The 144,179-nt window shown below is 33.1% G+C and overlaps 10 protein-coding genes across 13 annotated transcripts; 5 read left to right on the top strand and 5 right to left on the bottom strand.

Annotated features, from left to right (window-relative positions):
* Nucleotides 1-2,430: 2,430 nt before the first annotated feature.
* Nucleotides 2,431-11,512, bottom strand: LOC133175397 (T-box protein 2-like). The gene is made up of 7 exons (XM_061310501.1): nucleotides 11,326-11,512; nucleotides 9,709-9,889; nucleotides 6,837-7,104; nucleotides 5,177-5,323; nucleotides 4,242-4,309; nucleotides 4,049-4,110; nucleotides 2,431-3,483 (listed from the first exon to the last, which is right to left on the bottom strand). The coding sequence occupies exons 1-7, from the start codon at nucleotides 11,510-11,512 to the stop codon at nucleotides 2,831-2,833; spliced, it is 1,566 nt and encodes a 521-aa protein (XP_061166485.1). The 3' UTR covers nucleotides 2,431-2,830.
* A 12,834-nt stretch (nucleotides 11,513-24,346) lies between these two features.
* On the top strand, nucleotides 24,347-34,594 carry LOC133175226 (GTPase Era, mitochondrial-like). Its single transcript, XM_061310333.1, has 11 exons — nucleotides 24,347-24,393; nucleotides 24,796-24,960; nucleotides 25,398-25,525; nucleotides 25,724-25,801; nucleotides 26,178-26,224; nucleotides 27,027-27,088; nucleotides 29,247-29,359; nucleotides 30,141-30,548; nucleotides 32,899-33,045; nucleotides 33,768-33,851; nucleotides 34,467-34,594. The coding sequence occupies exons 1-11, from the start codon at nucleotides 24,348-24,350 to the stop codon at nucleotides 34,575-34,577; spliced, it is 1,389 nt and encodes a 462-aa protein (XP_061166317.1). The 5' UTR covers nucleotide 24,347; the 3' UTR covers nucleotides 34,578-34,594.
* A 2,485-nt stretch (nucleotides 34,595-37,079) lies between these two features.
* Nucleotides 37,080-62,713, bottom strand: LOC133175495 (signal peptide peptidase-like 3). Of its 2 annotated transcripts, none has more exons than XM_061310602.1 (14): nucleotides 62,624-62,713; nucleotides 56,886-57,159; nucleotides 52,842-52,919; nucleotides 51,546-51,628; nucleotides 47,731-47,850; nucleotides 43,786-43,864; nucleotides 43,226-43,338; nucleotides 42,878-42,984; nucleotides 42,057-42,128; nucleotides 41,594-41,682; nucleotides 41,035-41,080; nucleotides 40,412-40,562; nucleotides 38,316-38,425; nucleotides 37,080-38,065 (listed from the first exon to the last, which is right to left on the bottom strand). In XM_061310602.1, the coding sequence occupies exons 2-14, from the start codon at nucleotides 56,951-56,953 to the stop codon at nucleotides 37,997-37,999; spliced, it is 1,185 nt and encodes a 394-aa protein (XP_061166586.1). In that variant the 5' UTR covers nucleotides 56,954-57,159; nucleotides 62,624-62,713; the 3' UTR covers nucleotides 37,080-37,996. The 2 variants fall into 2 exon arrangements, with proteins under 2 accessions (XP_061166586.1, XP_061166587.1); XM_061310603.1 differs by having other exon boundaries at nucleotides 56,886-57,074; nucleotides 62,624-62,706.
* Nucleotides 62,714-67,717: 5,004 nt separating this feature from the next.
* On the bottom strand, nucleotides 67,718-73,798 carry LOC133175204 (sin3 histone deacetylase corepressor complex component SDS3-like). 3 transcript variants are annotated; one of them, XM_061310313.1, is made up of 10 exons: nucleotides 73,659-73,798; nucleotides 72,850-72,864; nucleotides 71,702-71,768; nucleotides 71,385-71,532; nucleotides 71,041-71,100; nucleotides 70,562-70,658; nucleotides 69,936-70,046; nucleotides 69,353-69,524; nucleotides 68,556-68,640; nucleotides 67,718-68,021 (listed from the first exon to the last, which is right to left on the bottom strand). In XM_061310313.1, exons 1-10 carry the CDS (start codon nucleotides 73,783-73,785, stop codon nucleotides 67,932-67,934), a joined length of 972 nt encoding a protein of 323 aa, XP_061166297.1. In that variant the 5' UTR covers nucleotides 73,786-73,798; the 3' UTR covers nucleotides 67,718-67,931. The 3 variants fall into 3 exon arrangements, with proteins under 3 accessions (XP_061166297.1, XP_061166298.1, XP_061166299.1); XM_061310314.1 differs by having other exon boundaries at nucleotides 69,353-69,521; XM_061310315.1 differs by lacking the exon at nucleotides 72,850-72,864.
* Nucleotides 73,799-74,249: 451 nt separating this feature from the next.
* On the top strand, nucleotides 74,250-82,356 carry LOC133175232 (derlin-2-like). Its single transcript, XM_061310340.1, has 6 exons — nucleotides 74,250-74,406; nucleotides 74,503-74,568; nucleotides 74,885-75,052; nucleotides 76,221-76,416; nucleotides 78,983-79,073; nucleotides 82,236-82,356. The coding sequence occupies exons 1-6, from the start codon at nucleotides 74,317-74,319 to the stop codon at nucleotides 82,354-82,356; spliced, it is 732 nt and encodes a 243-aa protein (XP_061166324.1). The 5' UTR covers nucleotides 74,250-74,316.
* A 4,007-nt stretch (nucleotides 82,357-86,363) lies between these two features.
* On the bottom strand, nucleotides 86,364-92,331 carry LOC133175546 (ubiquitin-conjugating enzyme E2 L3-like). The gene is made up of 4 exons (XM_061310664.1): nucleotides 92,241-92,331; nucleotides 90,127-90,222; nucleotides 87,666-87,852; nucleotides 86,364-87,482 (listed from the first exon to the last, which is right to left on the bottom strand). Exons 1-4 carry the CDS (start codon nucleotides 92,265-92,267, stop codon nucleotides 87,328-87,330), a joined length of 465 nt encoding a protein of 154 aa, XP_061166648.1. The 5' UTR covers nucleotides 92,268-92,331; the 3' UTR covers nucleotides 86,364-87,327.
* Nucleotides 92,332-98,085: 5,754 nt separating this feature from the next.
* Nucleotides 98,086-102,237, top strand: LOC133175329 (BTB/POZ domain-containing protein 6-like). The gene is made up of 3 exons (XM_061310423.1): nucleotides 98,086-98,168; nucleotides 100,784-101,048; nucleotides 101,205-102,237. Exons 2-3 carry the CDS (start codon nucleotides 100,795-100,797, stop codon nucleotides 102,235-102,237), a joined length of 1,287 nt encoding a protein of 428 aa, XP_061166407.1. The 5' UTR covers nucleotides 98,086-98,168; nucleotides 100,784-100,794.
* Nucleotides 102,238-102,724: 487 nt separating this feature from the next.
* LOC133175448 (tripartite motif-containing protein 55-like) lies at nucleotides 102,725-105,231 on the top strand. Its single transcript, XM_061310551.1, has 2 exons — nucleotides 102,725-104,357; nucleotides 104,476-105,231. Exons 1-2 carry the CDS (start codon nucleotides 102,759-102,761, stop codon nucleotides 105,178-105,180), a joined length of 2,304 nt encoding a protein of 767 aa, XP_061166535.1. The 5' UTR covers nucleotides 102,725-102,758; the 3' UTR covers nucleotides 105,181-105,231.
* Nucleotides 105,232-112,621: 7,390 nt separating this feature from the next.
* LOC133175328 (uncharacterized) lies at nucleotides 112,622-125,137 on the bottom strand. Its single transcript, XM_061310422.1, has 15 exons — nucleotides 125,029-125,137; nucleotides 123,283-123,409; nucleotides 122,610-122,734; nucleotides 122,287-122,354; nucleotides 121,947-122,038; nucleotides 121,494-121,544; nucleotides 121,189-121,258; nucleotides 120,972-121,060; nucleotides 120,469-120,618; nucleotides 119,726-119,840; nucleotides 118,624-118,788; nucleotides 118,367-118,411; nucleotides 115,672-115,773; nucleotides 115,427-115,510; nucleotides 112,622-114,906 (listed from the first exon to the last, which is right to left on the bottom strand). Exons 1-15 carry the CDS (start codon nucleotides 125,084-125,086, stop codon nucleotides 113,092-113,094), a joined length of 3,156 nt encoding a protein of 1,051 aa, XP_061166406.1. The 5' UTR covers nucleotides 125,087-125,137; the 3' UTR covers nucleotides 112,622-113,091.
* Nucleotides 125,138-125,416: 279 nt separating this feature from the next.
* On the top strand, nucleotides 125,417-143,581 carry LOC133175524 (histone-lysine N-methyltransferase SETD1B-like). The gene is made up of 16 exons (XM_061310641.1): nucleotides 125,417-125,617; nucleotides 125,731-125,855; nucleotides 127,537-127,632; nucleotides 128,284-128,454; nucleotides 128,645-128,744; nucleotides 129,192-131,239; nucleotides 131,554-131,775; nucleotides 131,895-131,976; nucleotides 132,339-132,410; nucleotides 132,716-132,911; nucleotides 133,065-133,145; nucleotides 133,536-134,455; nucleotides 134,620-134,723; nucleotides 135,115-135,222; nucleotides 136,413-136,670; nucleotides 142,187-143,581. The coding sequence occupies exons 2-16, from the start codon at nucleotides 125,754-125,756 to the stop codon at nucleotides 142,358-142,360; spliced, it is 4,734 nt and encodes a 1,577-aa protein (XP_061166625.1). The 5' UTR covers nucleotides 125,417-125,617; nucleotides 125,731-125,753; the 3' UTR covers nucleotides 142,361-143,581.
* The last annotated feature ends 598 nt before the right edge of the window (nucleotides 143,582-144,179 follow it).

The following is a 144,179-nucleotide window of genomic DNA, read 5'->3' as shown; positions in this document are numbered from 1 at the left end:
CCCCCCCCCAATCACAAATCCTGTATCCGCCCATGATATGGTAATTTTGTCCATTTAGAACAATATTTGATTAAACATATGTTACTTTATAGTATTCCTTTTCTGTCAACTAAAACTCCCGAGTAAACGGGTTTGTCATCCCTAAGATAGTTTACTTAAACCAATTTATTTTTGTCAACTAAAACTCTAAGTAAACGCCGTACACAATTAAAAAAAATACAAGAAACAAAACAAAATTAGTAACATTTTGAAGCATTTAAAGCTAATTGATTATTCTAATTTAAAACAAAAACAGAACTAATGCCGTTTATCAAATTCGAATGAGGGTGTATTTGATTTGGATTCGGAAGGAATCTGGGCACAATTGAAAAGTGAAAACTTTATTGATCCGTCACAATATATTTTAGCATTCTATTAATATATCGGGTTCCTGTGACATACAAAAAGGAAAATATTTTCTCGATAGCGTGTTTTAATTTGGTAAAATGTGCTATGAAATATGGCTAGCTGAGTTATTTGGTACAAAATGTTATATTTTCAAATACGTTATTTTATAAAATTGCTATCACTGGGTCATCTCTCCCGGAATTTAAAACGTTATTTGTGTGTATTTTCACTCAAAAAAAAAACGAGCAAAAAAAAAATGGACAGAAGAATTAGAGACAATAAAAATACCCCCCCCCCCCCAATCACTTTTAAAACCCAAAGTTAGTAGTTTCCGCAAATGCTTATGTTACCTGTTTATGACGGTGGGAATTTCACTTATTCGATCCTCTAAAGCATTTATTTATTTTTTTAAAAAACACAATCAAGCCGTTGGTCGATTTGATTTTCTTTACTGACTTATTAAAATTTAGATAAAGTTAAAAATTGATTGCGTTACACCGAGAGCACACACTGAAAATTTAATACATTTGCATTTAACTTTAATCTTTTATTTTGAAGCTGTTTATTAATTATGTGAAGTTATACTATACGTGGTATAATAGCAGACTTAAATATTTGTTGACAATGGTATTTCAATCAAATGTAATAATTTCTTATGCGCATAACTTTTGTAAAGTCTGTCCAGCTGTGGTCAGCCAACCAAATCGTCTGCTTAACTGGACATTCAAACCATGAATGATTCGTACACGTTCTTGCAGACTACATGCCAGATACGTCCATGTTCTTTAATTAATTCAAAGTTTTTATTTGTATCGGATACAATTGCACTAACTATTTATTCAAATCAAGCAAAAATTTTGCGAGGAATTATATTTTGGTTCATTCTACGTTTAGTAGCAATGCCAATCATACACCTGTCAGATTTATTTTTATCTGTATGTTTATTTTAATCATTTATTCTACATGAAACCCGATTGCCGTTGATCAATCAATAAACACAACCACATGTAGACTAGTTAATTCCAGTTTTTAAAGTCGCTGTATGAAGATTTTTTTAAGTGTCAAAGATCAACTATTTTATGTCCTTCCATCAATGTAACGTTAACGTACACATCGATAATACAATGGTTAAAGTATTTTCGCTCACTGTTTATGTTTTTTTTTTTTTTACACATATACAAATAAATAATAAAATGATAGCTCTTTGTTTTTATACTTAATTTGATAACGCATTATACCGTCTACCTGAGCAATACAAAAGGCTCACGGAGGGGGTGACTTGACAGGGGATGTTTACTTATCCTATGCACCTGATCCCAGCTCTGGAATTTACAGGGGTCCGTGTTTTATGCCCTGTTCACAGATTTGTATTGTTTATAGGTAATTTTGGATGAAGGAGTTCCTATCTTCACCTTTTTTCACTTAGATTGTAACATTGCGGGAAACCGCGTCAGAGGATTATGGTGTTTTTTTTTTCAATAAGCAACCGTTCATCTCCATATTTAAAGAAAGAAAGAAAGAATTTTATTGTTATATATGACCAGGTGAGCTTAAATAACTATATTTATAAAAAAAAAATCCCACATTAAATTTATGAAACAATCATGTTGCTTTTCCTACAATATTATATTTTAAAGTATAATATGCAGCCCAATGTACCATTTTGTAGATATTTTAGTAAATAAACTGATTTGAACTGTACTTCAATTTTTCCTCTGAAGTGTCGAAGAACTGAACTTTGAAAAATTTAATTCTGATTAATTCTTCGAAAAAAAAAAACAAATCTCGTTCTGGACTTATTTTCACTAGCATTAATTTTAAATGGAAAGAATTGTTGACTAGCACGGTGCTGTAATTTGGATTGTCGGAAAGAGATTCGTAATGTTTCAGGCTTTGTAAGTATACGAGAAAACCCTTTTCACCTCATAAAAAATATTTTGCCTCAACTCTTAGACCCATATTGCTAACCTCGAATGAACCCATGAGAAACAATGTTGCTGATTTAACGAAAAAGACAACACATTTTTTTTCCTCAAGATTTTTTAATCTGTATTAAAACATATATTTATGAACAGACATGCAATATTGTACATCAGTACTAGCACCATTTTAATCATGCGTAAAAGAAGAAATAATAAAACCCTTCAAAATTGGTGCATCGTGTGAAAGTCACAGGATTTCTCGATTGTCTTGGGGGTAATTTACAAAGGTTGTTATAAATAAATATGAACATACTACATGTATTTCACAATTGTTCCTGTACATAGTATACATACATAAACAACATTTACCCTCTTAATGTTGCGGGCATATCAGATGAAATGTCACTGTCTCTTAGTGATATGCTTTCAAGAACTTCGAGTGCTCGACGCGAACAGCCCGCTCTGGTGTGATGACGTCATCAATATATATTTTTTTCCATATTGATCATGATATAGATTGTTCAGGCCATCGGTCCAGTGAAATTCATGTTCATCATGTGAACATTGGGTGTAAGATGGGAGGGATAAGGTTGCGTTGGTTGCATGTATGTACAAGATGGCAAGGAAGGATGCTGTGTTGGTGGTGTAGTTCGGATTCCGTAGTTATGACTGCTTGATAAATGCCCGGATGGCTGTCGGAGTGCGCAGTCGCTGCTTTGTTGCGGCAGACGACAAGATTGCATTTGAGGATTTACACTATGCAAATCTAAACTTGATGACACCGATTGGAGCAGTCCGGAAGTAGTAGAGACAGGCAAGAACGAGCTGGCGGGTGAGGTGCGGTTGATGGGGGAATGATGCGGATAATAAAGCTGATCATTTGGTGACGCCATACACGACTGAGAGTACGATTTAGCAGCACTGCTCATGTACTGACAGTGAGTTTGTTGCAAGTTAGCACTTTGAGTCGGAGTGGTTGCTTTCAGTGGTCCTGTTGTACTTCCGTTGACTGGAGAGGTTTTTGTATGGAGAGGTTGTAGTTCTCCGTCGAGTCCGTCAGCGTGATGAGGTTCGGGGGTTGGAGGGATAGAATCACTTTCGTCTTCAGACTTAATTCTTGACATTTTCCTTTCGTTTCCTTCGTCTTCTAACTTTATTTTCTTGGAGAAGTTATCTGTAAAATAGAATAATATTAGTAAAGCAAATAAATACATAAGATTTATGTTTCATTCCAAAATTTGTGGGGATTTTTGGGATCTATTTTTGAGTGTCCAGTGCTTTGAATCCCATTTGTGACTTTGTTGGCAGGTGCTGTAATGTGCTCTTAGTTACCTAATGGAATTACGAAGGGGAAGGTGCGAAAACTTTCGGCGATATTTCAGCGAACGTCCCCTGATTCAATTAGGTGCTACCATCAATATTTAACGAGAGAGATGGTAATTTCATCAATTCGAACGCTCAATGGATTTCTTTTTCGTTTAGCCAAGATGCGCTGCGACTAGGTGTGAGGTTTAAATTCACCCAGGAACTAAACCCGATTGTTATGGCAATAAATGCGAAAAATCACTCCAAATAGGCGAAGTATCCAGTGTTACATATTACCCTGGTAACAGATTTCGACCAAAAAAGTGAAATAGACGGCGAGAGACAATTATTCAAGCAGACAGCTAATTTGATCAAAATAGTGTATATTTTCACTGTAATTCAGACTTAAAGTGTGGATCATAATTTGCCCCTACCTTTTCCAATCTCTGAAATGTTTTCTTCACCTGCTGGGCGCTTCATACTCAACCGATGATCTCTGTAGGGAAATAAAAAAGACATTATTTTTGGTTCTTGATTTTCCAGCCATTTTCTTAAACTTTTTTTTATTTCAAAATCTTTATTTGTACTGGAATTTTGAAAGTTTTATGATAGTCTATTTATAATTACCTTCTTCCCATTCCATTATCTCGGAAACCTTTGGCGAAGGGATTGTTGTCTATTTTCAACTGTGTGATCTGTAGAAGATAAAATTAATAAAATCTTTATTATGTTGTTGGTAAAGAAATTGAATCCACACATGTCAAAATAAATGAAATATTGAAAAATTAAGGAAAATAGTATAGAATTATTGTCATTGATTTTTCTAAAACGGTGTAATTAATGCGGTACGGAAAGACTTAATTGAATTATCGGAATCGGATGTTTGTTCATTAAAACTGTAAGGGATATTGCTGTCTAGAGAAACTGGACTTTGTGTTGTCAAGCCAATACAATTGTAGTTAAATAGTCATTGTTGTCGAATAATTTATTTCGATCTTTTAATTGAGTGCGGGGCTAACGGAGCCATTCCGTTGATAGTTTTTCCAAATCCTCCAAAGACAAGCGGGAAATATGCTCTGTGATCAGATGACGTCTGCTGCATCTGGCCAAAAATTCACTAAAATTCTGTTATTAGGGAAAGGGGGGACAATATGCATTACGGTATTTTCAGGAATTTGGGATAAAAACATTCTTGTGATTTACTGATTGAACAAATTCAATGAAATAAAAAGCTGTTACGTGAAATGTTTTTGTAAGAATGAAAATAAAGGTATTTCCTGACGGAATAGCTGTAAAGTCAACAACACGTCAAGTGCAATTTATAACGAAAAGCATAAATCAAGGGTAGAACTGAAGTGGCGCTGTCTATTGTGCGCATTAATCCCTTGAACAAACTCCATTCTTTCCAGTTTTATCTACCTCACGCAATAGTCCAAACATGGAATTGTTATCGTGTGATGTTGATGGCATGAATTGATTAGAACAGGTATTGTGAGATACATCAAATATTGAACAGGGTACTGCTACTACTGTACTTAACGTCGTCTGAGAAGGCAACTCACCTGTTCGTTTTGGTACGCCGTTACCGCAATGAACGCAGTTTCCTCGAATGCGTACGTATTGAAGGAATTCCATCTCATTGTGAATATATCGTTTGCTTGCACTACATGAACTCTGGGTTGATACTTGTGCATTGAGTTTAAAATTATCTGCAACGAAAATAAAAGGACATCTATAAAATCCAATAAATTACCATACATTAATAAAATGTTTTTTATGATATCTTGTTGGTTTTTCCCCTTTCTTTCTTTCTTTTTTTTTTTAATTTATTTAAATGTAATAAAACATCATTATTTGTATTTTATGCGATAATTATCGATGTATTTTATGACATATAATGAATAATGCACAGGTAATTTTCATCATTTGCGACTTGACTGATACTAGTGTGAAAAGTCTTGAAATTGGTGTCCTATATGTGTCTATTTTTGCGTAAACTTAATTAATCTCAGCCGGGATTTTTTAATTCCAAAGGTGTAAATTCGACATGATAATTCTCGCACATTTGACGTTCGTAGACAGAAATGTATCTAATTCCATTGTCCCATCATGAAATCCATGGTATGAATTACTAAGCAAAAATTTCTATTTCCCCTTTTTTCTCTCTTCTACTCTTTAAAAAGCTATTGGTATAAATAAAAATCCAAATTGTCGACATGTGTTTGTGGTAATAAAAGAACAATAGAATTGCCATCATTTTGTATTTTAGCTCTAAAAGATCAAAATCGTATCATATTGCATGGTTTTCTCGATTGCAATATTCCCCAAAAGATCAACTCATTTGGTCCGTGACGGTGAAAAAGAGACATCATACCCGGGGGAGGGTAATGTAATCAACAAATTAGCGACCGTTTTAGAAATCCGGACTGTTCTTTTTACACAGTCGCTAGATCTCCATCAGTGTTAGGTCTGTCGATGCTTCGTCACTTTAGTAAAATAATGCTAATTGTTTGGTGGTGAGCGTTAAAGAATAAACATGACCAGATGAACATTATCGGAAGGCCTCGGGGTAGACAAAAGTATCAAATTTTGATAGTTCTGTGAAGTGATCGTATCAAGAATTATTATTTTGTTATAGATATGATAAACGGAATCCTGAGACGCTCTACGTCTTCATTGTCTCCGTGGTCGATTTGCTGGAAACCGGAAAAAAAATTACTCCCCCCATGAAAATCAAAAATCCTTTCATCTTTTTTCCCTCAGATGAAGTTGAAGCTATTCGAAAGAAAATGTCTTATTTAATAGATTAAGATTTGGCACGAAAGAAAATGTTCCCGTAATCAAAACGGAAGAGATTTTTGATGAATTTGGGCGTAAACTTTCTGGCACCAAGGGAGTACTTGGTTTGAAGACTTTGCGAAATAGTCAGCACAATGCGCGTGATTTTAGATAACTTTGAATATCTGAAATCCCTATTGTTCTATGTTTATCGTGACAAAACTACAGCACCAATTCATTTTTGTTAGGAAAAAAGATATTTAGACAACACGACCAAAAACAGAGAATATTTCACGATATGCTTGCAGAAAAGTTTGACTCAAGCATTAGCCTTTGGATTTCCTAAAAATTGTTCAATTAGTATTTTTTTTTTTTTTTTTTTTTTTACAAAGCACCTTTTAATTCAATTCGATAAAAGAATAAGTAAGTGATTAAATTACTTACATGTCCATTCTGGTCTAGATTGTTGTTGGTCAGTTTCAATTTGTGGAATGTCATAGGTTGCTTCATCCAATGGGACCCAGAGGCCGGGGAGTCGGGGTGAATGTACAGGCGCCCAGGCATATGGGGTTCCGCTTTCCCCGTCACCACCCATTCTGAGTTGTGGTACTTATAACGACAATCATCCACAGGAACGATATCTATAAGGAGGATGTACTTAGAGTGGGGATCAAGTCCCTCCAAATTGACCTTTAGAGTTGGGAACATTCGTCTAAAAAAAAAAAAGGAGACAAAATTATAATATTTGTAAATAAAATATTTTTAAAATCATACAGTAATAATCATTTTGATAAATTTTATCAATTTTCTTATACTATATTATATAAAGTTGTCATTTATTTCCTTGCGTTATCTTTTTCCTGTTGAAAAATTTATTATAATTATCATTCTTGTCATTCTTAAGACTTTAACTTTATTTAAATACTGTGAAGCAATAAACTAAACGCGACAAAAATCTTTTGGGATTGTATAAAAATAACACAATTTCTGTCTGAACTTGTGAACACCACCTTCATTTAATTCAATTATCTGTTGTTCATGATCACACTTCCAAAGTCAAGAACCACTTCTGAATAAATTTATTTTTTGTGCAAAACAAACAGATTGTATACGCCGCAAGGCTATACTTGATCAGTTTATCTCGTTTAAAAAAGCAAGATTAGCCCAACCTCTAGAATAGCCCAGATTTAATTTTTTTCAGGGGAACTTAACGCAGCCCTGATTCTTATATAAGTTTTTTATCTGCGTGAAGAACCACTTGAAATTTCTTAGAAATTCACACTTATAAAAATTACACCGCCACTTATAAAATCGCACCGCCGAGAAAGACAAAGTCGGTCGCAAAAAAATTATTTCAATTTCGTGAAAATTGACGAATTCGATAATTGCTCGCGTTTGTTCAGACAACGCCGATTTCTTTCCCCCTTTTAATCCTAACGCGAAATCCTTGTAGGTACACGGATCGTCTCACACCTTTCCTTGTAATTACTGAAAGATAATTGGAGGATGTGGTAATTTTCGGACAAATATGCCGATGTTTTCTTATAATTAACAATTTGCCGACGGTGTTATGTCACGGTAATTTGATAATCGCCAATTATAAGTTTATGGTGACGATTTTACAAACAAAAAAATTCAATGACGAATGTAGATACAGATTACTCGTTGAATTGGACAAAATTGACACTAATCCAAATTAATTTCTTAGCCAAAAATTGTAGAAAAAATAAATATATGATTAATGTAAAGAGTCTGAAAACAAAGTGGAATTAAAGATAGGTGAATTCTTATTCAATTTTAATTTTATTTATATATTTTGATAAATATGGATAGTCAATCTTTATTTTAAAAAATGGGTATACAAATAAAATTATAATAATTGGACAGTAGATGAGTAAATGCTTATTGAAATGTGTAGCAGATGTCACATAAAAGAAAGTAAAATTGGCTGATTTATTTAAATAAAAAGGGGGATTTCTACCTTCTAAAGTCCGACAAATTTAGAGGTGGCGACGGGCAGCTGTGAGGGGCGTGAAGGGTGGGGACTTGGGACAAAAGATTGAATAAGCGCACCCGCGCAACCTGAGTCCCACCGCGAGAAAATTTAGCCACATGTATGACTTGTTTATATCTTAATTAGAGAAAATGGGCTTCCTGTTGTTAATTTTAATTGTCTAGTATCTATTTCTATACCTTTATCGAGTCTTGTTTGAGTTTTCAGTTAACAGAAAACTGTGAAACGGTAAATAATACATCAAAAATAACAAGAATTTTTTTCAACAATAAGCTAAAGGTATTTCTATTGTAATTTCGAGACTCTCGGTCTAAATACAGGACCACCCCTTTTCCGAGCAAATGAACAAAATAAATGTATTATACGGTATAAGTCGTTTAATGAAGATGAGGGGAGAGTGAACAAAAATCGGGAAACTTTAAGCCAAAATCAATACTACCTAATATTATATTTCTTCAAGAATTTGATCCTTATATTTAAAGGATTTGCTAAAAACTATAAGCAAATATTATATATTATTTGATAAAAATAAACAGATTGAAATAAAACCAAAAAAAAAAAACATGTATTGAAAATATCTTCATTTACAAAGTGGATAGAAGTTAGAATTGAATTTTATTCCTATTTGAAGAGCGGGTCCAGTAGTTTACATCTTTGAAATGCAATTCAAAAGATCAATAAAAGCAGAACGAGACAGACTTAAGTGTCGAACTCTACAGCAAAGGTGGTTGTTTCATAATCAAGAGAAATAAAATCAACAAAGACCGACTTATTTATAGTGAAACTTTAAGAACATTTCACCAAATTTTCCCACACCTTTCAACCACAGTAAATTTGCACCCTTCACATATTAAGCTGAAAGCATAGTTTAATAGATCACAGTAGGATTCTTATTCATATTGAAAAAAGGTTACCTAACATTTTTAATAATCCATAAATGAAATGACAAAAAAGATTAAATATGAAAGATAAATATATACGTGACAGTTAATCGGATTTAGGGACAAGTGGCCGGATACGAAAAAACGTGGGAAAAAAGTGGTCAATTTCCCCCTTCCTATTGTATTACAGTTTCGAATGTCCGGCAAAGTGTAATAAATCGCCAAACAATGAAATATATCTACAATGAACCCGATAATAAATGCTACTCGCCTTTTAAGGTCCTTAAACTTGTCAATTAACATACTATGATTTTTTTATGGAGGAAAAATAAATACTTCGATTTCTTCGATTTTTTTTCTTCTAAATATTCTGTAATGTTATGTGTCATTCTTGAAATAAATTAAAAATAAAATTCCTTACCTTCCAGTTTTGGTGATAATCATTTCGGTACCAATGCCGTGAAATTTGCTCCAGAGGTCTCTGTTTTCTAGTGTTATTTTGATGTTTTTATCCATTGTGTCTCCCTGCCCAGGACCCAGCATCCTTTTGTGGTCAGAATGTGATGTTAGCGGAGGATATCCCCCGAATTGTTGACTCTGACCTATTGATAAATTGGAAATATTTAAATCAAATAAACAAAACACACACAAATAAAAACAAAAATGAAAACAAATAATACAATTAAGAAAACTTACGTCATCGAGAAAATTATTCTTTATGGATTTCCTTAAAACGTTAATATTCACAATCCTTTTTTTTTTTTTTTTTTTTAAATCTTATTCATCCATTCATTTTTTTTTTTCGTGCATGTCAAAATATTAATTGCTTTTTTTAATATATTTCAAAACAAAAATTCTATCTTTGTAAAATTATTATCATTTAAAAGCTTTTAAGGTAGAGACAGCTATTCTGAATCGTGAAAATTTAGATAGATTTTAAAATATATAGAGACTGTATAAACTCATTTTTTTTAATGCTATTCAGTGGTTCAAACAAAATATCAACAAAAAAAAAAATAAGATACTAAATATATATAAAAATATGATTAAAGGGAGGAAATATTTATAATGTCAAAATGTCGCTTAATCAAATAGATATAAATTTCAATATCGCTTTATTATTGCGGTATAAAGTTGTTATAATTTGTATGTCGGTGGGAATGCGCGTGCACTGACGTCGCCGCAGTGTGATATCAACGAGAGGCACGTGCCCTCGACAAATTGTCGAAAACACATCAACTATTTGTTATCTTGTGCATGTACAAGAATTTCCAAGTCATTGCTTTTCTTTCTATGGGTGTTTGTACTGTACCGTTATTAATTTAATGTTAAAATTTAAGAAAAAAAGAATTTGCTTTAATTTTTTATTTGGGAGGGGGGGTTAATTGAAACATTCTGATTAAGGTCGGACGACAGATTATTCAATAATTTATAGCTTTCCCCCAATTTGTCATTGAAATATTGGTACTTTAACAAAACTGAGGTACCTTACCAGGCATTTGTGCAAGATACCAGAAGATGGCATTTCCTATATAACCCTAATGGAAATCACTTGAATTGTCAATATCGCAATTTCTGGTGTAATTATTTATTACATTCTATATTACTATTAATTTTTAGGCATTTTGAAAACAGGTTAGAAAACACAAGATAATGATAATTATGATTTTTTTTTAATATAAATATTACGAGGAGATACAAATCAGATATTAGAGGAACGTTTAATCAGACCTTAAACTGTTCGACTTGGTCAAAGACATGGACTCGTAAAATTGGTTTTATTGATAAAATGAGACTCACAGATTGTCATTAAATGAAATAAACATAAAGAAAAGGTCTGAAACTGACACAAAGATTGTTGGAAATGACAGCTTCAGTAATTGCAAATTCTTGAGAATATTGATGAAGATAATTTCACAAGAATACATAGAAAATGTACCGAATATATTTGAATTTTATTTTTGCAATTTCTTGGCTGTTTTAAAATCTCTCAAGACTAAAATTTGTCTGAATATAATTTCAAAAGTGTGTGACTTACTTGCAAGACCCATCGGGTCGTGTGCCGGATGAACAGGAAATCCAAAGCTGAAAGCCTGTGGGGTGGGCATAAGTCCATGACCCAGGGGAAATGCCCTGGCCCTTTGGCTGATAATATCCTCCTCATACATAGATGCAGAAGTAGACGATCCTTGGGAGGAATAATGATTACCCTGTAACAAGAGCATTATTAAAACTGTAAGTGTTTGAAACAGGTAGTAAGTGTGTAATTTCGCTCTCTTAGGTGATGCAGGTTTCGCAGTAAAGTTGTTTTTGAGGTGAAGTGGCGATACGGAGCCCTAATAAGGTTTACCGGTTGTTTTGACAAATAACTTTTACTTAGCAAATCAAAAGATAATAGTGAGTTTTCTTTTGTCTCTTCTAGTCCTGCCAAGATGCACAGCTGTCAATCATCCTAGGTAACAAAAGGTGTAATTATCCGCTCAGTCGGTTTGCTGAGAAATTAGGCGCGATTCTCACCTGTGATTGGACAAACTGATTAAAGGGGCGGGGTCTGAGAGTTTAATTGTTTGTTTTTCCAAGCTGTACTGAGACATTTAAAAAAAACCTAAACAATTTATAATAATTGTGAAGTGTTTATCAAAATTTTTGATAACTTAATTATGAGACGATCAACTTTCAATTGAGATTTTGATTATACCCAAGCTAGGAAATGTATTTTTACCGTTTCAGGACTTTGAAATAATTAAGCTTTGACATTTAAACATATCATATACCGTTACATTTCACGACATCGAGTTTTACCGGAAAAATGATTTGACATGAGTAGTTTAATAAAGCACAAATTTACCTTATTTTGCTGTGCAAAAAATATGTATGCAACGAAAGCCAAAAATTTGCCACTCTAATCACAAAAAGTGTAGTCCTGAAACGCAGATCCGCACTATTTCCAACACCGTTTTTCCAGAAGGTGTTAAAAGCCCAAGCAGTAAGATGCAAAATTTTACAAATTCTTGTTGCAACTTTCACCAAAGAATCTTTTGGAGTTTGAGTTAGTTTTATCAAAATTGGCGATCTTTGAGCCTTGATGTGTTGATTTGCCATTTGCCTCGCCTGCCTCCGTACAGATTCTTGGCGAGAACACGCCCCTTTTACGAATTTTCGATACATTGTCATTAACATATAAAACGCCTTTTATGCCTCTATTCTCCAAAGATTCTGCAACTTTGGAAAATAGGAATTCTTCGATGAATAAAAAACTACGTTGGATTCTTTATTGCTCACAAATATTTTATGACGATTATTAGTCGAAGAAATATATTACCGTTATATGTTTTTCCAATGTGTATATGAACATTCTGTGTTGCATCTTTCACCATTTTAAATAAACACAATACACCTATAACGTTGTGCTTAATATAAACAAGATACCCTGCATGAATAAAAATTGGTGTGTTTATTTTTATATCTAATCTATGTACTGGTGATAAATACGCGAACAAAAAAGTTTTTTCTTTTAAATATAATTTTATGTATAGCATTAAATTCTGTAATATGTATAATATATAGTTTAAAAAAATCTTTTCCCACGTTAACTGTAGATAAAATTATAACATCACTTAAGAAGTCTGTAATTGACATAACAAAAAATCTTAGTACAACATTTGAAGCTTACTCGCAAAATATTGTAATCTAATTAACCCCACTGTGTCTCTATGCCATTTCAGTTAATAATGTTTTGACTGCACATTAAATTATTTCCTTTTGAAGTACTGCTTTTTAATTGATTTTGACAGTCAGTAAGTATTTCTAGTTGTGAATTCTCACGGCAATAACGTTAGCCGAGGGTTGCTTAAAATTTCACAGATTTTTCGGAAGGATGTTGAAATGAATAAATCAAATCGCATTAACAAGTCTGAGAAGTTGTGATACTCTACCTTTGATCACGCTGCGTTTATTAATTTACTAATTAAAATTTGGTAAATATTTATTATCATTATGAAAAAGGAGAAGTATTGCAAGTCAGCTGAAACTGTTGTATGAATTAGAAATTAATTTTGTGATATTTATATGTATATATTTTTTTGTGTAGAAGTTAAAAAAAAAAGAAAGTGAAAATCAATGACACACAAAATAAATAAATAGAATAAAATTTGTAATTTAATCATAAAAAGCATGAGAAGAATTATGTATAACGGAATTCTAATATAAATATTTAAAAAAAAAATTAAAAGCTTTACATTTCAAAATTATTAAATGCATTAAATCAATATAAGTACAGATATATATTTACATTATTTTATTTATTTAATCAGGCATTCCGAAGTTTCAGTATTCAGTAGTCAAAATGTCAAAATGCCATATGTTATGAATACCGTCACCATTTCAAGATTTTCATTGAGAAACCTGTCAAATTGTCGATACGTTACAGAATTTGTAATTTATAGAATATTGGAAAAAGCCGTAGAACAGAGTTTCCATATGATACAAGGATCGGTCAGTAGACTTGGATCAATCTCGTCCATCTGTTTTAATGATAGGATTGTTGACGGGTAGAATTTTCACACACTCGTGTTTATGTTTATTGTGTAGACAAAAATCTGTATGAGATACCGAGAAGTAACTATCGGATGTAGATGTCTAATACATAAAAATAAAATGAATGAAACTTTCTTTTAAAATTAAAAATCTGCAATAAGTGCAAGGAATTTCTCTCTCTCTCTCTCAATTTAGTTTATACATGGCTGTGAAATGTCTAACAAGAGAGGCATTTTAACGTATACATGTATATTCTCTGGACATACTATTATAATGAATTATCAACAGACTATGACTACAACTAATACATTTTGTTTTGTTTATTGTTGTTTGTTTTTTTTCTTTTCATTTAAGGACACACGCAACGTACCTTACCTACTGATAATTTTTCGAGATATTCTTAATTTAAGATTATAGTGCCACCAAATGTTCGTAGACAAAAAATCAGCATGCATTACCAGGGGTTTTGAAAAGATATCAATTGATGAAAATTCTTGTATAATTCAAAGAAAAATATACAAAAATTACTAAACATACATTCTAGATGTTTTGTTTATCCAAACTTGTTCTAGAAGAAGTGTACAATAGCATATATAGACATTAAAATGTAGCACACAGTTCCTTTAAGTATTGGAACTCTTCAACTCCAAGGAAAAAGACAGTAAAGTTCAAACTACGTTGCGTATGTCCTTAAACGAATGATTGGAATGGGACATACGTATCTTAAATAAGATGTCGTTTCCCTTGTGTATTTATCTATAGATTTCATCACATTTTTAACATGCCGAAATTGACTGCTGCAACATGAGCATTTGTGATAATTTACGGAACTGAAATTAACAAAAAAAAAATGTTTTAAAAAGTTTACTTGAATGTTTTTCACCTCTTAATGTTGATTTTGATACATTCAACATACATTCAGGGGGTAGGGTGGGGCTTCTAAGCCTCATACAATGCATCGTTAAAAATATATAATGAAACACTACCATAAAAGGCCCAGAACGATAAAAATGACTATTTTCAATTATCGTTTGGTAAATGATAAAAGGTTTAAAATGTAAAAATTCAAGATTGGCATCATTAAAAATAAAGGGCGCCTGTTTGTCAACAATGGAAATTTAAAACACGAAAGAAAATGTGGAGAAGAGAACAAAGCAATGTGAAGGCATTATGCATTTCTTAGAAAAAATATAGGTTTCTATCGTGGCTGGAATGCGTGCTTTATGTCGAAGGATGCGTCATTTTCCATGTTTTACACTTTACACAAGCAGACAAGAAAATCGAAAATGGTCCCACTTGGAAAATCATCTCCTGCCTCGGTCCATTCTTGAACAGTTAGGTGTGGAAATATTGTGCCCTCTGACCCGTTTCTCGGGGACATTAGCTGGAGCCGGGAAATTCACACCTCCAATCACGAAGAGAATTCAATTTCGAGCGTCAGTAATTACTACTCTATTCTCTATCGAGATAAAGTACATAAATTTCGACACGAAACGATCTAAATAAATCATATTTCTTAAAATGAGAATTAGAAATTATTTGTGTGCAGTCATCATTTACAATTTAGAAATAATGTTGAGGAAGCGAGAAGAAAATGAATTTTGAGTATGTGCAGTTATGTTAAACTGACTAGAAAAATGTCAAAAAAATCGTTAGAGAGAGAAAGGGGGGTGTTTGTTAAATTCTACACAAAATGGAAAAGGCAGAATGTGAGAGAGAGAGAGAGAGAGAGAGAGAGAGAGAGAATGTGAAAAATGGATTCCAATGTTTTTCTTCATTGCACATGAGAAAGTGTATGGATTTATTTCTTATATCAAAGATTAAAAGAAAAAGGTTTAATGGCATAACAAAAGTTAAATGAAAATGAAAATAATTTATGTCGGATACTCAGTTATATCAAAAGAGTGTACATGAAACAAGAAAAAAAAAATGTCACGATGGGGGTAAACATAAAATGAAAGTAAACAAGATTAAAAGGTTTACTTACGACCCCCCCCCCCTTAAAAATAAAAATCAACGTTACAAAACATATAAATATTTTTATTTGATTAAAGACTACAAAACCAGGTCTTTCTTTGTCATTTTTTAAAGACTTAGTCGGTAAATCAGTAAGTTTTTATTTTACAAGTAACAAAACTCAGATACAAAAAAGCTACATTCAGATTTCTTTTTTCTAGATTGTAAATTTAAAAACTTTTAAAAATGTACAAAGATATATGCTTTTTAAATTAAATCTTCGTTTTCCGACTATTTATGTCTAAATTAGCTTCCCAACTTCTGCATCCAATCGATGAATGTAACATCGTGCCCCCATCTTTATATTATTTGTCGCTTTAGTACAGGCAGCAGACCGAGGTATAACATATAGTAATGAATTTACTTTTTCCATATTTTTTCCTTGCGCTTTATATTATTGGAATAACCTTGGAATCAAGGGAAAACTTTTTGACTAGTCATGCATGTATTTTTCTTCTCCATTAAAGTTTATTTTTCGATAAAGTGAATAACATACATTTCACATTTTTCACAAAGGTACTTTTGCAAGACTTGCTGTAAATCTATAGTGCAATATTTTTTTTTCATTAAGGATAATTCGGTTACATTAAGAGTAAAATGTTGAATTCATTGCAACCCAAGGTATATAAAATGTACCCCTTTGTAAACATTTTTTTCTTTCCTTCTTCTCCTTTTTAACACTAAGAGTAAATAGTAAATATACAAAATAAGGGTTGGAAAATTTATATTAAAAATTATTGTCTTTCTTCAGATTCGAGATACTTGTGGCATATAAACGTTGCTCATAGCTTAGCTACAATATTCATTATAAGTATACATGTTATGCGGAGGTTAAGTAGATTCTTTTCCAGATGACTACTCCCATAATTTAATTAAAGACATACGTTTTTTTTTAATTTATTTATTCCTTTCAAAGAAAAAGTCAAATACTATTATTAAAGTTTTTGAAAATCCTAATTATAATTTTCTACAAATTCAATTTTACTTTTCGGATAATTTTTACATTAAGGACACATGCTACAAGCAAATAATTGGATTATAGATTAGTAACATTTAAAAAAAAATGTAGACTTTCTATGATGTTCAAATTTTTCCCTTTTTTGCAATCACCCTTATAAATTCACACCTTTTTTATCACTTCTAGAACTTAGTACTAAAAGAGAAATTTTGTATGAAAAGTTAAAATTTGTGCGGCTAATTTATTCATTTTACTTATGAAACATAGATTTAAAGTTATTATTTTTGTGATTTTTGAGAAAATGTTTGTAGCATCTGTCCATAAAGAGTTGCACCAAGGCACTGGAAACATCGGGCCTGTAGTCTTCATATTCTTTAATCACCAGTATCAGAATAATACATCCTAAGGTTTAGGAAAAAATATAATTTAACTGCCGCTAATCAATAGATTAGACTATAGATAAAATAATAAAATAATTGGCGCAATTCATGTAAAATTTACTCTGTTGTTATTTATTTGTTTTTGTTTTTAATCATACCTCAGAACTTTTGAATCTCCAACCGTTTAATTAAAAATTTATCAAAAACAAATTTTCAATAAAAATATAGTTATATTACATGTATATGATTTATTTAATATAAACGTTCCAGGCTGAATGGAAAATATGCGTAAAATGATAACACGTGAAGTGATTATAAGTACATCAATTATGCATTACTCCGGAGTACATTGAGATTACCAGCAATACTCCTACCTTACCAGAAACTAATTGGGAAAATTAGGGAAAAATATGCATAAATTAAAAAGCGAATGACAAAACAAAGAGACGTACATGTATATATAAAGGCATATTATATACCGTATATTGGATTATTTTGTTTTTTGAAATAGTTAAACAATTTATAGCATCTTGATTAGATTTTAAAATGTTCTTTGAAATTTGAGACACATTTATTTCTCGTTCTTGGAAGAAGATACCGTTGGAAGACAGACTGATGGAAAAATTAAATAACATTTCAGATCGGGCTCAATTCTCAAAGGTCTTCCGACACTGTGTATTTACAAATGGAATTGTCTATTAAACTACAATTAATTAGTTCTACACCGTAAATATGCCATGCATGAGATAATGAATCTTCGATAGGGGAAATGCTAAAAGAAGTAATTTACATGTACTGTATGATTTTGGGCGGAGCAGTAAGGCACGTGCCGCGGCGCGCCAAATGTCATACAACCAGCGTCTATGGCCATCGCTGCAACGTTATGTCGAGGTTTTTGTTCTGTTAATGGTAAATATTGAATTAAAGCACTCGACAGACTATCAAAGAACAGTTTTGGAGAAATAAATCATTTTATGATCAACTTGAAAAATGTGAATTTTTTTTTACGGTAAGGGGTCGATACGGGCCTAACATATGTTTCGGAGTTAAGCGAGGCAGTTTCTTTATTGGTATTTTACGCTTGCTTGTCTTGATATGGTTCCTTGTACATCATGTAGTAAGTGATGCTTAAGAAAAAGACAAGTTGTTTTCACGGGAAATTAAGTAACTGTAATTTATCAGTTAAAAACTGTAATGTGATAACAGTAAGTGATGCATTCACGCGTAGTAAGAACACAAGCTTTTTTTTTTTTTAAAAGTCCAATGAGTATTTATAACACCCACCCACCCCCCAAAAAAAGAAGAGAGAGAGAGAGAGATAATTGATGTATGTTCACTGATTTTAATTTGAAACATTTGAGATCATTCAAAATTTTGTTCAACGACTGATGAAGTGGAACTCTGTTTCACCCGGCGTTGAACAATTTTTTTGGACATTTTACTTTGTCTTTCATTTATAAAGGGGGGTTGGGTGGGGTCAGTATGCAACTGAATATGGAGTACAAAACTGTTAGAGATGGATAAAAAGGAAATTATTTGTTCTTCCTCAAAAACCTTCGAGGCGCTGAGTATGAATGCTTATTATTTATTGTCGTCTGCAATCATTAGGGTACAGTTGTCTGGCGATGAACATCTAGAACTTTCATGTTTCGCAACTTTAACCCCCATTATTTTCACAACCACTCTTTGTAGAAGATTGACGGAGAAATGTGATGTTTCTATTCAGATTATTTCACGTTATCTATTAAAACATCAGAGAGCTAAGTGAAAAATTGAGCATTGAAAACGAATGCGACTGCCTCCCCGATATCCTCGTCCCAAGGGAAACAAGACACATAAAAAGCGAAACATTCAATTTGTAGTCAACAGTCGGCCATTTATTTCTCTGTCGTCTGTCCGTTAGAAATGGATTCGTTCCTTGGAGACAACTTAGAGTCCATTATCGGAAAAAACGCGCGCCATTTTGGGATCGACTCGGCTTACTTGATGTCAAACTTCAATAGGAATCGGTACAAAATCAATCCGCACCCATTTCGTGCAATTAAAGAAATATCGATATTTTGAGATATCTATGTAATGTATAGGAACAGATTGCCCAGTGTCGCATGAGAGGAACATATTTCCGTCTAGACGAAAAGGAGATGAAAAATGGCGCCACAAAAACTGTTTGAATCACATGACAAGAATAATCACTTTCGTCTGCTAAAACTTGACGCACTTCCTAGTTCTGAAACAATGGTAAAGATATTGCAAACTTGGTGACTTCAACATAAAGTAATACGTAAAGGAATAATTTCCCTGCACTTAAGGACATACGCAACGTAGTTTGAACTTTGTCTTTTTCCCTGGAGTTGAAGAGTTCCAATACTTGGATTATACAAGAATTTTCATTAATTGATCTTTTCAAAACCCCTGGTAATACATGCTGATTTTTTGTCTACGAACATCTGATGACACTATAATCTTAAATTAAGAATATCTTGAAAAATCATCAGTAGGTAAGGTACGTTGCGTATATGTCTTTAAAACGTGGTTGTAATGAACGATTGATACCCATGTTTTACTTTGGGGTGATAATTAAAGAGACATAGTGAACCAAAATCTGATAAAATTCTTTTTTACATTTATATCATAAAGCGAAAGATTTATCAAAAATATGAGTATAGCAAAGTTTTGACAAACTGCACGGTAAAGCAAGTTAAGAGTGCAAAATATGTATAAGTGTGGAAAAACAAAGGTGTATCATTTTCGTCCATGTCAAAGGTCATGCGACTTTTATTTATAGCGCAAAACTTGTAAACAACACTGAAATTGAGTATGGAAAGGTAAATACTTCTGGAATTTAGAGGATGGTAATTTCTTCGTGTTTTCTGCGCAAGCGTACAATTAGGAGGAGGGGGTGGGGGTGGGGGGTGAAGGAGTATTTTTGTCCTGGACCAGACAATAAATCTTTTTTTCTCCATTAAGGTAGTTTTTTTTAGGTTGTGAAACCTGCAATTTTATGAATTTAACATAATGCTTTCAAGAATTCAATAAAATTTGCATTGGTCATGCAAAAATTCTATATATTTTTTTTCTTCAATTTCCCTCTTTTTGGCGTCACTGTGTTTCAATCTTTAACTAGTACATATATTGAAAACGTTCGTCAATATATCTAACAAATTGGAAAATTTTACTAATTTTAATAATGCTACTAGTATATTACATGTGTTATTATTTTAAGATAAATTAAGATTTATTGAAACCAATTTAGGGCCCATGGGGGCAAACAAGTAAAGAGTAACACACAAAAGAAGAAAGTCAAAATCGTCGACATAAAAAAAAAAGATCAGAAGATTACGGCAGGTGGGGATTATCTATAATAAATGCTAATTAGAGATATGTAATTATTATACGTTATGTATATTTGTACTAGAGTATTTACATTATAACTCTTTTACATTTGTTTAGTTCTTTTAAGATTACATTATGCATTTTTTTTCTTATTTTAAAAATAATTGATTAAATGATTGCCTAGCTTGAAAAGCCACATATAATTCTCATTGGAAATAATCCATACAATTTTTTTTATTTGTTAAACTATTTTCCCCCATAATTTTAAGCAATATCCTAAAAAAGAAAATCCATCTTCCTAAGTCAAGGGTTTCTGATCCACTCCGCTCCACTTAAATGTGGAGCGGAGTGGATCAGAAACCCTTGACTTGGGAAGATGAAAAAAAATCATGTCTAATTGTCTATCACGTTTTTTGTAAGGGACACACATTCTACGAATTCTTTCATTCCTTTCATCAAAGGTGAATTTCTGTCCTACCGTGTTTATAATTTTTTCACTCTTCCACTTTCAATTCTGAGACTATGTGCGCTTATTCTAAATTTACATATAATTTTCTCGTTCAAAATTTTTAGCTATAAATATTTTTCAATTTCAAACCTTTTTTTATATAGAAATACGTTGTAAGTTTACCCGACAGGCATTCATAAACCACTTTTTTAACGAAATCATTATTTTTATATCTAGTGTTTTTTTAAAGTGCACTGTAAGATATTCATTTTGTTCTAAACATGACTTTTGACTGTGCATATATAATTGATTGTTCTTTAGTTATTAAGCATATGTCCTATGACTCCTATCCCAATCGTCCATTATTGTCTATCTCGAGCTTAAGAAAAATGTACATATATATGTTATTACATAGAAAATGATAAAGAGACTTCTACTCAACAATTTTATATACATGTAACGAAATTTTCTTTTCCGAATAAAAAGATATTGGAGTTTGTATTTTTTGAAGACGAAACAAATCCACAGATGTATGTAATGAACTAAGGTACACCGAAAAAAAAAATGATGGAGATGGTTGTTGTGGGTATAAAAAAGACATGTGGTAAGCGAGAGAAAGACACACACAGAGAGAGAGAGAGAGAGAGAGAGAGAGAGAGAGAGAGAGAGTAAAAAAAAGCAAAAACACCCCTCAACACACACCACGACACGAAATATTTCTCACCAGCTGGTAAATACATAATTATGTATTTATATTTGTTCAAGATATGGAACATTATGTTTACACCATGGTTTTTGCTACCATCCTAAATATTATCGTTCAGAGGGCTGTTAAGAAACTTCATGTGAAATATATTTTATAGATATCACATACACATGATGCTCATTAATTCCCCCATATAATGCTCATTTCTTTTAACGTTAGCGTAAAATTCCACTTGAATTCTTAATTTTGATACAATTCTTGAATTTCAATAGTTGGCCAAATAATGCATGGAACAATGCTTGAAAAATCTGTTTACTTAACTACTGTCCGTGCAGTTTAAGTTGTTACTTTTTAGAAAATTGAAATCTTTGAATTGAATTAAACATATTTTATTGACAACGAGTCAGAAGGATCAGACACAATTTCAGAAACTTTGATAGTCTTCTCCTAATACAACATATTGTAAATTGCCAAAATATAATACATGCAAATATATAGTCTACTACATATAAAGTAGTAAATAGAAAGAAAATAGAATCTTCTTTAAATTTACAAATACATGTATAGAATAACATTGAAAAAAATTAGTCTTTTTTTTTTTTTTTGAAAAACGATTACATTCAAATAGAAAAAGTTTGAATAATCTAGAAAAGTTCAGTATTTGGTCATGATTAGTAAAATTATCACCACCCCATATATCATTAAATGTACATCTATAACATATAAATTATTAAATGACAGTAGCTTTTTCATTAAAGAATGCCTTGCTTTTGCATTAATTTTTACAAGCGAAAAAGAGATGGTATGCATCTTCTAATAATCCATATGAACAATTTTGACTGGTTATCAAGTTACAGCGAAATTAGTCAGAGTTTAAAATACAATGGTGTCTTAATCTTGTATGAATTATGTTCAAAAACCTTTTTCCATATGTAAAATATTTTTGTTTTACAATATTGCTGTGCGGACAGTTCTTAAAGAATAATAGAAGTTGCCTCCCTTGATTTAAGACTAAGGGAATTCCACCTTCTGACAGTATCAGGAATAAATGATTTGTTAAACACATGTAATTCTTAATATCTGTATTTTAGCAAAGAATAGTATATTGCACCTTGTATCAGGTAATATATTTTTATATAAGTAGGTACTAAATTATTGTGCATTTCAGTACAATATGTTATTAGTATAGCTCTGTTTTTTCTGTGCTCCAAAGGTTCCCAACCTGTTTCCAAATATAATGAATTTCTTGAAGTAATAATCGTTAACTTAGAAATCAATACTGGTTTGAACATATTATTATTGACTATATATTTTTACAAATTTGATTACATGCAGGCACAAGATCTAAAGACTTAAACATGCCCTTTCCCTAAATGGTAAATATAACATTCATTTTTAACTACTAGTATATGGGTCTCATTTTAAAATGAAGTAATATATAAATGATCACAACACATTCCCCCTTTTTGCATTCATTTTATTTGGTGTACCTTAGTTCAAACTTTAATACGTATATCTGTAGATTTGTTTCGTCTTGAAAAAATACAAACTTCAATTTTCGTTACATGTATATACATATTTGTTGAGTAGACGTCTTTACCATTTTCTATATGTAATAACATATATATGTACATTTTCCTTTAGTTCGAGTTAGACAATAATGGACGATTGAGATACTCAATAACTAAAAAAATTCAATTATATATATATATATATATATATGCACAGTAAAAAATCATTTGTAGAACAAATTTCGGCAAAAAATTTTATACTGTACTATCGTTCATATATCCTTAACATATTGAACGGAGGGATAATGAACCTAAGTATGTGTTGTTATTTTTTTTTTTTAAAACACGTACATCACATATATAAGTACATATTTCAAATGATAAATTTCTGAGTTTTGGTCGCTTACTGAGACTTCGATCCAATGTTTCAACAGACTGTCATTACATTAATTATACAACAGCCCTTGTATCATGTTGTGAATTTTGAATTGACTGTGTGGAAGTCAATACACAATTTACAACATGATAATTTTGATAATTGACCCAGTAAATTCAAAATTTACAATATGATACTTGTTATTTCCCAATTCAGTGCACGCAGATATACATGTACACTGTAAATTCTATATGTAACTGTTTTTGAAGATTGGGAAATGAAATAATAAGTCGAATGAAATTATTATAATTATATTTATCGTTCTACGAAATATACCTAATGTACATATCAAATGATCTCCACTAATCCTCTTCTTAACTTGTATAATCTATCGTCCGAGGGGAAACGCTGATTTAACCGCAAACTTAGAGGAGAAACTGCATAGATTTCTCAAGCACTTTATTATCTTAGATTTCAACAATTAACAAACACAAAGGATGACAATTCTAATGCCCAGATATTAATTTTTTTTTACGTTATACTGGCTGTTTAACTTTGTTAAACCTTTGTTATCTCAGCCCCCAAAAGAGGATGGGACCATGAAATTCATAATTTTTGTTCCATTTCATCCATAGATATGTTTCACGAATGCCATTATCTTAAATATGGTAAATATTCATATTCCGTAAATTCCACCTGTACATGTAACTACACATGTATATGTTTTACAAAATAACATCGGGATCGGATTCTGCAACAACGAAGGGAATATGAACGAGTTAACTATAATTTAAAGATGGCCGCGTCCATATCAATGAGGTCTACAATGAAATTGAACAAAAGTAAGCTACTTTACACAACGTAGGAGCAAGAAATTTTAACAGAGAAATAATCAGTTCATCTAGTAACAGAGAAATAATCAGTTCATCTAGGTTTAGATTTGATATGTCTTATTGCGTGAAATCTTGTTATACAACACAAAGGAGAATTTTATGGAGTAAATTCGAACTAAGGTGTACAACCTGTTTTTCCCAATCGACGTATATAGAAAATTTATTTTTATTTTGTAATCGTCAGTTTAATAATCTTATTCTTGTTACTATCTTTGTTGTTTTCTTGTCATTTTTATACGTAATTTATGGTAAAGTACATTGTTTAGCCCTTGTGACAAAGATTTTAGTTCAAGTCTTGTTTTCAATTGTCATTTTGAAGAGTAATTTTAAATATATGTGCTTTATTTTCAGAGTTGTCGTGGAGTCATTTAAAGTTGATTCTCAATTATCAGAGAATTCAGATACAGTTGTGTAGTACTAAGAATGTGTATCATGGCAAAGACTCAGATTATTTTGGAACAGCTCAAAAGTTTCCAGAATTTCATCCTGAAGATAGACGAATATGTTTTACACCAGGCAAGTAATTGAGAGTAACAACAACTTGTAGGATTAGAGATGTGGAAAGAGTGTCTTTATTATGATTTTGTCTTGGTTTTTTTTTTTTTGGTTTGTTTTGGGTTTGTTTTGGTCTTTTTATTATTGTGGACTAAACTAAAGTTTCTTATCATGTATTAAAAGTTTCACAAAAAAATAGTTCTTAATTATATATTGTTATGCCTTTTTTATGCCGCAAAATGGAATTTAAGAGTTTTTCTTTATTGCGTTGTACTTATACATTGTATCATGATACAGAGTTGGATTGTGTCATTATCATTATTGAGTTATCCACAATATTCAACTCTAATATTTTCATTGTTTATGAATAAAGAAAATCATCAGATTAATAGTAAAAATGAAGATGTACAAATTGCTTAAGAATATTGTATAAACTGGTAATGTTTTTTCAACCACAGAGGAACAACTCATGAAGATAACAATGCCACCAAATCAACCGGATAATTCTAAAATTCTGCGGATGGCAATTATTGGTGATCCCAATGTAGGAAAGTCAACTCTTATTAACAGATTGTTACAACATAAGGTAAGGAACTTATCAGAATATTAATGTGTGAAATAAGGAATTAATTACTTTGAGTTTTGGAAAGACAAAAAGCACAAGGATAATATTGTATGAGAGTAAAAATAAATCAATGCAAGAACATTAATTTACGTGTTGTTTTATTAATTTTAATAGACATATATTTTTTATAATTTGTTATTATTTTTTTTTAAACTTCAGATCCTTCCAGTATCTACAAAGATCAATACAACAAGAAAAAACACCCTTCTAGTCTTGACAAAAGATGAATACCAGATAGTATGTGGAATTTCTGTTCCATGCATGTATACTGATCTCCAAATTAATCAAAACTTTATTCAGTGTGGCAATACTTTACAAAAGATATGTCTGTAGCAGGGTTGTCCCTAAGGTTTGAAATAGCAGGGAACATTAAACAAGTTGAAAGGGGTTTGGGGTTCATCTCGTAAGAGGGGGTTGAGGGGGACTACCAGAATAACCAGTGGATGATGTCATAATGGGTGGGGAAATTTCCCGGTCCCTGGGTCTTAGAGACAACTCTGATGTAGGCCTTAAACTTAAAAGGAGGGGGGATTAAATTATGAATTAAATTTTATTTTAGTGAGGCTTAGTCAGACTGAATAACTTTTATCTGATATATTTTTATTCTTTGTAGATATTTGTAGATACCCCAGGAGTTTTAAACCCTAAAACAAAAGCAAGGTAATACTATGGCTCATTGGAAATTTTCAAAACTGCATTTTCTTTACTGATATGCCTTGATAATTAAAACATTCCTATGTTGTTTGTTTTTTTCTTCTACAAAGGTACTTTATAACTTCAAATTTAAAAAAAAAAGGAAACAGAACAAAAACAAACAGAAAAAATATTGGCAAATGTCATGTAGACATAAACATTTTTTATTATAAGAAGACATTCTTTAGATTGAACTCTGTCTCTCTCTCTCAAAAAAAAAAATAAAATTTGTGAAAGAGATGCCTGTTTTCTTTTTTCTACTTAAACTGCTTGTTTAAAGGAATTTACTACTTGTTTCTGAGATACTTAATTAAGGAAAGAGGCCAATAAGTACAATTACTTAAGAAATACTTATACAAGTATTTTAGATCAAACTATTCTTTACTTCAAAACAGTCATCACTGCTTCAAAGCACTGGTATTTGCTACACATTACAGTAAAATTCAGTCATAAGGTAGTAACAGTGACTTTGAATTTTGCTTTTTCATAACCAAGGTTATTTATATTCATAAAATAAATATATATGGAAAAGTCTTTAACGGGATTCATAACAAGTTTGTTATATCTGAGAATTCCTTATAGCCTAGTTTTACTGTATTTGTATGTGAGTAACCACAATTAATTTTTATGTCTGCTTTCCTTTTTGAATGTGTGGAACATTTTACGAAGATTCAAGACCGGTGTCATGAAGAAAGTCTAAGATATATCAATTGGTTGCATAAATGCATAATTTGTATGTTGCATACTTCCGTATATTTGTCTGTTTTAGACATCGTGTCCCATCATCCCTTGTAGTGGATCCAGATAAAGCTGCTGATAATGTTGACTTGTGTAAGTAAATGATGGAATGGAGAAAAAAAGGTTCTAGAAATTAATTATTAAATGATGATAAGAAGTTTTATTAGCTCACCTGAGCCAAAGGCTCAAGTGAGCTTTTCTGATCAAAATTTGTCCGTTGTCGTCGTCGTTGTCGTAAACTTTTCACAATTTCATCTTCTTCTCCAGAACCACTGGGCCAATTTCAACCTTGGATGAAGGGGATTCAAGTTTATTCAAGTGAAGGGCCACGCCTTCTTCCAAGGGGAGATAATTGTGAATTCATGAAAAATTTATGGCATCTTTCAAAAATCTTCTTCTCAAGAACCACTGTGTTAGAAAGTTTGAAACTTATGTGGAAGCATCCTCAGGTAGTGTAGATTCAAGTTTGTTCAAATCATGACCCCCAGGGGTCGGGTGGGGCCACAGTGGGCTATCAAAGTTTTACATAGGAATACATAAGGAAAATCTTTAAAAATCTTCTTCTCAAGAACAGCAAGGTCTTGATTGGTCATATTTATACGGAAGCATCCTCAGATAGTGTTGATTCAAGTTTGTTCAAATCATGACCCCCGGGGGTAGGTTGGGGCCACAGAGGGCGATCAAAGTTTTACATAGGAATACATAGGGAAAATCTTTAAAAATCTTCTTCTCAAGAACAGCAAAGTCTTGATTGGTCATATTTATATGGAAGCATCCTCAGATAGTGTTGATTCAAGTTTGTTCAAATCATGACCCCCGGGGGTAGGGCGGAGCCACAGAGGGCGATCAAAGTTTTACATAGGAATACATAGGGAAAATCTTTAAAAATCTTCTTCTCAAGAACAGCAAAGTCTTGATTGGTCATATTTATATGGAAGCATCCTCAGATAGTGTTGATTCAAGTTTGTTCAAATCATGACCCCCAGGGGTAGGGTGGGGCCACAGTGGGTGATCAAAGTTTTACATAGGAATACATAGGGAAAATCTTTAAAAATCTTCTTCTCAAGAACAGCAAAGTCTTGATTGGTCATATTTATATGGAAGCATCCTCAGATAGTGTTGATTCAAGTTTGTTCAAATCATGACCCCCGGGGGTAGGGCGGAGCCACAGAGGGCGATCAAAGTTTTACATAGGAATACATAGGGAAAATCTTTAAAAATCTTCTTCTTAAGAACAGCAAAGTCTTGATTGGTCATATTTATATGGAAGCATCCTCAGATAGTGTTGATTCAAGTTTGTTCAAATCATGACCCCCGGGGGTAGGTTGGGGCCACAGAGGGCGATCAAAGTTTTACATAGGAATACATGGGGAAAAAATCTTTAAAAATCTTCTTCTCAAGAACAGCAAAGTCTTGATTGGTCATATTTATATGGAAGCATTCTCAGATAGTGTAGATTCAAGTTTGATCAAATCATGACCCTCTGGGGTAGGTAGGGCCACAATGAAAGTTTAAACTTGTAAGGAAAAATCACAGTTAGTCAAAAAAAATGTGTAAGCATCCTTAGTTAGTGTAGATTCAATTTTGTTGAAATCATACCCCCCCTCCCTTTTAGGGGTAGGTCGGGACCACTTATGCATTTAAGCATTGCAATACTAAACTGATTTTTGCTTTTTTCCCAGCCACAGTGCTCAGGTGAGCGATGTGGCCCCTGGGCCTCTTGTCTTAATCTTCATCCTCAAAGGCAGTGATATGTATCTATAGCAATACTCAACATAAGTTAACAAACTTAATTTACATGCAGAGAACAAAATAATATTTTGTCACCAGGTAGTGTCAAAATAATGAAATATCAAATACTGTATACAGGGTTATTTTTGCCACGTGTTATATTTGCCTTGTGTTATTTTCACCCTTTCACACTTGCAAACAATTTTGCCCTGTTTTAATTTCTCCCAGTCACAGATTTGTTTAAGAAATTCTACTTTTTTCTTTTAATTCGCCCCTTCTTAAATTCGCCCACTTGTGTCCAGGGCGAAAGGGGCAAAAATAAAACTGGGGAGAAAATTTCCCTGTATACAGTAGATATAACAAATTACAAAAACATGTATAATGAATATATCAAAGCAGTTTTGGTAATTCCTTAAATAAAGATTTTCTTTAAATTTGATTTTACATGAATGTTATTGTGACCAATTGATATTTTCAGTCATGTTAATGCTGATTTTTTTTATTCTTCGGACATTTTCAGTGGGAGTTGTGGTGGATGTCAAGGACAAGTTTCGTAGAAATACACTGAGTAAAACCGTGATGAAAATACTTCATCTCCATAGAAACACACCAACAGTACTGATTTTAAACAAGGTAAGTACTTTATACAATGCCATTAAAGGGGCTGGGACACAGATTTGAAGTTAATATTTTCTCAAATTTTCTGAATAATATCATGGCTTATATGTTGCTATAGCATTTTACATGGAAATATAATAAAAGCGTGTTCAAAGTTTCTAATTTGGAATAAATAAGAAAAAAAAACATTCAAAAATCATGTTCATGAGAGAACCATGCAACCATCCTCTTGTAGATTCAAGTTTGTTCATTGCATGACCCCATGGACTGGGTTGGGGCCACAATTGGGGAACAAAATTTTATACAGAAATATTTAGACATCTGCAAGAAAAGGTTACAAATTGTAAATTGAAATCAACCTGTTACCTTAAATATACATTATACTGTAAACAAAGGTGGTTGAAATCACTGACTTAAATTTGGAGAGGATGACAAGAGATTACATTTTATCAGTTGTTAAGAAGAGAATGCTGACTCATGACAGCAGTGTTGCCCATGGTTCAATCTCAGTATTGTAAAAACAAAAGCTACAATCAATGTATTGATGATTTTAACAATTACATGGTAAGCAAAGTGAATTAATAACTCCTATGTACAGTTGAACCTTGTTATCTCGAACTAGATGGATCCAAGAAAAAAACTTCAAGATATCCAAGGATGTAAGATATCAAGGGTAAAATACTTAAAAAATAAGTGGTTGGGACATCCAAATCACTTCGACATGGTATTCGAGATATCAATGTTTGAGGTACCGAAGTTCAACTGTATATGAATAATCAATGTTTCCAAAATTTAGGTCGATGCTGTAGTGAACAAGAAAGGTCTCCTGAATACAATCATCTCCTTAACAAACAAAGAGTTAAATGAAAAGAAAATACCTTTATGGATGGACAAGAGAACACACAAACTGACAAGGAGAGAACAACAGGAAGACTTCATTGACTCAGTGATAGAAAAATACAAAGCCTCGAAAACAAGCAGTGGACAGTCTTCCAGCAAATCTGAGGAAACTTGTGCAGAGGACACTAGTGAGGAGCAGGATGAGGAGCAAGATGTGTCCTCAGATGAGGATCTGGATTTCAGAAAGTACATAGCAAGATTAAATACTTGTCCAGAGACTGCTGTGCAGAAAACTGGCTGGTCAAATTTCAAGGAAGTTTTCATGGTTTCTGCTCTAAAGGATGATGGTGTTGATGATTTGAGGGTGAGGATTTTTAGCTCTTCTGAGCCAAAGGCTCAAAGAACTAATGCTATGGCCATTTGTGCGGTGTGCGTAAACTTTTTAGAATATGGGCCATAACTCAAGAACCCCTTGGCCAATTATTGTCAAATTTGTCACAGGGTATCCTTGGCCCAAGGGCTCCCTTTTATACTAAAACTAGGGTTGTGACCCTTTAACAAGGCGAGATAATTAGGAAAATAGAAACAAAAGTACTGGTTGCTAAAAAATCTTCTTCTCAAGAACCACTGGGCAGATTATCACCAAACTTACACAAAAGGATGAGGATATGTTGTAGATTAAAATTTGCACGGGGATTTACCCTGGGGCAAAGGGCGTGGTCTCAAGGTCACTTCAAAGTTGACCAAAAATTACATTTTATTAAAATGTTGATATTTTGCTTACTATAAGGACTAGGATCATCAAATCTTGTCAGTTGATGCATCTAAGGACCTCATATCATGTTGACTCAAAAGTAGGTCACGGTGACCTACTTTTTAAATTTTGGGGCCATTCTTTTTTAAAATGATTTAGAGGCATATTTTGAACAATTTAAGGCCTATGATCATCAAACCTTGTCAGTTGATGTATCTTGGGTCCTTGAAGTACGTCAACTAAAAAATAGGTCACCTTGACCTACTTTTTGAATTTTATGGCTAATCTTTATCAAAACAATTAAGGCCATTAATTCCAATACCAAAAGGTTTAGAATCATTAAAACTTGTAAGATGATGCATCTTGGGGCCATAAAACGTATTTATTAAAAAGTAGGTCACAGTGACCTACTTTTTGAACTTTGCAGGCATTCGATTTCAAAGCATTTTAGAGGCATAATTTGGACATTTTGAGGCCTATGATCATAAAACTTTGTAAGTTGATGCATCTTGGGTCCTCAAAAAACATCAACTGAAAAGTAGGTCACTGTGACCTACTTTTGAAAATTTATGGCTTTAATTAAATATTTCAAGTACTAATTGGCTTAGAATCATCAAACTTTGCCAGTTGATGCATCTTGGGTCCTTGGAGTACAACAACTGAAAAGTAGGTCACTTTGACCTACTTATAAAATTTTATGGCTATAATTAAACAAAAAACATTTTAGGTATTAATTGGCTTAGAATCATTAAACTTAGTTAATGGGTCCTCAGAGAATGACAAGTGATAAAGCAGGTCACCATGACCAACTCTCAGGTACTAATTGGCTTAGAATCATCTTGGGTTCTCAGAATGTGAACTGGAATTTCAAGGGTTTATCTAAATATAAAGGATACTTAGAGGCTTCAAATAGAAGTGATAGGTTGTACAGTTTATCAGAAGAGCAATTCAAGGTCCTTGGGCCTCTTGTTTAATAAAGCTATGGTGTTTTTCAGTTTTTAAATGTAAATATTTTTCCAGTGACATGAATGATTATCTTGTTTCAGTAAAACTGATGAACTTTTTAATATGCCATTTTTTGGCTCACCTTGGTAGTCATGGAAAGCTTACTCCATACCCCTGGCATCTGTTTTCAAGGTTAAAGGTTTTTAACTGGTCCATTTTAAGTATTTATAAACCTTACCTGGACTAATATACATGTATTTATGTTTTGGATGCTGGATCTAACTCATACTTTTTAGATGTTCTCAAGTAACTGTAAGCCCTACATGGACCAAACTTGCATGGACATTGCATCCAACAGACTTGCTCGGGAAGCTGCATTAGACATATTTTCTGAATGAGTGACCAAGTAAAAGTTTTGGGAGCAGGTCCATTCCCAAGTAACTATAGACATACCTGAGTCAAACTTGCATGGTTGGTGTACCAACGGATGGACATTATCAGACTTGTACTGGATGCAGCGTGTGACCTCTATTTTCCAGCTGAGTGACCAGGTAAATCTTTTGGATCAATTCCATTTCCAACTACCGGTAGCTTAAGTTCTACGTGGAGACCAAACTTGCAGGTGTGATCAGATGCATTTAAGGATGCTCACTAGTACGCATGTTTTGGATGCTGCATCTGTATTTTCTGGATAAGTGGACAGGTTAAAAGTTTTAGGGGGAAGTCCATTCCCAAGTAATTGTAAGTCCTAACCTTGATCAAACATGCATGAAGTTTGACTTCAGGTGCTATATATCTTGGATGAGTAACTAAAACATTGTAATCATTATGATGAAAGTTACGTTTAATGCACCCAAGTAAATAATTTGATATGAAATTTTGCTTCACTTGGACTACACTTGTTGAGCCGTGCTTTGTAATCTTTGATTACTTAAGTTTTGCATAGTAATGTAATATTCATACTAAATCATCAAAATTGTTCATTTATAATAACTTGTATTTATAAATTTTGCAGGACTATATGTTTTTTTGTGCCAAGCCAGGAAATTGGCAGTACCACAGTTCAGTTTTAACAGATGAATCACCTTATAAACTGGCAGAAAACATCGTCTGGGAGAAAATGATGGACTTTGTCAAATTTCCTGTTTATGAATTACACCCTGTTAGTATTTAAATTCATTTTCACTCATCATTAAATTGACTAAAAATATCAAGCTTTGGCTCTTAGCTGGGGGCATCAAAGATAGGAAACTGCTCACATAATTTGAAGATTTTAAGGTTCATTGATACTCTGATAAGAGAGATAACTCTAATAATGATGCTTGTTTCAAAACCATCAATGTAACTTTTATTCAAGACATACACAGGGGCTACAAGAGGGTGCCAAAGTAGGACATTTTATCAAATTTCCTCAATCCTGATGGAATTACATCAAATTTGAGATACTTTTCATGTTGGGAAACATTCAGCACAAGCTTGCCAGTCTGAGATTTTTATACAAAAGATGCATCTGATGCTAATGCATGATATATATAAAATTGGTAGATAGGCAAGATTATGCTGTGTTTTCAGAAACAAAATGTGCTTCAAAAATGATGAAAATTTGCACAAACATAAGAAAATTTGGAAATTGATATGATTTGTGACCTTCATGTGACCTTTGTTTATACCATAACTTGCAATCAACACACATTTTGTAACGGAGTTGACGAATGGTTTTTAATCATGAACTATTGCATTTTTCTTGGAGACACCCCAAACTAGGGGCCAAAAGGGGTCTTAGTGAGTCTTGTCCTTTGCCAAGTTAAAAAGTACTGGTAAGTTTTACATCCCATATTTTCCCTTATCTATCCCTGAATTATGATATTTAGAATTTTTTTGTAGCAAATTAAGCTGTGGAGGTGGGACTGGGAAACAGACAGGTTAGATGTCATCATGAACATTGAGTGTGGGAACAAGTTTCTTGTGGTGAGTGAACATTGGTCATTTCATCTTCATGAAGTGATGAAAAATTATGTTTTGATGTGAAATGTTCATCATCAATCCTAAAGCATATTTCAAGGAAATTATCATTAAACCTTCTGTATAATATTTTTATAAGAGATGGAAATATTCACAAACAAGCTAACGGTAAAAAGAATTTTCAAACTATTTTTAATAAAAACTATATACAGTTGAACTTCAATATCTTGAACACCGATATCTCGAATACCATGGATGTGTTGAATTAAGTTGGAAGTCCCCACCACATACTGTAAACCAACTATTATTCGCGTCAACTTTTATTCGCGATTCATCAGTTTGAAAGCAATCCGCGACGATTAAATTTCGCGACTGAGGAAACATTCTCTACAAATACAAAGCGAAATAAATGGTTCGCGGCTATTAATATTCGCTAGATAAAGTAGGTTGCGAAACTCGCGAATATTTCTCGCACACGGATAAAAGTTGGTTTACAGTATTCCTTTATTATTTTACCCTTGATACATGTATATCGGATCTTCGGACTTTGTCTTGGTTCCATAGTGTTTGAGATAACAAGTTACATAATGCTAACTGTACTTTTGTATAATTTCATTTTAGGCAACAGTTGCAAAGGAAATTCCAATCATTGTAGAAAAAGCAGTAGAAGAGCTGAGAAATCTGTTTAAGTGTCTTGTTAGGTTAGAATTAATGGTGCTGCTTAAAAAATAAATTCAATTCAAAACTAATGGGTATTGTTTGTGTTTTATTAAATAAAAATGTCTTCCCTTCAAAGCTTGGTTTCCCTATATTGAGCAACATTAATGAAGGACAAGTCTAAATGTCTTATTCATGCTGTCCATATTGCATACTCTCAAAATAAATATATGTGTATAAAGTTTTACATAGTCAAAAGTTTTAATTCATCTTTTGGTGGAATGCATCCAGTCTTAATCAGCATTTAGTATTGTAAGTTTCAAGTCTAAATTTCAAAAAGTTCTCAATTTATGGCCTGGATATTTTTTTTATTTTGACCTTGATTTAAGAAATGGGTCAAGGTAAAAAAATCATGATGCATCTCATCTTAATCTTATTTTCACTGTGTTCCAAGGCTTAAATCCTAATTTCAAAGTTACAGTTCTCAATATATCACCTGGACGTTTTTGTTTAATTGATTTAAGAAAGGGGTCAAGTCAAATATTTTAGTGCATGGCATTTCACATTAATCTCATCTTTCCAAGTTCTAAGTTTGAAGTCCCAACATCAAAGGGTTCACAAAGTCTAGACATTCTTAGGTCACTTGAGTCACACAGGTGACCTTTAGCTGTCTGACAACATCTGTAAAACTTTTTCTTCTCTGAAGCAATTTTACCAATTTAGGTCCTGTAACATTGTCAGATATCCGATATCCACAGCCCAAACCACTACATAAGCAATCTTTATTCACCCATCATATCAAAATCTCAAATTATGATCTACAATGTAGATATTTTTTTAATTTATATGACCTAGATTGAAGAAATGGGTCAATTTCAGAAATATTTGGTGTAGTTGTCTTAATGTCATCTTTCCATGTCTATAGTTCAAATTCCTAATGTCAAAATTTTCAGATTATGCTGTGGACAATACTTTGATAAAAAAGATTGACAGTGACTTAATAATGAGTCAAGGTCAAAACTTTTGAATGCAACCCTCCTCAATATCATCTTTCCATGTCCCAAGATTGAAGTCTTAATGTTTAAAAAAGCTTCTCAAGCTATAACCCCAAACAAAATTTCGTTGAAGATGATTATATTTTACTCATTATTTATCTTCAAACTGTAAAACCATGCTAATTATGAAGCTAACTCAATAAGTTTCAATTTATTGAATTATTTTATTCCACCAGCAGAAAATGGATAGTTTTCTTTTGGTATGGACATTGTAATAATTGGTCACCATTTAATTCACTTTAATCTGTGACTTTTTCCATTGCAGTCAAAATATTATGAATGTTCTTACACCATACTGCTGAACAAATTTTCCAGATTGTATCACTACAGCCATAAAAGAATTATTTCAAATTTAAAGGGCCATAATTCTTTTCAAGTTCACCACAAGGGCTGATACCTCATCATCATACAAAATAGATAAACAATCCTACACGCACATAACTCAGGAAATCAATGTATGCATGCATAGAGAATTAAGTCTATAAAAATCACATGAAACTGTGACCTATCTAAGAATTTAATCGGATAATAATTTCTTTTCTGCTTAATATGTAGGTTGTGGTATGTACAATCACAATATACAAGAAGCTCAGTGTGGAGCACCGGTCTACAGCTCAATGGGGGCAGTTATACGACTTCTCCCCTCTTGAGATCTAGAAGATCCCCCCCCCATCATATTAGTTTGTAATTTGGCAAACCATTTTTGAAATAAGAACTGCGAACGATAGTATTGTTCTCCCACCTACATCCAAGTCAATTTTCAAAAGTTAACATATTTGAATGATTTTTCATATTTATATAGATATCTAATTATATGAATTTTCATAAAACATTACTTATTTGGGAAAACAAAGAGAGATAATTCTATAATTTTGGTAGAACTTTTGTTTTTCACTAGAGAAATCAATGGAAAACGGAAAATATTTTTAAAATAACACCCCCCCCCCCCCCCCCCCCGTGAAACAAAAATTCCTTTTTACAGATAATATGGATTGTTATTTCACAAATTCATACCAAAGCTTTTTGTGTTTCACCGGGGTTGGGGGTTGGGGGGGGGGGGGACGACATATGTTTATAGACAAAAATGCTCATTTTTTCACCAATTTCGTAGGGGTTTACAACTTAAACGTTGTATTTAATCAATTACATATGTTTAATTTTATATGTGTAAAACATAAGAAAAGATTTAAGGAACATTTATCCATATCCAAGAATATTTTAAAATATGCTGCTACTTTCAAGCCTGATTTCAATGGAAAACATCGTCTACCCACCTTATAAAAAGAGCTGAAGTTAAGAGTAATAAACTATTTAACACTGGTATTAAAATTATTAATCAATTACCATTGTACTCTTCTTTGCATTCAACAAAGATTTTATGGCCAAATTGCCATTAGTATTGAATTAAATGGGTGTAAAATGTAGGCGGGAATCGAGAGTTAGCGTGCGTGGTTCTTCGTAATAAATATAATTGAATATGCCTATTTAATATAATCAAACAATACAAAAAATGAACCAACCATAATTATTTATACAACATTTAATATCTATTATGATCACAAAGACATTAAAGCAAACATATTTTTTTACATGGTAACATAGTCATTACACCATCAACCATTTTACTAAATAAAATAAAAAATATCTGATAATTCTTAATTAAAATAATCTATCTGTTCATCTTGTATGCATTGGAAATTAAAAAAAAATATTTAAAGCAACACAGTGATGGAAGCACTAAAGAACAAACTTGGCTATGTGTTTGTTGCTTGCTATAATTGCCTATAAAGGTACACAAGTTTATTTGTCAAACATCAACAATATGTTGATTAATACATGTATGCATAACATCTATTAGTTAAATAAATTTGTAATGGAAAATGTATATCTTTTTCAATATCAATTTTCTTCTCATAAGGATATAAAAATGAAAAAAAAGGAATAAGATTCCAAAATGATATCAATTAAAAAAAAAAAAACAGAGCTCCCGGCTCTGTTTTAAAGATGTAAAATAATGCTGAAGTTTTCTCTTTTTGCAATGAATGCACTGGTCATTTCACGAGAAACATGATTAAACACATAGGTTACATATAACAACAATATCCATTATCCGTATCTATCCAAATACATATATTCTGAAACCTGCAAGTTAAAAATCAGACCACTATGTTAAAACCACTGTCAAATCACTGGCCAATGAAAAATCTTCACCCAAGAGAAAATATCTAGTATAAAAATACAATGGGGCCTGACATCACATAAAACATTGCAGTAAATGACCTGCAGACTTTGCTGCATATGCATTTTTCACACAGGGAAATTTTCCAGTTGTAAATCATTGGGAGCTCCTTCTCCAAGAATGCAATGTGTTGTCCCTCTTTGAAAACACATTCTGTTGAAAGTTAAATCCGGGTTAGATTATTTGCACAACACTTTTTATCATACATCTAAATTTTTAGGTGTTTGTTGAACAATAAATGGTTCACTCCACATCCTCCTAAGATCTCCCTACAAATGACAATATGTTTAAAGCATAAATAGTTTTGTTTTGAAAACTGCTGTGTCCATTAAAAAAAAAAAAAACTCATTGAAAATTGGCTTTGATGAGGAAAGAAGAAATGATCCTACGAATTTAAATACAGGGTGCTAAAGCCTTAAAATAGTCTAAATGTAAAATTACAATATTTCTTGGAAAAGCTTTTCAAAGTAATAATGAGCTCCAGTAAGATCACATTAATGCTAGAGCTGGCTACATTACCTTCAGATATGCCATAGTTAACAAGGGAAGAAGTGTGAATGGAACAAGGTACAACAGAGCTGGCTGGGCAGCCTTAAACACCTCTGATGATATGGTGGCAGTTAGCAACCCTGACAAAGAAAATGTAGAGTACAAAATGGCAGTCTGAAGTATAGTGGTGCAAGCTGCATGACATACAATGTATATACAGTATTTCTCACAATTTTTACACAGTAAAGAGAACTGGGAGCTATATCTCAAATAAAATGGATATGCTGAAGTGAATTGAAAGTCCCGTCTACCTTTTCTTTATGTACCGTATTTGGCCGAATATAATACGCATTGGTGTAAAATATGCACCCCCCTTTTTGAGCCTGAAACTGGGGGAAAAAATGCAGTTCGGTTGTATTATATGCAGCATAAAAACTTTACCATGCGGTGTTCTGAACTTTTGAAAATCGCGGTAATTTGCTATAAAAATCGGCGCGGAGATAAAGTGCCGAAAATTTACAGAACACGATATTTTATTCAAATGCGTTTTTATTTTTTAATCTTGACTTTCCATATCGCGGCAATCTGGAGGAAATTATTTATTTTAACAAAGCATGAGATAATGTTGCATTTAAGTATTAACAGAGTTCATTATTATTTTTTTTTTTTTTAGCAAACGGTGATATTGAAATTATACGTCGCCGTATTCTATCTATTCTTTGTGGAAATAATTTTATTTCAACAAAGCACAAGATATTGTTGCAAGTTTAACAGTTGTCAAATTTATTTTTAGTTTAAGGTAATCATGTTGAAAATTATGTAAATTTAACAGGGCAAGCGATATTGCAACATCAAAGTATTCATAGACTACAATTTTCCTCTTTTGAACTTGAAATTAATTAATTAAATTAATAGCTGATGTTATAAAAATAAAATCAGTTTAACAAGCGTATAAAGTGTAGTTATCAACACACCTCCAAAGCTGTGAAAAATGATGTACAAAGGTGGGATATATGTCTTCATACATCGAGGTAATCTTCGTGGATATCTTATTTTCTACAGAGCACGAGTAAATGATAACACTTAAGTTTCAACATACTTCATATTTCCTTTTTTAACTCTCAATCATTTTAACACGAGGCCGATATAAGTTAAAGTAAAATTACATTTAACAAGCGTTTATCTGTTTAATGTGTTGTAATCAACACACGCTTATACATACGAAAGATCATAAACCAACCCCCGATTTTTAACAAAGAAAATAATCAAAGCCATTAATAAGGGCAGTAAATAATCAGTGCTCTGACTGTAAAAACAATGCTTTGGAGTAAACAATTTAATTGCCTGGAGGGGTGTTGAGGGGTAATTATCAAGTGACAAGCGCACATGTTCACAACACTGGCTTCCATTCATTGGGACGAATAGAGGGATGTTTATGTTGAAATGAATTTTCACTGAGTTATTTAAAACCTAAAATAAATTTTATTTTATTGTATTTCATTAAAAAATGACTTATTACTTTTTTGTCTGACTGATTAGGTACATGTGTACTATGATTACGGAAGCACGTGGCAAAGGAATGTGTGAACATCTATAAATAACATCGTTAATGGCGGCCTACAAGGAGACGATGAAAATGCAGCTCAAATTAATTTTAACTTGCTTATAAATTTAACTATCAAAAGGTTATAAATATAACATTTTTAACAAGTCTACATTCCAACAATAACTTTCCGAAGTTTTAAATACGGCGATAAACAGCAAGAAATTGCACAAATCTGTAGGTAATATTATAGTATGTGCGTATGATAGCCGTGTTTCACATGAAAGAAAAATCTATCAAAATCCCATTGTGGTGTAAAATACGCACCCCTTTCTCACAGAAAATTATTTTGGGAAAAAAGTGCAGTATTCAGCCAAATACGGTATTTAACTTCAACATGTCTACCCTTCAGGTTCAGGATAACATGGTTTCAGTATAAAGTATTTTCAGTTGGCAAAGATTTTTGCTTTATCTTAATGACATTGCCTAAGCCAAACTTCTCTCCTTACCTAAGAAATAGCCAATCAGAGAGCAGTGGAAACTTACCTAAGAAAGAGCCAATCAGAGAGCAGTGGGACCTTACCTAAGAAATAGCCAATCAGAGAGCAGTGGAAGTAAGTGACCTTGTGAACGTAAGTCGGTGGGGGTGGGACTCCTGCCTCTACAGAATTGGTCTGTGTTTTCTTGTAAGCATCATATCGTAGTACAAAACACAGAAGTAGACCTGGCATTACCTGTAATCAAGACAACAGCATTAAAATAACAAAATACATGTACATGTTTATACATTCATAATTCAGTTATGTTCAATCACAAATACTAAATTTTTTATAAGAGATCTTTCATCTGATAAAGGCCAGTTCCTCGGCTATCACCAATTTTTGCCAGCGTATTGATACTGGGCACCTGGCTAGAGTAAGACTGGGGGGGGGGGGGGGGGGGGGGGGAGGGGGGTAATCTTATACACACAAAACCATCAAACCTTAATTGAATTCATATGGTAATACTTTTGATATGTAATTACATGTATATATTACACATGTACATTTTTGTTTGTAACCATCTAATCTGTGCTTTCAATAAATTCACATAGTAATATTTTTACTAGTTATAAACTAAATGTTTATTTTTTTTAAACAATCACATTTGTAAATGGGCAGTTTTTTCATTTTGATTAATATACTGTATATTGTTAAGTATACTCACAATATCTCCTAGGCCCAACATAGAAAAATGACTAGAATTCTGAATGCTGAAAAAAAAATCACAAGCATTAAAAGATATCAGATTACATCTTTAATCTGATAACATTCTTTTTTTCCCTTCTTTATATATACCCGGTATATACATATTTAACACTAAATGAAGTAAAATATAGAGATGTTGCAAAATATTCCTAACTGAACTTCCTCCAAAATACATGTACACAGCAGATAATGAAGATAATAAATACATGTACATGCATGCCATTCGGCAAGAAAACCATTGCAAATGGCATTAATAAAGTTTTTCATTGGTCCAACTCCTAGAACATTGAAAAATACAAAGCCAAATGTGTTTTACATGAATTTCATGTGAAAAGATTTTTACACAAAATTCAAATTAATCTCTTATTTGCATTTTTCCCACATGAAATTTATAATGAAAATTTTTTGTGATTCATTTTGTTGTCTTTTAACATGAATTTCATGTGAAGATGTGTGAAATTAGCCATTTTTTTGTACCTATACTCTTCTTGGGGTATACAAGCAGCTAGCTGCCTTACCTTGGAAATACCAGCTTTCCTGGCAATGATAATTTTGGCGCATCTCTCATAAATCCAGAAAGATGAAGCTTTTTGGCAAACAGGCCCACCTTTAAAAAAGATTAAAGAAGAATGTCACATACTTGAATGAAAAACTGCATATTTCATCTCTACAAATGTCACCAATATGGAATTAATAGAACTTGACCGTGGTGAGACATAAAGCTTATTTTATGGAAATGACATAAAATTTGTCTAAAGACAGACTATTATCAATTAGTCACTGCAAAATGTAAAAATGCATAAAACATTGTGTCATGCACTTTAGAATTTTTTTAAAAAAAAATAAATTCTGTGCCTTCACAGTTCTACATGCTGCACTGCAATCAATTTTAAAAGAGGTATATTCATTGGAAATAAGTAAATACAATTATGATGATTTGTAAGGTGCTTAAGGGATTTATTTGGCCACAAGATGACGTACAGGATTTTCTGCTGGTCTTGTGGCAACCTTCACCATGACATTTGCACTGAAGAGGTAGGAAGAGAAAAATACCTGAAAAGGAAACAGAGACAATTACTGAATGACTTTATCAATCCAAAAACACACAAGGCCTTTATCATAGAAGTACGTTTAGGAAGCAGGAGAGGAAATTGGTTTAAACAAGACCACACACTCATGATGCTTATGGTGTTCGTTGATCACTTGTCCTGGTTGGAGCAAATATAGAGATTTAGATCAGGAAATAACCTAGGAAATGACCACAAAAATAGAGTGACAATAACATACAGGAAAACATGGCATAGTAGTTTAAAGTGATGCTCCTGTATATTTCAATCTCTCTCTCTAATTTTTTTTCTCTCTTTGTCTCTCTCTATAATTATGAACCAGAAGAGTAAATAAGTTCTTATTTAATAGTTTATATGCTTATAAACCTTTCAATGAGAATGATGATTAAGTATGCAAGGAAATGGGTAGAATGACCATACAAGTAATCTCCTGACCTTTGAATAATGACCATACTAAATTTATCCCCATATACAAGTTTGTCATGAAGGTAATTTGAAGATGTTGCAATGAAAGTACTTGAAGTTATACTGTTACATATCAGAATTTACAAATCAATAATCTTAAACTTATGTCCCTGGCTAAATAACCCAGAGATTTATAGTTATTATTTTTTTAACTTATCCTCCACTTAGTGAATTATGAAGTGCAATTGTTCAAGGAAACAAAAGATGGCTATGAGGCACTTGAAATATGATACTTGGCCTTAATATAGAGACACTGCATACTATACCTACCCAAAAAACATCATACACCAGTAGGCCTACAAGCAGCAAGGTGGAGACTTTCAGACTGGGCAATCTCACCAGGGCAATAAAGGCAACACACAGCCCCATGCCCAGGGCTAAATATGTGAAGAAAACAAATAATAAAATAAGAATGACCATCTCTCAAATGCATTTCCAGACTTGTAAAACAAGTATTCATCCATCATTCAATACATCATAATTATTCTTTTTCTCAGCATCATAAACATATCTTCAATTAAACTTTTAATAATGTTTGTGTCCATTTCGTTTAAATTCCAGTGGTGACTTTAACATCTGGAGCTTATCCTGGTAGTATAAATAAATATAGCTAGTTACCATCCATCAGTAACCAGTGTCCAGTCAGCACCCATATACACACAATCATAAAAGATAGGAAAAACGATAAGATCTCAGCTGCTGTGAAACGGCCACACACCCCAAACGATATTCTACAATGTCAACATGAGTTTTCTTACAGCCTTTTAAATGCACAATGGTTGTAACTCATTTAAAGTGCCTAATTAACTTTCAGTAAAAAAAAAAAAATACAGTATGAACTTGCATACACAAGCCTGTATATTTCAAAGTTGTAATTGCTTTATCTTGTATTCTTAAAACTCTTGGGAATTTCTTTAAGTCTGCTTAGGCCTAAGAATCCAAAGAAAAGAATGCATATTTCAACATAAACATCTAACTGTAGTGTCAAGTGCATATATAAAAATCAATCAAGTGTTTATTAAGGGGAAAAAAAGATTTCCTCCTATCTAATAAGACACATAATCTAATTCCTCAGCTATTCACTAATTTTGCAAAAAAAACTTCCTCAAATGCAAGATCACACTTTGCAAATTCAAGAATAGAAAACTTATACAAGTGTTAGAGTGACTGTGACTTACTTTTGGCCTGTTGAGCATGGTCGTATGAGGTACTGACACATGGGTAACAAAAGGAAGGCAAAAGCAACTGTTGCCAGGACTACAAAACAATAATAACAATGAAATTAAATGTGTCAGAATGATGAAAATGCTCTTACACAATGTTGCAGGAGCTTTGTGTATTATTGTAGGTCAAGCCTCTTTATTATTGTGGGTCACACAGCAGTGACAAATAATGCAAAATCTAAACAAGAGGCCCATGGGCCACAACACTCACCTAAGTAACTTTGGCCTTGCTGTTTTTCACCTGATTTCTCCCCCCCCCCCCCCTTGTAGTACTTATTGTGGCCCCGCCCTACCCCCAGGGGTCATGATTTGAACAATTAGAATCTACACTACCCCAGGATGCTTCCTTATACGTTTTAGCCTTTCTGGCCTAGTGTTTCTTGAGAAGAAGATATTTAAAGATTTTTTCTGCATATTTCAATGTAAAACTTGGATTCCCTATTGTGGCCCAACCCTACCCCCAGGGGTCATGATACAAATAATTTAGAATCTGCACTACCCCAGAATGCTTCCACATAAGTTTCAGCTTTTTTGGCCCCTTGGTTCTTGAGAAGAAGATTTTTAAAGATTTTTACAACATATTTCAATGTAAAACTTGATTTCCCTATTGTGGCCCCATCCTACCCCCGGAGGTCATGATTTGTATAATTTAGAGTCTACACTACCCTAAAAAGCTTCCACATAAGTTTCAGCTTTTCTGGTCTAGTGGTTCTTGAGAACTAGTTTTTTTTTTAAAGATTTTTACTATATATTTCAATGTAAAACTTGGATTCCCTATTGTGGCCCCACCCTACCCCTGGGGGTCATGATTTGAACAACTTAGAGTCTTCACTACCCCAGGATGCTTCCACATAAGTTTCAGCTTTTCTGGCCCAGTGGTTCTTGAGATGAAGATTTTCAAAGATTTTTACTATATATTTCAATGTAAACTTGAATTCCCTATTATGGCCCCGCCCTAATCCCGGGGGTCATGATTTGAACAATTTACAATCTACACTACCCAAGGATGCTTTCAAATAAGTTTCAGACTTTCTGGCCCAGTGGTTCTTGAGAAGAAGATTTTTAAAGATTTTTACAACATATTTCAATGTAAAACTTGGATTCCCTATTGTGGCCCCGCCCTACACCCGGGGGTCATGATTTAAACAACTTAGAGTCTACACTACCCCAAGATGCTTCCACATAAGTTTCAGCTTTTCTGGTCCAGTGGTTCTTGAGATGAAGATTTTTTTTAAAGATTTTTACTATATATTTCAATGTAAAACTTGATTTCCCTAATGTGGCTCCGCCGTACCCCCGGGGGTCATAATTTGAACAATTTACAATTTACACTACCCAAGGATTCTTCCACATAAGTTTCAGCCTTTCTAGCCTAGTGGTTCTTGAGAAGAAGATTTTTAAAGATTTTTACAACATATTTCAATGTAAAACTTGGATTCCCTATTGTGGCCCGCCCTACCCCGGGGGGTCATGATTTGAACAATTTACAATCTACACTACCCAAGGATGCTTCCACATAAGTTTCAGCCTTTCTGGCCCCTTGGTTCTTGAGAAGAAGATTTTTAAAGATTTTTACTAGGGATGTCAACGAATATTCGAACATTCGAATATTCATTCGATGAGTTGATATTCGAATATAAATTTAAGATTCGAATATTCGGTGTTTTACAGATTTCTTAAAAAGAAGTACTGTGATTAATAAATTTTGATTACTTGAAAACCTTCTTAGAATGTCTAAAAGGCGTGAAGAGTATACTTATCAAAATAAATTTAATTCATCATTGAATGAGTGTCTGATAGAATTAGTCTGTAATTAATATTGTAAAGGGTTCAATTTTAGAATAAATGTGTAAATTACTTGATTATCTCGTGTTGTACATAATCCTGAATTTTATATTCATTATCGGTAAATTAATCAATTACCGAGGAAAATTGTCTATGGAAATATTTGTTTTTATTTTTTTAAATATTTTATCAAAGATTAATTATTATCTTATCTCTTATTAGGCTGATAATTGTAATTAATTACTCGTATTGAAATCTAAACAGTATACGACTATCCTGCCTTTGGTAAGACGACTGGTTCCTCAGTTTGAGCTACTATAAATTTATTAAATTATTAAATTTATTAAAATCATATTTTTCTACATTTAAATCAATTACATGTACTTATTTCAAACATTGACAAATATCAAATGGAATTCCTTATTGTACACCTACAAAAGCTTACTTCCAATATAAGAATACCTACACTAAACCTTTCATGAGAGTAGGATGAGAGTAGGATGATGCATATTTAAAATAAACCAGATTTTATTTATTTCATCGAATATTCGAATATATTCGAATACTTTCATAGAATATTCGAATATGAATTATTGACAAAATTGACATCCCTAATTTTTACTATATATTTCAATGTAAAACTTGGATTCCCTATTGTGGCCCCGCCCTACCCCCGGGGGTCATGATTTGAACAGTTTACAATCTACACTACCCAAGGATTCTTCCACATAAGTTTCAGCCTTTCTAGCCTAGTGGTTCTTGAGAAGAAGATTTTTAAAGATTTTTACTATATATTTCAATGTAAAACTTGGATTCCCTATTGTGGCCCACCCTACCCCAGGGGGTCATGATTTGAACAATTTTATTTACAATCTACACTACCCAAGGATGTTTCCACATACCGTAAGTTTCAGCCTTTCTGGACCCTTGGTTTTTGAGAAGAAGATTTTTAAAGATTTTTACTATATATTTCAATGTAAAACTTGAGTTCCCTATTGTGGCCCCGCCCTACCCCCGGGGGTCATGATTTGAACAATTTAAAATCTACACTACCCAAGGATGTTTCCACATAAGTTTCAGACTTTCTGGCCCAGTGGTTCTTGAGAAGAAGATTTTTAAAAATTTTTACAACATATTTCAATGTAAAACTTGGATTCCCTATTGTGGCCCCACCCTGCCCCTGGGGGTCATGATTTGAACAATTTAGAATCTACCCTACCCCAGGATGCTTCCACATAAGTTTCAGCTTTTCTTGACCAGTGGTTCTTGAGAAGAAGATTTTTTAATGACCCCACCCAATTTTTGTATTTTCTTGATTATCTCCCTTTTTAAGGGGACTTGGCCCTTCATTTTAACAATTTAAATTCCCCTTCACCCAAGGATCCTTTGTACCAAGTTTGGTTAAAATTGGCCCAGTGGTTCTTGAGAAGAAGTTGAAAATGCGAAAAGTTTACAGATAGACGGACGGACAACGGGTGATCAGAAAAGCTCACTTGAGCTTTCAGCTCAGGTGAGCTAAAAAGAGCATCATACCCAATTTTCACACATCAATTCATACCCACACAATGAAAGTAACAGAGAGAGACCTTTTCTTCCCTTTTTCCATGACAGAGTATAAATATAATAATCAAACAAATTTTGTATTCAGCAATAGAGATATTTCACACTCCTTGAAATATCCCATATGAGATTTGGGTGTCTATACCCTTCTCAAAATAATTGCACCTTTAATCTGTTTGGATACATTGGTATATGGATGGACACATTGGGAAATATTTAAAGGCCCATTTTCAATGGCAGGGGCACAGATGTCATATGAATTTAAACACTTTCTAAAAATGCATTTTTAAATGATACAAGAATTACATTATATAGTAACTACAATATGCACTAAAGCATTAAATATTTTCAGTACAAAATATGTTTATTTTAACATCTCACGATACAGGAATTATCAATAAAAATTTAAAAACTGTTACAAAATATTATTCCTATCCATTCTTTTGTTTCATATTATTTAAATGATTGAAGATTACTATAATGATTTTAAATACCAATAGGAAAACTTTCATTTTAGCCAAAACTGATGTGAAACAAGGTCTTCTAGATGTTTACCTGCAGTACAAATGGCAAACACCATCTGTAGAGAATCAAAGAATAAGAACATGATGAGGAGAGATGCTGAGGCTCCAATGGGGAGAAAAGCTGCTTGGCAAGTGTCAATGGTCTGTACATCTTCAATAAAGTAAACAATTCACAATAAAAAAAAATTGTTCTGACCTGCAGAGCATATGTTTTGATATCATCAAAAAATAATTTACATACTATGACCTATGGAAGCAGAAGAAAAAAATTACATAATAATGGTTCAAGAATGCTTTTTTTTTTTTGGAATATATACATGTATTCACATTTTGCACTGCTGCCTGAATAGACTAAATATCTATTAAATCAAATTTCTGGTGAACAATGAGCTTATGTAGATATGTGCTAAACCTGCAACTTGACCTTCCCATAACCAACAGAGTAAATGTAATTCTGGAAATAACACTTCTGTAAACCTATTTGAATCAGACATGTAAAAGCAGGAAATATCAAATTCAATTTTATATGACTATGAGTGCAGTATTCTTTCATTTCCTTTGTTAAGAAATATAGAAATTAAACTTGAAGAGATGTAATTCAATGTCAGTTTTAAATTCAATTTCAAATAATCACAATCATGATATATATACTTAAAAGTATAATGGCTAGAGTGGCATGTTAATGTGGATCCAATGTGATACCTATCTTCAAATTAAAAAGGAAACAGGAGGGGGGGGGGTATTTCCTACTTCCTTCTCAGGCTCAATTGAGATGTTTCTACCCATTGAAATATCCATGTATACTGTGAATTCAATAATTTTTGTCATGTTTTAATGTTTTCAATTGGTATGAAGAGACCCACAAATTCATGTTTTCAACAAAATATGAAAAGTGTAATCATTTTCAATTATGAAATATAAAAACCCCATGAACCATTGTTCTTCCTCCAACTATGAAAATTTAACCTCACCAAAATATATGATTTTACAGAACAACTCAAAGATATTCAGATTTCTTCAGACTGCATCTATGAAATAAATAGCATCTTGCTACATTTGTCAGCAGATAAATTGTGCAAATGCTTATGAAAAATTGCACTTGGAATTCACAAAGTATACTGCATAGTAATGGCAAACACCTGGTAATTTTTAATAATGTACCATATGTACTCATCTGGGTCCACATTAATTGGGAAACTTAATTGGTCAGATCTCAAGCACAAATTTAATCCCTGAACTTGAAATAAGTTTGAAAGAAAATCTGTGAATATCAATCATATATTATTCATGGTGTACCATCTTGGATGTTAGTGTAACCAGATTTAGCTGAACTTGAGAAAATTGTGGAAAAAAAAACCAATGAAATAAAGAAAAGTCAGGACACATTTATTTGTAAATGCTATCTATAAATCTCAGAATCTAGTACATGACCAGCCCTTCATGAGCTTAATTCTACCTTTACATGCAATCTATCGGTACTTATTGAACTTAGGATCTTGAGTGCACCAAAAGGCAGAGCTCATAAGATGTGCACTGAAGTGATACAATTTCCTAATCAAGGTCTGAGTACAACCAAATTAATTTTTAATTCATATTACAACAAGATGCTGAAATTCATGTCTATAAATCCATTTCATTTAAGGAGATGAAAGTATTTCTTCCTAATTCTGATGTAACAGACTACAATTTCACTTTCAAAGGTTTTCTGCCAGCTGTATAATGGCTGTTTAAAAACTTTTTTTTAATTTAAGGATAAGAAGGACCATGTTTGAGACTCAACTGACTATATCATGGCTTATTTTTAAATATAGATTTAAAACATTACAATAATCAATACATTTGTAGTTCTTGAACTATTTTTTGTGCTTCAACATTTTATTAAAAAGATGTCCTGTTCAATGTACATGTATTAAGGTTACATGTAGCTTCACCTTTTTGTATTCATTCATGCATGCATGGTCAATAAATAACACGAGGGGCTTACAATTCAGATTTATTTCTAAACTTATTTATTAAGCTAGAAATTGTAGAAATCCACATTGTAAATATTAGACTCATCTGTTACAATGTATTTTTTTACATTTGAGCTCACAATTCAAATTATGGACAGAGTACCCGGTATAATGGACCCTGAGAAATAATAAAAACTTTATTTAGACACTGACACTACATATGGGGTAATAATTGTTTGGCAATCTCTTAAATAAGTTTAGAAACCTGATGATAGAAATGCTTTACAATATGAAGGATATATGCTATTTAAATTTTCTCTGCTCAGGGATCTTCTTTTCCTTAATTCCAAAAATCTCAACCATCTGCTGTTATAGATTATCTATGCAAGAATGGTCAAGGTAAACAGAACTATATAAACACTCTACATTTTCAATACGAAGAAAGACTTCACCCAGAAATCATTCATTTGTACCAGTCATAAGATGTAACAGCTGACATGTTCATAATTCTTGGTGACATTTATTTTTTATCCAAGTGTTAGAAGCTAGCATTTGGCTGAATAAATGTGTGTAGTCATAATGAAAATGAAATCTCCATCACTGCATTTACTGATTAACAAGAGGTAAACTTTGGCAGTCCACTTTTTAAAAGTATTCAGAGTATGACTGATTCTAAAGACTTGACCCATTACAAATTTCCTATTATCCCCTGTCAAGCTTATCCATTAATGCTGTTTCTGTGTCTTAATATGTCCCTAACCTGGCCTCCTCTTTTATTACACTAAAACAAAGAGTTACATGTATAGAACCCTATTTTAAAAGAGCACATTCTGCATTAACATCAGTATAGCTTTCAAAATACAACCATCCAGTGAAAAACATCTGAAGCAGAGCCAAACAGTGCTTTTGGTATACAGAATTTCAATTCATTTTAGAAAGATGTGAAGACTTGCATTTTACTGGTCTTCTTCATGTTACAGTAACATGTAATATTATTACTGATTAATGAATCCCATACGTAATCCAGCCAAAAATAAAACAACTAAAATGTTATGTTAAAATTACTACTATTTAAAGCTAGTTTCAAATTATACATGGATGAAAAGACCTTATACTTGTTTAAAGTCTTGTCTAATCAAACCTAAGTTCCTGCGAAAAATATTTTAACAATGAACTCTGACCGAATTAAAACTTCACCAAGAAAACCAGTACACCAATAAGATTAACCCTGTGATGATCTGAGAAAAAAAGCACAAGTTTATTTATAGTTGTCAAGAACCAGTTTAATTACTGTGAATTCAAGAATTTTCGGAGGTGGGGGTGGGGTGGGGTGGGGGGTTATTTTTTGTTGTTTTTGTGGTATGAAGAGACCCACAAATTCTTGTTTTCCACAAAATATGAAAATTGTAATCAATTCTCCAGGAAATCTTGAATTTACAAACTGCATGAGTATAATGTTTCTCCTTTAAGGTCAGATGACACTTCCTCAAAAATATATAATTTTCCCCAAAATTTTATCACTGAATTATTGCTACTGAAGTAAGTTTCCTCACAAAATATTAAGGTACCTTACCAGGCAATTGTGCAAGATACAAGAGGATGCTATTTCTTTCAAAATCCTTATGGGTAATCTTTTGAATTGTCCAATGTCACAATTTTGGGTGTAGTTATTAAGAAAAACATTGAAAACAATTTAAAAATCAAAAGAACATGACAATTTATGAATAATTTTTTATTTAATACCAAGAGAAAAAACATATACCGGTATTTGAGGAACGTGTCGTCTGACCTTAAACCACAAAATTTTACATCTCCTCGAACCAGTAACTTTTCCTCTAAACAGGAAAATTTGACCCCTGGCCAATGAAAATGAGTGATTTTACAGTACACTTACTGTTGTCTCCATCACTATTAGAAACAAATTGTTTGTCTTTTTCTTTGTCCTTCTCTCGATTCTCTTGTTCTAAATTTAGGGACCTACAAAACGAGGCATAACTTACAATGAATCCTTAATAGAGTCATTAGTGGACAAGTCGTTTTTTAGAATCTACATCATGCATTGATCTGTACCGTGCATAAAGCCTCTAAATTGCTTTTTTGAGATTATGATCAAACCAAACTCAACATAAAAAGTTAATGTAGGATGCTCTTATTGCATCCTAATAGGCACAATACTGGAACTCCAGTAATGTCCTTAAAAAAAAAAGGGGGGGGGGGGGTTCAACCTTAATTGATATTGATTGTTTCTTATTTGGTAAATCCATTATGGAGTTGGACTTGACTATACACTGCCTGGTGAAGTGAACTTGCAATCTGTGTCCAGATTTACATCAATTTCCATCCAATTCGACTTTTAATTCAAGAGCCAACTGGTACAAATATTTTGATAGTTTGAAAACACATTAGCGACATCCTGTTCTTTCTAATCGCTAGTCAGTACTTTTATTTTTAATCTAATTCTAATCATCCGTTCTTTTAAGCATTTAAAAGAAAAACAAGAATAACAATAAATTTTTATTTTTCTACCTTGATGTATAAATAATTATAAAAAAATGGAATCATTTAAATATTTATTTCAGTCAAAACCAGTGGTCTTATTCCTTTTTTCAAAGGGGGGAGGGGTTTGAAGGGGCTCTGTAAAGGCAACTAATAGATGTGGTAACATCTGTTATCTTCCCATGAGTGAACAATCATTTAACACATTTAACAGTTTAATGCCTGGGTAATGAAATAATTACTCATCATTTGTTAGATTTCAAAGTGACAAAAATATACATGATAAATAAAATGTTTCTGCTAAATTAAATAAGATGAGAAAACATATTTATAACCAAGAACTATGCAGGCACCCTACAGCTAGAGATGGAATTTTACAACAAAAAGACAGCAGTCATGTATCACAGCTGATGACTACAAGCACACATTCATGGTCAAAAGAGCTGTATTTTTACAAATTTTAAATATATTATGCTCCTCTAATTTGAAAAAATATCATCAATGAGACAGTCATTTAGCATTCTGCATGGTAATTTGAGCCTTTTTAAATATCTCTTAGCACAATACTGTAAAGAACTGTGAATTTTTATATCTTCAAAAACCCAACACTTTGCAATTTTAAAAGCAGAACATTTTTATTAATAATTAAACAGAGAATAGCACTGTAAAAGTTAACAAAAATTAATTAACATACCTGAAGCTTCCGTACACTATCAGCAATATTGATATGACAAAGGTGGACAGACGAGAAGAATCCATCACAGAAAATGCTCTAAAAAACAAAATAAAATTCAGAACATCTCTTCATGGTTAAACAAATATTGTAAAACTTGTTTGGTATGAACATGGATATTGCATATTCACAGATATAGCGAAGTTTTCTTGGATCCCCAGCTGTATAAATTTTACGAATATCTTATATGGATATAACGAATTACAGATACAGCGAAGTAATTTCAAGGTCCCAATGACTTCATTATAACCGAGTTTTACTGTAAGTGTTTTCAGATTCTTTTACAACAAACTTTGATATTTAAAAAATCAGTTGTGTTTCCTTCACATTTCTCACATAAAATTAATCTGGACTTGATTAAAATTTTTTTTTTTTTCATGACATGATATATGGTGTTACTATTCTACATGCTTAAATAGCTAAATTTTAATAAACAGGATGTAAAAAAATCAGTTTTATATATTTTTTTATTCAAAGTTGAAAGTTTTTTTTTGTTTGTGTGTTAAAAGCCTTCAAAGAAGCCTACACTTTTCAATTTTATTTAAAAATTCTTTCTTCCTTGCACTGCTTTTTAGAAATTTATTCAAGTATCCTTCATCCCTTTATTTGTGGTTTCAAAACAAGTATCTTCTTATTAAAAGCAAGTGCTATCTATCAAAGTGGACACAACAATAATTTTATTTAGTAAATAGTTTTGAATGGATGTCAAAATTTTAACAATTATTAGGATATTAGATCAAATAAAGAAAGAGAGTCAAATGACTATTGAAAAAGGGAGGACGATAAATTTGGTCTCTTTCTCATTTCATTGAGTACCTCATGACAATTTCAGCAGGCCCGTAGAAAGCAATTTCAGTGGGGGGGGGGGGGGGGGGGGGGCACAACCATACATTTTCAGTTGGGGGTGGGGGCACTATCAACTACCAAAAATTCCTTGACAAGCAATGAAAAAAAAAGGTCATCAGACCTTATTACTGAGGGGCACAAGCATATAGTACCTATGTTTGTATTCTATATACTGGCAAAATTATTGAAAAGGGGGGGGGGCACAGCTCCACCCCCTCCGGTTCCTACAGCCATGTATAGACAGATAGATCAGACACTTTGTAATGTAATACAAAAAAAAAACTCCCTCCCAACAGATGAATTATAATTACATGTATATACCACAGACACAATTGTGATTTATGAAGATGTTTAAGTATTAATCCATTATTATAATAATTAATACACGAACACAATCACATAAGACAAAGATATTTACTAAGCAATCAATATGCCGTCTATAAAATTGTGTAAATATAAACAATAGAGTATCTAATTGTGATATCTGTATTTGAGAATAGGTAATAAATCTTATGGTTAATCAAATACAAAAAACTGTGGATAAAGCATATAAAAAAAAGAAAAGAAAAACACAGAGTGATTTATTTGAAAAATTGTAAAGAAATGAAAATAGATACTTGAATACACTAAAAATGCCAGGTTGTGTAACATTTTTGTTATCATAAATAGCTATGTGCATACACCTTCACAGCACTGAAGGAAAATCAACTGTTTGACCCCCTATCCTAAGACCATATAATGATATATTGTACAAAAAATATGACCATATGCCTTGACAGACACCAGAGTATCAAAAGTATTTTTCATAACTTCCCAAGACTTGCTCACCCTGTAGGTCGACGTCATATTCAATTTCCCAAAAAATTAACAGTCATAATTTTCTTTTTGTCATCAATGAACTTTTAATATTTCTCTGCTGCTTATTGATAACCACAAGAAGAATTTTTTTTTTTTCTAAATGGCCCCGACCTTTTCCTATGACCTTGAATTATTCCTGTGATATATACCCTTGGCTCACTAGCATCCTCTTTTGATATCCAGGAGAAAAGATTTACAAAGTAACATACAATGCATTTCATCTCAGCTCCATTTGCCCTTATCAAGATTATAAACCTTGCACTCTGGAGTCATGAATTTCATACTTTAGGTACCGGTAGGGCCATCCTTAAAAAATTGTTTTTTTGCGGTAACGCAACTCATCATTTTAGATGCGAGTAGGTAGGTAGGTAATTTTTTTTTTTTTGGTAGACGAATGTCGGGAATTATTTAAGTTTAGGTGTTGTAATTTTAACACCAGCATTTGATGCACCCAGATTCTTAAAAGTATAAGAATCACATATTTTTATTGAATCATTCGGATAATTCCTGGCACACTGCAAGTTATCAAGAAAATTTTGTCGGTTTTAAAGCACATCTTGATGGTTAAATGCTTAATATGACCTGTCTCTGCAATCCTCAGGAGTCCACCTTAACCTAATCTCTCATTTGTTTTTAACTTTGATCTAAAGATCAGATAACCAGTTTTTAAAATTAAATTTTATAATTACTGAAACCATAGGTGTATTTACATTCTTCAATTCATCCTGCTGCATATAATATTTCGTGGCTTCTTCTCTCTCTCTATCCATTTTTCTCCGATTCCATATTTGACATACTTTTAAAAACTATTTTGACGTGAATTGATATAAAATATGGAATAAAATTCCCATTAAAAAATAAATGTGCTGCATATCAAAGATTTCTTTTTTTGATCAAAGGGTTTGAACATTTATTTTTAATACATTTCCGATTGATTTTTAAAATTCATTAAGTGGATCAATTTCCCCCCCCCCCCTTTCTCTCTCAAATTAACACTAATAAAAGGAGTGATAATTTATAATGACAACAAATCATTAATTGTGTTTCTGACAATTAAAAAACACTGAAAAAAGTAAGATTTTTTTGTTTTACCTTTGAACATCATTTTCAACGTGATATATTTATTTACTAGAACTGTTCAGTATGGCATTTACATAATACGTTTTGTATATATAGGTCTTCATGTTGAACAGTTAAAAGACGAGAAAATAACGTATCCAGTACAAAGCATCTGTAGTCATTTACCGAATGTATTGCATTACTTACGTTTATAACTGGAAAATACGACCCGATGTTGTTTCCTACTAGACTTTTAGAACTATCGCAGTGAAAAACTACATCGGATGGAAAATATAAAACGTTTCCCTTCAATGTCGATTTTAACGTGTTTAAGATAGTGATAAAAAAATGTAAGACGACTAATATCTCAATCTTTTGGAAACCTGGCAAAGTTTTAAGCCTAAGGCGACTTTTTCGACCCAAATTCCCTCTAGCTTCATAGTAAACGCGCGTGTCAATGACAATAATCATAGATGTGTTTCCCGCGGACTTGTCGTCGCCATTTTTAAACATCGGTTTGTCGTGATCATCAAAATGCTTTTAATAGTTGCAGATTGAGGAAATCAAGCGTCTCTATAATTCAGACATCAAGAAAAAAAATGGTCGGATAAAAACGGAAAGTAGACACGCATGTAAAAAAAAAAAAAAATCATACTTTGAATAGGTTGAAAAAAAATTTGAGTCGGGCGGATTTTGATGAGTCGGTCGCGTTACCGCAAAAAAACAATTTTTTAAGGATGGCCTAGTCAGTGCATATTGCTCAGACTGACAGTTAATTAATGTCTGCTGGATTTTCTGGAGTAAAGAAAAGAATATTTAGGATTGCATTTATTTTAGAAGGTTTTGGTCTTATCCTTCAGGCCCCATAGGGGTTGAGAACATGAAATTCACAAGTTAACTTCCTCTTTACCTAAAGATGCTCTAAGCTAAAATTTAAGTTTAGCTTTTCCAGAGAAAGAAGCTGGAAATGTTTTCAAAATTAGAACTGATGGACACTGGACATTAAGATGGACAGGAATAGACAAAAATACATGTAATGGCTCAGATGACCTAAAAATTTCTCTTTTATTATATTGTTCTCAATCCATTTTTAAACATTTAGAGCAAATTGTTCTAAAATGGATCATTACACATTAGACATTGACGTTGACAGATAATCAAAGAACTTATTCTAAGTCATCAACATTCTAATCTTCTTTTCTCTAAAACAAATATACCACTTGTGTTTTTTGTCCTACTTACGAAATGGCTGCATTTTCTGATAATTGGTCCTCAATGCCCATTGGTACACTCTGCTGCGGGTGGCTCATAATGCATAAAGAATTATAGTTCACAGTGTCTGCAATTCACATGACTTAGAATAATATCCTCTTCATTTCAATGACTGATTGAACTGCTCTCAAGTCTGTTTTTCCTGCACATAATTCCTGCCTGATAAAAATAAAATTTGCTCAGTTGTACTATTCAGCATCAATCAGTTGATCAAGATTTCCTAAATGTTGATTCCATGGTTCTTCTGAAAAATAGAAAAAAAAAGTTCAAAATCAAAAAAAATTGTTTTTAATCAAAAATCATATGAATCTATATTTGAACTTTTTACATTGCATAATTAGTCCAATCCAATATATCTTTTTTAGCATTTTCAAGTTCCAATTTCACACAGTCAAATATGAAAATCTATTTGTAGATGAGAATATACAAATTTGCAAGAAGTCCATCGCATGCATGTTCTGACAGCCATCATCAATCTCAATATTCTTTTTTTTAGGTTTGCTTTTTATAAACATCTTGATTACATGAAATATTTAGATATATGTCACTTTAGAATTGCTGTATCACTTGCTCATCTTTAACCTGATCAAGCACATCTTCACAGCAATTGGCTATTACATCCTACACTTACATAATTATCAATAATTACATTTACAAGTTGAATTCATTAACCTCCACTCAGCTGGTCAAAAACCTGTAATTGCCAATCATCAGCAAATGATAAGAATGAAAATATTTAATACTATCCATTGCATTTTGTACACGCCAAAACATATTTTTTTCATTTTCTAGAGCAAAGAGCAAATACCACCAGAAGAATCCTTACTGATTACACATGTTAATGCCTCTAGGGGTAACTGTGCATGCATGAAAAATTCTGCCCTTGATAAATCTTTAATGAGAAATATAATTTGTTTCACAAGTGTTAAAAAGAAAAAAAAATGAATTTTTAGAACACATATTCATAAAAGGTCAATTACAAATGTTTCATTAAGGCTCGATCCATGCATGCTGATAGACATTATTATTTTAATAATATTATCATCTTTATAAAGGCAATGTTACTTTTTGTTTTTTTTCTATTCTGTACAAGACCACTTTATGTTTAAGGAGAAAATGAACTGACTGATAAGGTAAACCACTCAAAAGAGAATATGTAATCATATGTAATGAGACATAATCACAAATGCCCTCACATTGTGAAAATGACATATTACCTTGCTCTTATCTTATTCTTAGGGTATATCCAAAACAGCAAAACAGAGTTTGGATGAGACATATAGTAACCTAATGCAGCAATGCATCAACTAAATGCAAGATCTAATTGCATTGCTAGTCATTAAAGTCATACCTGGTTGAGTAATATAAAAAAAAAAGTTAAACATTACTGTAATATTCGATCAATTACTTAATCAACCTCTGTGTGACACAAAATTACTGGGCAGGCTATTCAAACCCTTCTGTAACATATGAGACTCATCTTGAACATGGACATTGCCATGGAATCATCCGTAACACACATGATCCCTGCCTGCTTTGTTCTCACCAGATCAAAACGTTTCAGTTGTGCTAACTTTATTTTGACCCCTGGAGGCTGCACTGCATAAAGGTTCTCTGTTTGATCATCGCTAACTCTTAATCCATATATTAAGAGGAATATTGACTTTTCAAACACGCATTTCTGTGGTGAAAAATTACCATTTTAGAACTTATCAGTCATGAAAAGAATTCAAATCACTTTATTTATTACAAACCCACTGCAGCTAAATTTGGTAAGAGTTTCAACAACAACAAAAAAAAAACAGTGTTAAGAGCATATCTTTTTTTTACGTTTGATGGAAAGGTCTGTCCATCATGAGAAAAAATTATAGCTTAAGATATCGGGAAGATGTGTTTTACAACAATCTTATCAGTCTTCAAACCCCTAATAAGTTGGTCTAGCATTTAACTTTTCTAGCTTGAAAATGTTTCAACAGTATGTTTGATGCTTGAATTGATTTTAAATTTATAGGTCTTTAAATAAATTTTATTATTATATAAATACCCTTATAAATATTTTGCTGTGCAAATACTACAGATAAAAAGTTCAATAAATTGGAATTTTGAGGGGAAAAGTTCAACAAATTTGATATTGATATTGGATAGACTATTGGTTAAACCTCAAATTAACTTGACTGCTAATACATGTACCGTATGTCCCATCTGTTAATTTTTGGCATTATCAATGCAGCTTGTGTTAATGTGCTTGCATGAGTAGTCTTGTCATATAAAGATGGCTTTCCAATTTGTGCAATACGTGTGCATTTCTAGTGAAATAGCATTATATCAATCACAATTAAAAAATATGAAACATTGACACCATCTCAAATAAATAATCATTTCTTTAAGAAGCAAATATCAAAAACTTCAGAAAGAAAAAAATATATATATAAACATTGAATAATTTTTTAATAAATCTATTCCTGCATTAGCATTGCTGCAGTGTTCATCTACCAAGAGGCAGGACATATCAAAAGTAGCCATAAAAGAAAGGTTCAACAACCAAGAAAAATCCAGATCAGGGCATTATACCTAAACTACTTTAACAAAGGAAACCACTTGTTTGTGATCACCAGATATAACCAAAATTTTTAAGTACACAGACTACAAGTAAGGAAGATTTACCAGGCATAATCTGTCTAATCTCCGAATCTCTCAAGCAAACAGGATAAATACAGCACCTGTATCATAGCCATAAACATTGTTTACAACAGGTGTGAAGGCAAGACAAGGTGATTCAAATGGAATCTGACAAAGCAATACTTTTAAAAAAAAATTTTGAACTTAAGAACATACTATTTCTATTTTTATCTATATTAGTAATCAGGGTCTGATCCATAATTTCATCTCTTGGGACAAGTGGAAGGAGGCATTGTCAACAAATTTCCTTAGATGCCAAAAAAGAGGGGGATATAGATAATAGTTTGTTATAAAATGATGGCTAATGTAACGTGATGACATACATGTACATATGTAAAAAGTGGTTCAAAAATCAACACCTTTTACCTTAAGTATCTATATGTATTGATAATTTGATTCTACAGTTCCACGGACTCCATGCAGTTCCACTTCATGCTGGCACATGAAAAAATCCTGTAAATGGGGGAGGGGGGGGGGGGGGTGTCAGGAAAACATATTCCCTTTTAATTTTCTACTCAGTCTGATATTATTCAACATGCTAGTATTCCACCTCCATTGCTATAAAGGATATTCCATTACAGGATACTCATCATCAGCAAATAAAAGGTGAATGCTTGGTACTCAATAGACTGTTAATTAGGATTTATCAAACAGATGAATCATATGTTTGTCAAACAGATGAAGTTCATCATGATCAGTATCTTTATTTCTGAGTTTACTAATTCTATACTATGCATTTCCTGTTTATTGGTCAAATAAAAATTTCTCTGAGGCACAAATTGTTGGGATCTAACATAAGAATGACTAAGTAAAATATGTACTGTACATTTAGCTATGGATGAAATGATGAATATATCCATCTGACATACACATGTGTACCAACTAGTACAAAATACGGCCTAACTATGATGTATACCATTTAAATTCTGATTTACTCTAAATATGCTTATACCAGCATTTAATGAAGTCATATCCAAATTTAAAGTAACCGCAAAAATTGAGCAAATCTATGGATATCTTATGTGCAAAAGTAAGCCGAAAAATTTCAGCACAGCATCCATCCTGTACATTGTAAATGAAAAGTCAGTACAGTGCATTCTAACATAACATCTAATGAAATGAACTTCGTAAAAAAAAAATAAGTTATGGAATTGATGTAATTTACTTTTGCTCAGGGTAATTACACTGAAAACAGTTTTTGCCATAACATTAGTGCCCTAGGTGCCTGGAAATCCAGTAAGTGGGGGGTTATTAGTGGGAATTAGAGAAATAAGCTATGAAAAATAGGTGAGATATTGGTTTTATATTCTAACAGGGAGATAAATGGCTAACAAATAGATGTATCAATTACAGCAAATATATGTCATAAAATGCTTGCTAACTTGTGAACATAAGGTGATAAAATATCATATACACAGTTTCATTGTCAATCATAATAAAATTCTGCTCTTTTGTCTGGTAGATTTGTTTCATGTTTCAAGAGATTACAGAATCAGAGTTGTCTTATAATGGGGTATATCCCAAATGGGGGCTCAGTCAGAACATATGCCACAGTTCACATATTGCAGGCACAAAATCTTTGAGATGTCAATTTAAGGCTTTCAAATACATCTTCTGGCTCAAATTACAGTGTCTAAATAAACACTGTTAGGATGCATAGACAAAAGCATCTAACAATAAGTATGGCATATCACTAAGTTTGCACTGTCTATACTATGTCTTACTAGCTGATAAGTGAGCTAAGGGTGATTAGCTATTAAAACTTGTGCCTACTGTTATGCATACCTGATAGTTGGACAGCCATACAGACATGGCTATTCCAGTATACCAACCCTACTATACCATATTTATTGTAATATTGCAATTGGAAGAGTTACATTTAGAAGTCAAAATTTTTCTCTGGCCTTATTTAAATTCTAAACTATCCTACTTGTATACAAAACACTCACTTGGAACCTTTGTTACAATGTATGATCTTAGTTTAAATCTATATACAGCAAAGTGGACTGCATGCTTAGTTAAAAGAAGGAGAGATGAGGATAGATGGATTATTGCCTTCAATAATCAAGAGCAGTAGATTAACTGTTACAATAATCATATATATTATATATATATACATATTTAAATGACAAGTTTTCCTGTGTATGACAATTTTCCAGCACATCTAGGAAGAGGATTTTATTCTTTAATTTGATCCTTCCTTTTTCCCTGTTATATATAGAAGTCACTTTTGACACAATATTGCATATCAAAAAATGAAATAGACATTATAAGCAATTAGCTACACTCTTTTAATTATATTTCTAGGAGTATCTCTTGAAAATACATAATATTCTAATCAGTTTCATTTCAATGTGCATGTGCTATCTCAGATGGATGTACTGTACTAGCATAAAAAGAGGGGAATGTTGACGTTACTATCCTTCACATTTTTGGCTCATGGAGGTAATTGTGGCAGAAAATGCTTATGTACTTTGTAGAAAGGTTACAATTGTCAGTAAGGTTAATTAAAGACAGAAACAACACAACTATCATATCCTGATAATTCCAAACCTATAATCTATGTAAACAGTAGGACAACATAATTAATAGACTAAGGATGCTTTTTCAAGGAAATGAAGACATAGATAATGACACTACACAGTTGTCAGTTTTATCATCCATAAAGAAAAAATAAATGAAATGGGTTAAAAAATAAAAAATAGAACAGATACAACAGTTTACTGGTGTACGAAAAACCGGGCACCTGCTACTGTGAAACCAACGAAATCGCGAAACCGAATATGGAACAGCAGGTATGAACAACTCGTGCTGTTTACATAATCAATCCAATAGACAAAGCTGCACCGAAATTCATGTAATTTGGTAGTCAATCTAAAATTCTTCACGATCTGAGCTTGAGCTCAATATCAAAGAACAAATGACCACTATGTGGGCCTATACGAACAAAAGATCAACATATTCATGATCAAATAAAGCAAATATTTGAATTACATTATGAAAAGATTCTACATTAAAACATAACAAACCTCACTGATTTTAGTTTTTCTTTGCACATGTGCTCTCTTCAAGAAATAAACTTAACTTCTGAATAATAGTCCTCCTGATCTTTCACTTTGTTTTTGTTTTTGTGATTAATCAATTTATCCTTCCGTCTAATAAAAGTAGTCCCATTGTATGCCGAACACTGTTTGGATATGTATTTTTTTTCTTTTCACTTTTAGTCTAAATAAGCAAACACAAATAAATTAAAAATAACATGTTAGAGTGTACATGCTTTTTTGCTATTGTTTCGATATTATATTTCTATATTGGTTATATTTTGCGGAGTGATTTTAAAATGACAATGTGGCGCGGATCTAGAGTTCCAAACCCAATGTACATGTTTGAACTGCCATAAAGCATATATACCATGTTTATCTCTTACAACTTCATCGACATGTTTCTGTTTGAAAATCAAATATAAATAATACGACTCAGGTGCAATATCTATTTTATGGTGGCATATTTCTGCATGCTCCCTACACAGCTACATGCAAGATAAATTATGTCAACATGTAAAAAAAGAATGTTAACATGCAAGATTATGTCTACATGCAAGAAAATTATGGTATCATGCAAGTTACCGATCTTTGTAGGGAATCTGATTTTTAACATGGGTAAACCTATTTACTAACGCCAGTATCATGCAAGATGCAACGTACATTAAATTATGTTGACAACTTGACATGCAACTTACTTATTAAGTCAACATGCAAGTTAATTATGTTTATATGCAACATATTTATGTCAACATGCAAGATAATAATGTTGACATGTGACTTATTTATGTCAACTTGCAACATTTAAAAGTTGATATGAAATGGGTCATTTAAAAAGGGAAGCTTGGTATAATAATTTGCATGTCAACATAATAATTGTGCGGTAACTATATATGTTGCATGTAAATGTCATAAATAAGTTGCATGTCAACATAAATATATCTCATGTTGACATAAATATGTTGCATGTTAAGATTATTATCTTGAAAGTTGACATAAATATCTTGCATGTTAAATTAACACAATATTGCATGTTGACATAAACATAAATAACATCACATGTTGACATAAAATATAGCTCGTATGTCAATAGAATTACCTCTCATGTTCACAAACTTGCATGTAATCACAATTATCTCGCATGTTGATATAAACAAGTCATATGCTGAAATAAATAAGTTGCATGTCAAAACAAATATCTCTCATGTTGACATAAATAACTCACATGTCAATTATGAGTCAGATACTGCATGGTGTTTGTAAGTAAAATTACCTATACATGTATTAAATCAGATTATCTTTAAAGATTTGTAACTAATTATCTTGCATGTAGATATAAATATCTTGCATGTTGACATACATTTCTTGCATATTGACATAATTTATCTTGCACGTTGGGACAGAAATATGCCACCATAATATTCACAGTTGTTTTACATATAAAAGTACTATATATATATATATATATATATATATATATATATATATATATATATATATATATATATATATATATAGTTGGTAATTTTTTTAGTGCTTGCAGCTACTATGACTTTTTCTCAGTTGTGCAGAGAGGCTCTAATTTCTTACCCTATTTGGTTTTACAAATGACATCAATTATATATATATATATATATATATATATATATATATATATATATATATATATATATATATATATATATATATATATATATATATAATTGATGTCATTTGTCAAAGAAATTAGAGCCTCTCTGCACAACTGAGAAAAAGTCATAGTAGCTGCAAGCACTAAAAAAAAATTACTAACTTCTTTGATATTTCTTTTATTATACCATTTATACAAAGTCATCCCCTATTGATGTTAAATTTAATCACCCCACCCCACCCCCAATACTGGCTATGAAAATAATTGCAATTTAATGAGGTGCTGTTTTAAGTATTTTTAGGTATTTTCTTATATTCAAAAAAAAAAAAAATCTTCAAATCAAAAAATAAAATGATTTAATTACTTGATAACTTCATTTTTGATGGTGAGAAAAGTTAGAAACCTAAAGTAGAACTAACTAAATTTGTGCTCTCTGGGATGTTTCTTTTTTCATCTCCAAGTATGATATTTGAATTGAATTTGAATTGAAATGAATTGAATTGAACATATTTTATTGACAAAGAGTCAGTAGGATTAGACACAATTCAAGAACTTAAATATTCTTCTCCTAATACAACATTTTGTAAAATTGCCAAAATAAAATGAATGTATATATATGGTCTACTACATATATACATAGTAGTTTCTGTAATAGAAGGAAAATAAGATCTTCTTTAAATGTACAAATCTAGATTTACATTGTTAAAAAAAATAAGCTTTTTTGAAAAGCAACCACATTCATTTAGAAAAGTTTGAATAATCTTGAAAAGTTCAGCATTTTGTTCATTAGTAAGAGAATCATCACCCTATAGCATTAAATGTACATATATGACATATAAATTATTTAATGACAATAGCTTGCTTTTGCATAAATTTACAAGCGAGAAATAGATGGTATGCATCTTCTAGTCGTCCTCATGAACAATTTGGACTGGTTATCAAGTTACAGCAAAATAAGTCAGAGTTTAAAATACAATGGTGTCTTAATCTTGTATGAATTATGTTCAAAAACCTTCCATATGAAAAATATTTCTTAGGTTTTACAATGTTGTTGTGCAGACAGTTCTTAAAAATTTTAATAGAAGTTGCCTCCCTTGATCTAAGACTAAGTGAATTCCACTTTCTGACAGTATCAGGAGTAAATGATTTGTTAAATAATTCTAATCTGTATTTTGGCAAAGAATAGTTTAAGGAATTCCTAGTTGTGTATCCTGAAATGTTGCCTCTTGTATCAGGTAATAAAATTTGTATATAAGAAGGTACTAAATTATTGTGCATTTTATACATTGTTTTAGTTTTGCTGTTTCTTCTGTATTCCAAAGGTTCCAAACCAATTTCCAAATATAACGATTTTTTTTGAAGCAATAATTGTAAGCCCAGTAAGTATTCTTGCAACAAATACAGGTGACTCTCGATCTCTCGAAGTTCAAGGGACTGCAAGAAAAGTTAGAGAGATCAAGGAGTTCGAGAGATAGAAAGTGAATAAAATCTGGAACTTTTTGAAGATTTTCAATGTCTGTCTTTGTGCATCCAGACCAAACTTCAAAAGCATATTCTAGTTGTGGCCTAATAAAAGATATATACATCTGGGATAGAATATCTCTTGACACAGTAAATTTTAGCTTTTTAATTAACCCCCGTTTTTGTAAGCTTTCTTTACAATGATATCAATATGATCAGACCGTCTTAAGTTTGAGGACAGCAGTATCCCAAGATGTTTGTGTTCTGTAAAATATTCTAATTAGCAATTGTCAAAAAATAACTTAGGTAACTGCTGCACATTTTTTAAATGAAAAAATACAGCTTTGGTTTTCTGTGGGTTAAAATTCAATAACCATTTCTTTGACCATTCATCTAGTATTCTAAGATCATGATTAAGATTTTGCTCAATATGATTAATATTATCTGAACATTTTTTGTTTACGATATTCAACAATTATTTTCCAAATTTGTGAACTTCATGGTCCCTTGGTCAGGCATTCTGGTGTTAGGGCGGTGCTCTATTGATTATACATGTAGATTGAAATGCATTAATTCTTTGAAAATCTTCTTCTCTGCCCCTGGGTAATAAGCACTCAAATTAAAAGCATGTTTATGATAAGCAAGAGTACCTCTTCCAAAATTCGGAAATTTATGCCCCCCCCCCGGGTCAGGAGTTCTGGTGTTAGGGAGGGGTTCTGTTGATCAGACAGTAAATATGCATAAATTCTGTACAAATTTTCTCTGCTCCTGGGTATTAAGGAAACAAACTAAGTGCATGGTGATGATGAGCAAGGAAGCCTCTTCCAAAATTGTGAAATTCATAGCCCTTGGGTTAAGGGTTTTGGCGTTAAGGTTGTAATATGCAAGGGTGTTTTAACAAAGTTGTAATATGCAAGGGTGTTTATACCAGATTAAATTCTGGACCACTTGGTCAAGTATTCTGGTGCTGGGCAGGGCTTTGTTGATATCGTAGGCAATTTGTTCGCTACTGGAAGACTTTATTCCTCTTTGCTTTTCACCTACTGTAAAATGCACTGTTTGTCAAAAAAACGTCATGAAAAATACCAGTGTTACAATCCACTTGACCTTTGACCTACTCTGCAAAAAATACCCTGGACAGTTTCAATTTACTTAATATGTCTTTTGAATTTTGAGAGGCAGGGTTTTGATAATTAGCATTTCTACATGTTTATGAGCTCATGATACTGTATTTTGATACCGTATTATATTTAGTTATCACACAAACTTATATTTAAAAGCTATCAAAATACATCAGGATTGGTATTCAACAATGGATCATGTATATTAAAGACAGACGGAAATCTTTTTGAAGTGTTGTTGGAAACAGATACATGTAATAATAAAGTGATAATTATTTCTGATAATTTCAATTTAATTATTCATTTGGTTTGTTCCTGAAAAAATGTCAAATGTGTGCAAAACAGGAACACACCATTCATTTGAGGGTCAGGAAACCATATTTTCTGTGTCAGATTCTATTGCAGTCATACTATCCAAGGACAATATTTTTTTTCTTTCCAGGCAAATGCATGAACTCAAATGCTAGTATTAAATAAATAGCTGACCACTCTTAGATTTATTTACATCTTTAATGAAGCTATAAAGCAAGCGATACATGCACTCCTTGGAACACTCTAGTACTACAAATGAAAGCCTTAAGCCCAAAAGCCCAAAGATACTCTGACAAATTTGATAAAAATTGGTTAATGGGTTCTTGAGATATAGCCCACATTCCAGATATTTACTCTTTGAGCCTCTGCCTCAGAAGCATTTCATCAAGGGAGAAAACCATTTCATGACATGCAGAAATTAATCTGCATTTTTTTTAAAAAGCATCCAATCTTTGTTCTCATTCAGAAGAGTTTACAATGAATTTAACTGGGTGTGCTCTCTAGCTCCCTGGTCCATTCTGGCCCACAGTCTTAACCAAAATATAATTGAACACCAGATCTATTTAACAAAACATCTTTAATACTCTCAGAGTATAAATAAACTTCACATAGGTAGTTAAAAACATCATACAAAATACATTTAATGGTGGCAGTGTTCAATTTTCTTATCACTGAATGCATCAGGAAGAAACATTTTCACAACAGATGTGACGTTTTTTTCACAATGTAATGATATATCAGCACATACATATATAATACTAATAAGCACCTTTCACCTGCGTCTTAAAAATATCTGTCCTTTTTCTAATTGCCCAACTGAAATTCTCATTTTACAGTTGTCTGGAATTTTTCTAATCCAAATCTGTAAATATGAAAAATCATGCCATGTATAACTGAAGAACACATTTACTGTAAAATCACATATTTTTGTGGCATCAAATTTTCAAGGTTTGAGGGAAAAAAAAAACTGGTTTATGGGGATTTGATTTTGTGGTTTGAAAAGTGTTGGGTGGGTATGTATATGAAATTTTACATTCTGTGGAGAACATGAATTCATGAGTTAACGTTATAATGATTAATTTGTCATATACCCCTCTATAATTAGCGAAATATAATAAAAGGAAACTTCTTGGATCAATAATACAATTTTTATCCATTAAATAGAACATTTATCCAAGGGACTTTTTAATACGGAAGAAAAAAATGTCATGAAAATTGTGAACGATGTCATCAGTTTCAGAGAGGGGTGATATGGATTCAGAATATTAGTGTGGTGATCCGGAAAGTCGGATCACAACATAAAGGGATTGCATGAAATGAAAAGTAAAATTGAGTGATACACAGTTGGGTATATAATAAAGTATGGTATATATGGTCAGTAGCCAATAAAACTCACCTCTTGTGTACCCACAGCTGTAATTACCCCTGTAAACTTCCCCATATCCTTGGACTCTACAAATACTGGTTGATTCCGATGGAACCTATCGGGAAAGTTATGAAATATTAAAACTTATAGACACCTGTTTTTAAATAACTGGAAAAACTTGATAACTCCGGCATGATGTTTTAAAAAAAAGGTTAGTTTTCCTTATCACAATAGTTTACATTGCCAAGTAGGTGCAAGTTACTGTATACAGGGAAATTTTCATCCCCATTTTATTTTTGCCCCTTTTGCCCTACTCACAGGTGGGTGAGTTTAAAACAGGACAAATTCGAAAAACACAGTATAATTTCTTAAGCAGAACTGTGACTGGGCCAATTTAAAATGGGGCAAATTTTTTACAAGTGTGACAGGGCGAAAATAACCCTGTATACAGTAACAACTCCCTCTCTTAAAATATGTCTACGTTTATGTACAAATGGACAGTGGAACAATTCATTTTGTTTTACTTTACAAGATATCACAGAACTTCCTTTATAACTCTGTGCTTCACAATTCTCAAGTATCATAAAATAGTTTATTTCTGCAATTGACCAACTGTTGCTGGATTTTGTAAATCATTAGTTTTCACTAAATAATAAAATCATCCATCTTCATTAAAACTACTGAAACTACAAAATTTCAAATGCTCCCTTTAAAGAAATTAAACTGCACAAAATTCAAGCCAAAGAAATTATGTTATTGGTATGCCCAAACACTTGCCTATGTACATGTACATGTATGAGGATCTAGAGAAACAGAGAAGTACAAACCATCTTTTATCATAATAAAGCCTCCCATCGTCAATTTTGGCTTCGGCTATAATGGCTTCTATGGGTGATGGATGCGGGGTGACCTTCTTACTGACAGGTTTCCCACTAACTTTGTTGATGATTCGTAAATCGTCTAAAATGTCTCCCTCATCCAGATACAGATTTAGTTGTGGTAAGATAGTCAAGGTTTAAAGGTTATTCTAGACAATTTCTCTGCATTGCTACTTTTAGTCTATAATTTTAATGCGTAAAAGAAGATGCTCACAAATGTGTACTTGTGAAAGGTTCATATAAACCTCTGGCAAAATCATTAACTACTTTAAAAAATTTTTTTTTACATCACATATATATGTATTTTCCATAAGCTAAATCAATTATTGAAATAAAAAAGCATCAATCTCAATGGTTAACAACTACTATTTTTCTTCAAATGCAGGATTAGGTTTATTTTTCCTTTTGCATATACTACTTTTTCCCCCTTCTAAACATGTCTTCACAATATCTATTAAAAATCTTCAATTTCCTGGTTTCAAATATAAAAAAAATTTCATGTTCATGTATCTTAGTACAAGTAAAAGGATATCAGGTGTCTGTTTCCGTCTTTTCTCTGGGAGGGGCATCGGGTCATTGGGTCTTCTGCGTAGCTTTCTTGTAGTCACAGGTTTAATTTCCATGGAGTCGGAGAGAAGAAATCCTGAGGAAAAGATACAGGGCATCCTCTTAATTCAATTACAGAGAAAGACCTAAACTTACATAAAACTTCCTTGGCATTATGCTACACTAAAAAAGGTTTAACAGCAGTGTAATCAATTCAAAAGCTGTGCTATTCTAACTTAACACTGCAAAACTGATGCATCATATATTCTTTCATATATGATCTTAGACTAGCAATTTTTTTTTCCAAAAACCAAAAGTCAACTATTCCAAAAAAAAAAAAAAAACTTCATGGACGTGACAAGTCATAGAAAGACAACTCTGATGCAAAACTTACAGTATCCTAATATGTAAATGTATGCTAATTTATGAATACTGTAAGGTATGCTAATTTATAAATATTGTAAGTTGGTGTGTGGGGGGGGGGGGGGGGGGGCATATCTAAAAGATGTCCATTCTGTGACTTGTTTTATCTTGAGTTGTAGTACTGATGATTTATTGTATCTTTGATTTTTTCCTATGACTTGTCACAGACCCTGTAAAAATGTAAAATACCTCCTGTTAGGTCCATGGAGTTTCTCTCATTTTCTATATTCTTCTTTTTCTCTTCAAACTCCAGAATGAGATTCTCTTTAAGCTCTATTTTCTTTTCCTAAATGATGAAAAAAAAATAATTTGTAACTCTCATTACAATGAATTTTTGAGACTCAGATAAAAAATGTCATTGTTTCACTTTAATACGCCAGAGCCAAAATTTTTATTAAAGTTAATTAAGGGAGAAATCACCAAGTCACTGATAATTAGTTTATCAATTTTATGTATAGTCTTCCATGTCTCAAATTCTACAAAAGCAAACAACAAGTGAACAGGCAAACACTTTATAATTTCTTCATCCCCTCTTTCCCAGTAAAACATTTTTTTTATACAAATCAAGTCAGTGACAATGCATGCTGCATATTGTAAAATCAGCCAAAATCCATGATCCACTCTACACTACATACATTGTACATGTACCTTTCCAGATTTAATATTACCTCAAAGTCTTTGACAGATGCTTTCTTTTCCTTTATATACTCTCTTTCTACTACATCAAGCTGAAACACAAAAGGATTTTGAAGTTCAAGCACATTCACATATTTTTATCTGCAGTTTACAGTGCATCTCACTCTGCAAAATTGAAGATAAGTATGTTCTCAAAACATTTCTGCAATTTAAACTAAATTCCATTTTCATGAAAACAACATGAAGACAGGTTAACACTGTAATAAATCAAATATACTGTGATCTTGTACAAACTTAAAAAATGTCTAAAAATTGTTGATTAGTATAAGTAATTAGCAAATAACAACTATGCTAAAATATGCACTTTAAAAATCACCTCAAATTCTCTCCAGATTTCATTGATGCGAATCCGTTCCTTATAATTCTGATCTATTTTTTTCCTCTTCTTTATGTATTCAGGTAAAGTGCCTTCTTCTAACTGCTGCAGTTGTTTTTTCAAGTGTGCCAGTTTGTCTTGATACATTCTGTTTATAATTCAATGAAGAAATCAGATTTATATAGTTTATTTTCCAGATTTAGATATTTTTGTTATGAGATTCATTACCATAAATATAAAGCTGCTCCTTGAACTATTCAAAATATTAATAGATGTACTTCAGTTGTTCCAGTTCAGAATTAACTCTCAGTACTCACTGTTCTTTGATTTCTGTGTATTCCGTTTCTCGCTTCACCATGTCTGTTTCACTGGCATCCTCTGTATCTAAAACAACAGTTTTAAAATAAAACTCAGCATCAATAAGCATTATATACATCTGTATACTGATTCAATACATTTCAGTTTTTGTTCTTTTTTATCCCACAATTTCAACTGCTATATTATTAAATTTCAAACTAAATGCACAATGTTTAAATATGTTAATACTTTTGTAAGGATTTGCACAATGTATTAAATTGATACTATTAAAACCAAAACTAACCAAATGATTAGATTATGGTCATATCAGTAGAAAATATACAAAATGATAACTAAACCTTAATATAATAATGAGGCTTTTGACCTGTTGAGACTTAATTGAGAGTAAAATCCTTTTCTATGCTGGATGATCTGAAATCTCCAGCAAATTCATGCATTATAAATGTATTGTTGTAACTAAATATAATGTATGCATTTAAAATTTTATCATATGAATATCGGACGAATGTGACACTCTGCCAAAAATGCCTTGTACGGAAAACTATAAATACCTTCATACTATGATTGTCCTTCATACGAAATCAACATATTAATTAATAAAGCCTAATTAATGATTTAAAATAAACTTTTATTATTAAATCAAAACAGAATTATGATGACTCATCATTTTTGTTTCTTTTTGAAATGTTACCCAGAGACAGACATCAAACTGTGTCAATATTTTCCGATAATTGAGACTGCTAGCTAGGATCTTCCTTTGATTTTTTTTAAAGTAAAGATACATTTAGTAAATACAGCAAATTTATGTTAAAAATCATTAAAATAATAGGAAGTTGTTACAGTCATGCCATATTCATTCAAGTCTTGAGAGACTTAAAATCTTAGTTATAACCACATGCACAAAGCTAAAAGTATTAAAGAACAGTGTATGCAAAGTGAAAGTAGACCCCAGAGGGAGTTTCTACTGTATTCTTATCAAATTCACTAAATTTATGATAAATCTTGACAGTTTTATGTTAATTCCAGCTTCCACTGGTATAGCAATAATCAATTGGCATCTTCTTTTACTTTGGAAAAAATAATTGCCAACGATCATAAATCATATTAGGGAAATTTAATAGATTATACTGAGTCATCATTTACTTACTGAAGGAAGCCATTGCTACAATGATATCATTACAAGAAAGATAACTCTAATTTAAATAATGAACAATACATTGTCAATTTAAAAATCATCCGATCATCCTCTTTTACCTACAAATACAAGTTAACATGTATAACACTTACTTTAGAATTTGTATAACATATTGCAAAGAAGAAAACTTAAAAGAATCCAAAAGAATCCAAAATGACAATCATATTTATAGCACCAATTACAACTATTCATGTTTGAAAAGCTTCAAAACTACACATAGACTAGGAAATATCATTCACATTACTGAGAATGAAACAAGGGAAATAATATTCTTCATAAAAGTTTATCTGTTGGTTTAATCATAAGAACAGTCTTCATGATATGGAATTTAATGTTATTTAATATTAAAAATAAAACATATTTGTAAATTTAGGACTTTAGTGCCTAGCAACGCTATAATAAACAAAACCCAATCTGATGGTTTCATTAAATAATTATTGTGTCATATCTATGACTTGAAAGATTCCCTCCCCTCCTTTCCATGCTTTTCAAACCCAGACAGAGGAAACTCGAACCCAAAACAATAATCCAAAATGAAACAGATGTTTTGCTCCATTGGATTTTGCAATAAAAAATGAGCTTTTTAACGTATACTTAAATAAATATCTTATACAAATACCGAATCAAAAAGAAAAACGTTCGTTAAAAAAAAAAATAGATGGTAAACAAGCTATAAACCATAATGTTGCTTCATGCTTGGCGCCAAAGCGTAAACGCAGGGATTGTGAAGACAGAAACCCCTGTTTTGCATTTTTCCTCACCTTCATCGGTAAAATTTTCATCAAAATCTCGATCATCATCCAAGTCTAGGCTATCGACATCATCGTAATCCGTATCATTAATGTATCGAGGAGAAGATGTGTAACTTGACGCCATATTTGTTTTCATCGGATGTGCATTGAAGCGGTGCCTAGTCAATTCGTTGCAGCAAAGACAAAGGCATGTTGGGACATAAACAAAAAGTCTTTAGAAAATATTCATACTAAGGACAAAACAAAATGATTTCAATTATATAATTCTTAAGTATCTCAAGATATGGTCGTTTCAATTTTCTATATCACATTTTGTAAGATTTCTTTACATTTTTATTATTAAATTAAAAAAATTTACATGTAACGTTACTTGATGATGATCTAGGCGAGGGTTTAAGAATGCATGTTAACAAATCTGTATTTGCTTATATTTGCTAGATTGTAGATATATATATATATAATCATCATGATGTAAAAGTATCTTTATTTTAATAATATAATTCATAAAAACAACATTATTGGATGATCAATCGAGTTTATATTGTATAACTTAATATTTTTCTTTTCTGAGTACGCATGCGTAATATACGTGTTTTGGTATCTTATTTTTCCCGAATTAACTCTATTTCTTTCTACTTTTCCTGACATTGCAGAAGACGAACTCAAAATGGCACACACATTTCAACAAGAATACATGGAAATGCCACCAATCACTAGAGCTTATACAACAGCATGTGTGTTAACAACAATCGCTGTTGTAAGTTTCTACTTTTTTTTTTCCAGAAAATCTGAGAAGAAAAAAAAAGTGTTTTCTTTTTATTAAATGCTTATTTGCTTTCTTTTTTTATTTCAGCAACTTGACATTATTTCACCGCTTCAGATCTACTTTAACCCAGATGCAATATTTTCAAAGTATCAGGTGAACACTTTACATCTACTGCATTTTAAATATAAGGCATTGTCAGTAACTTGAAAAAAAGCTGTTATTACTTTGATTGAGATGGGTCACACTCTGGAGAAATTATAAACAATTGATAAGTGTTATTGATGACATATAGATAACAAAATTTTAAAACCAGACCACCCTGGTCCCAGGTTAAGCCAAATTAGATGCCTAAACTACATGTAATTTTCCCCCTAATTTATTTGAATAAAGTGTTTGTGTTAATAGCAGCTTTAATGTACCTTCAGTTGTATGATTGTAATTCAGGATCTCACTGTCTTTTGTTTTTCAGATATGGCGGCTTGTCACAAACTTCATGTATTTTGGTCCGATTGGTTTTAACTTCCTATTCAACATTATATTTGCATACCGCTACTGTCGAATGCTTGAGGAGGGGTCATTTCGGAACAAAACAGCTGATTTTTTTTTCATGATTTTGTTTGGATGTACATTAATGATTGTATCCTTGCTTATACATTTCCTTATGTCAAATACTTTGGTTATATACACATATATCAAGTGTGGTCCCATCTGTCATATGTAATGATTCCGGGATTTTAAGGTACGACCATGCAGAGTTCTCAATTAGTCACTGATGACATCATGTGACATCAGTTGTGTATAAATACCGAGACTCTGCAGCCATCTGTAGTTGTTCTTTGGATGCAGCCAAGGTTAGTAGACGAGTGTAGTGAATACAGTATTCACGTTTAATATTCCTTGCCTGTTTTACAGTTAGAGAGAGAATTTGGAAGGCCAAACCAGTTAAGGCCTGCCACAAACGAGGTTGACCTCCAGTATGGAGGCTAGCCATAGTTTGTTTGATCTCGTCTGCATTGGCTGACCAGTCTGTCCAGGCTGCTATACTCATTGTCCGTCCTGAATAAGGCATCCTACAGTGAGTGTAGTGGTTGAAGGACTATGACATATACTGTCCGTCCTGAATAAGGCATCCTAAAGTATATGCGATAGTCTGAGGGCGACTGGGCTTTTGTTGTAGTATTAGGTTAGGACTACCAGATAATTTATTGTTACTTGCCTCCGATTGTTATTGATTTACCATTTGATTATTGTTTACCTAGATAAGGTTATTTTGGCAGTCCACTGAAATCATACCAATCAGTTTTTAATCAGTTAATGTTGAACACCCCAAACCCTGGAATTGACCAGGTACGACCCCTGTGTTTTTATGTAAATATGTTACAATACTTTGTACAGGGTTATTTTCACTATGTTATTTTCACCCTATCACAATTAGAAAAAGCTTTGTCTCAAAATATGCCAAGACACAATGAAAATGTCATGATAAAAGAGAGATAACTATTATGACTGTGTCACTGCTGAATTCACCTCACTTTGAATGTGCCCACTAATGACAAGGGCAAAAGGTGTGAAAATATAATGGAGACAAAAATTTCCTTGTTTGCATTCACTATCGTGAACCTTAGATATCTTGCAGATTTGTCTCTCCTGCTGAATTTAAGCTAATGAGGGTTTGACAAGGAAAAAAATACTCTTCTGAAACTTTAAGTGATTAAAACATGAATTTAAATTAATTTCAAATTCTTATAAAAATATTTATGAAGCTTTAATGCAAATGATGTGAATTTATCCTTAACAATTTTCAGGTATTAGGTTTTTTTGTAAACATAGTATTTTTAGGTAGTGCCTTTACCATCATGTTAGTCTATTTGTGGAGTCGTCGTAATCCCTATGTCAGAATGAATTTCTTTGGGTTGATGACATTCCATGCACCATATCTGCCATGGGTTTTGCTTGGTTTCTCGGTTTTGCTGGGAAATTCTGTCATGGTTGATTTGATGGGTAAGATTTGTGTCAGTGCTTAAAATTAAATAAAAATTATTTTTGTAAATAAAATATTTTTCTTTAATTGTAAGACTAAGGAGTCCTAAAATTTGTTGTATCAAAACAGTACAACTCGCTTATAATGATACAAAATGTGTCTGTTTAATATAGTAGCTCATTTATTATAATAGATTTTTAGGTCACCTGAGTCACTCAGGTGACCTATTGCTATCTGTTTCTGTCTTCTTGCGTTGTTTGTAAACTGTTGTACATTTTCAGCTTCTTCTCATAAACTGTTTGACCAATTTCAACCAATTTTGGTATAGAGCATTTATGAGGAAAAGGAACCAAGAGCATTTATGAGGAAAAAGAACCAAAAATTGTGAATTTCATGCCCCCTGCTCCCCTGAGGCTTGAGGGGTGGGTCAGAAACCTTCAAAATCAATGCAATTTTCAATAATCTTCTTAACTCCTGGGCATCAAGCTGTCAAACTGTTGGCATGATTGTAAAAAGTAATGAGTTCTTTATCAAAATTGTGAATTACATGGCCCCAGGGTCAGGGGTTCTGGAGTTAAGGGTGGGGCTCTAAAACTTGATCGTATAGTGAAAATGCATTTTTTTTAAAAGCTTCCTCTCTCACTCTGTATATAAAGCAGACAGACTAAGTGCATAGTTGTGATGAGCAAGGGTGATTCTTCTAAAATTTTGAAATTCATGGCCCCTAGATCAGGGGCTCTGGTGTTAGGATGGGTTCTGTTGATTATATAGTAAAAATGATATTTCTTTGAAATTCTTTTTGTCTGCTTCTGGGTTTTAAGCATACATACTAAGTGTATGATTAAGATGAGCAAGGATGCCTCTTTAAAAATTGTGAATTTCATGGGCCTTGGGTCAGGGGTTCAGATGTAATGACGGGGCTCTTTTGATGATATAGTGAAAATGCATTAATTGTTTGAAAATCTTCTTCTCTGCCCCTGGATACTTAGCAAATATACTAAGTGCATGGTTATGATGACTATGGATGCCTTCATCAAAATAGTGAAATTCATTGCCCCTAGGTCAGAAGTTTTGTTGTTAGGTAGGGACTTTCTTAAATTATACAGTGAAAATGCATTAATTCTTTGAAAATCTTCTCTGCCCCTGGGTATATATCAGAAAAACTAATTGCATTTTTATGATTAGCAAGGTTGCCTCCTCCAAAATTATGAATTTCATGGCCTCTGGATCAGGGCTTCATGTGTAAGACTGAGTATTTAGCAAACACACATTAAGTGCATGGTTATGATGAGTATGGATGCCTACTTCAGAATAGTGAAATTCATGGCCCCTGGTTTTGGTGTTAGGGATGGACTGTATTGATTATATAGTAAAAATGCATTAATGCTTTGAAATTTAGGAGACAAACGGAGTACAAAGTTTTACTGAGCAAGATTTTTACCAGATTTGTGAAATTATGGATCACTGGATCAAGTGTTCAGGTGCTGGGCAGGGCTCTATTGATCATGTAGGGAAATTTGTACTTTACTAAGAGAAGCTATTCCCCTTTTCTATTCACCTATGATAATTTAATTAATCACTGTAAATAATGTAATTGATAGGTCAGTGGAATAAAAGAATTATACAAGAATTTTTAATGTATAATACAAAAATACTTCCATAGTTTTTTAAAGGCCAGGTAGACTTCTAAGTAAATTATAAATAAAAATGAGGCAAAAATATGTTATCTTTATACACTAGATGTTCTCCAAAGACCATGAAAGCTTAAGGTCAGAATTTACTGTATCTGTGTCGAAGCACTACTGTATTCAGTCTGAATTGTGAAACTGGCAAGTGGGAGTATATTACCACTGGCTTATACAGGCAAGTAACTAGATCTACCAGTTACTTTATGATTGTTACTGAATATTAGACTGTTTTGCTGATCCCCAATCATCCTATTTCTCTAGCTTTGGGGCAACATATATTCATCTACATATCAGTTTATTTCACTTTATTTAAAATTTTATGGATCCTTTACAGTGTTGTATTATACTCATGTGACCATTAAGGCCCTTAGGCCTCTTGGTGAAACATAAAATCCTGTATGACATATCACAGAGGTTAATTTTTATAAACTTGTTCTTGAATCAGGATAGTACATGTATTTCAGAAATTTTTGCCTTGTTCTCTCTTCTCTCCTTTTACCCCCATTCTTTAGAGGTCAATTTAAAATGGGCTAATAAATATATCAACTTGAAATAACAAAAAATAGCGAACGGATTTTGTCTGAAATTTATAAATGGAGCAAAAGTTTTGAATCCCTTTGAGTTTATATAAGAAGGTACAAAATTTTCCAATTCCCTGTAAATGAAACATAATTTAAAAAGGATTCTGTAAGTACTACAGTTTATAATTGCTGAGATCAAAGAAATGCTGCGGACATTTTTCTCCATTATATAATGTCCTTGACTTTTTGGGGAATTATCTTGTTACTACGTGCAGTGTAGGAATTGCCAATTTTTGCTTTAATATCTCATATTTTTTTTAAAATATGATTTTAAGTATATAGAACATGTAATATATTCTTAAATTTGTAACTTACAGGAATTGCTGTGGGTCATATCTATTACTTTTTGGAAGATGTCTTTCCACAGCAACCAGGAGGATTTAAAATTCTTAGAACTCCATGGTTTTTGTAAGTATGAATCTTGATAGTGTTGACCAAGAAAGTATTTTATAACTGGACAAAAATCATATGGAAGCAATGGTAAAACTCATTTTCATACTATTTAGTGCTATAGTGTGTGTGTTTAAATTCCAATACTAAAAGTGGAACTTATAATCTTCTGTGATTGTTGTCATGGCCACAGGTAAACAAATCAAAAATCTGGTCATTATGAGTATAGCACATTCAGTTTGAATTTTCTCTGGCTCCATTCAAACTTGAATGCATTATATTGCCATATGTTTCCAGAAGTAGGGAGATCATAAAAAAAAATTTCTATATATATTTTGGGGAAGTTTAGTCTTAAACTTAGTAATTTTCCATTGCCATATGATGTTGACTAGATAAATTTCATTAAAAATAAATAACTTTTTACTTCAGTAATATTAGAATAATTAAACGGCAAAAAAAACAAGAGGCCCATGGGCCACATTGCTCACCTGAGCACATTGGCTAGGCAAAACCACAAATCAGTTCAGTATTGAAAAGGTTACGGGGGGGGGGGGGGGGGGGGGGGGGGGGCTGATGATGCTTTCATGTCAATATAACAAATGGCTTTGTTGTACTTGAGTAAATTTTGAAAAAATTTCCCCATATAATCCTTTGTAAAAATTTGATCCCCCATTGTGGCTCCTCCCTATCCCAGAGGTCAATATTTGAACAAACTTGAATCTACACTACCTGAGGATGCTTCCATATCAATATGACTAAACATAGCTTTTCTGTTCTTGAGAAGAAATATTTTTTCTGCATGTTCTTATGTAAAACTTTCGATCCCCGATTGGGCCCCACCCTACCCCCGGGGTCATCATTTGAACGAATTTGATTTACACTATCTGAGGATGCTTCCATATCAAAATGACTAAACATGATTTTCAGTTCTTGAAAAGAGGATATTTTCCTATTTGTTCCTATGTAAAATTTTCGACACCCTAATGTGGCCCATCCCTATCCCCGGGGGTCATCATTTTAACAAACTTGAATCTACACTACCTGAGGATGCTTCCATATCAAAATGACTAATCATGGCTTTGCAGTTCTTGAGAAGAGGATATTTTCCTATTTGTTCCTATGTAAAATTTTCGACACCCCATTGTGGCCTATCCCTATCCCCGGGGGTCATCATTTTAACAAACTTGAATCTACACTACCTGAGGATGCTTCCATATCAAAATGACTAATCATGGCTTTGCAGTTCTTCATCAGAAAGATATTTTCCTATATATTTCTATTTAAGACTTTGATCCTCCATTGTGGCCACACCCTACCCCAGGGGGTCATGATTTGAACAATCTTGAATTTATACTACCTGAGGATACTTCCACATAAATATGAACAATCAGGGCTTTGCTGTTCCTGAGAAGAAGATTTTAAAAATTTTTCCTATATATTTTTATGTAAAACTTTGATCCTCAATTGTGGCCCCGCCCTACCCCCAGGGGTCATGATTTGAACAAATTTGAATTTTTACTACCTGAGGATGCTTCCATATAAATATTACCAATCAGGGCTTTGCTGTTCTTGAGAAGAAGATTTTTTAAAGATTTTTCCTATATATTTCTATGTAAAACTTTGATCCTCCATTGTGGCCCCGCCCTACCCTCGGGGGTCATGATTTGAACAAACTTGACTCATCATGGCTTTGCTGTTCTTGAGAAGAAGATTTTTAAAGGTTTTTCCTATATATTTCTATGTAAAACTTTGATCCTCCATTGTGGCCCCGCCCTACCCCCAGGGGTCATGATTTGAACAAATTTGAATCTACACTACCTGAGGATGCTTTTGTAGCGTGAAACCTTATAATGTAATTAAAAATAACAGAGGCGGCTGAATTCCCCCAGTTAACTTTCTGAGGACCTGGCAGGTTCAAAATATACAAATATATGATCAAGCAATATATACAGATAAATGTTGAGACTACCTGTCTTTAATCAATTATATACAATAAATTAAAGTTATGCTGGCTCTTGAGCGATCGGCTCTTACAGCTCGGCTCTTATGGTTACCGGCTCTTACAGCTCGGCTCTTTTGGTTACTGGCTCTTACAGCTCAGCTCTTATGATAACCGGCTCTTACAGCTCGGCTCTTACTGGCTCCCTCGGTAGCTTTCTTGGTAATAAATAATATTTAAAGCCAGGAAAGACTTGTTCAGTCACGTCTAACGCTTTAAATATTTATTTATTATCATTAACTAAAAGTTACCTCTGGTCATTAATGGTTCGCCGCTTGTGTTGCCACTTCAGCATCAACTTCGCAATTAACACAGCTCTGCCGCTTCACTTGTATTTATACCCTTGGCCAACAATGCCATCTAGCGGAAACATGACTAAAATACCGCTTGTACCGGAATAACTTTTCCCGGATTGTTTCACTTTCATATAAATATGACCAATCAGGGCTTTGCTGTTCTTGAGAAGAAGATTTTTTTTTTATCAAGATTTTTCCTATATATTTCTATGTAAAACTTTGATCCTCCATTGTGGCCCCGCCCTACCCTCAGGGGTCATGATTTGAACAAACTTGAATCTACACTACCTGAGCATGCTTCCATATAAATATGATTCATCATGGCTTTGCTGTTCTTGAGAAGAAGATTTTTAAAGGTTTTTCCTATATATTTCTATGTAAAACTTTGATCCTCCATTGTGGCCCCACCCTACCCCCGGGGGTCATGATTTGAACAAACTTGAATCTACACTACCTGAGGATGCTTCCACATGAGTTTCATCTTCCCTGGCTTTGTGGTTCTTGACAAGAAGATTTTTAAAAGATGCTATTAATTTTTCACTAATTCTTTATTATCTCCCCTTGAAAGAGGGCATGGCCCTTCATTTGAACAAACCTGAATCCCCTTCACCCAAGGATACTTTGTGGCAAGTTTGGTTGAAATTGGCCCAGTGGTTCTTGAGAAGAAGATGAAAATGTGAAAAGTTTACGACAACAACGACGACGACAGACAACGGACAAATTTTGATCAGAAAAGCTCCCTTGAGCCTTTGGCTCAGGTGAGCTAAAAAAACAAAACAAAACAAAACAAACAAAACAAAACAAACAAAAAAAAAATACATAATATTTATTTGATGTATTCTGAGTCTCCACTACCAGTCATCTGGTTGTTTGTAATATTTGTAGGACCTACCTCCTAGATGGTCCCCCTGAAGATCCCAACTACAACCCACTCCCAGAGGATCGACCCGGGGGATTTAACTGGGGTGAGGCACAAAGACCACCCCAACAAAACGGTGAAAATTGACACCAAAATTTATCTAGTCTTAACATTTTACCCAAATAAAATTTGTAAAAAGAGTTGGAAAATTGGGATATGAGACTTATTTCATGAGAGAGGGAAAGATGCAAAAGCTTGAGAAAGGATCATGTGTGCAAATGCCAACATGTTTGTCTGTACATGTGCAATATGTGCACTTGAGCTGACGCTTTAACTTTTATTCTGTGATAGATCTGTTCTTATTGATACAATACCTGATTTTTGTCCATGATTTAACACATGTAACACACAGTTTTCCTCTCATCATTTCAGCTTTTTGTCTATTCATGTACGTATAATTTCATTCATCCTTAACTTTCAGTGGGTTGTCTACAAGGTTTTCGTATATTGTCATGATTTTTTTTTTCAGTAAAATTTTAGTGTCAAATTTGGTAAACTCCTTGATGATTTAGTTTCATACATGTAGAGATCCATGTATGATTATTTGAAATACATGTACATACATGTATTTAATTATATTTTCTGTACAGGAATGTTTCTTTGTAATAAATACCATGTATGTTAATTGATATGAGGAAAAACATTGAATTTTGATGAGTAGTCATTGTTTTAATACATCAAGACATTCTGTACATTAAAGTATGTACATAATATGTTAAGTTGGATTAATAAATCTAGCTATTTTAAGAACTGTACTTGTATATTATTAAAGAGTTATTAGTCACCAGTAAAATGGAAGGGGGTATACGTTTTATCATCCTCTGCTTGCCTACCTGTCTTTACTCTCTTCAGAAGTTTATTTTATCAACTTTGTGATACTGTAAAAACACTTTCTTTCGTGGGGTCAAAATCTCATGGTTTGAGGAAAAATATTGCTTGTTGGGTATTGATTTCTTGGTTGAAGAAAAGACATCATACTGTATTTTGAAATTTTATCATTTCATGGAGGGCATGAATTCATGGGTCATCTGGGTCTCTTCATACCATGAAAATAATGAAATTTAAACCCATGAAAATTAGTGATTTCACGGCATTTGATTGAGGTTTAGTACTTTCTTTTGTACATGTGTATAGAAATTGGAAGATGATTGCAAGTTTAATGGAATTTCAACTTTATCAGGTTGAGATATGTTCATTTACGAAAAAATAATCAATAAAAATTCTATTTACCGGTACCAAGATAAAAAAAAAATGTAAATGATGACCAGGTTCCACATTTAGCTCTTCTGAGCCTACGAACAGCAGAGTAATGGGCTAATCACGGCTTTGCTTTTCATTAAAAAAAAATTTTCCCTTTGTATTCCCATGTAAAAATTTGATCCCCTGTTATAGCCCCACCCAACCCCTGGGGCAAAAAACGTAAACAAACTTTAATCAACACTATGTAAGAAAGCTTTTACAGAAGTTTCATGTTTTCTTGCATTGTCATTCTGGACATTTTAAACTGACCCCACCTTATTTTTACCCTTTCTTCATAATTTCATATTGGAAGAGGGTTTGGCTCTTCATATGAACAAACTTGAATCCCCTTCCCCAAGGATATTACCGGTATGCCAAGTTTAGTTGAAATTGGCCTATTGATTCTAGAGAAGATGAAAATTTTAATCAATAAATTCACTTTTGAGGCTTTGGCTCACAGGGTTCTCCATGAGCTGTTTTATGTCTGCCCAGACACAGTAATGATTCAAATTTTTTGCGTGTGACACAGTAAAAATTGTGCGACACAGTAAGATCCATGATAATTAGAAAATCAGAACATAAATTCTCTCTTACTGAAACTTTAATCAAACAAATCTACTGTCTTTCAATTTTTAAGGCAGAGCACTTCATTATCTCTTAATTAGGGCGCATTGTCTTGCTTTACCTTGCATTATCAATCATCTCCTAGACCCTATATGGACTTTAGGCATGAAGGAACAAAGGCAAATATGTAAGACTTCCATGTAACTGTATCATTGCTAGTTGCATTTTTAAATAACATGTATATATTGAAGACTGCTAATTGGAAGTTTTCACCTAAGTCTTGTCCTTTCTAGCCAAGTGATTCTTGAACCCCATCATTTTTCTTCCTAATTTTCATCCTTGACATGGACTTGGCCCTTCATTTGAACAAATTTGAATCAATGTTTTGTTGACATTAGGTGACTGGTTTCTTGAAAACGAAGTCAAAAATGTGAAAAGTTAACAGAAGGTGGACAGACAGACTACAGACAAATGTTGATCAGAGAAAAATCTGACAAAGCTCACCTGAGCCACCTTCACCCTGTTTTTCTTGATCTGATGTTTTTCCTCTGAATTTCTATTTAAAAGTTGGCTGTTGCCCTCTTTTATGTTCTCATACAATCCCTTGGAACTACATGTGTATGATGTGAACAAACTTAAATTTGCACTATCTGAGGATGCTCTCATACTAGCATGACTAATCAAGGCAGTGTAGTTCTTAAGCAAACAGATTTTTTCCTATATATTTCTAGACAAAATTGTAATCCCCTTTTGTGACCCTACTTTGCCCCCATGGTCTGATTCTCCACTTCTAGTGAATGCTTGCATATTCTATGACCAATCATTAGAGAATTAACATTTTTCTTGTATATATCCATGTAAAGTTTGTATCTCCTATTGTAGCCCAACACAGCCTATCCCCAGAGCCATAATTTTAACGAACTTTAATATGCACTACATGAGGATGGCTGCATAATTATGGACTTAATACTGCCCCATGGTTCTTGATGAGATTTTCAAGGTTTTTTTCTCCCTACATGTATGTATTCATTGCAGAACTTTCATCACTTAATTAAGATTCAGTCTATGATTACCATCAACTTCATTTACTTTCCGGTTTTTATTTCGATTAGTCAGATGCTTGATGTGCCAAAAAAATTTTTGCCATGCACAAAATTAATATTGGTATCATCTGTATAACAGACTGGCAAGATTTTGTGCTGGCTATAAATACCTTCAGAAAGTAGGGAATATGTAAATGAATTATGTATTCATATTTTTGTTAGGAATTTAGCTCACCTCAACAAAGTTGGGGGAGCTTATGTAACTATTGGCATTGGTGTCCCACATTAAATTTCTTTTCATGTACTTTTATGCCCTATATTAATCAGAGGTGCATGGAGGATGCTTCTAGTGTGTTTCATTGCACCAGTCAAGGTTTCAGATGCTGCAATTTCAACTAAAGAATGACCAGGTTAATATTTTTGGAGCAGGTCTCATTTCCAAGTAACTATAAGCCCTATGTTGACCAAACTTGCATGGATGATACACCTAAGGATGCACACTACCAGACTTGCTTGGGATACTGGTTATGACCTACATTGTCCGGATGAGTGACCAAGTTGAAGTTTTTGGAGCAGATCTCATTTCCAAGTAGTTGTAAGCCCTATGTTGACAACTTGAAGGATGATACATCTAAGGATGCACACTACTGGTCTTGCCTCAGTTGCTTGAACTGACCTACATTTTACGGATGAGTGACCAGGTTAAAGTGTTTGGAGCAGATCTCATTTCCAAGTAAATGCAAGTCCTCTGTTGACCAAACTTGCATGGATGCTGGATCTGACCTACATTTTCCGGATGAGTGGCCAGGTGTTTTGGGAGCAGGTCCATTGCCAAGAAACTATAAGGCCTATCTGAACCAAACTTGCCTGCATGATGTATCAAGGGACAAACACTCTCAAATTTGCTTCAGATGCTGGATTTGACTTACATTTTCTGGATGAGTGACTAGTTTAAAGTTTTTAGATAAGTCCATTCCAAAGTAACTGCAAGCCCTATCAGACCAAAATTGCATAAATGTTGCATCTAGGGATGCACACTACTAGATTATTAGTGTGGGACTTGGCCTTACTTGAAGACAACATTCGTTGAGGTGAGTTCTGTAATCTCTGATTTACCTATGTTTTTTATATTATGTTTGTAGAACAACAGAGACCTCTTGCTTCAGGTTGCACAAACATGTCCATCTTCACACATTTTCTAGATAAATTATTCGAGCATACTTTGTGGAATGACACATCTAAAACAACTTTTGTTCAGATTTTTTTTTTATTTGAGAACATTGCATATGACTGATCATGTGGCTACAACATAGGGTTCATGATCAGATGATCCGGTGCATACAGACATTTAAATCAGGTCTGGGGATAGTACCGAGTGTGTCGCTGAGCATCATGGGAAAAAACTGGATATTTTTACCTTTTCACTGGAAAACTATATTTTTGCAGAGTATAATGCTATTACATTGCACATGTTTACATTGAAAAACAGTTTTGATATTGTGTGATGACAAATTTATATTGCATTAAACTACAGAGCAATTAAGTCTACAAAAGAAAAAGAGAATTCGCTCACACATTCATTTGTGATTGTATAAATGCCACAGATACACTGTTGACTGAGTGGAAAACTAGCATTGCAGCCTAATCACAGCTTAGTAACAAATACACCAAGTGATATGTGACTTTACACATCCATATTTTAATAAATTAAAAGTCAATTACTTCTTGGTAATTAAAACCCACAATAATTAGAACTCAGGCAAGTCAAAAAAAAATTGCTTACAACGTCCAGAAATGAAACTCCTCTCTATGTCATGCAAATTCATGTTCAAGTTCTCTGAAATTCAAATAGTTCTCTGTTTTTTCCCCCTCCTTTATATCCATGTACATATTATTGCAAAGGGAATTTTCAGAATACTGAAGTTTACATTGCTCACTTAGCAATGACTGGAAAAAAACCCACTCTTATAAGCAAACCAACTTTTCCATAAGGACCTTAATTAAATACAGAATTATTATTATAAGCTAATATGAAGAACATACGAATATTTCTTAAAGAAACAGTTTTTTGCATTAAAATATATATATATCAATCCTTTTTAAAGGGAACTCAAAGGCAAAATGTTCACTTTCATAACATTTCTTCTCCCAGCCTTCTTCTTTCTATGAACAACACTGGTCTCCCATCTTCTATTAATAACTTTTCACATTATTAATCATATGGACGTTTTTCTGCATGTTTCTTTGTGAACTCCTCTGCATTTTTCATAAATTTGGCATTGTTTTTTGTGAACTCCTCTGCAACATCTGCCCTGAGTGGGTGTTCAGGCTCAGGATTGTGAACTAAGTCTATTAATGATTGTATAACTAGAAAGAAAAAGAAAAACACTGTATCTGTAAAAAGTTCAAAGCAATAACAACTTTTATTATTAACAATACCATAATTGTAATTTCCATATGTGCTTCATTGAATGAACATATATATTCTAGTGGAATGAACCACCATTATATACATACCATTGGTACTTTGATATAATACATAATAATTACCCTGATCTGTTTTAGTTGCTGGCTTCCAATTCTCGGGACTTATAATTGGTAAACAAACTTGTCCTTTTTCATCAATGTTTGGGTGATAAATCTTTGTCTTAAATGTTACTTTGGGTGGTTTAAATGGATACTCTGCAGGGAATACTATTTCTATCCTAAATGCTCCTTTATTATATGGAGGCTGTTCCTGAAATTGATTTAAACAACCACCAATTAATGCAATGTGTTTTTTCCCTTATGGATTTTTTTGAAGTGTACCTGTTTTTTTTTTTTTTTTATTTTCTTTTTTTTATTATTAGGCCAAAATAAAAAATACCTTTGTTTCTCCTAACGCGACCTACCCAATTAAAACGTGCCGACTGCATGGAAAGTTTTTCTTATAAGATTATTCCATATTTTTTTTTTATGTTTATCAATTTTTATAAAATAGAATTTCATCAAAATCCGCTTTTATCAGAACGGCTGATTTTGTTCTGTGATTTTCAAGCATTTGTTGGAATCAAAATGGCACCAACAACATGTCTCGGTCACGGATGGTTAGTACATGTTTCAAAAGAAAGACAACGTATCAACCTTATGCCTTTAGCATATAGGAACCCTACACTCTTGAAACACGTTGTTAATAAAATAAAATACACAATGACCTATTAAGTGTGTTTCGATTGTATTTACCATCTGTCTTAAAATTAAGTACATATGTACGTAGGGAGCATGCTTAGGCCTGTAGGCCCTCCTCATGATACTCCTCATGAGCAGACAAGGGGCCTTCTTGTGAACAAACCAATCAATTTCACTGCATTTTATTTAATTTGAGTTTTGATCTTATAAACAGTTCATCAATATTTCTATGTTTAATACATATATATGGGACCATAAGAGTTGTAAATTAGTCTGCATATTTCATCCTAACGAATAGAATTCAAACGTCCTTTCTTCATGCTTTTTATTCATGGGTTAAACTTTGTGACTTTGACATTGTGTATGGCATTTATCATTTTTAGATATGGGTTGTCTCAATTAAATATGGCCACTATACTTTTTCCATTTTTTTTTTATTCATTATTATCTATTTTTTTTTTTTTAGATTTGAAATTATGATACAATGCTTCCTGAGACGTCCGTGTATTTTTCTTTAATAAGCCCCTTGAATTCAAGATTGGTTGTTTCTTTGATTTATATTCCTTTGATAATTATTGGGTCAACAACATTTATTTAAACATTTGACTGGTGAAGGGCTCCAAATTTAGATTTGTATGCGGCATTTTAGGCAATGAGCAATGAGGGATCTTTTTCATGCTAGTATCTACTGCGACATTGGACCTAAGTTTTTATGGTCTCTTTCGAAGATTCGGTCTCAACGTCCCGCATTGGGATTTTAACCTGCAACTTAGAAAACATCTCCTTACTTCGAGACTCCAAAACGAAATGCTCTAGAACCACTGCACGGTTCGAAGCCCTTGAAAAAGTACATTGCATGTGTAAGCACTGGAAGCTGATAGTAAGTAAACTATGGAAAAATACTCGGATGTCCGGTCTTTGCATACCCGAAAATCTTTTAAACAGATTTATTCAATTTCAACAAATTTACTCTGGTATGAGATATTTTACAAGTTTGATTGAAAAATAGTTGCGAATTAATATACCTTAAATAGTCTAAACGTCATTTGTATTGTATTCTAGCTGTTTACAAATGTCTTTCTTCTGAACTTATTTATAAGGGTATTATTCCATTTAATTTTAAGAATGTATTTTCAAAGCTGCTGTCAAAAAAAAAATTATTTGCCTACCTACCTACCCAACTTGAGATTTTTGGGTCGGGTTAGGGGAAACAAAGATATTTTTAATGATGGCCTTATTATTATTTTTTTTTGAGTCACCTGAGTCAGTCTGGTGACTTATTGCTGTTTTTCTCCACTCTGCCTATCATCCAATGTGTGTTATACACAAACTTTATAAAAATTCAACTACTCACTTACCTCAAAATATACCCGAGAGATGAAGATTTAAATTTATTCAGTCAAAAGGATAAGCCCTTTTCAAGGGGAGATAATTAATATAAAGAGATCTAATAAATGTTCTCATGAAGAACCATTCAATAAAAAAGTAATCAAGATTAATGCAAACGTTGCATAAAAATTTCATTGTATGATTCACTTTGCCCCAGCTTAGGGCCTGAACATTGCATCCAGATTTTCAAAGATCTTCACTTTCTTGAACAACAAAGTCTACATATTGTTAGTATGAAAACATCAACACTAAAAAAAATTTCAAATCATGATGGCTCTTGTGGCTATATAGGGCAAATTCAGGCCTCTAAATTTTTATTATGTGACATGACTCGATCAATACAAAAATATTTGTTACTTTCAAATAAGTTTCTGTATGATATGCAGGTGACTGATCATTATAAGGCTGGCTTCATGGCCTTTGTGTTATAGAATATATTCTAAAAATTACTCACTGGTACTAAAAGACCTTGCCAATACAAGATGTTTGACTCATCCACAGTTATATTTCTGAAATATTTTACATCACTCTTCCTCAAGTCCCCAAGTTCCTGAAAAGAACAAAACAAAACAAATACATTTTTATGATTTTCTTTTTGTTTTCAAACCATTTTTTTTTCCCAGAGGCTTTTACCATGTTTATTGTGACACTTGTACACAGTAAATAATTTTCTTGCCTCAGCAAAATATTTATTGCCAGTCAAATTTCACTGTGCTACAATCAAATTCACTAAGCCTTATGAATATTGGTTTGGATACCAATAAGGATAAAATGGTATGATACCACATCAGTATTTTTGAAATGATACTTTTTAACAATACCTAGATCTATTGATCAATTCTATATGATATGTAACAACTGTTGTTTCAATATGTATGTAATTATTACTTAGCACCTTACAATAAGCATTGTAAAATTTAATCTTGTGGTTATTTATTTTCAGAAGTATTCGATTTTGTTCAAATAACTTGACTGCATTGAAATAGATGAAAGAAAGCAGCATTAAATACCAAAATTTGAAGTATTATTAAATGAAACTGTATTTTAACAGTAATTTTTAAACAAGTACTCTTGGTATGGTATGAACACCAAATGTCCAACCCTTAGATACTCATGAAGATTTGCCACTGTTACATTGGTCTGCTTGGAAGACGGGGGTAATTATTCATGAAAAAAAAAAACAAACAAACACTTTGTATACCCTAATACAAAATTGTATTTGCTTTTGTCAGTCATTAGACTCATTACCACAAAATGTTTTTGATCTCTAAAATTGCTGTTTGTGTGCTATGTGGCTCAGTAAAATTTTAAATGATGGAGAACACAGTTATCTTCATTCAAAGAATGAGGAAGTAAACAGAAGGAAACAGGACATCTTGATCAAAATCCTGAGATTTCACTAGCTTCTCTTGATTTACTTCACTTGTTTATATTGGTTACACTGCATTTAATTCTTATTCAACATTATTAACTAAATTCTAATGGACATAGGATTTAACGAGTTCAGGAGTTGAATATTGATATAATAAATAAATAGTACAAATGCAAAATAATAAACAAGCCAATCCAACTCCTGCCCAGAATGACAAATGACATTCATGGCAGAAAAGAAATTCAATTCAAAATTAATAAAGCAAAGTTGCACACACATATATAAACAGATCTCATTTTTACTTATGTCTCTTATTTTTCATCTTAGAACTTCAACAATTTAGACTTTTCAACATGTTCTAATTACATATATAAATGGATTACTTTCCTGGATCCAGTTTATAGAATACCAAACAAGAACTAAATGAATCCATCAGTAACCAACACGTATTTACATTACCTGTCAATCTAATAAGTTTTTCCTGCCCTTAAAATTCTTAATACGTATACCTAAGCAGTAGACACTCCGAAGTCTGAACCAAAATTTCTAACATCTGTTTTACAAGATACATATGGGTAAAAGCCACATTTGCATGAAAGATCAATGCTGCATCTTTAATTTTTTTTTCTTTTTTTTTTTAATTCATATTTAGTCAGTTTGCTTTAGAGTAAAACTAAAAATATCAAAATAAAAAGGACACTCAGCAATGAGACATCCCAATAGTACTATTAATTTTAAAATAATGGAACATTCTGCTATCCATTTCTAACCATCGTATTCTTTCTTCTTTTTTGGGTGAATATAATGAACAATAACAAGCATAATTATTCAACTTGTTCAATGCATCCTAGAAAATAGAAAGGAAGAAAGAACGTCTCTTTAGGGACCTGACGTACATATAATGTGATATAAAAAAGCAGATTTAAAGCAGTAATCTAAAGAGACATACTCAATATCCCAATAAATAGATTTATTCAATTCTTCGAATAAACATTGCACCATCGTTTCACAATTCTCATAAAGCAAAATTATTCACCGTTGTACTCGCAGAAGACACGCCTTAAAATGATATCTACTTCATTTCGGTTCTTAAGTATACTAGAACTAGGAATAGGCACACGAAAATTTAATTTAAATTGAAATAAATTTGAGGCGAAAATGAAGTAATGCCGAGAAAACGACATTCCTATATTTACCTTCGTTAGCCGCTTGGTCGCTGCCATCTTGAATAAGTCACGTGACGTATATTTCTACGATTGCTAAGGGAGATAAGCATCAAACTGCCCGCGTCATGGATCAATACCGCGTTAATATTAAAATCGCCTGATCGCAGTAGGTAAAAAAAAAAAAAAATCGCTATTTCATGCAACAAATTACTGATTAAATAAGAAAAAGATAACAAATGTTTTGTTAATCATAAAAAAGTATATATATATATATATATTGCACGTATGGTCTATCGAAGCAGAGACATTTTATATTTTATATGTATCTGATCGAAGTCATTTCACCCAAGTAAAACGGAAGAAGTCACCGTTAGGCCTCTATTTTAGGTCGCCATTGAAGAGTTGACATTTTGTGATTTTTATACTTATGTTAAATTATTCCTTGGACACTTCAATTAATTTAGAAGAGAAATGAAAATTAAAAAAAAAATACTGTAAACATGTAATAGAAACGAAAGCAAGTATTTCAGTCGAGCACCCCTTTCGGGAATCAGTGTAATAATAAATAATTATACACTCGATCTAAAGTATAACTATATAATTTAAAATATACCTTAAATAAAAAATAAGATGAAACAAATATCATAGCATAAAAAATATTGATTCTGAGTCCTGAATCAGAAATTATAGGCAGGAAGTTTCTACTATAATTATGCGACGGTCGACTGGGGATTGAAAACGTTTTTTTCCCTGTGAAAACCATGTTCTTCCCAGAACTCCTCTTATTTTATGCAGTAGCTAAATTATCTTTTTCGAATACAGTATGGAAATTGTTTGTTGATGTCCTTTAGATATGCAACAAGGTTTTGGAATTTTTATTTTCACCAATAGGGACCAACTGGGGTTCGAGAACCGACTTGTTTTCTTCGAAAACCATGTCCCCAGAATTCCTCTTACATTTTATGCAGTAATCAAATCATCTTTAGGAATATGATTGGTGGTGTCCTGTAGATGTGCAATAAGGTTTTAGAATTTTTTAGTCCCCTACCGGTGATACCGGAGGGGACTATAGGTTTCCTCTGAGTCTGTCCGTCCGTCTGTCTAGCTGTCCGTCCGTCTGTCCCTCTGTCTGTCTGTCAGTCTGTCCCACTTGGTTTTCCGCATTTTTTTCTAAACGCGCGCAGATACTGAGCTGATTTTTGGTATGTGAGTGTATCTGGATGAGTTACAGATCAAGTTTGCATTTCGTTCCGCTTCAAAAATTTTTGACGGAATTACGACCTTTTCAATTTTTCAGGGTTTTCCGCAATTGTTTTCTAAACGCCTGCGAATATTGAGCTGATTTTTGGCATGTGACTTAACCTTGATGAGTTATAGATCAAGTTCGCATTTCGTCCCGCTTCATTGATTTTTGACGGAATTATGTCATTTTCAATTTTTAGCGGGAACCAGATTACACTTGCCGGTAGGGGACTAGTATTGCTAATGCAATACTCTCGGAATGCTTGTTATTTTTATCATAGGGTCCATGCAATTATGATTATGTATTTTAAAAAAATCAAAAACCTTTTTTTTCATGTAGTAGCCAAATCATGCAGATGATATTTTTTTTTTAAATATTAGTGTTCTGTATTTTCGGGATTTTCACTTTCATCTAGCAGGCCATGATGGTGCAAACATTTTAAAACGCCTCTTTTTTGCAAAAAAGTATAAATATTCTTTTCAAATCTTCCTTTAAAATAGAATTTCTGCTTCATTAAATTTTCTATAATATCCGACTAGTAATGAATTTATTCGTAGAGGCTCATATGGTCTCCATGGTCACCTGATCCCTTTATACTCAATTTGATAAATTTAAGGAATGAATTTAATAGCTACCCAAGTTATACTGTATAACTTGGGCTGGGACAGTTTATGACTTATAAACCGCGAAGCCAATCCAGTATAACTTGGATAGCTATTAAATTCATTCCTTATAATTTAAGTGTAGAAAATCAGAGAATTTCTCCTGCAAAAATGGCTTCAAATTGTATATAGTTTAAAAAATGTAACGTCAAGCGGATTGATACGTTTTTGGCATAAGCCATTATGACTTAGGCAACACAGGTTATGCGATATAAACTATTTTTTTATCCAATCAAATGGCGCGTTTCAACCAAAATTAAATTATATACATTTATAGAAATTCTTCGCCAGTTACTCAGTGTACATACTAGATTTCCTTTAAAAAAGACAAAAATATTTTCAAAGAGGTGGTATTTTCAATACATGACAAACTTTAACCCGGCACTGGGATGTGAACGCTGGACCCAGAAGGCATGGATTTCACAATTTGTAATGATTTTTGATATTTGACCAGTTAATCCCCATATAGACCAAAGCATTGGACCCAAGGGCCATGGATTTCATAATTTTAGTAAAAGGTTGAGTAGTCAGTATGAAAATGTAAACAGTTTGCTCGCTGGTTGCCAATGATTAATGTGCATGGAAGATTTTGAAAGACAGAGTTCGCATTTATAGTATCCAATCAACTAAATTAGCCCTATCTTGAATCCTAACCTCTGAACCAAATGTTAATGAATTTCAAAATGTTGATAAAGGACTCGTTGTTTTTATACCAGCACTTTTTAAAGAAAGTTTGGGTACATTATTGTTATCCCGGTCCGCCCGTCTCTCGCAAAGTCACAATATCCTCTTCCTCAAACATCTCATACATTTTACGCAATAATCATTGCATATTGTGGAATTTGATTAGTGATGTTCTGTATATGTACATTAACTTAATGATTAAGGTTTTGGAATTTTCCATCTGGGGGCCAGTTGGGGGTCGAAAAATGACGCTTTCCCACAAAAAACCGTCTTCCAAGAGCTCCTCTTAAATTTTTCGCAGTAGCCGCATCATTGTTTGGAATATGACTGGTGTTGTCCTGTCGATGTGCAATGAGGATTTTGGAATTTTCATTTTAACCATGAGGGCCGATTGAGGGTGGACAACGTGTTCCTACAAAAAAAAAATTCTTAGAACTCATCCGGAGGCCAACTGGGGGTCGGAAAAAAAAATTACATCTTTTTTAATACACAAAACCCATGTTCCCAGAGCTCGATCCTCTCACATTTTACGCTGTCGCCAAATTATCTTTTGGAATATGATTAGTGGTATCCTGTAGATATGCTATAAATTTCAGAATTTTCATTTTCATTCCAGGAAGCCAATAACAAAGACCTAAAACATCTTCTATTCTGTTTTTTGTTATACACAAAAAGATTCTTTCCAAAACAAATTCCAGGATCCAAATAGGAACCGAACACCTAAAACACCTTTTTTATGCCCTCGTATCGAAAATTCGGGGGTATATAGTTTTTGCCCTGCCCGTCCATCTATCTGTCTGTCTGTCCGCAAAAACTTTAACATTACCCATCACTTCTGCTACGGCTTTCATATTTCACATGTGTATTCCTTGTGACGAGACCTTTCTTTGGGTACCACCATATTTGACCCTTTGACCTTGACCTTGACCTCGGAGTTTGACCGAGTTATGCAAAATTTAACCGAACTTTAACCTTGGCCATAACTTTTGAACGGTTGGTGCTAGGGCTTTCATCCTTCAAATATGTAATCCTTGTGACAAGACCTTCATTGGATACCAACAACTATGACCCTTTGACCTTGGGGTTTGACCTTCTTTCGGAAAACTTTAACCTTGGACATATCTTTTGAACAGTTGGTGCTAGAGCTTTCATATTTACATGTAACATGTCTATTCCTTTTGACAAAACCTTCCTTTGGATACCAACAATTGTAATCCATTGACCTTGACTTTGGAGTTTGACTTACTTTTGAAAAACTCTAACTTTGGCTATAACTTTTGAACAAACATCCCTTTTAAACATAATTTATGCTTCTTTAAATTCCTTCATTTAAGACTGGTAATGAATCTGTTATATAAAATACTTACATAAGAAGCCCATGGACCACATGATCACTATTAGTATTTTATGGTTAATTAGATATTTATGTGAATCATAGAATAACTATTTTGGCTTCTTTGCTATTTACTCAGATGCGGATGCAGCATGTAGTATATAAATTTTATCATGAACAGGCGAACACAGGGTCTTTGATCCAAGTACATTTGAAAGAGTATGTATAGAAAATAGACAGGAAAAGAACATTCTTGCCCATATATTCAGGGGCATTAAAGATTTTATTTTACAGATTCTGTTACCCCTTATTCATATTTAAAAGATTGCAAGGAACAATAACTCTGGATAGAGATTGCCTGCCATTGAGAATTTTAGTTTTGCAAAAATGTCATTTTAACATAAGTTTTAACATAAACCGAAAAGTAAACACGCCTACCTACCCCGGGTCTATTGTTAAATCTCACAACAACAACTCGGAGATATCTCTAAAGCATGTCAAGTCAAGGCTTTGCTTTACAAATTGCCGGCCAACAAAAATCAGAAGTCTTTAGAAGGGGGGGGGGGTAATTTCGCTTCTCCCCATTTTTCACTTGACCCCTCCTCCCCCTCTGCCCATTTTCATCCTTCTTTCTCCTCTATAGGTGGTGCAATTAATTCTTGTTATGTTACGTCCTAAAAATACATTGCAAGGTCCAGCAAGGCTCTACCAAGCCTCTATCTTTACTCCTCGCAAAAATATTAACGGCTGTTAAGGAGAAACTCCATACGTACTCTGCTACAAGCGTATTCGAGAAGTGGTGTAAGTCAGATGTGGATTTTTAAGAATTCCAAAGAACTTTTCGAAGATTTAAAATCACTAATATTTTTCAAAAGTCAGTAACATATCAACTTTGGCTTAGATTAGGTATTTTGATATCAGAGACAACTGCTTCTTCAATAAAAATGGAACTAGGAAATTTTCATACCTTGTGATTGGTAATCTACTGGTAGCTGAAAAACACAGCAGGTATTTTACACATTCGCTAAGCTATGGTTTCGAGTTGGACGAAATTGTTCCCTACATGGAAAAATGTTCCTCTACAAATTAGTATCGTTCACACATGAGAAAGAGTTTTTTCGGTCTATTTTTTGATAAAAAAAAAAACTTAAAAGGTTATTAGATAAGCAACATGCTATAACATGTGTTTTATTGGGAACCTTAATAATTTTGGCTATCTTAAGTCACATCTAGATTGTGTTTTCCATTACCACATAAATCATTGTAACAGAGGACATGTTTTTATTTTTTGTTTCGCCCGTTTTGTTTGTTTTACTTTGTTTTTACTGTTGATCAAATTTATCTGGGCCGTGAACTTTGTATAGCAAACATCCATACCTGTGATCTTTTAAATTCAAAAACTGACTGATACAATTATATAAGGCATTCTTTAAGTGACACGCTATCTGTTTAAAGTGTCCACTAAATCAATATATTCCACGAAAAAATCATTTTAATTCATACCCAAACTTTGATAACAAATCTTGCTAGCAAAGAAAACAGAGTTCTACGTCGTTTATTTTGAAGTTGTTGAAATAAAGGAAGAAGCATTCCGTTCCACTTTTTAAATTTATTTTTAAATTTTACTATCTTCCAAATCGATCTCATTGACTTTGAGTAGTAGCTTTCATGCATGATAAAATCTACTACTGAAATAAAGATCATTTAGAATTTTAAAAAGCAAGACAAATATTTCAAATTTTAAATTGTCGTTGAAAATTTAAAAAACCGCCTCGGGGATAGAATTGAGTGTATATAAATTTAAAATGTAGCAATAAAGACGGTTAACTAAATTATCTTTGCAGTTATCATTAGCGGATTTGTGTCACCGCTTTATTGAAGTATCTTTAAAATTTTGTTGAGCTACAACCTTTCCTTGTTTATGAAGAACTGTGTCACACATGAAAACAATCTTCAAGCAGCGAGTTACCAGGAATTCATGCCAAAAACTAATCGGTGCTAAATTCCAAAAAGGCGGATACAGTTTCCTGCGAATGGTATGCACCTTATACATTTATCAAATTGTTTTATAAGAGGATTATCGGACGACTTTTGAAGCTTTGATTAGTCATTCCTCCTAGAGTGGTTTGATTAATATATGTCGGGTGCGTTCGAGGGCCCACAAGTATAATCACTTTTGTGATTTTTTTCGTATCTACCTTTTTCATTTGGTCGAGGTGTCTTGCAAATGGAGGATTTGGAGACAATTCGGAAATTGTATAGAGATGATTCATTCACAAAATCTTCTCCGCTGTCAGGTAGGCTGACTGCATTGCTTTGAAAAATCGGGACCAGTTTGTATTCTAGGGGGCGCTGTATCAGATATTCAAAAAGCAGGGTTACATGTACCTCAAGTTTAACGAGAGCTCAATATTAGTAGTGAATATTTTAACCTAATGATAATGGGGACTACATATTTTCCACCCATGTTGAGATGATTTAAATGTCACTACTATATGTAGTAGGAATCAGTTTAGGCGTACTAGATGTACACTTTATGCTGTATTCTCTTTGGAGAAGTGGTCAGGTTTTCGCCTTCATCCTTGGATAAAGAGAATATTTATACTGTAGTAAAATCCATATATGAACGATGTATCAGCTCTGCAACAGAAAAAAAATAATATGTCAAACTTATAATGTAAAAGTGTTTAAGCCAACTTCTTCATGTTACAAGTACATGTACTGAAATTCATTAATTGAATGGAATTATTTCGTAAAAATAAATGGTAAAGTATATATGGCACTTTGAAAGGGGTATGAACATGACAAATGTCAATGCTGGCATGAACTATCACATGTAGCCGTTGAATCCCTTTTACGGACTCCTGCGATGGGGCACCAGTCATGTCCTTTAAATTATAATGATTGGTCTGTTGAAAGACTGAAATGTAAGCTTGTTTTGTTTTCAAATTAGGAATGTCCCTTTCACAGGTTTGGAATGGAATTAATAAAAGAAAGAAATGAAATCTTCGTTTATGAGTTTTAAAAAGGAACCCGAAATTTGAAGAACCTCCAAAAGAAACTTTGGTTCTGATATTGTAGCATTTTATCATGGTAAACCCGTGTATGAGAGAAAACATTGCATGGTGTCTATATTTTCAGTGCTTTATCTATATAGATGTATAGTAAGCAGATAAGTGACTGTGGTACGTGATAACTTGCCAAATGTGTTGTATAATGATTTCTGGAATTTAGTTGACAGTATGAAAAATGTCGAACTCATTGTCCAGAAATGAAAAAGTGAAATAAAGGCTTTATAGGGTTAAAAAAGCAAAACAAAACAGCCAAATGTCCATAAAAAAGGTAGACAGATTGACAACATAAAAGTACACATGCACTCAACTCGAGGGCATATGAAAACATCGAACGAGCGATTAAAGTAGCCCTCATTGCTAGCTGGAGAATACAGCTCAGATCTTGTACAAAATCTGATACCGAAAAATTAAGGCATTGGACATTCTGTTTAGTGGTGTATTTTTTGCACTCGGCAACAAGTCTAAATTGAAGACAATTACTTATAACCTAAATCTGTTCTCCAGACGATTTCTCTGTTACATAATATGTTCAATGTCGTTCAATTCTATTCGCAAATGCCAGAGACATTTTAAAAGGCACACAGAATGATTTTCATTGCAATTGAAAACAAGAAATTCAATAAAGACTCGAAATTAATTTCTTGTATATGAAACTGGAGCCACAAACAGGATTCATTTAATTTATCGATGAGTTCTTTTAATATCAAAATGTACATTTCCTTTTTGTAAAGAACTAATTACTTCAGAGCACACAAACCTGTTGTCTGCACTTTTAATGGCCTCATTGTACGTGATGACCGGCTTGTCGATTCCTCCTTCTAACTCCATTTCGGATCAATGGTGCTCGCCATCTCTCTATTTTTTACGGCATTAGAATTCATTGTTTGAGCTTTAAAAGTTTTCTTAACAATGTATTGATGTGGCAGTTCTGCATGGATCGATAGCAGACGTAGATCATTACGAATTGTTTAAATCATCCGATATATATTTGAACCTTTTCAGTAGAGGCTTGTTTAATAGAATGAGGTATTTGTCGCAATATTGTGTCAGTTTCTCTTTGAATTCTGTCAAAAATTTGAGCTTCTTATAATCTGTGCGAAGTGCACATGCGTATAAGACAGCTTTAGTCTTCTGCAACTATTGATTAGTGATTAGAGGTGTTCTGGTCTTTTTCTAGTGTTATCTTCAAGAAATCAAAATCTGTCAATGATTTGGATATACTGATACTATATTTATATCTTCTGGGTGGATTATCATATAAGAATGTTATAAGAAATTGAGTTTTAATTCACCAACAGGTAGAGTACTGCATAAAATACTTCGAGATATTTCGATAGAATGGTATGTTAACTATATGTGGTGGTTGTTAGCTACTGTTCAATATTTTGAGGCTTTCTTCTGAAAAGTCATTCTATGTTACGCACCAAAAATATGGATTTTGTCAGTGACTTTGAATGATGGTGGAGATATACCGAGCTTGAAACAAACGGTTTTACAAGTTGTCCAGTAAGGTACAAATATGTCTTTAATCTTGTAAAGTTGTGTCTCTTTAACCATAGGTATTCGATGTGTTTCAGATTCGGACGATATGACAGCACATTATGACTGGCAAGCAAGGAAAACGCTAGCTGAATGTAACCGACACATGCTAACCAACGAGATAGCCTTCGATGTCTACTTTCTGGTGGGAGAGAAACGTCAAGTTGTTGGAGCACATCGCTATGTTCTTGTTAGCCGTAGCTGTGTTTTCTACGCTATGTTAATTGGACCAATGGCAGCGAAGACAGACGAGAAAATAGCCATTCCCGACATAGAATGTGATATATTTCAACATATGCTAGAGTAAGACTTCTTGAAGAGATTTGTTATTTAGAACCTTAATTCTATAAAGATTTGTATAAAGAATACTGGCGTCTGGTTAAAAATGTTGACTTCTGTAATCATTTAAAAGGTTTCATTTAACCTTTTAATGTTTTCGATGCATTTTATCATTTCAAGGTACATATATTGCGAGGATACTAAAGTAGAGGCAAAGAACGCTATACAAATTTTGTATTCAGCCCGGAAATATGGTATAACAGGACTGGAAGAAAAATGTAGACGTGTGTTAGAACATGGATTAAATACACATAATGTATGTGATATTCTCCAAGAAGCCCACAAATTTGATGAATCGACTTTGAAAAAGAAATGCTTGGAATATATTTGGCATCAACCGAAGGAAATCTTACGTTCAGGTAGTTTCGGTAATCTACATGCATCTCTAGTCAAGGAAATAATTAAATCCGAAAAACTCGATGCTAAAGAGGAAGTGGTGTTCGATGCAGCTCTGCGGTGGTCCGAACAAGAGTGCTTAAGAAACGGTGTCATTGTATCACCGCAAAATCAGCGTCATTATTTAGGGGGGATCTTGTACTACATTCGTGTTCCTGTTTTAGAAGCAAGTTATTACCATAAAACTGTGGTTAAGTCTGATATTCTATCGGCAGAAGAGAGAAAGATCTTGCAGAATTATTTTAGTGGCACTAATACAGATGTGAAGAAATTTAGGACAGATAAAAGGTCAAAGGGCGAGAATCAAACCCTTCATTGGCGGTTCGGTCCGGTAAACTGTATGCACAATGAGACTACCGCTATTGCATTTTCATCTTCCAGAGAAGTGTTCATAGATGGGGTTGAAATAGACGGAACCGGATATGACGAAGAACACTATGACGTATTCTTGAATATTTACGACATGGACAATCAAGAAAAGGCCAAATGCAAAGATAAACTTGTGATAAATAAAAAGCAGCAATCGTATCAAATTAAGTTCCCTGCACCACCAATAGTTTCTAAAGGTTTTACGTACACAGTTATTCTCAAAATACAAGCGGAACACAGATATTATGGAGCTAGTGGGCGATCTAATTTGAATAAAACTGACTCTCAGCCAGCTTATATAAACCCTGAAGGTGAATTTACAAAACTTGTTGTAAAAAAGGACCAAGTTCCGGCAATACTTGTTCGCCCATTTTTGGATATTTCCTGATCTTTTTTCAAAATCTCGAATTGAGAATAGTGTTGGCAAAACACGAAGTTTTCAGTCACGCAATGTTGTTCTACACAAAAAGTAAGGAAAAAGTTCATCCACTTGCAATCAGCAGCATATGTTTATTTTGAATAGAACTTTTTAAAAATCATCAATGTTTTGCACAGTATTTATACTTTTAAATATATTATATATATACATGTACAAGGACAATGCAATATATGATTTTTATCTTTGGTATTACGGTATACATTTTTGATATATATGAAGAATGTTTATAATAAATATTATTCATTCATGCCTGCTTTGCTGTTGTACTTTTTTTAAATAACCAAATTAAGTGCAACGTTGGTTTTATTGTCGAATAACAATTAAAAACAAAAGATTTAAAGACATTTAATTCACCGTTAAATTTTCAAAACCAAATGTGTATTGGAAAAGGGTTTGATTTTCTCTTAGTAACGTGTCTCAGAGTTGTTAACTATCACTTGATAGAACAGTAGCCTTCTGCAGAATGAATTATGGCTGGATTTGTATATGAACCAGACGTCACAGAGGCTTTTTTGACCTGTTCAATTTGTGAAGACGATTATAAAGAACCTGTAGGATTGCCATGTCTTCACTCTTTCTGCAAAGAATGCATCAGTCGCCATATAATAGAATCCACCAAAGGACAAAAGGCGGCAAGAGGATTTAACTGTCCCAAGTGTAAGCGCCAAATCGATGCACCTGATCCACAACAAGCTCCACATTATTGGGTTGAGTCTTTCCCGGTGAATCATTTCGTGAAGAGCTTAATGGAAAATGTTCGTTTGCGGACAGAAGAAAGAAAATGCGACCCGTGCTCAAGGCGCAATGACAGTATCATTGCAATGAAGTGGTGTAAAGAATGCTCCGAAGCTTACTGCGAGCAATGTGAATCTTTCCACAAGTCGCTGAAATACTCTCAACATCACAACCTGATAAGCATGATCGATCTTCAACATCAACCAATCAAGGACACTGCCAACAGACCTCCATGTCCCGACCATGAAGGAACAGAGCTGGCTTTCTTCTGCGAGGATCATAACCAGGTCGTCTGTTCCTCTTGTGTGACGCTGGATCACAGGAAATGCCTCAACGTTACATCTTGCGAAGAAGCAGCCGATAAGCAAAGGCTCAAGACAGATGCCATTATTGATAAACTGAAGATGCAACGAGACTGGGCAAATAGGATTTCAGAAAACCGAAAACATAGTTCGAAAACCTTGGAAGATGCATCTTTTCAGCTTCGTCAACAAATAGCTGGCCTTCGTCAGCAGATGAACGATTTGTTGAAATCTAAAGAATACAAGCTGACTGAAGAGATTAAAAACATAAAGATTCAAGAGAAAAACAACTACGATTCCGACATCGATAGTTGTGATGGTATCGCTAGCACGACTGATAATGCTTTGTCCTTGCTTCAAAACACATTGAAGCATGGTTCCGACACAGATGTTCTACTAATGGTGGACAAAGTCAAACATGAAGCTCATGTCTGCGAAAACACCCTTTCCGATATAACTCGTCAAATGAAAGACGTCTTCATGAATTTTACTCCAGATAAACAGCTCCAAGCGATTTCCACTACATTGAGAGACATTGGAAAGATAACAGTAACGTACACTCCTGTTCATATTGCTCCTCCATACAATCTGGAAAACTCAAACGAGGAACACCCCATAGAGGATGAATCCATTGCTTTTCGAAGTATTCCTTCATCACCACTATCCACTCGAAAGTCCCCTCCTCCGCCTTTGTCTATGAAAAAAGCATCGCCACCGATAAGCTCGCGAAAATCCCCACCAACTTTCTTCGGAAGTGGAAATAATATCCATACAGCAAGGCTATCTCCCATACCTTCCGTCAGGTCAAGAAAGTCTCCTCGATATGAAGATGTAAAACATCCCGATTCTGCGCAAACGCCACTTCCACCACTTATTCTTCCACCAAAGTCAGTTTCGCCAATCCACCGAGTAGCTCCGAAACAGGCAACAATGGATTACTTCTTCAAAGCCCGCACTATTCAAGATAGAGAAAACTGTTGCTTCACTGGTGCAGAATTTATTGGAAATAGTAGAATCATCCTAATTGACCAGGTACGTAGAAGGAACATCAATGCCTATTTAGTCACTAAACTGAATATTAATTCTGGGAATAGAATTTTCTGTATGGCTCTAAAGTAAAGTAAACATTTGTTAACGGTTTAAATTTCAGAACCATCGCAAGATTAAGCTTTTCAATAAGGAGTACAAGTGGGTTGGTGAAAAGGTGTTGTCTGCGAAACCCTACGATATTGCAATCATCAGTGGAAACGAGGTTGCCGTAAGTCTCCCACCAGACAAGAAAATTTATATTTACCAGGTTCGGGAGAACGATTGCCTCGGTATTTCCACCATTCAGACAGGTGCAAAGTGTTGGGGAATTGCATTTGCCAACAAAAAGTTTGCTGTCTGCTGCTATTCCCAACCGCCTTGCATTAAAATGATGTCTCAAGACGGAAGAGAATTAAAGATCATCTGCAAGGATCAGGAAGATCATGATCTGTTTTCCTTCCCTGACTACATAGCCATGGACAAATCAGCCAAGAACCTGTTTGTCACCGACAAATATAAAGGGTCTGTAATCGCTGTTACTACCAGTGGAGAGAAAAGATGGGAATTCCGGGATGAAGGTTTACTTAAGAATCCCAAAGGAATTGCTGTTCTTGGAACGCGTGTTTATGTTGCAGGATGCAAGTCCCACAATGTATTACTGATGACGACAGATGGTGACGTCATCGGTAATATGATAAGTGATGGAATTTCCAATCCACACAAAATTGCGCTCCATTCCGATGGAGATCATCTCATGGTTACTCAGTACCAGTCTACATTAGTGGATGTTGAAAAGAACATGATAAAAGTGTTTACAGTGTACTGAAGAATATTTTAAACGATTTTTCGCTTTATTCATCGGTTAAGGTTCATATAACTAGTGTATTTTTATTTCTTTTATTTAAAGTCCACTATCTGTCAAAAAAGGCTATGATTCTAGTGTTATCTTGATCGTTCTTTTTTTCAGAAAAATGACAGTGAATACTCTTCAAAATACATGTACAAGTACTTAGTACATTATTGGCACATCTTTTAAGTGTATATTTGGTACTTATTTGAATTAAATTATCGCACAGATTTTCTTCATCCAAGATGTTTATTTTGAAAGGGTGGGGTAAAGTCGTTTTGTCGTTTCTGCAGCAAGATCTGGTGTGGTGGACGTGAGGGTAACAGGCTGACAATATTCTCCTAAAATATTGTTTTTCCTACCTTCATTTGGATTTCCATTCGTTTTCTTTGCGTTTAATTGCATTTATATGACTTAGACTGCAATATCCCAGGTAGCACAAAACGTTTTCATAACATTGTATTCCCGTTGTAATGATATTATCTGAAAACGTTTTTAATAAAACGTTTATAAAATGTTTTTAAAACGTTTTATTTTGGTTGTAAAGACGTTATTAGAAAACATTCTTAACAATCATTTTAAAAATGTTTTTCATAACATTTTGTTCCTGTTGCAAGGAGGTTTTCAGAAAACATTTAACATTTAACATTAATTTCTATAATGAGGAAATATCGTGTAGCTATAAATTGAATAGCATGATTAAAAAAAATCATACTTTTTGTAATAATATTATTATAAATTTCATGAAATACAAATGTTACCAAACAACATGAATACAACATTGTCTTAAAATGTTTGCAAAACATTGTAAAAACGTTACAGAAATACCAACTCCAAGCACCAGAAGTTTTTAACTATTTAGTGTAAGACGTTACATGTATATATATATAAAACTGTTTCCTTATAAATAGCTCCAAAGTTATGATTGATTTTGAGTTGTAAAAATAAAATTTAGACCCCCCCCCCCCCCCCCCGAAAAAAAAAAACGGAAATGTGTTCATATTTATCTCTTATACCATTGTAAAAAATATTTATATATAACAAGGAGAGTAAAAAAAATTCTAAAAAATTATTTGTTCAACAAAGTTACTGAATTAAATAATTCAGTGGAGTCATTTATTTGACTTCCCCATTCGATAATGTGTTTATCGAGAGTTAATTGAGTGACACAGCGGGATGCCATGGCCAGGGCTGATGCAGCCGATCCTTGTTGCAAGCTATTTCCATGTGATCTATATAGGTCAACAGAATCACAATTTTGAAAAACCCGGCGGCATTCTTGTAAGACAAAGAAAAGGAATAGGAGAATATCTTACAAATGTCAACGTATGGTATGTTAAATTTTAAAAAGTATTCATTCTGTATATTTAGCAATCATATTGTAGCTGTATAAATACATATGCATTTAGAATCTTAGATCTTTCATTCTCATAGACTTAGGTGTATATATGTTTGTTGAGTTGAATTTATAAAGTTCATATTGGCATTTGAATTAGGCGGGCGATTTATTGTTTGAAAACTTGGGTTTATTTACATGTATTAAAAATGTGTGACGGGTTTCAAAACATAATTAAAACATAGTTGGGAATAGGAATGGGTGTGGGAAGGGGTCTTAACAAGACAGGGTTAAATAATTCTTAAGAGATGTAAAATGATTTGTTAGATTTTTCCGAATTTGTGTTATGTTTTACAGATCGAATACGATGCCACGTTAAACCTATTTTCTTTTTGAAGGGAAAGGAGAGGAATTAATTAATCAATCTTAGGCTTGATTATATATTTGCTAGCAATCAAAGATTTTGAAATCCACATTCTTCATGATAAAATATAACACTCATTTTAGATGAATGCAATGGTTTCAATGCAGGGCAGAGATATGAGGACAATGATACAAACAAATTGCATGGGTCAGTTCACTGAGGCTGGACAGAGAGTTGAAAAGTGCACCCTTTTAAAGAATTATTAAAAGTAAGTTTTATTACCATTAATGCTAAGAAAATGCATCAAGATTCAGTTAACATATCAACTTATAAATCATTGGAAATGTATACAGCAAACAGAAAACGATCTAAATACTAGTAATGTTGTTTTATTTTCATTTAACTATTAAACATAGGCGTCGGAACCGGGTCTAGGGGTTGGGTGCTTAGCCCCCCCTTTTTTTGCAAAGTTTGACATAATAGAGTTAGTGAAAATTCGGGCTTACCCCCCCCCCCCCCCCCCGCCTCCCCCCGAAAAAAAAGTTTTTGTTGATTTAGCCCCCAACCCCCACTTTTAATTTGCTTCCGACGCATTTATTAAATATGTTTATAGTTTATACATTTACTTATTTACATTTCTTATAATTAATTTCACATTACATTTTAATAGCTGCTGCTTACAAGGCTTACAAAGCATCAAAGACAATCTCTTACGATTTAATGAGAGGTGGGACGAAGAGGTTTGATCCATACCTTCCTGGAGGAATTTATTAAATATGATAAGGTATGTTTGAAATTGGTTGTCAGAAATATATAGATATATTTACACGTAAATTTTTGTTCATTAATGCAACTGTATACCAAAACATACTTTCTTTGTGTTTATCAGATTTTTATACACTAGTATGTGTTGTTAGTTGTCAGATGTCCTAATACATGGATATGTTTAACCTAAAAGAAATGTACGAGTAAGAATGGGTAATTATTTAGTCAAAGTTTTATGTCCAAATCTTTGTTTTTCAGAAGAAAATAGAGAAGTCCAAGTGTACAACAGATTAATTTCTAATGGAATAAGGATGCTGTGATCTTTTCGTATTTCAAACAATACAAATTTCATTTGAAAGAAGACTGTAATTTTATTGTGCAGGTGTTAAAAAACAGTGTTAGACAACATTAATGAATGGATTTAAATTTATTAAATTATAATAAATATATTGTTTATTATGTTGTAAAATTGATTTTTTAAATGTTTTAAAAACGTTTTAAGAAATGTTCTCAAAACGTTTTTAAAAATGTTTTCAAAACGTTTTTAAAAATGTTTTCAAAACGTTTTTAAAAATGTTTTTAAAACATTACAGTACAATGTTTTTGCAAAACGTTATAATAACGTTTAAAAAACCACACAAAATAACGTTGTAATAACGTTTTAGAAAATGTTTTCATAACATTTTCATAACGTTTTTATAACGTTTTAATAACGTTGCTGTGCTAACTGGGATTTAGTGCAAATTGAACGGTGTGGGAAATCTATAGAGGTACATAAAAGTGTTCCGAGGAAAATATATTTAGGTGTATAATAAGATTAATAAATGTCCAAGAAATTTCAGCCACCAGCCATCTTTGATACCTGCCTCGAAACAAAAACAAAGAAAAAGACAGAGATGGGTGGGGGTTCAACACGAAAAAATTGACCGAAAGAAAAAAAATTAACTTTAGTTGTTTACGAAAAGGAGGAGGAGCTTGCCAAATCTAAGGGCGTCTAGGTCTTAACCTGATTATGCAATGTGCATTGTTTCTCTTGTCTCTATCTTTCCCCTGCGTGGAAGGGAAGGGGGGTAAATAGTGAGGGGATGTCCGTCGCGGTCCTTCCGTAAGTCCGTAACGCTTAGCGGTACCCATGCATTGTTTATCCGCAACTCTTCGTATACTACTGAACAAAATAATGCGACTTTCACAGAACGTTTATTACAAAGTGCCATTGTTTGTTTCGTTCTGACATTTTGGGGTTTAACATACCAAAACATAGACACTGCTTTTCTTTCTTTAATATCGGGGATACCCGGCTATCTCTTATCCGCAACTCCTCCTAAATACAACTGCATAAACTGTATATATAATTGAGATTTTCACAGAATCTTTATTACATAGCGCCGTTGTGCACTTCCTATTTAACGTTTTGATTGAACAGATATTTGGCTTTCCCATGGCAAAACATGGACAATGCAATTCTTTCTAAAATATTGAGGGGTATCCATCTCTTATCCACATCTCCTCGTATACCACGGATAAAATATGAGACTTTCACAGAATCTTTATTCCATAGTACCATTGTGCACCTCCTATTTTTCGTTTTGATCGGACAGATGTTTGGGGTTTACCATAGCAAAACCTGTACAGTCACACTGCCATTCTTTCAATATTGGGATATCCATCTTTTGTCTGCAACACCTTATAAAATTTAATGAAACTTTTACAGAATCTTTATTATACAATGCCAATCTGACTTCCCATTTTCATCGAACAGATATTTTGGGTTTCCCATAGCAAAACATTGGATAGCATTATACTCATATAGGAGAGGGGGAGGGGTGTATAATTTTGAGAGCTCGGTGCTCACGGTACATGTACCTCTAGTTAAGTCTGGTTCTTCGGGAAAAACAAGTAAACACCAATAACGCTCGCAGTTCGAATGATTTTTGCGTCTCTTACGGTATGCTGAATACTTATAACAAATAGGTGTTGACCTCTGATCAAACTCAAATGTATTTTGATCCATTTTTAACTCATATAAACGAGAGTAATCATAACTAAATACCTTTTAAAATATCTTTCCCCTTTTTTGCTGACCCCCCCCCCCCCGGTGCAAATTTACTTAGAAAAAGTCTTTTAAAAATGTGTGTTCTCTCCTCTCAGAGACGTAAATACAATATTGTATAACGGGAATTTTTAGCGACCATCTAATTTTGGCATTATTTAATAGTGAAAGACTTGACAACGTTAAAAATAAACGTCGCTGGCGATTTGGTCATATGTATTGTCCGACAATTCTCAATATCGCTAAAAAAAACGTTGATGCTCAGTTTTAGGATAAAATCGCTAAATTTGCCAGTCACTAAAATTGCCCGTTGTATGCGGTAAATGTTATTTATGTCTCTACATCTGCAAATACAAGTTCATTATTTTTGCAACAAAAGAGTCTCCAAAATGACTTCTTCGTCATACTAGTGCTACAGACTACGAGACTTAATACTCTCTTTATCCTTCACCCCCACTTCGGCAAATTGCAATTTATTATATGAACTAGTGACACTACAAGATCTTGCTTTTCAGAGGCTGAAAGGTTGAAGTGTTCAACAGAGTGAGCGCTCGCGAACATTTCTGTTGGCGAGATAAGGAATTTTGGCGAGCGCTCGCGAACGTTCGCTCTGTTGAACAGGCCTCATGTTACTTTTAAACACAGCTGATAATTTCATTCCAACACGAAAACAACCGGAATTATAGTGGTAGTCACGCTCCTCGTAATAATCCCATTTCCTTCAATGAAATATAAGATTCAATCATTGAGTGATAAACATTGTTTATAATAATATTTTTCATGAAAGTTGTATATCAACAATAGACAACATCATGCATATCAACAATGAACATGACAAAATACAGTCCAAGTAAAAATTATAAAACAGTCATGCATTGTTGCAACCACTTTTGAAATAACGACCACTATTGAAATAATTATTTCAATGGTGGTTGAGAGTGCATTTCAAAACCAAACACAGGTTATAACCACTATTGAAATAATGACAACTATTGAAATAATTATTTCAATAGTTGTTGAGAGTGCTTTTCAAAATCAAACACAGGTTATAACCACTATTGAAATAATGACCACTATTGAAATAATTATTTCAATAGTGGTTGAGAGTGCATTTCAAAACCAAACATAGGTTGCAACCACTATTGAAATAATGTTCACTATTGAAATAATTATTTCAATAGTGGTTGAAAATGCATTTCAAAAGCGAACACAGGTTGCAACCACTATTGAAATAATGTTTACTATTGAAACAATGATTTCAATAGAGGTTTTGAATGCATTTCAAAACCTAAACTAGGTTGCAACCACTTTTTTGAAAACCAATGTGGTTTTTGTATTGAAATCATTGTCAGCAACTATTAAAATCATTATTTCAATTACTATTGAAATCATTATTTCATTCACTATTGAAATCTTTATTTCAAAAGTGAACATTATTTCAATAGTTGTTGTAACCTGGTTTAAGTTTTGAAATGCATTCAAAACCTCTATTGAAATCATTGTTTCAACAGTGAATATTATTTCAATAGTGGTTGCAACCTGTGTTCGGTTTTGAAATGCATTTTCAATCACTGTTAAAGTAATTATTTCAGTAGTGAACGTTATTTCAATATTGGTTGCAACCTGTGTTTGCATGGTTTGAAATGCACTTCCAACCACTATTGAAATAATTATTTCAATAGTGGTCATTATTTCAATAGTGGTTATAACCTGTGTTTGGTTTTGAAATGCACTTTCAACCACTATTGAAATAATTTTCAATTGTGGTCATTATTTCAATAGTGGTTGCAACAATGCATTACATTATCATAATTTATGATCACGCATAAAAGAATATGTACATGAACACTGTATGTGTCATACATATGTATACAATGTATATTCAAATGCTTGTAGTGAAAAAATAGTTCAGACACAAGCCGATAAGGAATACATCCCCCCCCCCCCCCCGCCCTATAAAATCTTGATATATCCCTTTGATTTCCCACGTATTACTTATCAATGGGAAATATTTGGTAAATTTTCATGCAACACGCACATCAAGTTTGACAATTCATATTTTAAAAGCAAGCTAGCTAGTATACAGTACTGTTCTCATTTAAATATTTTAGCGTTTTTAGTGCTACCTTTAGTGTCATTCAAGCGCATGTAGATTTACTATCTATCAAAAAATAATCCTTGTAGTCTTTTTTTTTTAATTTGCATCACTGAATTTCAAAATAAAAATCCCATCAAAAGTAATTGTAGCCAGCTATCTCCACATCAAAATAATAATGCTGGAGCTGGCCAGAATATGTCAAACTTCCAGTTGGGTATTAATACAATAAAACTTCAATGAAACCCATCTATAGGTACTTTCTCCTGAATTAAAAAAAAGAAATAAGGGGGGAAAATCATATGTAAACTCTAATCAATAATTAAACTCAAATCAATAATTAAATTCAAATCAATAATCAAACTCTAATCAAAAATTAAACTAAGGAACGTGTACATGTTCAATTGATTAATTTTCATAAAATAATTTGATGCTTTGCTTTAGTTCCTTGTTATTAAAGCTTAACTAACATTGTTATTATCTGGTTTTTACTTAAAAAAATAGACAAAAAGATAATGGAGTTAAATCAACGTTACCTACTCATCTCACAGAATTTTTTTTATAAATTGCAATCACCTTGGGGTTTAACTTTTTTTTTTCAAGATCCTCAAATACATTATGTAAGGCCATCTTTAAAAAAAAAATTTCTTTGCTCTCTCTAGACTCAGAATAAGCAAGGGCACTCCAAAGCAGAGCATTCCTTCAAATAGAGCACATCAATCTCAATGTAAATTATTACTTCTGTTTTGCATGCACTCACCCAACTTACACTCACAATCATGTTACTATATCCCCTCCAAATTTGTTGCGAGGGGATAAAAGATTGGGTCAGTTTGTAGGTAGGGAATTTTTTTTCTGAAATGTTCAACATCAATGCTTAATTTTCAAAACTCAATGAAATTGATGGTATTAATAAAACTAAAATAGTTGATTGAATATTTTGGAATGAATAAGAAAAATGATTGCATCCTAGAGTTTTTAAAAAAAAAATCACAGTCAAGCCATTTTAGCCAGCCCGTCAGGAGAGGGCAAACAAACAATTTTTTTTTACAGATGGCCTCATTTTGAAATTAAAAAATTTGACCAGGTTAGCACCAAAAAATGGCAATATAATAACTTTCAATTCATTTTTTTTAATAAAAAGCCATGCATTTTTAGGACATCTTTGTCAAAATTGATGGTCAACTTTAGTAATGAATACTGACATGCAAACACTGTATAGTGATTTGATAGAAGTAAAACCCTTCAATCTTAAACCGGCAATAAATTCTCTTTGATGATCAGGTAGCTTTCTCTGGGGATTCTAGTGAAGCACTGTCATTACTAGAAGATGGAGTCTCTGCGATTTCCATTTGATCACCCTTAAATATCATACTGCTACGTAATATTCTCCTGCGTATCTGTGGAGCCTTTTTAGGTGTTGGCTTCGTCTCACTAGTTTTCCTCTCTGTAGCTTTTTCATTGTCCTTTTTTCCTTGTTTTGAATCCTTTGTAGAAGTAGTATCTTCTTTCTCTGATTGTCTCCTGGTTTTTACTGATCTCACTTTTCCTATAGTGTTCTCTTCTTCAATTTTTTCACCCTCCATAGCTTTTTTACTTTCCTTTTTTCTTTGATTTGAATCATTTGAGGTATCTTCTTTCCCTGATTGTCTCCTGGTTCTCACTTTTTCTACAGTGTTCTCTTCTTCAATTTTTTCACCCTTCGTAGCTTTCTTACTTTCCTTTTTTCTTTGTTTTGAATCATTTGAGGTATCTTCTTTCCCTGATTGTCTCCTGGTTCTCACTTTTCCTAATGTGTTCTCTTCTTCAGTGTCCTTGTTCTTTTCACTTTCTCCAGCTCTCAATTTGCTCTCTTTAGTTGCTTCGGAATTTGTCTCTTCATTTTCTTCATCTTTGTAAATCACCCTTCCCCTAGTTCTAATTGGCGTTCTCAAAAAGTACTCGGTTATCTTTGAATTCTTTTCAGGTGTACAATCCACGCCTGGCACTAAAGATTTCCTCTTAGCATTTGCCTTGGTGTCTTTCAGCTTGCTGTGTAATGGGAGATCTGAAGTAGTTTTCCTTCTTGACCTCCTTCTAGTCATGTGATCAGCTGCCTCTTCCTTGGTAGGAAGTTCCTTCTTCTCTTCTTCTTCAGTATTCTTAGACTTTTTCTGTGGGGATATTATTGAAGTGAAAACCTCCCCACTCTCTGGTTCAGTGTCACTTTTAGGAGCATCCTTTTCTACCAGAATCCTTTTCCTAGGGCCCTTCTTAATAGGCTTAACCCTAATATTTTGAATAATTGGTGATATAAAGTCTTCTGCTTTCTCATCACTTCTGACTTTTGATATGCTTCTAGATTTATCATCTGTCACAATGTTTGGAACGTTAAAATCGTCATCATCATCAGATTCACAGGAATCAGACACCATGCTGTCGGCTGCCATATCCTTCTCATTAGACCCAACATCATCTTTCTCTTTGATCACTTTCCTCTTTCTGTTTCCTTTGGATTGATCATTCTCATCAGATTCTACATCACCTTTCTCTCTGACCCCTTTCCTCTTTTTCCCCTTATCTTCTTTGGACTGAATGAACTCTAATGGTAATTTAGATTTATCAAACTCAGAATTATTAGCCTCAATTTCTGACCCTATGATTGGTTCATTCTTTTTCATCTTGTCTGCCTTTGAACTTTGAGAGCTTACTGATGATGTTCTTTTTGAAGTAGTTCTTAGAGATGCAGCTGGACGTTTTGATGTTGACTCAACATTTTCTGATTCTTTAACATCAGCTACATGTACCTCAACCTCTATTCTGGTCTTTGTTTTCTCTGTTTCTGGCAGTTTACCTGAAGAACCTGGATGAAGCTCAACATCATCATCCATTTTGTTTGTTCCTTTGAAAATTTCACTCTCACCACTGTCTAGAGAAGTGTTCTTCTTTATCACTGTTTCCAATATCTCTACATCTTCATCCTCTTTTTCACTTTCACTCTCATGCTTTGATTCCTCCATTTTAGCAGCATTCTGGAGAACATTACTTATTTCATCCAGGGCATCTTCCAAGATTATGGCAGGTTCAGCTTCCTCACTATCAGAAAGCATCACTGGCTGCAAAATTTTAAAGACATCCTATTACATGTAATTTCTTTTTTTTTCAAATTAGTATTCACAATTTTTCAGTTATATGTACCGGTACACATAAATACTGTATACAGCGTTATTTTCGCCCCATGTTATCTTCGCCCTTTCACACTTGCAAACAAATTTGCCCCATTTTAAATTTTCCCAGTCACACTTCTGTCTAAGAAGTTATACAGTTTTCTTTAAATTCCTCCTGTCTTAAATTTGCCCACTTGTGTCTAGGGCAAAAGGGCGAAAATAAAATGGGGTCGAAAATTTACCTGTTTACAGTAGTAATTAGTTCCTTTGAAAACTTCAGCCCTCACTTCGTATACATGAATTTATGTAACTGAACAAGCTGTAAGCATATTTTTATCCATCACAATCTTTCTTGTTCTAAAAGCTTTTTGGAAGTATCCCAAAAAATTGCAATTGCAGAAAAATATATTCCTTTTTATAGCTGGATCTGAATTCAAATGCTGTACAAATTATTTTAATCATTACTCACAGAATTTGAACCCTTGCCAGAGTCAACCTCTGAAATCTCCTCCTCCAACTTTTCCTCACCTTCTTCAACCTCAACAGGATCTGCCTGGAATTAAAAATTTAAAAAATACTAATCAAAAAGAGTGACAATCTACGTCAAATAAAACAAAAAGCTCAAGTCATACATGTGCAACATCAAAAATTTTTTTAAAAATCTGTTTAATAATTTTAGTAGCATTAATGACAGTTGTGTATTTCATGGTTTACCTTTGGTTTCCCTTTATCAATGAAGAAGAAATCGACAGGTAGGGAAGAACTACTGGGCTCATTCTTGGTCTCAGGTTCTTCTTCCAGCACTACATCTGGAATCTACACAAAGTGCGAGATTTATTCATATCATCCTTGAGTAACATACATGTACATGTATAATGCACAATAGCATTTAAAAAATCACCTTGAATGCTTTCAATTTATATAACATTTTTTTAAAATTTATATTATGCTGAAATGAACCAGAAGTCTCTGACGAGACTGTAGCTCTACTGGTTGTATTTATAAAGGAAGATAAAAGTAGCACTTGGACTTGAAACTTTGCAACAGCAATAAATAGAATAATTATCCTTGGTTTAGTCTCTTTTGTGGCAAGATTTATTATTATATCAGACTAAAACTGTAGGAGGAGTAGCCTTTTAAACAATTTTACAGAAATTTTGATTTAAGTAACCATGGCAACATCATTCAACAAAATCAAAAAACAATAACACCAATTATGTATCTCTGTAGTCTACTTGTATGCTACATTATACTGAAATCAGACAAAAAAGTGTAGGAGGAGAAGCGTTTTGAAAGTTTTTCAAGAAAATTTCTATTTTTAGTAACCATGGCAACACTGTTCATCGAAATCCGAAACTGGTACAGAGAATTATGTATCTTAGTGTAGTTTACTTGTGTGCTAAGTAATACTAAAATCAGACCAAAACTGTAGGGGTAGCATTTTGAAGGTATTTCAAGGTAATTTCTATTTTTAGTAACCATGGCAACAATGTTCATTGAAATCAGAAAATCAATATAAAGAATTATGTATCCTAGTGTAGTCTACTTGTTTGCCAAGTTATACTGAAATCAGACCAAAACTGTAAGAGGAGTAGCATTTTGAAAGTATTTCACAGAAATTTCTATTTTTAGTAACCATGGCAACAATGTTCATCGAAATCAGAAAATCAATAAAAAGAATTATGTATCTTAGTGTAGTCTACTTGTGTGCCAAGTTATATTGAAATCAGATCAAAACTGTAGGAGGAGTAGCATTTTGAAAGTATTTCACAGAAATTTCTATTTTTAGTAACCAGGGCAACACCGTTCATCAAAATCAAAAACCAATATACAGAATTATGCATCTTAGTATCAGTGTTTTCAATAAGATTTTTCAATAGAAGGAAATATACTTGGAATAGCAGGAAACCAATCTCGGCAAGGGGTTTGGGGGCCGCCTCGGCCCCCAGCAGGTCAAGGGAGCCCTGGAGGGGGGAGGGAGAAGCCCCCCTGCCGAAAACGAAAATTAGAATTTTTGACTAATTTTTCTTACCTCTCAGGCCAATAAAAAGTACCATGTTTTTTTCACATTTTGGTCACTATCAATTATCAAATTTTACCTTATAAAGCCATTTAGACAAGAGATCTAACACAAATAAACAAGAATACAAAGTTTACATTTTCAGTTTGAGGAAATTCTGTTAGAATTCCTACGTCTTGGCCACAATTTAAAAAATAAGACTTTATTTGTTAGGTCTAAAAATTTGACATTTTCAGTTTGAGGAAATACTGTAAGAATTCCTACGTCCTACGTCTCAGTCAGGATTAAACAATTAAGACTTTTATTCGTAAGGTCTTATTATATCGGCCTAGATATAAATAATTGCTGTTGTGTTAATCTTGACCTAGCTTGTGCAGTGACAGTGAATATTTAAAAAAAACATTTATTTTCCTGTTCGACATTTTAGACCGGCCATAGATACATGAAGCTTCTGTTAATGAAGCCCCAAATTCTCAATAATCTTGATCATATCCTGTAAAGCTAAAGTTAAATCACAATCGTTGAGTTGTGAATTTTATATGAGGTTGGAATTATTCATTTAAAAAATTATTCTTTAAACTTTATTCTCGCAAGTTGTAGCTGTAGCCTTGTTCAGTAGCTGTAGTACCGTACGTATTGGATCAAATCAAACTTCGATGAAAAAGAGCGCACTCAAGGTAAGTGACTCTAGATCATGTAGATATTCGTGATAAAAATCTACGGATTTCATGTACAAACTCCGGCAAAATCCCAGTGACGAAAATTTAATAGCCGGCAACATTTCTCGTACAGGCGGTTAATTTTGCCGGTTGCCGGCTCTTATTGAAAACACTGAGTATAGTCTACTTGTGTGCCAAGTTATATTGAAATCAGATCAAAACTGTAGGAGGAGTAGCATTTTGAATGTTTTTCACAGAAATTTCTATTTTTAGTAACCATGGCAACACAGTTCATCGAAATCAAAAACCGATATACAGAATTATGTATCTTAGTGTAGTCTACTTGTGTGCCAAGTAATATTGAAATCAGACAAAAACTGTAGGAGGAGTAGCATTTTGAAAAATTGTTTACAGACGGACGGACAGACAGATGGACGGACGACGGACACCTTACTATCGCATAAGCTCTTTTGGTCTCTGACCAGTAGAGCTAAAAACAAAACTTTTTGAAGGTGAAATATAAGTCAATATTTTAGGACACAATAGGACTGCTGAATATAATTCATGACTCCTTGACTTAAAAACTAAACTTTGATCAGAAAACCATTTAATATGTGAAAAAGACTTCTGATTCATTAAAATTTCTAAATGGGAATACTCAGAAAGAAAGTTATTCTACTTTTAAAAAAATATTACACAAAAAACATTTAAGGTTTACCCAAGTACTTACTTCCTCAGAAATGCCTGCCTCTTCATCGCCTCCAATGCTTAACACCTACAAAACAATAGAAAACCTTTCATTTATCACTCTTTACATATACATGTACTAAATATTTATTGAGATAAAAAATCTTTTTTAAAAAACAATTGGAAGATGATCAAGCAAAGTACAAAGTTCATGGAACCAAGTTCAACCATTCAGCAACCCTGCTGTAACCAACACCTCTTCAGCTATTTTTGAATTAAATTTATATTTTTAATACTTACATCTAAAAATTGCTCTAAAAGATCATCATCTAAATCCTCCAATAGAAACTTGGTGATGTGACCGCCAACAAACTTCCTGTCAGTTGGTATGGAATCCATTAAAGTTGGGTTCTGTGCAGAGATCCAGGACATGAACTCACTTGGAGCTGGTGTTCTTTGAGCAGCCTAGAAATGTGTTAACAAAACTGTAAAAATATTGTCTCATTTTACTCCAAACTCAAATCATTAATACAGCAACATCCAACTATCCAGCATCCTTGATGTTTGTTTTCAGTCCTTGAGTTAAAATTATAAAACATTGTTTCATTCATGAACATCTGGCCCCAAGACCATAAACTGAGCACAGACTTAATTCAAAATTTCGAACCAATATAACTTTTGAAATAATTTTGATTATGAAACAAAATTTTTATCATATATTTGAATTTAAATATTATATAAAATTGCAAATTTTTAAGCAAATACATGAAATAAAACTCAAGATATTAAAAATCAAAATTCTGACCTAAGTCTAGTCTCAGTTTATGGTCTTGGGGCCAGTAAGCAAAGATTTTGAAGTTCAAATGTGAGAGAGAACCAAAACACAAAATCGGTCTAATCTACAACAGGTACAAGTATTGTCCATCCAACTTTTTTTTCTCATATTAAATAGAATACTGCTCTATAAACTTCACTCTAGGTGAATGCAAAATATATGTATGCAGTATGCATGAGCAGATACTTTTTGAAAATAGCAGAAACAATGATTATGGTGATACGTTGGTTTGACAAATTTTCAGCATAGATACTTTTCAAAAGAACAGTTTAAGTTAACTGAATTTAAACAGAAGTCTGCCATGTATGATTGCAAAATAGATTAACTTTCACATAAGATACTGTATATGTACACGTATGTTCTGTCCAAAACTGAACAGATAAATAAACACAATGAACAACAAACAGGCATCTGGATAAAAAACAACAACAGTCCCTTTAGCATAAGGCTGACTTTCTATTGAACTTATCACCCAAAAACTCTCGTTTTCAGAAACTATAGCGAGACAATAAAAAGAACTTTCATGTCAAAGAAATATTTAAACTGATATTTCATTATTTATATTACCTGTTTGTATTCCTGCATGACATCAGGCAATTTTTTACTTAGAAGAACAATACAGAGAATATGTTTGAGGTACATCGTACAGTCTCCCTCAATTTTTGGGTCCTTTAAATATTTTCTAAAATGCAAACCAAATAAATACATGTAAATGAAAACCATGCAATAAAACAGAATGTAAATTACACCAGGTACATGTATTTTGTAAGGAATGTGCAAGACGTACCGTAAATAAAATCAGAGGGTCAGAGAACTTTCAAGCTGATTTAATATACGGTAAATGTATTACGTACAGTATGTTTAGTGTGTATGATCTTTGGCAGAAATTGATTTTTCAATGTTAGTGTAGATTTGCTTTACCATATTTCTAAATATATTTATTAATGCACAATAAATACAAGACATATAGTACTGTACTTGATTTAGCAGAACCTGGTTTCTGCCAAAGGTGCTAAAAAAAATGCAGCAAGTTGTACAGTAAGAGACTGTATTAAACTTGTATATTACATTTTTCTCCGTTTCTGAACAAAAGATTGCAATGTGATTGAATCAAAATTTGAAAATATGGATGCTGAAAACAGTGTCATTAATGTTGTCGATAAGAATTTGAATGGCAGCTGGTTGCATTAGACCAGTGACCATCCATATGCTATGCATGAATATATAGAGAAAGCAGTAATGGGGAGGGAGGGGGTGCTGTAGAATGAAAACCATAAATGCATACCTGGTGTATAAAATTTCAAACTTACTGTAAAAATGGGTGTATGAATTTTTCATCTTGAGAAGTAAATTCCGTCAACTGCATTAAAACGTCCACTTTGGACTCATCAGGAACAAGAAAACTCACAAATCCACACAGCTTTCTTGCAATCTTTTTCCTCTCCTTCTTTTGTAAATTCCTGTAGGAAACAAAATTTCCTTCAGTAGGAACTTGTAAATATTTTTTCTAGCTTAAATTTTCTCAGGCTAATGTGAAATAGATCTTTAAATTATTTCAATACTTTAAATTTCGACCATTTACATGTATATACACTTGCAAACATGACATCCCCCCCCCCCAATCTCCAACAAAACAAAAAATGAAAAAAAAAATTACATGTGCTTTTCCTTTGAAAGATTTGTTAATTTTAAACAAATGCCCTAATCTTGAATTGAAGAATTCCAAACCTTGATAGTAAAACAATTACTTTTCTTTTGAAAAATTTGTTAATTTTAAACAAATGCCCTAATCTTGAATTGAAGAATTCCAAACCTTGATAGTACTGTTCTCATGTCCATATACATAGAACAAAAACACGCCATAATATCTCCATATGTTGGTAGGGATTTCTCCTTCTTTTCCTACAATTCAGACATTTTAATATTCTCAAGAAAATATGGAAAGAATCAAATTTCCATTTTTATCAAAAGTTACATCAAATTTTTCAACTATTCCCTACTGCCTGACACAAATTTGTCTTGTTGCATACCGAAATGTCCCTGTATTTCATGCCAAACCATCTTAAACATTCCTCCATGAAATCAGCCAACTGTTGAATTCTGAAATTTCATGATTGAAAAGTTAGAACTTGTACTTATGATAATCAGCAAGAGAGTCAAAAACTACAGATCGAACATGGAGCTGTAGACTTAGAAATTAAAGATTAAAATTGATTTATTTGTTGCCCCAAAATTTTAATAATATTTTTTGGTTAAATTGCTGATAAGCTAGCTATATAGACTATTGAATAAATTCTAATATTTATTTATTGGGTAGTATTTTGTAAACATTTACCTTGGAACATTTTTTGTTTGCAAGGCTCTTTCCACATCTGCTTGGCAATCTCTGAAAAATGAGTAACATAAAAATTAAGGAGAGAGAACTCAAAATTCTGTGAAATCACTAATTTTCATGGGGGTTTAATTTTCGTTGTTTTCATGGTATGAAGAGCCCTACGAATTCATGTCCACCATGATGATGAAATGTAAAATGTCATATACATAACTATTTAACAGTTCTTCATCCACAAAATCAAATCCCCATGAACCAATACATGTATTTTTTCCTCAAACCATGAAAATATGCATGACCCCACAAAAATATGTTATTTTACAGTACCACTTCAAATAAACTCCCTCATCATTTGGACTTCAATTCATTAATGAAAATTTTGTGTTTTGTTGTTTCTCTTGTATTTTCCCCTGCTGTTACTTGAAAAAATAAGTAGATACACTTAAACAGACTTACCTCATGTAAACATTCATAATGTTTTTCAGGCTTTGAAGCATAATGGAAGTGCAGCCTAGCTTCATTAGTACTTTTTTGTCATCTTGATGGGTCTAAAAAATTGCATGAAGAAACTTTTTATAACAAGCATCACTGCTTAAAGAAAGCTGAATCAGCAAAATGAAAAAAAAATGGTTTAGTAAAGCAGTAATTATTTCTGAAGTAACAAAAAAATCCCAGTAAAAACTTAGGCTCTACTACTTTGTTCTTATAAATTTGGAATAAAAAAGTTGCACAAGGACTTGAAACAATCATTTTTTTTTAGTTTTAATTACACTTAGAGAATGAGGTGTACTTAAACCTGCAATAATGATACATCATCTTTAATATCCAGCCCTTTTCTTAACTTCTGACTGATGACGCAACTTCCTGTTGATAAAAGATCAAAACAATGGTGAGAGATACACATACATATGTCAACAAAGTTTTCTAGGAGGAAAAACACCACAGTTTGTAAAAGCAAGCTTCGGCATTTAAAGGATGCAGTTTTAACATTGTGGACAGACATAAAAGCTTAATTTTAAGTCATGAGGGTAAGTAATTCTTGTCAAATGAAAAATTGCTGTGGGGCCACAATATATTTTAGGGACAAAAGTAGTTATTCTCCATAATTACATTACTCACTTATTTTATTTTCTTCATCACTTGACATTCCCTTTGGTGGCTTCCACGTTTCATCTGTTTTCAGGATGTGGTAAATTTTGCTGGTTTTACCATCAACATCTTTCCTTTGTGCTTTTGACACTCTTCTGTAATTTTAAATTTTAAAATTTAGCATTATATTATCATAGCAATAGACTATCTCATGAAAATCACTTCTTTAGCAATTCTAATTTAACACCCCACCCCCTTCTATTAATCATGTCTATTCTAAAATTTAATCAGATTTTCAAATTCTAATTTTAATACTATGAGCACCTGGGAGATACATGTATCTCCTGGAGAGCTTGAAAATCCAATTCAGTTTCTGCACAGAAAAAGGGAGAAAGTGCATTCAACTAACTCAGGACTTAAACCCAGGCCCCCATACTCTACCGACTGTGCTATCTGGCCTGACAGTGGAAGAACCTGTCTGATTAGCCTCTCCCCCCAACCTCCCTCACCTCTAAAAATATCAACCCAAAAGGGTCTACCTTGATAGGTTTTTTTTTTTTATATACTTCAGTTCAAGAGGAAAAGCACTAGCACCTATGTCTCTGCTGACTAAATTATTTAGCCAAATTGAATGAATCTTCCAGACCACCACATACTTAACAAAAGCTGCAGTATCATAAAACTGTTATGTTTAAAACTTTACCTCTGTAGCTCACTCAGATAACTCTCAAACTGGGATTCAATTTCTTCTCTGACTTTACCATTTGGTAGGTTGTTTATTGCTGATCGAAATGCTGAACCTAAATCTTTCCTTGACACATTTTTGATATCTGTGTAAAAGAAAAAAGTGAAGATTTATATGTGAATATCAGTAAGGTCAGTTTGCTACTTTTTAGATCCATTCCATGGATAGGACGACTTTGACAAATCCTATATATAGTGGACCCTCAGATATCCAGACACTTCAGCTTCTGGACAATTTTTCCCGGGAACAGAATTTTTTAATGTTATTTTGTCTCGTTTATCTGGAATTTTGCGTTCCGTATCCAGATGGTCTTTTTTTTTTTACCACAAAATGCATTTTTACGTTATATTTAATGTATTTATCCTGACAGTAATTTTTTAATTGTTCTGTCAAACTAAGCTCAAATTTCTTGAGCTGGGTATTAATTGCTTAGAAACACTTGCCTGACTGTTTGTTTTAAAAGATGATCACCTGTGACCTGTTATCAATAACTTGCTGCAAGGTTAATTATATTAGGTCGATAGGTGTGCACAAGACTCTCCATTCTCTGACATGAATTTTATAAGTATTAAGGAAAATAATTTTATATGTCAATAATTTTTTTGTACTCGGCAAATGTATTTTTTAGTTAGAATACAGTTGTAACATTGATTTTATGTATTGCTACTTATAGACATGACATCAAAGTTTTTTTTATGCACAGTATGGATGAGCATTCGTATTGAAATTAAGACTCTACCAACAGTTTGTTTCTCTACCAGCTCTAAAGAGAGTTGGCTAGGGGAAGTTCATTCATTAAAACCTGGGAAGCAGAAATAATTAATATGGCAATATAAACAACGTTTCATCCAATGACAATGAGATTATTTATTTTATTTAAAAAAGTATTACTGAGTGGTACTGACGTATATTAATTAAAGTATTTAAACTATAAAACATTGATAAAAAGCGGTATAACTAAAATCAAGGCAATTCAGGTATCCAGACGCTTCACCTATCCCAACAATTTTGATTGGGGATAAATGAGACTCCATTCAAAAGTAAAAAGTCTTCTTAGAGAATCTGTTATTTCAAACTATGCTTACTTTACAAAAATGAGGTGCACCACATCTTCTTTTCTGTTTAAGATTTGTTGTTCAATAACTGATTCTGATTTATGACCTAAGTAATTAGAATTCTTATCTCAGTATGTAGCTTGTAAATCAATTTTTTGTGATTTCAGCATATTCAGAATGTCTGATTTAGGGTGAACACTGTCTAATCTATCTTCAGAATGATGTACGTATACCTGGTTCTCCTTTATTGTTCATTATTCACAAATTAAAAAAAAAATATTGCTCATTACCTTGGGACTACTTAAGTTTCTCTAATTTCATAAACACATTCATAAAGTAAGCCTTTATAGCTCTTATTACGGTTTAAAACATAAGAAATTGTCAAATCCATGCTGAAATTATCTTCAACATTTTTTTCTAAACAGGCCAGGAATCCGTTTGTCAATCAATCAAATTCATGTGTAATAGGTGAAGATCTCACTTTAGTCCTTGATAAAAGTATTCTGATTAGCCTCTTGAAGGCTTATCTTAAGATATGCAAACATTTCACTAAAAGCTGATTGGACCTGGGAGAAAATATTTTATATTCGTATGGAATCAAAGCTACAAAATACAAAAAAAATCTGTTCATTAGAACATTTGGGCATACCCTTGACATTTTTTGCGACAAATTTGATAACTTTCTTGATTTTCTTCTGACTATCCATGGGTTGTGAATATACACGTGTTTCAAGCAAACTGGAAGTCTCATAATAACAAACTTTTCCAGTAGGCGCCTTTTTATTGGTTGAAATTGAAGGGGTTTTCCAAAAAATTAACCAATTAAAAATCGTGTAACATAGATTGGGATTTCGATCTAAGTCATTTATTTTATTCTTTAAACCATCATTGCAATGACGAGAATGAGCATTTGAACATTTAACTAATTTGATTCTTCATTTTTTGTACTTTTACGATTCAAAATATTTCAATATAATTTGTTCGAAAATACGGACAATGCCTAAAAGCCTAGCTTAGCATTTCGCTAGAAAAGCATTCTGGGATAGCTAAGATTTCTGAAAAGATGTAACTGAAACATCTTCACTAAATTGTCTCTACAGGCGAAAGAAATAATTGATAAGGCGCGATTTTAAGTTTGAATGACTTAGCTATGTTTTATTTACATAAGACAATTGTTAAGTTGTTGCAAACTTATATCAGGCACTCAAAAACTGGATTATACTTTTACCCTTTATGCTGTGAGCTATTTGCCATTATTTACTGTTTACATTTTTGTTGGGTGCATTTTTTCAGGATCCGAACTCTATCTGCCGTTCCTTTCATTATCATGATCTTTTTCTTTATTTTTCAGGCTTGTAACTTAAAAGGTGGACAATGGAAGCCGATAAGAAGAGGCGTAATTATAAGTTGTTGGTTGATCCTATGCTAAGAGGAGGATCCACTAAGATCTACAGATTTGAGGGCGTTGATCCAACGGTGAGATGGCGTGAAGGACCATTCAATTCTTTTGGGACAAACTTCTACAGAAAATGATGACACTTAATGCTTTAGGTGTTACATGCTAAATGCTTGGTCTTCCAGTGTTTCATGCCAGAATTAGTTCCCTTTAATGGGATGATGGGTTATTACAATACAGGGTACTTTTCTTATGAATGTCCAAACTTGTGTATGATAACACTGAAGATTTCACTTGATAGAGAGGGTTAGACAATTGCTTAAGAGCAGATTTTTTTTTTAATTTATTTTTTTGTTGAAATTTATTATTATTATTTTTTTGCTGAGTTACTGCCCTGTATGATGAATGAAATTAGTAGTGATGCAGTTCACAATGGTATCAATTCACAGCGGTACTTTATGCTTGATACACTGTACAAAATCTCCATTTTCAGTTCATTTCATTTTTCAGTTGAGATAGTTATTCAGTTGGGTTAGGCAATCATAAAATATGCAACACAGCATGATTAAATTTTAAAAACGTGATTTTTGAGGAATGATCTTTAATTTAAAGGTCACCTCATTCAAATAAATTTCTTTTATTCAATTTGCAGGTAGATTAAGTTACTAGTCTTGGTAAAACAAAACATAAAACAGCTTTGGATATGTTCCCCTCTATCAAAATATATCAAATGAAAAATAACTGTACCGTGACAAAACAATATGATATGTACATGTATCATATCGTGAAGGAGGCATATCATTTCACTTGTGCATGAAATGCTCCACACTTTTAACACTTACATGGTAAAAAAAAAACCATGTTTTGTGCTTCCACATCTAATTAGATATTGAAAAGAATGTTGTACTCTCTCTTGTTTTAAAGATTTATTCATACGAATTTCATCTAATTTGAGACACCCATTTATATTTTTATACTTAAAAGCTTAATGTTACCTGTGTCCAATTACTCTCGCTGTGTTCTTGATGATAATGAAAAAATTACCAACCTTGGGTCCTCCAGAGTTTAAAGTATGAAATTTTAACTAGCAAAATAATTGCAGATATGTTTTGGAGATTCTGATGAAATGAATAATAATGGTACCTATAGTGATGTACCAATTAATCGATTAAATCGATTATCTAATCGAAATTGTCCCCGATTATAGATAAACAATTATAATTTTGATAATCAATTATTCAGAATATTAGTGAAAGGAAATTATTCCTTTGATTTTTGATTCACTCTTCTTTGAATTTAACTAAATCCTACATAGTAACTTAATACATGAATCCAATGATACAAACTATATGAAAAATGTATTTATAAATCACTCCAGAATTTTTAACCAATTTATTCTTCATTCAAAAAATGAACAAATTTAATATAATTGAAATCAATCGATTATTAATTGATTAAAGTGCATCCAATTATTCCGATAATCGATTATGAAAAAAAATTCAATTTCCCATCACTAATGGTACCCTGAAATTGTTAGGAAAGGAAAAAATTCATATCATTTTATTTTGGGATTTGATAATGCCTTTTTTGTGTGTGTTTTTATTTTGAGCAGGTGGTTGAAGTGATTGTATGTTTAACCAGTAAACAAAAATTGCTAAATAATTTATGCTATGTTTGAAAAAAAAAAGAAGGATAATTAGTAAATGTATATACATGTAGATAGTATAGAAAGTAAATTCATAGTGCAGCTATGTTTTACAGGATAATAGACTAGTACACGTTCGAGACCCAAGATCCCGACTACAAAGGTTATGGAGTCAAAGAATGCCAGCAGATTTGCCTGTGCCAAGATTTAAGGTATATGATGAGTTGATCTTTTTTTTTTACACATTTTCCTCTTACAACATGTACAAAAAATAGAGCTGTTTTATTATGCCTCTATATGCCCCTACTTCACTGATCAAGGATACATGTATGTTACTTCAGAAGAGGGAATTTTTTTTTTAACATGTCAGTTAATTTATTTTAACATTGTTGAGTATCAACCTATCAACACTGTCTGTAAAAAATTCCAAATTAGGCATTCAAATCAGGGTTTAAGAGTACCTCTGGGATAGTCATATTGCTTTACTTTCTCCATAATTCAGTACATTGCATTGTTTTGCTACTTTTAGAAAAACATGAACTCATTGTAAGTGTGTTGGCCATAAATATTTTCTTGTACATGTATGTAATTGACTTGAATTGAGACTAACAGGTTAAAGTTAGTCATTGCCAGTTGTGCTATTTGTAAAATTGTATCTTGTTTATCGCAATTCAATATGCAGTGCTAGATGTTAAATTTAATTTTGAACTGAGATCAGAGGCCTGTTCAACAGAGCGAACGTTTGCGAGCGCTCGCCAAAATTCCTGATCCTTCCAACAGAAATGTTCGCGAGCACTCGCTGTGTTGAACAGGCCTCAGAATCTTGATTCTTGCATATAAATAATTTTCTTTTTTTTTTTCAGTATGACAACTACTATGTTGGTGAACCCCCACCAAATGAAGTGACATTTACCAACTTAAATGACAACATCAGCAAGGATTTCTTAGAAAACATGGTCAAACAGTTTGGGTTGCTGGAGGAAGTTAAGATTTACTATAATCCAAAAAACAAGAAACACATGGGCATAGGAAAGGTAAAATTCATTGGCAGTTGGTTAAAAAAAAACAGTGACTTTGTCAACTTACATTTTGTTGTTAAAAACTGAAAAATTTGCAAGAATATTCTTTACTTTAGAGGGGAAAATCTTGCATGGATTCTAGTATATGTTTGAAAATAATTTGGATTATTTGTTTGGTGATAATGATTGTGTTTGATCATTTTAGGTCATATTTATGTCAGCAAAGTCAGCTAAGATATGTGCAGACAAACTGAACCAGACCTCCAAAATGGGAAACATAATGAGTGTTTATGTTGATTCTGGTGGTATGTAACTTTGCCTTGTTTTCCCATGTGATTTGCATGCACTTTTTTAAATGATAACTATATATTCATATGTCCCTTTATGGAAGCTGTATGTAAATTTCATCAGCAAGTTAAATATTTTGGTATTTTTTGGTGCAATTGCTAGCACACTAATTCTTCATCACACCTAAATTTAGATAACTACAATGGATAAAAGAACAAATTTATGACCATGTCCTAGAATTTCTGAAGCTATTATTAAGTTATTAAGCTAAACTTAAACCTTACTGTAGAGTTAGTTAATCAGATATTCATGTGCCTTATAAAAGGACCATCACTTTTGTGTAATGACTGGAATTTTCAGTTAAATACATGTATTTTTAATCATTAAAGGTTGAAAAAAGATGTCCTGATAGAGAATGTATATAATGAAATGCTGATACTTACAGTAGATTTGACTTTGTACAGGAAAGGAGAGACAGAGAATCATTGAGGATATGCTGTCTGATCAGCCTAAGGCGACACTGCCTCCTGTGCCTGCACCAGTGGCTCAGAACACAGACCCAAGAAATCGACGTTTGTCATCATCAATGTCTGGAAACTCTAGCTTTGAGACAAGATTCGAGCAGGAGGCATATGATCCAGAAGTAGAATTCCAAAACCAACGAAAACCAGAAAATCTTAACTTTCATGGAGGAGAGAATATGAGCCATCACAGTGCAGATACTGGCTATGTGTCAGGGACCCCCATGTCTGTATTTTCTCAGGGTAGCTTCACGCACAACCAGGAAACAACCAAAGGTTCATTTGACATTACAAATACAGGATTGACTCCAGGTTTGACCCCAGCTATGACCCCAAACATGGCAGGAGGCAACTTTCAGTTCCCCCCTCCACCAAACCAGTTCAATCAAGGAAATAACAGGTTCAACAATCAACCCAATGACCTTGGAGGAGGGTTTGGAAACCAGGGGAATAACAACAGCTATGACAATTATGGAAATCGAGGTGGGAGAGGTTTCCGTGGGCAGGACAATTTCAATCAGCAAAAAGATTTATATAATGACCCCAACAAAATAGACTTTTCTAAACCTCCCCCGAATTTTAATTCAAACAACATGCCTCCTCATGTACAACAGAACGATAGAAATTTCCACAGGCAGGATTCAGGAAGGTATCATGATCGACACAACTACAGAAATCGAGACAGAAGAGATAGTCGGGACGGACATGGGTACGACAGAATGGACAGAGGTGGGCGAGGAGGGCGTGATTGGAGAAAAGATAGGAATGACCGTGGGCATGATCATCGAGATTTCAGAGATAACCGATATGAAGGCCGAAATAGGGATTATGATAATTCATACAACCGAAGAGATCGGCATGGAAATAGGAGAGATGATAGGGACAGGGATTTCAACCATGATAAAATGGAGAGGAATTATGATAATCGTAATAACAGAATGCATGATAATAGAATGTATGACAATAGGAATAGTTTTGATTATGATAACAGGGATCCTAGGGGATTTGATAGGGATCTTGGTATTAAGCCAAGAGGGGATAACTTTAGGAGGGACAGTATTGAGAAGGAGCAGCCCCCACCTCCAAGGCCCCAAACTCCACCTATGCCTCCAGAGCCAACAACAACAACGGAGGAGGAACCAAGACCACAGAGTTTGGAATCCCGTATTCAGAGTCTGTTGCAGAATGTGGGAGGGATCTCAGATAGCTTTGGTGGAAGTCCATCAGATGAATCAACTAATGATTCAAGAAAGAAAGAACAGACTCCTCCTTCAGGGAGGTACAATAGTAAACATGCTGATATATCAGAAAGGATACCTAAAACACCGCAGGAAAACTGTGTTGATGCTCAAAAACCTAGAACCCCTTTTGACTATGGGCAAGACTATACGCCAGTTTCTCATGAAGGGGAGAGAATAGATAGAAAATTAACTCATAATTTGGATTTCCGGGAAGGCAGTTCTCAGCTCAATGGTAGTGCTTTAACAAACTTTACTCCTGATAGCATTCCAGTGGCTCCACCTGGGAACAATGAGGACGTAACCCAGGATGATGATGAAATGAGCATTTCTTCAGGAAACAGTGATGACCAAAACATTGAAGTCAATCCCATAATTCCCGAGGGAGCAGTCCCTGATGCGGCCAACAGTGCTAACTTTGTGGCCAATCCTTGGCAAATGCAGAACATGGGCATGAACTATGGGGCCACTTTTACAAATTATAACTTCATGGGTGCCAATAATATGCAGGTTTACAACCAGAATTTTTACAATCAGTATAACAATGATATGATGAATCAGTCTCCCATGATAGGGCAGACTAAAGCTGAGAGTGAAGCCATGGAGAAGCAGTTTATCGATGTATTGGAAGGATTTGTGAAGGAACTAAAATCTGTCATGCAAAAGGATATGTGTAAGAAAATGGTGGAAAACTCAGCCTTCAAGTCATTTGATGGTTGGTGGTCAGATGAATCCAATAAATATAAAGAAGTGGTATGCATTAAATAATACATTTTCTTCTTCATGCATTTAATTCATGATAACGCTTCATTTTCATGGCTGTTGTTGTTTTTTTTATAATTTAATATAAGAAATTATTATTTAAGACAGGTTTTACATGTTCAGATCTGATAAAATGCATTTATGGTTTAAGGCAAAAATTTTTTAATGCTATATCCTTCTTTAAAATATTTTAGATACAAGATTCTTCTTTGAAATATTTTAGATTCAGAAACTTCTCTATTAGAAAAAAAAATTATTATGACCTCTATAAACTAATCATAAATTGTGTTTTCTTCATATTTCAGCAATCAGCCCGTCTCATTCCTGAAAAGTCATACGACAAACCATCATCTCCATCCAAACCGTCCACAGTTACCGTTGGGAAGAGCGAGGTCACATCCACTCTGGCTTCCCTGTTTGAACCTCAGCATCCATGGTCTAGAGAAGGGGAGATCAATATGGGAGGATTCATGGGGGGTGGATTCCTTGGTATCAGGGGTGGAATGCCCAGGCTACCTTCTTTTAAGGTATGTATTAATTGCTTTCATTTTGATAAAAAAATTTTGAAGGAAATTAAAAAAAAAAATTCTTTTTGTGTTTATTATGTGGGAGAAAAAAAAAATGGGCATGTTTATCTAATTGACAGAAAAAATATAAACCACCATCACCACCACCAGAGGATGAGGAGAGCAAACAGTCTGACAGCAGCAGAATAGAGAAGTCCTCAGGTAGCAATGTGTCAAAGTTTGATTACTTGACGTTTAATACTGTAGACATACTTTTTCCCCCCATGGGATTAATTTACGCTATGTACTCAGTCCCATATTTTCTGCAGAAATTTGTCACAGTGTACTTAAAATACATTTAAGAATATAAAAGCAGTCCAAGAAATCTTTAAAATTTCCTACCCACTGATTGAACAGAAATTGCGATTCCGATGAATTATGATACCATGGAAAAAAAGTACATTTACAGTATGTGTATACGTAGCTCTAAGCAACAATTTATGGGATAAATTTTTCTTTCTACATAAAAAATATATTTAGTTGGTATTAAATGTAATTATTCTTTCTTTTTCAAAAATGAGTAGTAAAGTCAGAAAAACCATCCAGGATACGCAAACCTATATACAGCTCCAGTGAGGATGAGGAAGAATCTGAGGGTAAGAAAATTTTTTTATGATTTTGGGATCAAAAGTTAATTCCAGTATAATGATTTACAGATACACAGTAGTCCATTAAATATTGAGAATCTTTGACTGGGGGTTATGACAGTGGAAATTCTGGGACCTGAGCAAAGATACATGCAAACCTATTTTGGGTCATATGTATCCATGTGTATATGCTCAAGTGCATGTACCTAATGGATGTATTCTTTTTAATATCTTTGGTGATTGAATTAATGTGGTGTGAAAATGAAGCATATGATTATGTTGAATCGTGAAATATTTGTGTATTATGATTGTAGATGAGGATGAGGACAAAGACAATGTGGAGAGCAGTGAGGAGGAGGAGGAGGAAGAGAAAGAAAATGTGGACAGCAGTGAAGAAGAGGAGTCAGAAGAGGAGGAGGAGGAATCGGAGGAAGAGGAGGAGGAGTCAGAAGAAGAGGAGGAGGAGGAAGAGGAGGAAAAGAAAGAGGTCCACGTGAATGTAGAGAAAAAGTAAAGACTGTTAATGTAGTAAACTGAATTCGACTTAAGAAATTAGTATTATCATACATGTATATGACACTCATACAATATATGTAAATAATGTGAAATTGTTCTCTCTGTAATAGGAGCAAATTCCATTTAATACTTCTTGTCTGTTTATAGAGAGGAAGTGGAAGAAAAGAAAAAAGAAAAAGCAGAAAAGAAAGAGGAAATAAAGAAAATATCAGTGGAGGAGGAGGACAGGTATGTTTTGCAGATTGAATAAAATGTCACTGTTTCTATGAAATAGGTGCAGTGTACAAATTTCCAGTTTGCAGCAGGCTTGAGAACTGTAATTTTTCAAGGAATTTTAAGAAAAACATGCATGTTTATGTATTGATGGTTAATTCTAAAAAGTTGGTTTCAGAACCAGCTAGAATTTTCAATGAATTTCTTATGTTGTGGAGAGAATTTATATTGAATACAACCTATGAAATTGAAATAAGAAAAAAAAAAATTTGATACATACTCTGTAAAGTTCAGAAAGTAAAGAAAAAAACAAACTGTAAAATATTGCCAAAAATAATTGGTTTGAATTTGAAATAAATGTGAAAATGGCAAAACGGAAAGTTAAATTTCTGTATATTTTCTTAGTGATGAAAAGGTTGATGTGGAGGAAGAGGATGAAGAAGAGGAAAAGGAGAAAAAGGAAATCCCAGAATCACCCAAAAAACAGATCTCAAAAGAAGACAAACAGGTGAAGAAGGAGGAGGAAGTGATGCCTGTTATTTCAGAGGAGACTGAGGCTTTCGGATTTGAGACACTGCTGAAGGCCTCAGAAATTCTCAGTCAGCGAGAACAAGATCAGAAACTTGTTCCTTCAGTTCCACCCACGGTCGCTGAAGTTAAGGAAGAAGATGTTGACCAGGAGAAAGAGAAGCCAAGTTTCCTGGTGGAACATGATTATGTGCTGCCTCCTCCTACAGCAGATGGCAATGACACAGACGGTACCATGTCGGCAGATGAGGATGAAAATACAACACCGTACGAAGTGTTCATCGACCACAATTACTGTCTTCCTCCCCAGCCTCGTCTTAGAGATCTTGTTGAGCAGCAGAAACCTCAAGTGCCAGACATCGTTCAGGAGCTTGCTAAACCCACTCCTGCAGCAGATAAGAAGAAGAAGGAGCCAGCTGTGAAGAAAGAGAGGAAGAGGAAGCAACCATTAAAAGAATCCACTTCCTTCAATGTCAATGACTTTTTGAATAGGTCCAGGGGCAGCAGAGAACTTATCAATCTTCTGCCTCCTCCAAAACCAATCAAAAAATTCCCTCCCCGGAAGATGGAAGAGGAGAGATTAGTGTTTTTTGATATGTATAGCAAAGGAATTGATGATGAAGACATCAAGTACATGAAGAAGACATATGAAAATCTTCTTGAGTCAGAAGATCCTATGGGATATTGGGTAAATGATATTTTATGGGTGGATCATCCATGCACCAATATACCAGATCCTGTGCCATCCAAAAAGAGGAAAAAGAGTGAGATGGAATTCCCTAAACCTCACAAAACAGGTATTTTGTTTATTAGAGGGCATACATGTATGTTAATTCTTTGTGGTCCGTTGCATGTACAGATACATACTATAAATATCATGTATATCATGATGACAATCAAAAAGTGCATGTTGGTTTGTAAGAATCTACAAAGTACTAATAATATCAAATTTTTTTAACAGGATGTGCAAGAACAGAAGGGTATTATAAGTTGACATCCAAAGACAAGACATGGCTCAGTAATCCTCAAGAACCAGAAATGACAGAACCACCAGAAGCTGTCAGAGTAAGTGAACTATTTACCATAATTGTGCCTTAATTGAAAAAAGGAACAAAAAGGGATTAGGGTTAGGTCCTAGATTAAGCATAGTTGCATATGCATTTAACATTCATTATATCTTTAAAAATCTTTACTCCAGGATTAAAAAAAAAAACAAAAAACAGGCAAACTCTTAGCGTGATGGTAAAATACAAGTATGAGGGTTTTGCCAAAAAATATTGAAAGTTGGAATCCTCTAGATTTCAGGTCCTAGATTGTGATAATTTTTTTAACAAAAACTGTAAAATTCATCTCACACATATTCATGTTGATAATTGGGTGACCGTTGAAGCCTTGTGGTTTTTCCAAATTAAAAAAAAAACTATTCAGTGTTTCTACATTGTGTGTTTGTCTGCAGGAAAAGAAGACTCAAAAATCCAGGGAAGCTCGTCATGAAAACAGAAGACTCCAAGTTACCATTGCTGACTCACAGTATTTAGATCTCTTCAAGTTTACTCAGTTTAGGGTATGTATTAACTGGTTTCTCTGTAGAAGTAATGATTTGTTTTTATACATTGTAGCCATGTTGAATGTAGAAAAAAATACTTACAGGTAGTTGCTTGTAACATGAAGGTAAAATTTTGCATAAGAAGTAAACCAAGGAAATTGAATGATTATGAATTGGAATGTTACATATGTTTATATATCTTTATTTTTTTTTAACTCTGAATTTTATGGCTTTTATATATACATGTATCTGATGGCTTATTTTTTTACTCAAACTTTATTTTTGGTTCATTTTCAATGTTGAGAACATGGATGAAAAATAAAGATTTTTTTCTTTTCTTTTCTTTATTTTTTTTTTGGTCACTTTCTTAACATAGCAGACTCCTAGGGATCACTTTCTCAGTATGTCTTTCTGGGAGAAGTCACATTTTCACCAAAAAACCTAGATCCCCATTATTTCTATAGTTAATTATCATGAAACTTCATAAAGTTACATGACAGGAATAGACAAATATCAAATATTAAGTAAAGTTTTTAGGATAGATTCAAGTTCAAAATCTTTATTTTTGCCAACAAAAAAAGTCCTGTAATCTACTGTCTGGATTGATTGAAATACATGGAACTCCAGTGTATTGATGTCCTTATAACTTGGCATATCAGGTATATATAAATAAGAAACTAGAGCCAATACCTAGAAATAGATCAAATGCTAGGGATTTTGATTTATTGTAAAAAAAAAAAAACTGCATGGGTATTCTACAGAATTTTTGAATCTGTCAGAGTTGCTTCATCTTGATTGTCCATTTGCAAAAGGTTGTTGTCTGACTTCAAGCAGAAGAAATTGCACATACAAAATTTTTTTTCTTAGTAACAGAAAAAATATTTTTCTTACTAACTAGTAACAGGAATACTGGTAACTACATATATATATATATATATATATATATATATATATATATATATATATATATATATATATATAGTGGCATTTAGGTTTTCTGATATTACATGCAGTATCCACAGGCAATGCATGTACCTTGAAGAGTCGAGTTCGTTTAGAAACAATTTTTGCATATATCATTGTTTACCTCTTTAGTGTTTTATTTTCCTCACTTTTTAATTTTATTTTTGAAATAAAAAAAATTAATAGATATTCTTATCTTGAAGATAATGTAAATTCAACTTATAATAATGTAATCTTTTTTATAGTTGAGAAAGAAACAGTTGAAGTTTGCTCGCAGTGGCATTCACGACTGGGGCTTGTTTGCATTGGAACCTATCGCAGCTGACGAAATGGTGATAGAATACGTAGGAGAAAGTCTTCGACAGTCTCTCGCTGATCTGAGGGAGAAGAAGTACGAAGCAGAGGGGTGTGGCAGCAGTTACCTGTTCAGGGTGGACACCGAGACCATTATCGATGCCACAAAGTGTGGTAACCTGGCCCGCTTCATCAATCATTGTTGTAATGTAAGTTATGAGAGTAAAGGCAATGAAAAAGAAAAACAAGTACATTGCTTTGTATTATTTTAGGATTACTTTTAGCAAATAAGAAAAACTCTTGATTTTCACTTTGTTGTGTATTCACAGTTTTTCATTTTTACGTACTGCTACAAGTATTTTCTTTGTATTTCAGATTATTTCTATCACAGTGTTAATTCTTTTGTTTTGTCCATATTACTTTTTTATTGGTCTAACAATTTTTTGTCCCCTGCCTTCACTGAAAGTGAGGGATATTAATTTGGGTCTGTCTGTCCGTCCGTCCGTCTCTATTTCTGTCTGTGTGTAACACTTACGTTTATGGGCGATATCTCAAGAAGCTTTTGAGCTTTTGCAATGAAAGAATGAGTGCACTTTAGAGTGTCATTTGGAACCTTTTCGGGCACCCATTTTAAGCCTTGAATTAGACTATATTGCTAAATTAATCTATGATTATTGTGCATACATATGCTTTTGATATTTATACTTCGAATTTTTTGTTAAACATATTTCTATAATTCCACACAACTTCATTGAAAAGAACATATATAAGCCTTAAATTCCGGAAATTTGAACTGGACCACTTTCGAATTTAAGGTACCCGCAAATGGGTGGAGATATTTAAATCACATGGAGGTGGAATGTAAACATTTGCACATTATTTCAAGATTTATTCCACATACAGTATGAATTTAAATGGAGGAGAGAGAGAGAGATTCATACAAATAATAAATGATTCATGGCCATACATATTGATCATTTTCATGATTCGTATCCATATGTTTGCTGCCTAGCACCGACTCAGCTCAATCTTAAGGTTTTCGTATATATATTATGTATAAAAAAATGACCCCCCCTTTTTTTTACTCTAGCTTTACCATTTTGCGTTTTATATGCTGAATGCCTTTCAATTCAAAGAATGAATGTATGTTGTAGGAAAGATTCACATTTACATGACTTCAATGTCACACTACATTTAATCGTAATTCACTGTACATGCAGTACGTAGTAATACAAACATGTAGTGAAACAATTAAAGTTAACTTGTAAGTAGTTCTCACGGTGATACATATTTTATTATATGCATGTATAGATAAACAACATTCGGAAATGAAATATAAAATTTGAACTAAAAAATTGAGTTGCTAGATTAACATGAAAATCCCAAGAAATACAAACTATCTGGAAAGATTATGCACTTCATGTAATGCTATTGATGATGAATTTCATTTCTTTTTACAATGTAATTGTAATATACAAGCAAGGAAAATACTTATACAAACCATGCTATATAATTATTGTTCCTCATTCTATCTCAAATCACCCATACAGAAACTTGAATATATACTTAGTCCAACAATTGAAGTTTGCACTTTTATAAAACAATCATCAGAATTAAGAAATAAAAGGTCCACATCGGTGTAACATATATTGAGTAAATTACTTAAATTGCGCCTATTGTTTATAAACATTCATTGTTCTTTTTTTTTTTTTTTGTATTGTATTGCTTGTCCCATATGGGTGTATTATGCAATAAAGAAACTATAAATGTAATTTAAATTAACATTTTATTGATGGAAGAAGTATATTTGATATTAAAAACCATGGTCAAAGAAAATTCGACAACGTTCCTATGTCGATAATCACTCGCTCATGTCTTCAATATCTGTTTCATTTCAGAAATCCAAATATTGTCAGGTATGATACTAGTGTTTAGGAATGTGTCTGTAGATACCTGCAGACCATAATACAGAGGCGACATGAGCTAGCACAGCTACCTACTAATCGTGCACCTGATTTGCACTGGCAATACCAGAATTTCCTTCAAAATTCAAAACGAAAAACACAATTGAAAGAAGACAATGTAAACTTTAAGACCCTAACAAAATTTTCGCAAAATTCTTCAATATTTTGAAGCCGGTACACACGGCGAGATTTGTAATATAATGCAAGTATTATAATATTTGTGTTATCATACTTTCCTGTACACACGCTTATACATGTCTTATCAGAATAATAGACTTTATGTATTACTACGTGTTTCCCTCGCAGTATTTCTCTCTCTCTCTCTTGATAATGAAAACAGCGGCGGAACACTCGTACATGTACTTTGTGCACATGATGCATCGCTAGATGAGGTGCAAAGAGAATACCCCAGAGGTTATAAAAACTTCTTTAGAATAGATAATGCAGCATTTGAGCAACTTTTACAATCACATATATATATATATATATAGTTACTCCTTTTGATCTCCTTCTCATAAAACATATGTTTACTGCTAAAGTCGACCATTATTTACCATATGCTTTTTTTGTTATGATAAAAATAGGATGACCCCAATGTGAGTACTTTTGATTGGTTTAAAAATGAAAGGTAAGTTAAGACTTGTATAAGAAATAGAGCATTGCCCTATTATTAATACAGTTTTATAAGATTCGAAAAATCTTATGATTCACTGTATTAAAAGTCTATACATAGTAAAATTTTGTACTTAAATACATATCCGTGTGTACAGCCCTCGATTGACAGACACAATGAAACGATTGACAGACACAATGAAAGCATATCAAACAGTGGAATGTCACGTGAGTGAAGTGATTATAATATCAAACGGGTCAAAATAGGTTGACACTCGGTGACCTCTTAATTTAGTAGCTAACTCGACCGAAGTTTGGAGAATTTTTCAAAAAATTACATATGAGCGGCAAATTGTCCAACATTGCCCTTTGGATATGTATAAGTTTAGATCAAAATACACATTCTGTGCAAATGAGACGAATGGACAAGTTGCGGCTCGATGTAAACAATGTCGTTGAAAACTGGTATGCATATGAATAACAATAGAAATGTGACAAAACTGCTAGACCCCTGTCGCAAAAACCAGTATCGCTCTGCATTATTTAATATTTCCATGTGATATAATATGTCAAATCCTGCTCTTAAGATATTGTTTAATAATTCTGATTCAAAAAGTTTATAAATTTCGGAAATTTATTTTAGGCAAAGCATCGGGACCCAACTCTCATAGCTTAAGTGCACTGATCCTTTTATACCATAACTCCCTATGGCCTCTCTCTCCCCAGGGGGGGTTAGGGGGAGTCCGACCCCCCTCCCCGAACTGCGCATGTTCTTTTTTTCCCTAAGCGGGGGACACAAATTCTCTGAATTAGCTTGTTAGGTCACCTGAGTCACTCAGGTGACCTATTGCTATCCGTTTTTGTCCGTCGGTGTTCGTCGTGCGTCAGTGCGTTAACATTTGAACATTTTTAGCTTCTTCTCTGAAACCGCTCAACCAATTTTGGCATATAACATCTATGGGTAAAGGGGAACAAAAAATGTGAATTTCATGGTCCCTGCCCCCCTGGGGCCTGAGGGGTGTGGCTAAAACCACCAAAATTAATGCAATCTTTAAAAATCTTCTTCTTTACTCCTGGACATCAAGCAGTCAAACTGTTGGCATGATTGTAATAAGGATTGAGGCCTCAACCAAAATTGTGAAATTCATGGCCCCAGGGTCAGGGGTTGTGGTGCTAGGGTGGGGCTATATACATCATATAGTGAAAATGCATTATTTCTTTGAAAATCTTCTTCTCTGCTCCTGGGTATGAAATAAACTAACTAAGTACATAGTTATGATGAGCAAGAGTGCTTCTACCAAATTTGTGAATTTCATGGCCCCAGGGTCAGGGGTTCTGGTGTTAGGGGGGCTCTATTGATTATATAGTGAAAATGCATTAAATCTTTGAAAATCTTCTTCTCTGTTCCTGGGCATGAAATAAACTAACTAAGTACATAGTTATGATGAGCAAGAGTGCCTCTACCGATATTGTGAATTTCAAGGCCCCTGGGTCAGGGTTTCTGGTGTTAGGGCGGGGCTCTATTGATTATATAGTGAAAATGCATTAAATCTTTGAAATCTTTTTCTCTGCTCCTGGGTATGAAATAAACTAACCAAGTACATAATTATGATGAGCATAGCTGCCTCTTCCAAAATTGTGAATTTCATGGCCCCTGGGTCAGGGGTTCTGGTGTTGGGGGGGCTCTATTGATTATATAGTGAAAATGCATTAAATCTTTGAAAATCTTCTCTGCTCCTGGGTATGAAATAAACTTACTAAGTACATAGTTATAATGAGCATAGCTGCCTCTTCCAAAATTGTGAATTTCATGGCCCCTGGGTCAGGGTTTCTGGTGTTAGGGCTGGGCTCTATTGATTATATAGTGAAAGTACATTTAATCTTTGAAAATCTTCTTCTCTGCTCCTGGGTATGAAATATACTAACTAAGTACATAGTTATGATGAGCATGGCTGCCTCTTCCAAAATTGTGAATTTCATGGCCCCTGGGTCAGGGGTTCTGGTGAAAGGGGAGGGGGCTCTATTGATTATATAGTGAAAATTCATAATTTCTTTCAAAATATTTTTTTCTACTCCTGGTTATAAAGCAAAGAAACAAGTGTATAGTTATGATGAGCAAAGATGCTTTTACAAAATTTTTAAAACTTGTGGTCCCAGGGGTTCTGTTGTTTCTCAGAAAGGGGGGGGGCCTATTTGATTATATAGTGAAAGTGTGTGAATTCTTTGAAAATCTTCAACTAATTGCATAGTTATGATGATGAGGGTACCTCTTCCAAATTTGTAAATTTTCATGACCCTAGGTCATGGGTTCTGGTGTTAGGGTAGGGCTGTGTTAAATAGTGAAAATACATTATTTCTTTGAAAATCTCCTCTGCTCCTGGGCATATTGGAAGCAAACAGAGTAATAGTTTTAATATTTTTACCAGAATTTTAAACATCTTGACCATTTAGTCAAGTGTTCTGGTAATGGCCAGGGCTCTGTTAATTTGTATTCTACTGAGTGAAGTTATTCCCCTTTGCCATTCACCTTTGATAATTAATCACTGTAGATAATGTATTTGAAAGGTTAATAAAATAAGAGAATTATGCAATAACATTTATTGTATAATACAAAAAGTACTTTCATAGTTTTAATAATCAGGTAGACTTGGAAATAATAGATGAATAAAAATGAAACATAAATAACTTATCTTTTTAAATGTTCTTCAAAGGCCAAGTGAGGCCAATGTGAGAGTTAATAATATAGACATTTTGTTAAAAGTCTGCATGGTAATAGAGATAAATGGGGGACAGATAGAAAGATACTAGAACAGTTATTTTGCTGATCTTCATCATACTGTTTTCCTTGCTATTGGGCAGCAAAGCTTCATTTATCAGTTTATGGATCCTCTAAGTTGTTGTACTCAGGTGACCGTTAAGGCCCTTGGGCCTCTTGTTAAAAAAAAGGATTTCTTTACAAATAATTACTTCATAAAAATAATTGGCAGCTACATTGCCAAGTAATGTTTGATGATGCATGCATTTGGACATGCATCAATATTTGACAGACAGGCATTGTAATATTATATACCATATGACAAATATTGATAAATGCAATGTATTAATTTTTTGTGATGTTCATTTCTTAAGGGTTTTTTCCTCTCTTGTAGCCAAATTGTTATGCAAAGATCATCACAGTGGAATCGCAAAAGAAAATTGTGATATACTCAAAGAGAGACATTGACGTCAACGAAGAAATAACATACGATTACAAGTTCCCTATAGAAGACGAAAAGATTCCATGTTTGTGTGGGGCTCCTAATTGTCGTGGCACTCTTAATTAACTCAAATATGCAGAACACATCGATAATTGGTTGTTTTGGTAGTTTGAATGAGCACCTTGGTCTGATATGAATGTTGAATAACCTAAAATCTTCTTTGGTTGAAGTAGCGAGATATACAGAGGGGGAAATTGTGTCCAGATTTTACCTAATATGAAGAATACTTATTTTATTTTATGACAAGTAAAGATGATATTTGAAATGTAGATGGTAAAAAGAGAGGAAACAGCTATACATGAGAAGAAAATTGTCACTATAGGCAAGTGTTTGTTGTATACAGAGAGATGGGAGTCTATATCACTCCATTTTTTTGGTCATGTGAGTAATTCTATTCACATGATCTCACTTCAGTATTCTGTTGTATGTTGTCATAGTGATAGCTTACTTGATTTATCAAAAATCAGTCTTGAGAAAAAATGGTAACCTTTTGTAATCATTTGAAGGATATTAAGGCTAGTTTCATGGCCAATTGTAAAATGTTGATTGTAATGTGTGGTTCTGTGAGAATGGAGTTGGATGTTGAAAGTAGGTGCTCTTATTGATTAGGGACATAATATTAAAATCTAGAAATCCTCATCCACATTGAAGAGTGCATTACCAGTACTTGAATGTTCCTTCTCAGTACAGGGAGTCTTGTTCCATAATGTGTAATTCAAAGAAGTGTGAAAAACAACTTACTTATTGAAATCAAAGTGATTTTAATGTACATATAGTGCTATTAAATGCATGTTGTTAAGAGTATTTAATTTCAAGTCTTAAAGACAAGCTGGGATGATATCATTTTATATGTGTGTTTGCCTTGTGCAAGGGGAGGTAATTGTGTGAGAGATGAATTATTGCTTTGCAAGAGAGGAGAATGAAATGTACTTATTATATATTGTGTGCACTTGACTTGGGCAGCTACTTTTGTTTCTTATGCCATTTTAGTAAAACATCTATTGAATGTAAGAATTAATTGAATGTCACTGCCAAATTACATCATCTGTTAAAGAAGTGAATAAATTTTGAGCAAGCAAAACATTGGGAAAATTGTACATTGAAAGGCTTTGCATGTATTTCATAAAATTTGTTTTGTTTTGTTAATGTTCGAAATTGTTGCAGTTTTGAAAATTTATTTCTGAGAGCATTTACCCTGCTATTGGTTTTAAGAAATATTTAATATGTTTTTAAAAATGAAAGAAACAAAGCTTAGTATTTATTTATTGTAATTGGGATTATGCTTGAAGTTGTTAACTAGAAATTTTATACATTGACTAGATAGCAATTTTGAATTCAACATGTTAAAAGATTTATTACAAATTTGCATTTTTACCATGATTAAATAACTTTCTTTTTGACATATCATACATTCAGTATAAATCCATCAGTTTAGTTATGCAATAAATTATACATACATGTATCTACATGTACATGTATATATGGTAAATGGTATCTACTATTAATTAATGTACACATTTAAGCAATTTAGGGGAGGAAAAAAAATGAAAACTCAAATTTCTGCATTGCATTTGCATATTCATGAATATTCAATAGAGTTCACCATCTTTTCGTATGTAAATATAGTATTGGTTACTTGTGTGAGAAGTACCCTTAGTTACAATTATATAGTGCTTTTATACTTGTACAGTTGGTTGAAGTCTGTTATTCTTTGAAAATGTTCTGTACAGTTTTGTATGTCATCCATGTACAAATGAATTGAATACTATTTTAATAAATGTTAAATGAAATTTTTCATTTTGTGAATCATTGAGTATAGAAGTACAAGCTTTATGTTAAATTAAAGCATAAATTCTGGAATACATTGATGAGCTGCTGCCTATGT

The sequence above is a fragment of the Saccostrea echinata genome, unplaced genomic scaffold (genome assembly GCF_033153115.1).
Source record: "Saccostrea echinata isolate AGI-Se365-2 ecotype Australia unplaced genomic scaffold, CSIRO_AGI_Sech_v1 ptg000062l, whole genome shotgun sequence".
In the NCBI taxonomy this organism is placed as follows: Eukaryota; Metazoa; Mollusca; class Bivalvia; order Ostreida; family Ostreidae; genus Saccostrea; species Saccostrea echinata.
Note: the sequence above shows the minus strand (reverse complement) of the source record. Positions and strands in the feature narration are given on the sequence as shown.

Excerpts from the sequence above, each read along its gene's own strand:
- LOC133175226 (XM_061310333.1), top strand. The coding sequence starts at position 24,348 with ATGGCCGCGTCCATATCAATGAGGTCTACAATGAAATTGAACAAAA. Across the intron at positions 25,526-25,723 it reads ACAGATTGTTACAACATAAG|ATCCTTCCAGTATCTACAAA; the intron begins GTAAGGAACTTA and ends TTTAAACTTCAG. Across the intron at positions 27,089-29,246 it reads TGCTGATAATGTTGACTTGT|TGGGAGTTGTGGTGGATGTC; the intron begins GTAAGTAAATGA and ends GGACATTTTCAG.
- LOC133175397 (XM_061310501.1), bottom strand. The coding sequence starts at position 11,512 with ATGCTCTTGTTACAGGGTAATCATTATTCCTCCCAAGGATCGTCTACT. Across the intron at positions 9,890-11,325 it reads CGACCCGATGGGTCTTGCAA|GTCAGAGTCAACAATTCGGG; the intron begins GTAAGTCACACA and ends ATTTATCAATAG. Across the intron at positions 5,324-6,836 it reads ATCTAGACCAGAATGGACAT|ATAATTTTAAACTCAATGCA; the intron begins GTAAGTAATTTA and ends TTTTCGTTGCAG.
- LOC133175524 (XM_061310641.1), top strand. The coding sequence starts at position 125,754 with ATGGAAGCCGATAAGAAGAGGCGTAATTATAAGTTGTTGGTTGATCCT. Across the intron at positions 132,411-132,715 it reads GGATGAGGAAGAATCTGAGG|ATGAGGATGAGGACAAAGAC; the intron begins GTAAGAAAATTT and ends TTATGATTGTAG. Across the intron at positions 132,912-133,064 it reads CACGTGAATGTAGAGAAAAA|AGAGGAAGTGGAAGAAAAGA; the intron begins GTAAAGACTGTT and ends GTCTGTTTATAG.
- LOC133175329 (XM_061310423.1), top strand. The coding sequence starts at position 100,795 with ATGACAGCACATTATGACTGGCAAGCAAGGAAAACGCTAGCTGAATGT. Across the intron at positions 101,049-101,204 it reads ATATTTCAACATATGCTAGA|GTACATATATTGCGAGGATA; the intron begins GTAAGACTTCTT and ends TATCATTTCAAG.
- LOC133175232 (XM_061310340.1), top strand. The coding sequence starts at position 74,317 with ATGGCACACACATTTCAACAAGAATACATGGAAATGCCACCAATCACT. Across the intron at positions 74,569-74,884 it reads CAATATTTTCAAAGTATCAG|ATATGGCGGCTTGTCACAAA; the intron begins GTGAACACTTTA and ends TTTGTTTTTCAG. Across the intron at positions 79,074-82,235 it reads CTTAGAACTCCATGGTTTTT|GACCTACCTCCTAGATGGTC; the intron begins GTAAGTATGAAT and ends TAATATTTGTAG.
- LOC133175328 (XM_061310422.1), bottom strand. The coding sequence starts at position 125,086 with ATGGATAGTCAGAAGAAAATCAAGAAAGTTATCAAATTTGTCGCAAAA. Across the intron at positions 121,259-121,493 it reads CAAACAAAAAATGTTCCAAG|AATTCAACAGTTGGCTGATT; the intron begins GTAAATGTTTAC and ends ATGAAATTTCAG. Across the intron at positions 121,061-121,188 it reads TGAAATACAGGGACATTTCG|GAAAAGAAGGAGAAATCCCT; the intron begins GTATGCAACAAG and ends TCTGAATTGTAG.
- LOC133175448 (XM_061310551.1), top strand. The coding sequence starts at position 102,759 with ATGGCTGGATTTGTATATGAACCAGACGTCACAGAGGCTTTTTTGACC. Across the intron at positions 104,358-104,475 it reads GAATCATCCTAATTGACCAG|AACCATCGCAAGATTAAGCT; the intron begins GTACGTAGAAGG and ends TTTAAATTTCAG.
- LOC133175495 (XM_061310602.1), bottom strand. The coding sequence starts at position 56,953 with ATGAGCCACCCGCAGCAGAGTGTACCAATGGGCATTGAGGACCAATTA. Across the intron at positions 47,851-51,545 it reads TAATAGTGATGGAGACAACA|ATGTACAGACCATTGACACT; the intron begins GTAAGTGTACTG and ends ACTTTATTGAAG. Across the intron at positions 42,129-42,877 it reads TGGTGTATGATGTTTTTTGG|GTATTTTTCTCTTCCTACCT; the intron begins GTAGGTATAGTA and ends TTTCCTTTTCAG.
- LOC133175546 (XM_061310664.1), bottom strand. The coding sequence starts at position 92,267 with ATGGCAGCGACCAAGCGGCTAACGAAG. Across the intron at positions 90,223-92,240 it reads CGACCAAGCGGCTAACGAAG|GAACTTGGGGACTTGAGGAA; the intron begins GTAAATATAGGA and ends TGTTCTTTTCAG. Across the intron at positions 87,483-87,665 it reads AGCAACTAAAACAGATCAGG|TTATACAATCATTAATAGAC; the intron begins GTAATTATTATG and ends TTTTCTTTCTAG.
- LOC133175204 (XM_061310313.1), bottom strand. The coding sequence starts at position 73,785 with ATGAAAACAAATATGGCGTCAAGTTACACATCTTCTCCTCGATACATT. Across the intron at positions 71,533-71,701 it reads TACACAGAAATCAAAGAACA|AATGTATCAAGACAAACTGG; the intron begins GTGAGTACTGAG and ends AATTATAAACAG. Across the intron at positions 71,101-71,384 it reads AAATCTGGAGAGAATTTGAG|CTTGATGTAGTAGAAAGAGA; the intron begins GTGATTTTTAAA and ends TTTGTGTTTCAG.